The 144,179-nt window shown below is 30.8% G+C and overlaps 4 protein-coding genes, 1 long non-coding RNA gene and 1 other non-coding gene across 6 annotated transcripts in view; 3 read left to right on the forward strand and 3 right to left on the reverse strand.

Moving 5' to 3' along the window:
* Positions 1 to 586: 586 nt before the first annotated feature.
* LOC148308057 (uncharacterized) lies at positions 587 to 8,466 on the reverse strand (the record flags this gene model as incomplete). Its single annotated transcript, XM_088262266.1, has 7 exons — positions 8,320 to 8,466; positions 6,700 to 6,823; positions 5,597 to 5,743; positions 4,510 to 4,691; positions 3,444 to 3,632; positions 1,656 to 1,874; positions 587 to 779 (listed from the first exon to the last, which is right to left on the reverse strand). Coding segments are annotated over exons 1-7 (1,075 nt in total), but the record flags the coding sequence as incomplete, so codon positions are not given.
* Positions 8,467 to 14,946: 6,480 nt separating this feature from the next.
* On the forward strand, positions 14,947 to 20,034 carry LOC148308058 (uncharacterized). Its single transcript, XR_015837744.1, has 2 exons — positions 14,947 to 15,266; positions 19,749 to 20,034. It is a non-coding gene; the product is annotated as an uncharacterized LOC148308058 (long non-coding RNA).
* Positions 20,035 to 31,455: 11,421 nt separating this feature from the next.
* ChT (choline transporter) lies at positions 31,456 to 72,695 on the forward strand. The gene is made up of 9 exons (XM_088262277.1): positions 31,456 to 31,636; positions 38,421 to 38,528; positions 40,004 to 40,159; positions 41,174 to 41,472; positions 50,007 to 50,136; positions 55,695 to 55,881; positions 57,665 to 57,799; positions 58,686 to 58,952; positions 72,005 to 72,695. Exons 1-9 carry the CDS (start codon positions 31,471 to 31,473, stop codon positions 72,381 to 72,383), a joined length of 1,827 nt encoding a protein of 608 aa, XP_088118403.1. The 5' UTR covers positions 31,456 to 31,470; the 3' UTR covers positions 72,384 to 72,695.
* An 11,095-nt stretch (positions 72,696 to 83,790) lies between these two features.
* On the reverse strand, positions 83,791 to 112,401 carry LOC148308060 (uncharacterized). Its single transcript, XM_088262255.1, has 4 exons — positions 112,284 to 112,401; positions 101,223 to 101,279; positions 87,511 to 87,559; positions 83,791 to 85,563 (listed from the first exon to the last, which is right to left on the reverse strand). The coding sequence occupies exons 2-4, from the start codon at positions 101,241 to 101,243 to the stop codon at positions 84,323 to 84,325; spliced, it is 1,311 nt and encodes a 436-aa protein (XP_088118381.1). The 5' UTR covers positions 101,244 to 101,279; positions 112,284 to 112,401; the 3' UTR covers positions 83,791 to 84,322.
* On the reverse strand, positions 101,812 to 101,885 carry TRNAT-AGU (transfer RNA threonine (anticodon AGU)). The gene has a single exon. It is a non-coding gene; the product is annotated as a tRNA-Thr (tRNA).
* Positions 112,402 to 125,016: 12,615 nt separating the features above from the next.
* ChAT (Choline acetyltransferase) overlaps positions 125,017 to 144,179 on the forward strand; it is a 155,817-nt gene continuing 136,654 nt past the window's right edge. The window contains exon 1 of the mRNA XM_088262370.1: positions 125,017 to 125,054. Within this exon, the coding sequence (XP_088118496.1) occupies positions 125,017 to 125,054 (38 nt within the window). The remainder of the gene's footprint in view (positions 125,055 to 144,179) is intronic.

Genomic DNA, 144,179 nt, shown 5'->3' on the forward strand with positions numbered 1-144,179 from the left:
TTCAGTTTTTTGTTACAATTTACTAACAACTAATACATTGTTAGAAGAAACGTTATCAGTCTTAAAAAATAACGGTCATGGGAGGAGTTAAAATATTCCCTACTAGATAATCTTGACTAAATCAAGGCTGTCATATGTTCAACTGTGGTTGGAACACTGCAGATAGCGGTGTGTCGTAAGAATTGGAGAAAAACTGTGGGGGTTCTCACCAAAACGTTACATTTCTGTTATAAATGATTTTTAAGTAACCAGGAATTCTAGCTTATAAAATTGTTACGTTTTGGTGTGATTTAATGATTTCATATTGGTTTAACACAGGATTGGTCACGTTTTATCGCAACATAATTAAGATTTTGATAGAATACAGTAAACAGAAGAGATTTGCATTTAAAGGATTTTTTGTGCAATACTGGAAATGTAACTTTTTGGTAAGGACCTCCAAAACTATACAAAATGTTTTGAGGACAAAGAGGAAGGCTGGTCACGACCCTCAGCAATGGAGACAACAATGCAGAATAACAAGAATAAGCTAAAATTTAAAATCAAACTAAGCGCAATCTTATTGAACTCAGATCGTTGGCATTACCTTGGTTGACGTCGTTTTCGAACGTTCTCCAACAGACCTGGTACTCATCGCAGGGATCCAAGTACTGCTGGCTCACGGTGTGTATCTCGTCAGGAGTCAGTGGCAGTTCTCCCAGACTACCCATGCCCATGGTATCTAGAGCCTTCTCAAACTGGCTGCGAGGGATGCGACCAGAATTTAAGATGTCGAATGGCTACATGGGAAAAAAAGAAGCATAGATTGAAGAAATAAACTGCGAACATAAATTTTTGGATTCACGGTCGGGTTTTAAATCATTTAAAATGATTTGAAACTATCGACCAAAAATTAAAAAAAAATAGTACTCACAACAATTTTGGGTGTTCAAATCCTTGTTCACAAATCTGAGGAGAAGATTTCATCTGGGAGAAACCTAAATTTGTGAACAAGGATTTGGATATACCCGATATTTTTTTGTGAATAAAGTTATTGGGTCAAATTGAAATCTGCATGAAAATTGAAAAATCATGCCTTCAGGTATCTCCCAGTATGTAAAATAATCCGGCTAAGATCTTGCATACATCGAAATAAAAGGGTCTCTGCTAAATAAAAGCTTTCTCAATACAATAGTTGGCTCCTGTGAACTCATGCATAAAGCGTCATGAGATTTATGATATTTGTAGGATTTCTAAAAATTAGGTAGTGTGGTTATCAACCATGGGCAGAAGGGTGAATGCTATACGTGTGTAAAGCGATCACTCAAGGAGCCTATAACAGGTAATAATCGGGTCATAACAGGATTTACCGATTGTTGCGCGGTATGATCGATAATCCTGAAATTATACGGAGCATTGGTCTGTATGTTCCTGATAGTTACCAAAGACAGTGTCGGCATAGATTTTTTCAAATTCCTATATGCAGCCAACCTGCTGATGGTTATACCTGTAGGAAAAGCTACCGCTATGTTGAATAATATCACGCCGGATATTGATCTGTTCCATGTATCTGAGGGGGTATTAAGAAACTGTGTTGCACAAACTGTGGCTAGATTTCAGTCATATGGAATTTAGATAATAAAAAAAACTATTGCCATTAATAATAAGTTTCTTACCCTGAGGAATTCCGATACTCGAATTCGATTGATGCAGATGTGATGTTTGATCTGATCCATAAGCGTGTTGTAATTATCGCAAGGTATCTTGGCAGGTGCGAGCGATGGGTGGAAGATGCCATCGTTGGTGAAACAATTGTTCACCGTTATTTTATCCGGTACCACATTGGAGTAAATTGCTCCCTTCGATTGAATTATCCGTTGAGGGTTGAAGTTTACCTTAAATTTCCAAGTAATCATTAATATTAAATAGAAAAGAAAAAAATCTTTATATTTTGTATATTATGAAAACATTGATAACTTTGTGATAAAGTGATATAACTTTCTCCTTATAATTCATCGTTCATTTGTGTAATACCACTTTTATCGATATATTTTTTTTTACCAGATAAAAGTGGTATTACACAAAGTGAACGATGAATGATTAGGAGAATGTTAGAACTTTTATGTCGAATCTTCATCATAGTTTGTCAATTATATTTCTGATCATTATAACTAAAATTTATAATAATGTTTTCATAGATAGATATTTTTTGTTTGTTTACAAGTTTACAATGCATATTTTTTTTCTTTAATTTTGTTGAAAAGACTTCTAAGTTCACAAAAAAATTATTTTCATTTCCAATAGTCCTATATGAAATTTGTCCTGTAAATACCCATGTTACATGAATATATCGTAGTCATACAAGAGAAAGTGACCAAGTGCATTTTTTTTACAAAAAAACGATCATTGACTATTTGATATCTTACTAGCTTAATATTGCCCTGAAAAAAACCCAAAGGATATTAAACTGGGAAGTATCATATATTGACTTGTTAAAAATTACTAACTGCATTGATGTTTATTACTTACCAAGCAAAAGTGACTTAAATGGCCCTCCTGAACATTTTACATTTTGTTAGTCACTTTCTCCTGTACGACTACGATATGTATATTGGAAAAAAAGAAAAAAAAATAGACACAGATACTCTTAATATTTACTATTACTTTAAATAACCATAGTTTTTTAAAGGTGGACGATGAAAAATGGGTCTTTTTTCTACAGGACAACATCACCTAGGCAATGTCTTCGAATCGTGTTTTTCTGCATCATCCAAGAGTTTTTTAGTCTTCCTCTAGATGTTATTTAAGGAAGATCCACTGCGATTGCTTGGTTTGCAATATAATCAGGTTTTCTGCATCCTATGTATCCATACCATCTCAATTACTTTGCCTCTACCTTAAGTACTATTGATGTCTGTTACACCTAGACTTCCATTATTTCTTAAAATCTACTGTGACACGTGTTTCGATGCATTCCGCATCATTTTCAAACACCGTATGTGAAGCTAATTCCAAATTTTAGAGATGGATCCTTGGGACGTTGAAGGTTGAAGAGGGGGTAGGAGCTGTTTCTTATTTTTATTTATTAATTTAATTTTTATTTCTTATCAGTGGGAACATAGACAATAGGGGGGAGGCTTTAGTCATTGTCATATTGTTAATTATGGGTTTATTGTTATTCTATTTATATTTATTGTTATTTTATTTATATTTTTCAGAATTTTTATTGTTTCTATTGGTATTTACTAAGTAAAACATTAATTAAAAATTGATAGATTTTACCACAAAGTGACTGCCGAATCAATTAATGAAATTATTTAAATTGTCTCTAATAGCTAAAAAGAGATTAAAGAATAGTTAAAAGATGAGGCGAATGTGGTTGTTAATAGAAACAGAGGAAGACTGGGGAAAACTTGGCATGATCATAATACTTGGTGTGTGTTTTTATTGTATGTTTCACTTACTGTATCCTCCATTCCTCTCTTGCACATGTTATCGATTTCTCTGAGGAATTCTTCGTAGTCCACTGTATAGGCATCAGCAATGAAACGTTTTATGAGGAGGTTAAGGTCATCCGAAGCCAAGATTAGACCCACAAAACTAAGGAGCCTAGCAAAGTGGCCGAATGTCACGCGGCCATCATTTTTAGCAATCTGAAATCACAATATGTACTTGATCTATCACATATAGCTGAAGTGTTCGAACAAGTATATATCCATATTTTATTCTAGTGTCGTCTCAAAAGAGAGAAGGAAAACTTTCTAAACAGCTTAAAACAGGCTGGAATTCAACTCCCCATAGAATTATCTACCATTCTTTCTGATACTTATTCCAGAATTGCTGTCATAATCTCTAAAATGATGAAAGCACTTGATAGTATTTAGAATAAAAGACGGGGACAGGAATTAACACTGATGGTATATGTAGTACTAATATGAATATATTTTTTAAACTTTTACAAAATACAATATAACGTCCAATTTGATTTGTGAAACGTCAAATTTGATTTAAAAAGCGTCAAATTTGATTTGTACGACGCCCAATTTAAATTGTAAGACGTCCAATTTGTTACAAAAAACGTCCGATTTGGTTTCCTATGTTAAACGACTAATTTAATTTATAAAATGTCAAATTTGTTTAGTAAATCGTACAATTTGGTTTATTAAATGACCAATTCGGTTTGTAAACGTTCAATTCGATTTGTAAACATTCAATTTGATTTGTCAAATTGGTTAGCCGTCCAATTTGGTTGTTAAACGTCCAATTTGATGAGTAAGGGGCCCAATTCGGTTTGCAAACGTTAAATTTGATCTGTCAAAGGTATGTTTTATTTGTAAGCCGTCCAATTTGGTTGTTAAAAGTCCAATTTGATTTTTAAGGGGTCAAATTCGTTTTGTAAACGTTCATTTGATTTGGCAAAGGTATGACTTTATTTGTGTGCCGTCCAATTTGGTTTTTAAAAGTCCAATTTGATTAGTTAGGCGTCCAATTTGGTTTTTGAACGTCCAATTTGATGTGTAAAACCCGTACCAGTTCATAGTCCTGGAAGTAGGGGCGCAGCACCAAGTTGCGCCCCGCGATGGTCGCCATCAGGTTGCACAGCCTGCGCAGCTCGTCTTCGGTCAAGCGGCCGCGCGGGGGAGGCTGCCGCTCAGAGGGGCATACTTTACGAGCGGTTTTAGAGATTGCAGTCACTGGTGGTCTCTTAACATCTGTAAAATCAATGATAATATTACTCAGTGATGGCCATAGCGTCTATGCGATGAGGTGCTTTCGATATTTCGAGGCGAAAACATTTGAATAATATTATGTTTTGTACTGACTTTTCTTGGTCGAACTGCATTTTATACAATAAAATAGCAACAATGTAGTTTTTTCCACATTAATTTTATGTGACTAGCAACCGGATTTTGTCGTAACCGACATCATCAGACTAGATTTCTGATGATGTCAGTTATTGAAATTTGAAAAATTATGATAAGCGAATATTTATTGAAGCAAATGTCTCTCCCGCCGTTTAAAAAAATATATCTAAATCTAAAAAATCCTTCTTCTCTCCCTTCTAACCCTTATCTGCACCCAATAGTGCATAGGGCACTGCATCGTACAGAAGCAGTGTTATCTGGATCATTAAATACTCGAAAGAAAGGTGATTAGCCTTCAGCTTCAGGTACCAGTTCAGGGTCATATTAAATAAATATTAGACTGAAAAATCACTAATATTTATTTTGACCCTCTTGGGAATCGAAACCGGGACCTCCAGCCTAGCGCACTAACCACTACACTATGGAAGTGAACAAAATTTCATTAAAAGCCCTTGACAAAGATGAAGAAGAATATGAAAATTTGGGTATTAACAGGGCTTAGGACCAATCATAGGCTTGTTTAAGTGATTACTTTATACATTTGTATACCCAGACTTCAGGATCTTATTTATGTACCTACGTAAAAACCAGAATAGTATTACAAAAACTGTCATTTGACTCATATTTTTAGAGGATGTCCAAAAATATATCACGTCGTCAGCTTTTACACATTATCATTAATTTATTTTTTAAGCTAATTCTAAATTTGGGATTGAGATTGAATACCATACGTCTTCAGGATTGATTCTCACCTTCTCCATGTACGATACTGCACAGCTGTCCATAGAGGATGCGCCCATCTTGTGTTCTGAAGTAATCGGCTAGTTCTGTGACCTCTTGGTCTGTGAGACCAATCAATTCTTTGAGTGGTCCTCCGAAAATTGAGAGGAATCGAGATTCTGGAAGTTTTATTGTATTTTATTGTATTTAGAAATATATATTAACGCCAACAGAAGCTGTTTCGAAGTAAACTGCTTCTTCCTCAAGACTAATACTAGTTAATATTAAACAAACTGTTTGAAAAATGGCAGTTAGCAGAGCTTGAGAGAGGAATCTCAAGTGGTATTTTTATATTGTGTATTGAATTTTTCGTTAAGTAAATAGTTAGTATTAATTACTTTTTGAAAAAAAAACTGTTTGCTTCGAAGCTGGTCAAAAGCATAGTTTTTTTTAGATGGGAATTTCATTTATTATTTTCTTTGCTTATTATGTACAAGGTTTAAAGATCATTAAGTGGGTTTTTGTTTCTTCTAGCTAATTAAATATATTTTATTTGAGTCTGTGTTGGAAACAGGAGCGATAATCTAGTGTGGGCCAATCAGGAACTTCTAAGCATTTGCTCATTGCTGGGAGGAAACCACGTAAAACTCCTCAGGAGAAGGCGGACTGTTGACTGTCATCAGCAGACCTTCCATTCCACTAGAAGAGGGCTCGGCATTTTCTGTCCTAACAGCATAGTTAAGTAATAATAAAATATAAAATGATTTTTTTCTAAAGGGTATAGTTTTTATATCAATTAGTTTTTGGGAAGAAGTTGTTGGTAAACGATATGATTAAGTAAAAATAAAATATTAAGTGATTTTCAAACAATGTTTTCGTAAAAAAATATAACAAATTAAAGAGTGAAAATAAGTGGTTCGAGAAAGAATAATTTCATTAATAAGCCAAATCAAATGTAAAATAATAATAAAAATATTGGAAGAGGTAATAATAATTGATTAATGACGCAAATTTTAATCTTTACAACATCAATAGAACATTTTCACACAAGTATAATTACTCGTTTTGAATTATAGAAAATCCAGTTTTTTAAATTTTTAAAAAAATAATAGTAATAAAGAAACGCATGCATTACCAGACACTAAATTTCTGTTCTTAGGATCCAATTGCTTAAAAAAATGTCGAAGATCGAATCCAAGTCTGTAGACAGCTGAGCGGATTTTATTGCAAGTCCGCCATATGTCCGGTAACTGAATGACCTGAATGAAAAGAAAAGTGCGTAAAATTAAAATTTTCAAAAAACCATTAAAAAAGTGAATTAAAAAATCTTATAATTAACCCATCAAATTTCTTGTGTTTTGACTCGGTAGTCACTATGTGGTAATATCTATCCATTTTGAATTAAAATTTTACTGGTAATTATCAATATTTCATAAAATATATTGTGACACCTATTTTGATGTATTCAACATCATTTTCCAATGGCTTATCATTGCCCATGTTACCACTGATAAAAATAATAAAAAAATTAAATAAATAAGAGCTTCTACCACCTCTTCATTCTTCAAAGTCCAAAGGATAGAACTTTAAAATTGAGTTTCATTAATTGATTCAGCAGTCACTTTGTGGTAATATCTATTCATTCTTTATTTAAGTTTTACTCGGTAAATACCACTTTTTCTTAAAATCTGTTTTTGTCAATGTTTGCATCGAAAAATGTGTCACAAAAGATTTTTAGAAATAATGATATTCATCAAGTAAACCTTAAATTAAAAATCTAAAATTTAGAATAAGCTACACAAACGGTGTTTGAAAATGGCGCGGAAACATATCGCTCATTCCTTTCAACAACGTCATATATCAAAAATCGTCAATATTTAATTGCGGATGTTTTCGGAATGCCCAGAAAATGTACTATATCTCAGCAAAAGCGGCATATTTTTAACTTAATATTAACCCGCTACAGGGCAGAAAGTGTTGTTTTTGCATATTGAAGAAAAGGCATTGTTTAATTGTTTGTTTAAATATACTAAACATTTTTCAAATGGAGAAAAACTCTTCAGATTTTACCTAAAAAGATCTGTTGCACAGTAGAGAGTTCAATAAGTGACTGAAATTTATTTTTAATACATCTTATTATATTCTTAAACTTTAAAAACGATCTCCTGAAAACTCTTTTTTATTTTATTTACGACGTTGTTAAAAGGACTGAGCGATATGTATATACAGATTTTAATATCTAAATATTAACAATATGTATTTTTAAAGTAAAATTTCAATTTTAAAATGGTTAATTACGCTGTTACACTCAATAATTAAATGTCTCAATTTGTTTTATAGTCTAGCCGAATATTAAGGGCCGAATCTTATAAGTTTTGTTTTTTGTCAAGGTGTTCCTTAGGACCCTTCAAGTGTCCCCTCAAAAGTCCCTATCCTCAGATCTCAAACGGCGTGATGGTAGTAGTAGTAGTAATAAAAAGCGAAGTGATAAGAAATTCGTCTATCAATTTAGATTCACACAGGTGATAAAGGAAAACACGTATAAAATTGATAAAAAGAAAAATCACCACTTTCCGTGGAAAGTGGCGATTTTTATCTATCTATCTATCGGAAATCTAGAATCCAAAGTAAAAAATAATGGAAGAGTTGAATTTTCGTCATTTCCATGTGAAAATCCGCGCAACGACAAATAAATGACGTAAACAATAATACGCCCAAAAGGATGTTTAAAAAAATAAATTTAAATACGTATTACCTTCACGGAATTTTCCGGCATTGTGAGTATGTATATTTAAATTATAATTTAGGATAAAACAGGAATTTTGTCGTTATTTAAAAAAAAATACCAAATTACACCAATTTCATGTATGAGGGTTTGCAAGCGCCATTTTCACAATGTAGGTTTTCATTTGTCCCAGAAAATAATTTGACAGCAAATTACAAATTTGGAACGAGCGCTCACTTAATAAGGGTCGGGAAAAAGCAGGCTGGTGGGTACTTACCTAAAGTAAATTTGATCCTACCTGTACAGGCAGGGAAAACACACATATATTTATATGTATATATATATATATATATATATATATATATATAATATATATGTATATATATATTTATATATATATATATATATATATATATATATATATATATATATATATATATATATATATATATATATATATATATATATATATATATATATATATATATATATATATATATATATATATATATATATATATATATATATATATATATACGTGATATATATATATATATATATATATATATATATATATATATATATATATATATATATATATATATATATATATATATATATATATATATATATATATATATATATATATATATATATGTATATTCAATATTGTTAATTTCTACTCAAAGCTATGGCTATTTGATGTATGCTATGTAAAAGGTTTGAAAATTATATTGAATTAATACATTTAGACGTCAAATTATGAAAGTCACTTAACGAAAAATGCAATAAAGTTGAAATAGTCATTTTAAAAGTTACACAAGTTCATGCCTGCAGTAAAATGGCATTAAAAGCTTTTCGAATTAAAAATTTTTAGGCTTTGTAAAAATGCCAGTCACGTTTAAAAAATGAACGTGATATCCGAACGTATCGTTATCGTAATTCGTAGAAAATTAACCACTTAAGTCCACGTAACAATTTTGTTTCAATTTCCCCCAGAGCGTAATGCGTTATAAACAGTCTTTTCGGGGATCTAATATATTATGTAAGACGCACATTTTGCGAGGGATTCAACCCGTTATCATTTGATTTTATTACATAAAAGATAAATTAAAATCATTATTTAATTTGGCATCAGCTTTGTTGGAACTCGTACACCTACCATTAATCTCATGAAACTGTACATGTGAGTTCACAAAAGGCATCCATGTTGGATTGAGAAAGTTTTTACTAAGGAGAGACTCTTTGATTAGATGTATGTAAGATCCTAATACGATTTACCAGAATCTTTTACTAGAACCGAGTCATCTATGTTGTATTTAATGCAAAGATATTACTTTTCTGCATATGTAGATCTAATTAAAGTGAGAAGATATTTTTTTTGACATCTCATCAAAGATGAAGAAGAATATGGAAGTCTGGGCATTTACGGAGCTGACGACCGTCATGGGCTGGTTTAAGTGATCACTTTACACACGTGTAACGTTAACCAATTCTACCCATTATTGACAACCACACTATTCAAATTCTTGGATGTTCTATATATATGAACCGATTTCGAAACATTTTTCTTGAATCATTAGAACTTCACTAGATACATCTATTGGTGAGATGAAAAGAAGCTTTTTAATTGAGCAGAAACTCTTTTATTAGTATGTGAGCTCCGAATCCTGGATTATAATCACATACATGAGAAACGCCAGAAAATGTCATTTTCATTTTTATCATTTTAGCTTATAATTTGACCAGTTAATTTATTTACAACATTTTGAGTGTGTCCAAATACTTGTTTTATTTGTTTGAAAATAACTCCTATAATTGGAGATAATCCAGATTTTGTGAACAAGTATTTGGACACTCTCAAAATGGTGTAAAGTGAAAACACTTACATATTTCATTCAAACCCTTATCCGCACCCCAATGGTGCATAGGGCAGTGCATCATATAAACGCAGTGTTATCTTGATCGTTAACACATGAAGGAAAGGTGATCAGCCCTCCGCTTCCGGTACCAGTCCAGGGTAATATTGAATAAATATAAGAGTGAAAAAATCACTTTTATTTATTTGACTCCCCTTGGGAATCGAACCCGGGACCTCCAGTACGGTAGCCGAGCGTGCTGACCATTACGCTGCGGAGGCGGACATATATTAAGAATATGAAATTAAAAACTCTAAATAAATTACAAAAAATACAAAGTTCATTTGCAAAAGTTTACTTATTATGGACATTTGATGAGAAAGGGTTGATGCTTAGAGCGTTATTTGTTCAAGCTAAACGTACGCACTTGTGTTTTAAATTACGGGATAAACCACCGGAACTAGTGAGTACTTCATTTCCGGTCCGTTAAAACTCTCTTTTAACGTTTTTATACACATTTAAAAATGAACTTTATGTTCGTATCTTGTACCCACTACCTTCTCAAAGCGAGAAATGTTTTTAAATATTCCAATGAATGCAGAAAGCAGCATTTAGATAGTATTTCGACAAGCGAGTATTCTTTTAAATGAAAGAAAAACATTTATTCGTAACATTTTGAGTGTGTTTAAATATTTTTTCACAAATGTATTTGGACGCACTCAAAATGTTGTGAATAAAATAATCTGCTTAAATTATACTTCTAACCCTTATCCGTGCATAGGGTACTGCATCGTATTGACGCAGTGTTTTCTTGATCGTTCTTACATGAAGGCAAGGTGATCACTCATGTGCTGAAGGGACCAGTCCAGGGTAATATTAAATAAATATATTGGAGTAAAAAATTCACAAATATTTCGTTTTAAACCCCTCTGGGAATTGAACCTTATATGAGATAAATTATATATTAAGGAGTTCTAAAAAAATATTAGTGTGAATGTCAACCATATGTAGAATGTCTGAGATTTTGAAAGTATTATATTTTTTTTTATGAAATTGGCTGTAGAGAGTAATCTATTTAGAAAAATCTTATTTAAGATCATAGAAATTTAATGTATTTTTTTTTAGTAAGTAATTTGTTTTTATCAATAATAATGTCCTGTGTATTTTTTCCCAGTACTACCCTTTTATGTACTCAAATCTCTAGAAAACATTAATAAAAAATGTTTCACTGAAAAATTCATAAAGGAAGTTTCTTTTTCCTTAAAACATTATTATTTTATAAAACAAAAAAGAAAAACACAACCTTTGAACTTTTCAGAAAGTCTCAACAAAATTAATACAAAGAAATCCAAAACATTTTCCGTATATTTTTGAGGAAAAAAGAAACTGGAGGGTAATGATTTTGTTGTAAAATTATTTGTTTATTTATTTTTTATGAAAAATAAATACTCAAACTTTCGTTATTTTCCAAATGCCAGGTCCCATGCCATGGGGTATTCAGACATCCATTAACTAAATAACACACTAACCATGACGCCCCTTCCCCACAGGGGTAGCCAGAGAGAATAGAACACCGCTCTAATCTGTCTTTGCAAACCATTTTCGCCTTTTCCACGTTCATGCATCTCCTTATACATACCCGCCGATTATTCTGGCTCCTGACTTGACTAATTTCATGTATTTGAAATACTGAAAAGTGGTCAGATCATGCCAAGTTTTCCTCGCCCGTCCTTCGTTTCTTTAACAGACTACATTTGCCTTATTATTTAAAAAAAATCGTATAAAAAAGACAGATACTTTATATCAAGTTGAGACACATATAATTTGAGACATGTTTAGTTGGTTTAGTTAGTATCGGAATATGGTCCTGTGGTTAGTGTCGCGGACGCTCGAGTCAAAGTTTCTGGGTTCTAATTCGCCATAATTTATTTATTTTTTCAAAACATATTACATACATAGGTCATATATACATATAATATTCCAGATGAGTAATTTCTTTTTCTCCTTTTGGGACATGGGATTAAAGGTTAACAAGACTGGAACACAAATAATAATGTAACAAAAAAGTTTTTTTTAAATAACCTAAAGTAATACATGACAAAATATAAAAACAATAAACATGTATAATTAATAGGCATAAGAAGCATATTTATAAGAAATAAATGAGAAAAACAAAAGGGAAGAAGCATATTTAAAATAAACAAATGAGAAAATATAGCACATGGGAAAATATAAAAAAAAACATAAGGTAAAAACAAAATAAGGAAATATGACTAAACACTACATGTATATCTTTCCATAAATACTTTTTCAGATCATTTATTTTGGATGGATTTTATTTTGGATATATGTCAGGCAGCTGGTTAATTTGGGTATAGGCAATATATTTTAGGGACCTTACTCCAAATTTAGTAGTGTTTATCGGCTCCATATGTATTTTGTTATGTCCTCGTGTATTATGATTATAAATTTCTTTGTTAAAAATCGGTATGGTATTTGATATCTATTTTTAATAAGGAACCGCTTAGGCTCTCCGAAAAATTGTGAAATTGAAGTCTTTTTGTAAATAATAAAAAAAAAAATATTTCTCGTTAGTAAAATGTTTTTTATAAAATCGATTTGTGAGATAAAATGCTGATATCACTTTTTTGTAGGATCGCTTTTACACAAATTGCACTTTGAACATTAAGAAAAGAATTGTAACGAGTCTTTTTATATATTTTACAACCCAAATTACAAACGCGAATTATTCAGCAATAACCTTTTTCATGACGACCTTTCTTCGTATATTGGATGACTGTCTGAAAGCACAAATCCTTAGAGCGAACAAAGGATCCTTGTAAGATTTTTTAATGATATCTTTGAGAAAAAAGGCTCTTTGATGTTAAGATGGAGGTTAATACCTAGTTAATTTTACGGAATGATAACATTTTAACATCTAAGTAAATATAATGGGTAATGTTACATCTTAAATAAGATACTTTAATGATTCATTAAAGAAAACATTATTGATAATGTAATTATATTTTTTAGAGTAAAAATATTGTCACTATCTCAAGTCAAATAAATTTAGTCGTGACAAAGCGGAAAATATTTTGAATATGTCCAAATTTAGTAAAATTAATTTTGTATTTTTTTTTAATGTAAAAATATCTCCTATATGGAGAAAACCCATATTTGTGATCAGGTATATCTATAATCATTACATCTTTATTAAAGAAAACAAATAAATAAATATAATATTTTGAAATATAATGGGAAATTTAATATCTTAAATGTGGTACTTTAATGATTCATTACAGAAAACATTATTAATATTATATATTTTTTGTAGCAAAAATATTTTTCTTATCTTAGGTAAAATAAATTTAGTTGTAAAGCGGAAAATATTGAAAATGTGTCCAAATATAATAAAAAATTATTTATAATTTTATTTTAAAAATAAAAAAAATTGTAAAAATATCCCCTATATGGAGAAAACCCAGATTTGTGAACAGGTATGTATATTGATAATCATTACATCCTTATTAAAGAAAACAAATAAATGAATATAATATTTTGAAAATTTTAAAAATATCTATAAATGGAAACAAATGAAACCTTTACTTATTCTTGACCGCTCCCAAGAACAATGTTTATATTTGAATTTATTAATAGTAATTGCTTCAAAAAAACAAAAAATATAATTTATATTTGAAGTACTAACTTTGTGATTTTCCGTTTTATAATTAAAATTTAACTTTGTTATAAAATCACTGTAAATATTGTATTATAACTTAACTATAATGTCTACTGGTTTCGAAGCTAACCGCTTCTTTATGGAGACTGATTAATACTAGTATAATCAGTTTTTAATACTAATAGTATTAATCAGTTTCTTTAATACTAATAGTATTAATCAGTTTCATTAATACTAATAGTATTAATCAGTCTCGATGAAGAAACGGTTAGCTTCGAAACCGGTAGACTTTAAAATAAAGTTAAAATAAAATATTTATAGTGATTTTAAAACAAAGATACATTTTAATTATAAAACAACTTTTTTATCTGTGTTTACGCAAAATTATTAATTTTTTTTTTAATTTTGCGTTAACACAGATACGACAGCTAGCCATGAGCGATAAATAATAATGAATTTACGCAGAATTTTGGAATGAATTTAAATAAATATACTTTTTCAATTTCATAATCTTGGCAGAAAAATCTTCTTATCCTATCGCAAATGTATATTATTTCATAAAAACAGTTCCATAAAGCATGGGTTAACCGTCTCTTCACCTTGAAGGTCTAAAAGGTCATAGCGGTTTTTCAGTATTTCGGAAATTTCAGCCATTTACAATGAATATTTCCATCAATTAAAAATAATTATTCGATTACGACGATTCATCAATACAAATAATATAAGATTCTACGTACTTTATAAATATTTAAATATTAATAAACGAAGGTTCCTACGTTCATCTAGAAGCAAATGTCAACTCATTCGCCTGAAACCTGAAATAAATTCACACAAGTAAAAAGGATCAATTTGAATGAACCAAGTGTGAAAGTACAAGTACATTTGTTTGTTCTCTTTTTCAGGGTGGGTTAATTTTACCCGCCGGAAATATTTATTTAGATTCTTTTTAGATTGAGAAAAGCCAACCAGAGGCGTTCTGACCTGCGCATGAGTTGAATTAAGCGACGGCGCATGCGCGCTGAAAATAGAGCCTTAAGCTTTCAGGGGAAACTCATGACGTCATAGGATGGAATCGATAGCGCCACCAACACACAGAGTTCCAAACTAAGCGTTTGGAAGAACAGCTTTCGTTCCCCTGCCGATTTCACTATAAAAGTCCGTAAAAAGTACACAAATTCACGGGAAGGGTGTTTTTCTCATTTCTAAATTGTCCCCCAAGGGAAATAAGCAATTTACACTGATTTTACACGTGTAAATGTGATTTTTCTTCCTCACACGTGAGTCTAGTAGATTTTTGAGTGATTCCCAATTATTGTTAGATACGGTTTTTGGGGTTGTAACAATTTGAAGGTGACCATTTATTGATTGTTATAATAATATTACCGGACAAGATATAAAAGCTACCGAAAGGGGACAACAGAACCATCAATGTACGAAGAGTGAGTATTCTTACATATCATATACTTAGAATCGTACAATTTGCACGTTTAACGTTACGTAATAATTTTATTTTGTTTACCGTCTTTCATATTGTTAGTTTTACGTGACGTGAATGAAATTGTATTGATCTATGTTTTTTTATTTATATGTATAATGTTTTATGGAACAACAACTCGTGTTTACATTTTTTACAACATGATCATTCATGATAAGTTTGTGACACATCAAGGCTTAGTTTTCTAATATAATAAGTGAAAAAATATATATGTCAGCATAAGAGATAAGAATACAATACCATCAATTTGAATTAAACAGCAAAATATACTATTTTGAATTTAACAGCAAAGTAAAGCGATTTTTTCCAATTTAATTTTGTATTTAAATTTAGTTTGGTAGATTTATCAAAGTCTTACATTTAAACAAATAAAAATTTAATAATTAGGAACATTGTTTTTAATATATTCAAGAAAATAACATAAATGCTGAAATATTACCCTTAAATAAGGGTAGGAGTAGGGTTATGGTTCTGTGGTATTCCCACGGACTTCTTATTTATGGTCATGCATTCGATTCTCCATTCGATCACAATTTTTTTAGTTGGTTGACGTACTTTAGTCAATTATAAAACTAAATAAATAACCACCACGCCAATTTTAAGCAGGGGCAGTCAGAGAAAATTGAGCATTACACCGCTCTATGTTTGCAAACATTTATCGCCTCTTCCACATTCATCCTTCTCCTCATACATCTTCTTCCTCTTCAAATCCTTATCCGCACCATAATGGTGCATAGGGCACTGTATCAAATAAACGCAGTGTTATCTTGATCGTTAATATATGGTAAGATGATCAGCCCTCCGCTTCAGATACCAGTGTAGGGTAAATATTGAATAAATATTAGAGTGAAAAAATTACTTAATATTTATTTGACCCCATTTTGGGAATCGAACCCGAGACCTCCAGAACGGCAGCCGAGCGTGCTGACCATTACATTACGGAGGCGGACAAACATACCCGCTGATTATTCCGGCTCCTGACCTGACCGCTTTTAAGTATTGGCAATTCTTGATCATGACAAGTTTTCTTCGGTCGTCCTATGCTTCTATTTCCAACTATAATTTAAATTATTTCACTTTTCTTTCTTCGCTCATTCGGTACACATGACCAAACCATTTCAACACACTATCCATTATTTCCTTATGTCATTAAAAGTATTCTAGACATTCCCAATTCACGAGGAATCAAACAGTTTTCTAACTAACTTACTAACCATCACGCCGCTTCCCCGCAGGGGTAGGTAGAGAGAATCGAACGCCACACCACTCTATCTTTGCAAACATTCTTCGCCTCTTCCACGTTCATGCATCTCCTCATCCATACCCGCCGATAGTTACGACTCCTAACCTGACCACTTTCAAGTATTTGGCATACCTGATCGTGCCATGTTTTTCTCGGTCTTCCTCTGCTCTTTTTCCATTTAAATTCGCCTCATAAATTTGTTTCACCGTTCTTTCCTCACTCATCCGTTCTACATGTCCAACCCATCTCAACAAACCTTTCTTAATTTATCGATAATGCTTATCTCAGCTTTGCATTCCTTCCTTATTTCACTATTCGCACATCTATCATACATCGTTTTGTCACACATTCTTCTGAGAGATTGCATTTTGACTGCATTCAGTTTACTTTCATCAAACAAACAAACAGTTTTCTGTAAAACTATATTTAGATAATCAACTACGAGAATTTGCGAGAAAAATATACGCAGGAGTTATTTCTTCTTCACCAATAAATGATTTTATTGGTCCTAAATATATTATGGACCTGTGATATTCATCCCCGTAGTATTTTCCACTTGATGCCACACCCTTACCTACCCCAACTTATAAGAACCTTTTGATATATTTGTCATCAATATTTCTCAAGCCTGTTATATCAATGAAGGCGTGAAAGAGGTCTCTTTTATATGACTTTTAATGTAACTCTTCTAAAAGAAAAAATGTCAAAAAAGGGAATACAAATACAAAAAATCTTTAGAATCTGACAGTTTTCCATTGAAATAATTAATTAATAACGATTTTAACAAATTTATCATTTGATCCTTTACCACACCCAAAACAAATTGAAGTAATTAAAATGTTACTTTGTTTTTAAATCACTGTAAATATTTTCTTATGAATTAATTATAATGTCAACCGGTTTCGAAGCTAACCGCTTCTTTATCAAGACTGATTAGTACCTACTTGTTTAATACTGATTAATACTGATTAATACAGTACTTATCAGTCTTGATAAAGAAGCGGTTAGCTTCGAAACCGGTAGACATTATAATTAAGTTATAATAAAATATTTATACTGATTTTAAAATAATGTTACATTTTAATTATAAAATGGGAAAACGCAAAGTTAATGCTTCAAATATAAATTATACAAATTGAAGTCATTGACAATGACTTAAAATGACGACATAATTAATTCGAACAAAGTCATTGTTCAAATTAATTATGACGTCATTTTAAATCATTGTTATTTATTATGTTATAATCTTTGTTTTAAAAGAAATGACAAAAATATAAGGACATTACATAATTTTTTTTTAATAATATTGTAAGGCATTTCTCAGTGTGTAAAAATAATCCGGGGTTCGGATCTTGCAAATAAAAAAAAGGTCTCTGCTAAGTAAAAGCTCTCTCGACCCAACATAGATGGCTGTTGTGAACTCATACCCACTATATCAGGAGATTGATCATATGTATAGGAGTTCCAAAAATGTAATTTGGAACCTTGATGTCAACCACAAAAGTGGTTGACATCAAGGGTGGAATATTGAATGTTGCACGTATGTAAAGTGGTCACATAACCAGCCTACGAAAAGTCATAAGCCCTGTAAATACACAAACTTCTATATTCTTCTCCATCTTTTTTGAGAAGATATGTTTATGTAAAAAAACAGCAATAATATGGGTGTTTTTTTTTTTAACTTCAGAGTCTATTTAATATTACCTGTAGCGTACTGATCATATTGCCTTCATACAATATAATTTACGAGCAACATAGCAATGCATCGATGCAGTTCACTGATTACTCTGATTGCTGAATGTTACACGTGTGTAAAGTCATCACTTAACTAAGCCTATGACTGTCGTAAGCCCTGTAAATGCCCAGACTTTTATATTCTAAAAACACTCTCCTTATCATCCATTGTTTACTTTGTGTAATACCACTTTTATAAACACTTATTCATGACTACAGGTTTCGGAAAATCATTCCATCGTCAGGTCATTAAAATAAAATTATTACGATTTGCCATTAGTATAAAAATGAAAAATTTATTTTACAAAATATTTTATATTCTTCTTCATCTCTGTGTTGAGATGTTATAAACTAATATAATCAAAACTTAATTAATTCGCGTTTTACATGAATGGTTGACGTATCAAATTGTGTCTATTGTGCCAACAACCCATTAATGGTCGTGTTTCAATAAAGCTTAATTGCTTATTGAATAAATTAGTTAGCTTAAAGGGACGTTACTAATGAGTTAGAACTTAATCGGTTACCCGGATTTTGTAACCTATCGGCTGGGAAATAATCAAACCTGATCGCTTTTTGTCCTCAGTTCGAGAATACTACGTCTCAAATTTAACTAATCCGTTAGATTATCCTGTGAGATAAGCCGATATATTGTACTTTACAGGTTATTTGACACTAGATAGAGGTTATTCCGTAATTAATCTTTACCCTTATTATAATACTATCTGACAGTGTATGAGGTGCTTTATCAGAATAGTGATAAATACTAAAATTTAACAAATATTTAATATATATATATATATATATATATATATATATATATATATATATATATATATATATATATATATATATAATTTTTTTTTTTAAATTTAATTTTAATTTTTTTATTTTTTATTTTTTTTCGAATAAAACTACCTACTCCAGGTCATCGATTCCATACAAATATGATCGTTTTAACTACGTAGAGTGCATAATTTCAACGTTACTTTTATTCAAAATATTTTTCGTTATTATCAACTTCCTGACCATACTAATCGACTACCTGTTTCAGAATGCTAAGTCGATAAAAATTAAAGTAATGTTACGTTAATTTTTAGGCTATGTAGTTAATTTGTTAACCTTAAATTGTAATTTTAGCCCAGAAATATATTTTTATTAATTTATAGAATCTAAACCTGACACCGGTCAAAATTTTTCGTTTTACCAGGTTCGAATATAGTACATGTTTACCATTCATGTTTTTTTTTCTAGGATCGAAAATGAAAGTTTCCACTATGAAAGTTTACATATGAAAGTTACACTATGTAGTTAATTTGTTAACTTTTAATTGTAATTCCAGTCAAGAAAAAAAATTTTATTAATAAAAAGAACCTCAACATGACTCCTATTAAAATTTATTTTTACGAGGTTTAAATGTTCTGTTTATCATTTCTGTTTTTTTTCTAGGGCTGGTTGTGGGATTTTCGCCATTCAAAGGACAATTACGAGCATATGGATGCCTGGAATACAGTCTCATGTGCGGCCTAGGCTTTAAAACAAGGAACAGTCCATCACAGAAAACTTCCTTGCGGTGGGGAGACTGTTGTATCGTCGTGCAGAGAGGACAGAACTTCGGCTGATCGAACTAATCTAATTTCATCATATAAATATCTCTAAAACCACCCGCGTCCATAATCAGGGACCTTACCCTTCCATAGAAATACATAAACTGAGTGAAAAATATACAACTCTTTCCAAAGTGATATAAAAACAGTAAAAATATACGTATATTAACATTTATCAATGCCAAACCACCGAAAGGATTGATGAAAACAAGCACTGAACTTCAAAGAAATATATTTTTGATCGAACTATAAAAATATTTATTTTAAAAATAATATAAAATAGTTCACTATTTACTGATGCAATTGAATTTACGTGATAGAAAGCACATATCAAATAAATACTAATTAAAAATAATATTTTAGTGACTATACACACTGTTAATTATTGAGCATTGCCTTAGGCGTATATAAAATATAATAATATTATAAATTATTGTGAAAATCAAACATATCATCTAAATCATAAATTTTAGAGACTGTTTATGTGTAAAAATGATATCTTAAACATATAAATAAAGTCTACGAATCACCCGAAGAATCCTCTTCATATTATTTAAGGTAAGTTGTTTATTTTGTATAAATCTTTTATACTATAGTAAAAAGATTATTAAAAACTTTTTTTGTAATATGATCGTTAAAAAATGTGTAAAAATATATGAAACTTCATCAGATGACATAGTTGCTATATGCCTTGGCTTGAGCTAGATCAGGACTAATTTCACCTAGGTCTGGTCAAGTTTAAAGTGAGCTAAGTAATAGTTTCGTTAGCCCTCTAGAACGACATGTCTTCTCGCATTTCTAAATTTGCTACAAGTCAAATTATTTATTGCATTACCTGGCTGGATTTTTCATCGAATTTGATACAATATGATATCTTTCTGCCTTCTTCTTCTTCTGTAACTATCTCTGCCATAAATATGTAATTTACGACCTTTGATAAATAAGCCTCACCTAACCTAATAGATCCGTGAACACAGTCGAAGAACGCGTCGTCTCGCAAATCAATCATCGCCATGCCACACTTGCACAAATTAGTTTAAAATAATTTCTTATATTGCCTAGTTTGGTTATACATAAAATTTGACCCGTAATGATATATTTTTGCTTTCAAACATTGAAATCTGACTCGATGGGTAGAAATCTAATTAAGTTACTTATTATCGCTGTAATAAATACGTAATTTATGACCTTTGATAAACCTAACAAAACCCAATCTAACTTAACCTGACCTAATAGTTTCTTGTATGCACCAGAACAACGCATCGTCTCTCAGATCGATCGTCGCAATGCTAAAAGTGCACAAATTAGCTACAAATTTTTCTTGAATGTTTTCCGCAGATACTTTGTGGCACATTTTATAATATCTTTATAAAATTATTTAACTTTGTTTTCACCACTTTTTTTATTAATATTAAATTTAATTAATAGAAAAATATTAAATTTAATTAATATAAAATTCAACCTACCGGTTTCTACAATACATTGTCATCATCAGGGTAAAAACATTAAAATACTCTCACTAAAAACTTCTACACACTCTATAAAAATCCTAAATGTAATTAAAGACAATGTATTGTTGAAACCGGTAGGTTGAATTGTATTAATAAAAAAGTGGTGAAAACAAAGTTAATTAATTTTATAAACAAATATAATAAGTTATTGGATTGCCTTGCTGGGTTTTTCGTCAGGTTTTCTGCGTTCAAACATAGTAATCTGACTCGGTTAGTATAAATATGTTTGAGGATGTTATCACTGCCATCTAAGACCTTTGATAAACTAACCTAACCCAATCTAACTTAACCTAACCATTAGGTTAGGTTAAGTTAGCTTCGTGTATGCACTAGAACAACGCGTCGTCTCGCAGATCGATCGTCGCAATGCCAAGATCTGTTTGTGGATTTTATAGCTACCAAAACTATATTATGTATTTTACAACCTTTCATATAAATTACTAAATCGTTATTTACAAAACAATTCACGTAGATTAATTGCGTTATACGTAAACTGTCTAAGCAGTTAATTGACTGCTTTATAGGATTAAATATTAGCACGTGAAGACCGGGCTTAAGGTCTAATTATTATTTGTGTTCGTTTCGTGAAATACACAACATTTTCGGGCTCACGTGTTTCATGAAATAATATAAATGGACGAGCTTATTCTATGTAAGCCTTTAAAGGGACTTACGAGAGAAGGCCGCAATATTTGCTGTTTTGTTTCTTTGTTGTTTATTTGATATTTACCACTTTTTTGTCTAGTTTTTTCCTCATTTAAAGATTTTACGCAGTTTCACCTTAGATGGGTGAATTTTTGCACATTGTATTTAAGTAAACATTATCGGTGTTTTAACTCACTATTAAACATCTCTAATTTTTATACAAAATAAGACGAAAGTCAGAGCATCTCAGGGCTTACGACCTGGCATTCAGCTAGCTTAAGCTAGATCACTTTATAAGCTTGTGTAACGTTCACCATTCGGGCATTATTAAACAATCATATTGCATTCATTTTTGATAGATGTATTTATACAATGTTGGCTGATCTCTTTCATATGCAAGAAGTTGTTTAATAGATTTGGAATATGATCTGATCATCCCAGGGCTTACGACCTAGTATTTAGATGGCTTAAGTGATTAATTTATACTCTTGTTTACACAAATTTCTCAACTGCCATACTTCCAAATCTATTGAATTACTACCCACATGTAAAAGGAATCCAAGTCCATTTTATAAACACAATTAAAAAAATTATTGCAATATGGATGTTTGAAAATATGCATAGTAGTAATAATAATAATAATAATAATAATAATAAATATCTTTATTCCAGCTTGATTAAGTGTTGGGTGCAATACTTAGTCAGACATATATGTTGTATAACTTTTTTTTTTATAAAATGAAATAAAAATAATGAAAAGAAACGTTAAATAATGTTGAACGTTACATAAAGTGATCGTTTAAGCCAGCCAAATGCCAGGTCGTAAGCCATAGGATGCGCAGAATTGTAATTTACTTCATTTTAACAAAGGAGAGAGGTTTCATCTTATGTTAAGACACCTTTCACAATAAAAATGTAAATTGAAAAGGTTAATTATAAATATTAAATTGAAATTTGTTTGAAATTCAAAGTGGGGCAAGTAGCAAACGAGGAAAGTTATAATTGGTATTATAAACTAATTTGAACATAACGAGTACCTACTAATTAATAATATCAAATACAATGAAATCAATAAACCTTTATCTTGAATCTATTTAAATTGATTGTAGTATCCAATGAGTGAAAAAGTTGTTCCAAATACATTCACCTATAGATATCTCACCAATAGATGTCTCACCAATAAATACATCTCACCAATAGATGTCTCTAGTGAAGTTCTAGTAATTCAAGAACAATGATTCAAAATTGGTTCATATATATATACATATATATATATATATATATATATATATATATATATATATATATATATATATATATATATATATATATATATATATATATATATATATATATATATATATATATATATATATATATATATATATATATATATATATATATATATATATATATATATATATATATATATCAAAGATGAAGAAGAATATGGAAGACCTCACATACTAATATAAGAGTTTTTGCTTAATAAAGAGCTTCTTTACATCTCACCAATAGATGTCTCTAGTGAAGTTCTAGTGATTCAAGATCAAGGTTTCTAAATTGGTTCATATATATAGAACTTCCAAGAATTTGAGTAGTGTGGTTGTCAATAATGGGTAGAATTGGTGAATGTTACACGTGTGTAAAGTGATCACTTAAACCAGCCTATGACGGTCGTCAGCCCCGTAAATGCCCAGACTTCCATATTCTTCTTTATCTTTGATGAGATGTCAAAAAATAATATGAAAAAGTTGTTACTTACATACTTACTTCAACCTTCTTCTTTTATCCAGTATTGAATAAAGGACTCCTTGGACTTCCACGGCTATCTGTTGGACGCGACTCTCTTCCAGTGCAGACCCACTATTTTCTAAATGTCAATGAACCATATATTATATAATTAAAATGTAACTTTGTTTTGAAATCACGATACTTATTTTATTATAACTTCATTAAACCATCTTGTCTGGGGCCTAACCACGCCTGTTCTAGGCCTCCAGTCAAGCACTTATGGGGACGTGGTCCCAGATATGGGGAACGTGTGTTTGCACTAATTACGTGCATCCACGTCTCCATTAGTTACTCCTCAGAAGCTGCGTTTTTAAATGGATGAAAATTTAATAAATAGACTTACTTGAATGTTTCACATTTTCATATTCAGAAAATTAAGCTAACAAATAATTAAGTTTACAAATTTAAGTCCCTACTAGGTTTTTAAATTCACAAAAATTGTTACAAATTTTATAACGACTATGCAGTAATGTAGAATGAAGCGGCAGTTCACGCTGATGGCAAGATGACGAGAGGGAATGTACTTTGCGTCGTCAGTACTTTTAAAGGCGCGGTGACGTCGAATGGCGCGGTCGTCGCGTTCATTCGCGGTACATCTTTGGTTCGTCATCATCGCCATCGGTTCGTTTATGGTAGTCGGAGCCAGATGAGGCACCACACACTTTTTTCGTCCATCTATCCTCAGACATACATGACACATAACCTTCCCAGTTCCACTTTTGTTACGCGATTCTTTGAGCCACATCTTTTACCCTGGTCTTTGGTCTTAAAGTTGTTACACACTGCTAATAGAGGTGGAAAAAATACATCGATTAGGATTGTCAATGATAAAATAATTATGGGGAAAAAACAACGACTGTACGTTTAGATAAATGTCGTTGTATCAGATTAACAGAGCACGTCATAACGATTCAGTAAAATAGTGTTGTAGGCACGCGGAAATTCGGAATCTATATTTTACGTGACCCAAATGAGGATCAGTGAGAACCACACGCGAGCAGTGTAGTACTAGTAAAAAACAACCCCACGCCTTAATCTTAAAGGCGGATTTACATTGAGCCAGTTACTGACGTCAGTACTGGCGCCGAGAACTGTCTTACACTGTGTAAAGAGGCGAATATTGTTTGCAAAGGCAGATTGGTGTGGTGTTCTATTTTATTATCTCGCGTAAAGCGGCGTGATGGTTAGTTAGTAAGTTTGTTAGTTTTTAAAAACAATTCTTGAGATACCATATGTTTATTTCTTTCTTATTACTATCACTTAAATAATCCATTACCGACCATTTCGGAATAATAAAAACATGTCTTTTTTTAATTACCTAAGGTCCAAGTGACTGAAATCTAGCTACGGCTAATGCAAAACCGTTTATCATGGCCCTACTTAGGCTTACCTAGGCTTCAACCTAATAAATTTTATAGCCTATACCTACTCGTGCGTGGATTTACTCTTTATGTTTAAATTTACAGTACTATAATTTTTTGTAATTAATTAATTAGTTAAAATTCCAGACAAAAACACTCGCAACTAAATAATGTCCTTTTACTAAACATTGTATTGTAAATATTATTTTTGAAGGTGCCATGAGTCATAAAAAAGCATTATTCTTAGTTCAAATTAGTATAACGCCTTTCTTTTAGAAATAAGCACAATTTTAGCTTTAAACCTGGATTTTTTCCTCAGTTCGCCCTATCGTGTTTTGCGAAAATAAGCTCGTTTAATTATTACGACAAGGGTAAGCGTGAGATTTTCGTGAATGAAACTCGTCTATGAATATTCCATCTATATACCTGTTAATATTATATTTTTAGACCAGGCACGAACAGCGAGTAGACATATTGATTTCCTAATCAAGCATTCACTGACATTTGTCCTTCGTGGTGGAAACTACTATACAAGGGTGGGAGTATCTGAATTCTATAAATGATGTGACCATCGGGGGGTTGGTGTATACATATATGAATTGTGGGATAAAAGAGCACACTAAAAGCTGAAACTTGAAAATTTCAAGGAATTGATATTTTTGTTATTTTTGAGTTTAGATCCTAGGAAAAAAAGGCTTGTAAGCCAGTTTATGCGTCTCAGTCTGGTTGAATGAAAAAAAAGAAAATGGAAATCACACATTTGGAATTTATTAACTATCACAATTCTAGTGATATTAAACGAAAATATGAAAAATCTAACAATGCAAAAACAAAAACATTGAAAATGATTCTTATCATTTTCAACAGCTCTTGATAACAGCTGCTAAAAAACACGCTGTCCGCCATAAGAAAGGTTCGCTATAAAGTTCAACAGATGACGCTGTCATTGATACAAAAAGGTTTTTAAAAAAATACGGACGCAATTTTTAGTACTTTTTTTGTAAAGTTTTCGTATTTCATAATATCATTTAATTTTCATAAGATTTAATATTTTTACATCTTTAGATATTACTTAGACTAAATATGCAGTATTTCATAAAAAAAAACTAATGCTTCTTAGAATTTACATTTGAAGCAATAGCTTTGTGATTTTAATTTTATAATAAATATTATTTTTAAATCACTATAAATATTTTCTTATAACTTAATTATAATGTCTACCGGTTTCAAAGCTAACCGTTTCTTTATAATCAGTCTTGATAAAGAAGCGGTTAGCTTCGAAACCGGTAGACATTATAATTAAGTTTAAGTAATAATAATCGCTTCTTACCTCAGAACAGGTAAGCACTCTGCCTAGTGAGGATAGACAGTGTATAGTATGTTCGTCTTTATTTTAATTATTTTATTACTTGATTATATTACTTTCACTTTTCCATTGTTGCAAACAGAACTTTGCAAAAAAACGCCAATTTTCGGCACTAAATTGAACTGAACTGCTTGTATGAGTCCTCTGAGGAATGCTGAAGACTCATAGAATACAAAATATATTGTTTTGTATTCTTAGGATTTCGTATTGTTTAATTGTTGAAGCATTTTTTATTGTAGATATTACATATACCTACATAAATACTTTTTATTGGTACCGTAATTTGCCGTTACGCAGTTTGCCTTCCATTAGGCGCTGTTTCCGTTAAACTTGTACGCTTTTACCTAGAACGACGTTTATTATGAATTGATTGAATTCCCTACAAAATGTTTAAATAATATATTTTTAATCTATTATTTTAAATATTTTCGATTGAAAAGGCACATTAAGATATGCATAATCCAGTGCCTGATAGAATAAAAGGAAAATAAATTGGCAATTAATTATTTTTATGGCTTATAAATTTGGTTACACAAAAAGATTAAAAAGACCCTTATTTTTTGGATTAACTAATCGCTTGTCATTTTCTCGGTAAAACCGTTTTCGGAATATACCCTTATCAGTTGTCAGCCTCTCGCGACATAGCAGATAAAGTCATTCTTGAGAATTAAGCCATTTTTGTGTGAAAAATATTCTGAAAAAGCGATACGCACTTTAGAAAATGAATATCACTCACGCTTTATCGAGAAAACTATTTCTGGCACATAAAAATATGTTATCTTGAGCTTTTTTTAAAAAAAAAACAATACTCAGTCACGAAACCGAGGTATTATGGAATTATTATACGATGAGTGTCGTCACTTTTGAATATGCATAACACTATTTTATTTATTGTTCCGGCATTAACTTTGTGGTAAGACATGTTACAATGATAAAAGAAAACACTTCATTTTTTACCACTTGTGTGATTATACAGACCTGAATGATGGAAGTCTAACTTCTGAAACATGTATTCTATAATAAAACTCAAGTGATAAAAAACGAAGTGTTTTCTTTAATCAATGCATAACACTCACACGAATATTGTTTATTTTATTTTTTGTATAGACATAGAAAATAGCCACATATGCCACATGAATCTGTCCTTGCAAACAAGCTTCGCCTCTTCTATATTCATGCATCTCCTTATACATACCCGCCGATTATTCTTATGTCTTACCTGACCACTTTCAAGTATTTGAAATAATTGTTCAAAACAAGATTACCTCGGTCTTCCTCTTCTTCTATTTCTAACAACATTCGCCTCATAAATTTGTTTTACAGTTATTTCTTCACTCAATGATTCATATGCCCAGACCATCTTCACACACTTTTTAGATTTTTTTATTGATAATGCTTATCTTCGCTTTGTATTATTTTGTTTTTATCACCATTTAAACATCTATCATGCATTATTTTGCCGTACATTTGTCTGAAAGATCACATTTTGTCTGAAAGATCGCCTTGTATTATTTTGTTTTTATCACCATTCAAACATCTATCATACATTATTTTGCCGTACATTTGTCTGAAAGATCACATTTTGACTACATTCAGTCTATTTTCATCCTTTTTTTGCCACTTCGTGCTTCTCTTCCATACACATGGGTTGGAACCAGGACTCCATTGTTTATTGCCAGTAAATATTTCGCTAAAAGGTTTTTTATTAATTGATTGATTTGATTAATTGATTTCAGTGCACCATTCACTCTGTTCCCAGCATTCAATCTCCTTTGTAAATAATTATTAATCTTTCCAACTCTAGAAAACATACTTCCTAGATATACGTAATCACCTAACTGCTCCGAAATTTCCCCATTTACTACTATTTTACACCCATATCTGCATCAAAAATCTCTTTAAAAAACTATCACTACAGATTTGTCAACATTCTACTTTCATCCTTTTTTAAGCAACTCAATATTTCACATACTAGTAAATACATATAAAATATTCCACCGTAAATTCCTCTATGTATGCTACACTTTAATAGCTCAGTTCAGCGACCTTGCATTATCAAATCGATAATAACAAATTTGTAGCGTGTGGCTATATAGATGTGCCTATTAAGTAATCGGTTATTTTTCGGTTGTATTACTTACCTTTTCTCGGTTTATCTTAACTATTTTTTTTTGAAAAGAGAAATATTTGCGTTTGTATGATTTACAAAAATATTTCAATTTCATACACTTTCTGTGAGCCCAAGCGGCTCATTATTAGAAATAGGTATCAAGTTGCGGTAGAGTGGGTTCGAACCGAGAATCTTTGACTCAAGAGTCTGCGACACTAACCACAAGACCACACTTGACACTTTGATCTCAATCTTTGATCTTGATTTTGATCTTTGATCTTTGATCACCCGATAATTTGATCTCAAATTATCAAACACTTCACAATCTACAAAAAGGATCATGCAACCGAATTTGTCCACTGATTAGCTTGATAATAATAACTAATTTGGATAATTTTCGCCATTTTCGTGAAATACTCCCTCAAAAGCGCTTCAAAGGATAAGTGTTGAGTTTTCGAATAAAAAACCCGAACTAAATGACCACATCTTATGAAGTAGTCGTTACTAAGTTGATTTTTATTTTTATGAAATAAATAAAACTCTAGCTTTATTTTTAACAACTAAAATTTTTGCTAGTATTGCAATTTTGTATATTATTTTGGTAAGACAAGGTGCTTGTCGAAACCGGTAGAAAATATAGTACCAAAAATAAAAGTAGTTGAAAACAAGATTACAACATTTTGAGTGTGTCCAAATACTTGTTCACAAAATCTGGATTATCTCCAATTACGGGAGTTATTTTCATATTATTTTTTGACATCTCATCAAAGATGAAGAAGAATATGGAAGACCTCACATACTAATATAAGAGTTTCTGCTTAATAAAGAGCTTCTTTACACCTCACCAATAGATGTCTCTAGTGAAGTTCTAGTGATTCAAGAACAAGGTTTCTAAATTGGTTCACATATATAGAACTATCAAGAATTTGAGTAATGTGGTTGTCAATAATGGGTAGAATTGGTGAATGTTACACGTGTGTAAAGTGATCACTTAAACCAGCCTATGACGGTCGTCAGCCCCGTAAATGCCCAGACTTCCATATTTTTCTTCATCTTTGATGAGATGTCAAAAAATAATATGAAAACAAGATTGTTTTATTCTTAGTTTTTAGAGTAAATTGTGAGTAATAAGGTGATCATATCTATTCGAGAATCAATAAATATATAAATTATAAATAGGGTCGAGTGGTATACATTCGAAAGAGCTTTTTTTAAAAAATTCTTTCACATTATGTTAGAAAGAAGAAACGATTTTTTTTATTGCAATAAACTTTTATATTATAATTTTAATAAAATAAACTATTCATTTAGATAAAAGCAATACTTAAACTACATATGTACTTAGGTACTTACTTCTATTTAACTAAAAATGATTTTTCAAAAAGTTGCAAGACTTCAGAGGTTGTGTGGGATTATCCACGATTTCCTTTTTCCTCTATGCTGTGATTTATTTCACTGGCAAGCTTCCTATAACTGAAGTAGTCGCCGGAACCGGATATATCCAGCAATTTGACATCCCAACCTCTCAAACATCGTTCCTATCTTCAAAGTTCTCCTTTAATTAAATTTTCTTCATCTATATGAATAAGGAAAATTTTACCTTTGAAAATTATTATTTTGAAGCGTGAGGATGGCCTTTATATTTAAACTTTTCGTTAAACGTTAATTATTTAACATGGTTATTGATTACTAGCAATAGTTAAACATTATCCTTACGTTTTAAAATACATATCTAAAATAATTCACCTAGAATCTTACATGCATTTCATAGAGGTATCTGCTAATTGAAACTTACCCAAATTAACCATAGATACCTCCGAGAACTCTCATATGAAATAACCTGTCAATTATTATTAAACCATATCCGCTCCCTAGGTGGAGCATATGGAGTCCACAAACTGTCTCCAGGCTTTTCTGTCGGCTAAATTGAAACCTGTCAATTGAAGGATATATATATACAGCTTGCGAAATTTGCGTAAAGTTGTTGTCAATCATGGGTAGAATGGTAAAAGTTACAAGTTTGTAAAGTAATCAGTTAAACCAGCGACAATGACAAATCGTAAGCCCTGTAAATATCCAGACTTCCCATATTCTTCTTCATCTATATTGAAATATGGGTTAAAAAATAGTAGTTTTTATATTATGTTCTATATTTTTTCAACGAAATTTCCCCTTGCCTTCGATTATTACCAAATTTGTCTACAAATTCACCCGATACCAATCAGTTCAACCCTAACTACTTACTATCTTCCCTGCTCTGCGCTCCTGATCTCCCCTTCGTGGTGTGGTAATCAGACTACATCCCTTATCACTCTCTGTAAGGGTACACGTGTTATGTTGATGAATGTGGGGGAAGCGGGGCATGTGGGGGTTGTGAGGAATGTGGGGATGTGGGTGGAGTGATTTATCTGAATGGTGATCAGGATTTTCATTAGTGTCTAGTCATTAGGGGTATATACCATAAAAATCAATGTAATTGGGGAGTAATCTTTTTAAACCATTTTAACCATTGAAAAAAGTTACTACTACTACATTTGCCCGCAGGGGTTGGCATAGAGGATGGAACGTCACACTATTCTGTCCTGACATACTCCTTATACGCTTCCTTCACATCTATACATCTACTCATACACGCCCTCCGATAACGCAAACCTTTGACAGGCACTAAAAATGTTTCTTTTATTTATTTTTGTATAATTTCATATTTATAGATAAGGGTTGATTAAAAAGTATTAATTATATTTTTCTTTGTCACCAGGTAAACTCAAAGCCTCAAGATGATAAACGTCGGAGGAGTGATTTCCATCATCATCTTCTACGTCCTGATCCTCGGGGTGGGGATTTGGGCCGCCAAGAAGAAGCCGGCCGGAAATGACTCGGAAGAGGAAGTGATGTTGGCTGGAAGGAGCATCGGGCTGTTTGTCGGCATCTTTACTATGACAGGTAATTTTGAATTCTACAAAGTGATTTTTATTTTAAACTTTGTAGATCGACGGCTCCTACGTAAAGAACTCTATCTGCAAATCTGTTACTTTACAGGGGAGAGTTTAGAAGATTTTTTCAACGTATTTTTTTTATTAATTAACGATTTTATCTGAAATTCTAAACTAGTATTATACATTAAAAAACACGATAAGATAATGTATAAAATCATTTTCAAACATTTTTGTTTAAGGAGTTCATTTTGAAAATTCAATGTAGATAGCGTCTTATACGCCTGAAAACTAGGCGTAATTTATTTTATAAATTTTTTTGTTCGTTTATATTTGATAACGGTCAGTTGATAACATACACCAAATATATAAAAATAGAATATATAGTTAGAGCGCTTTTCGTAGGGCACGTCGAGATGTTCGAATGGTGATATAAGAAAATAATGCAAGGTTGAGATAAGCATTATTGATAAAATTAAGAAAGATGTGTTGAGATGGTTTGGACATTTGAATCGAATGAGTGAAGAAAGAAGAGTAAAAAATGAGGCCAATGTGGTTGAAAATAGAAGAAGAAAAAGTCCGGGAAAAACTTAGCATCAAGTATTTTAACTTGTTGGCAATGCCTTATCTCTCTGGAATGTATGTTATGTATATTAAATAGTCTAGTCGTAAATATTTATATGCTTTTATATGTTTCATATCTTTTCCTTTAAAATGTTTGCTTATTATTATTTTATATCAAGTAATCATGAGAAAACGATTCTATTAGGGTAAATTAATTACCTGTTTATTGGTTTACAATAAAAAAAACTAAGAAATAAATAAAAAATAAAATACTTGAAAGTGGTAAGGTCAAGAGTCGGAATATTCGGCGTGCATGTATAAGGAGATACATGAATGTGTAAGAGGAGAATATTGTTTGCAAATACAGATTGGTGTGGCGTTCTATTCTCTCTGCCTACCCCTGCTGCGAACCAGCGTGATGGTTATTTAGTTTTATTTTGAGTCAAGTCAAGTATTAAGTCATACTGAGCTTTGTCGGATTTTTAAACGTCACTACTGAGTGGAAAAAAACCCAGATTTGTGAACACTCAAAATATTGTGAAGCGATGTATTATTTTGATAACGACATTTTCGGTGACGATATATTTAAAACGCGTATCTTGGAAAAGTTATTTTTGAAAACTATTCCTCCTCCGCCTCCGTAGTGTAATGGTCAGCACGCTCGGCTACCGTTCTGGAGGTCCCGGGTTCGATTCCCAAGCGGGGTAAAATAAATATTAGTGATTTTTTCACTTTCATATTTATTCAATAATACCCTGGACTGGTACCTGAACCGGAGGGCTGATCACCTTTCCTTCATGTGTAAACGATCAAGATAACACTGCGTTTGTATGACGTAGTGCCCTATGCACCATTGGGGTGCGGATAAGGGTTTTATTACTTTTATTATTTTCAAATAGGAGTTTTGAAAAGTAAGCGAAAAATAATTAAATAAAAAAATAATAACAAGGCAAATTTTCCAAATTTATTATAAAATACCAAAAAGATGTTATATTGTGTTCAAATGCACAATAAATAATAAATTAGTCATGCGACGAAGGAACAGCATGAAATGTAGAAAAAAGTGATATATGAAAACGAAAGTAAGATCTAGATAGGGTATGCAAAATAACCGGAAACTTACCGGTAAATCGATAAACACATGTAGTTTATACTAGTTTACAGTAGACATGGGTAATCGAATAAAAAAATCGAATTATGTAACTACTTATTTAAAATACAAATATATTCTACAACATTTTGAGTGTGTCCAAATACTTTCAACGTCCCAAGGACCCAACTGTAAAATTTGTTGTAACACGTTGTTACATTAAATTTTAAGAAAACACGTTGTTACATTAAATTTTAAGAAAAAGTGGTAATAAGTAAAAAATAATCAAAAATGAAAACTATTTGATCTGATTAATCTATACAAAATTTTAACTAATATTGTAGACTTAATATTTAATAACAAACATTTTGAGTGTGTCCAAATACTTTCAACGTCCCAAGGACCCAACTGTAAAATTTGGAATAAGCTTCACATATGGTGTTTGAAAATGATGCGGAATGGATCAAAACACGTGTCACATTAAATTTTAAGAAATATTTGTATTTATTTAGTAAAACATTAATTAAAAAAGAAAACTATTTGATCTAAATAATCTATACAAAATTTTAACCAATATTGTAGACTTAATATTTAAAATAACTTATAATTATTTTTTTTTTGAGATCTCATCAAAGATGAAGAAGAATATGGATGTCTGGGCATTTACGGGGCTGACGACCGTCATAGGCTGGTTTAAGTGATCACTTTACACACGTGTAATGTCAAAAAATAATATGAAAATAATTCCGGTTATTGGAGATAATCCAGATTTTGTGAAAAAGTTGTAGACACACTCAAAATGTTGTAAAATAACTTAATTACCTGTACATCGGAAATTATTTACAGAAAATTCGATCTTAGAATGTGGTCATTTTTAACGGTTTTGCAAAAACCGGTAATGCATGCGCTTGAAGTCTTACAGATTATTTGACGATGTTTGCGTTAACAAACGTTTTGTCAACGCTTATGTAAAGAAATGAGGCGTTAAACTAAAGAAAGTTGAAAGATAAAAGCAGAACTATTATATGTTACGTTAACACGTTGAATAAAAATAATGGCATGCCGGAAAATATTTCTGCAATAAAATTGTATTTATAAAAAGTTTCGCCCAGAACAGGGCTGGGTAACTTGCGGGCTTTGGGCCCAACGTACGATAAATCACAACACAATTTTCTTTAAGCCCAAGTAACATTTAACGTAATTGATTGTTTCCTTAAAATATCATTTGTGTATTGAAAAAATAAGTTTTTCTTCAAAATAAGTTTAAGGTTTTGAAAAGAAAGGACTTATTGAAAGGTAAGGAGTTAATTTTTTTTCTTCAATATTCCTTTATCTGGAATATGTCACTTCCCAACTATAAAGTAAGAATAATTTGAATATTTCAGGCTTACATGTTTTATATATTAATGTGAAAATTGCCTACGGCCGTTAATAAGGGGAAAATATATATAATTTCTAAAAAAAATCGTGTGCGAAAACACGTCCAGCTTACTAACGCGTCCGTTCGCATTCTAAATATGAACGTTTGAGATCTCAGCCTTAAAGCTGTATGCAACTCCTTGGCTACTCTGATACGGTCTTTCGACTTGTGATAAATTGAGAAAACACTGAACATCTTTTATAATTTATAAAAAAATCAGCTTTCATCAAATCAGCTTTCATCTGTTTGTGTCTCCAAAACTCGAAAAATAGTGAATAGAGTGACTAGATTTTCTTTTTCAAACGCGGTTTTATGTTAAATCAGATAAATGAATGTGGCCTTTAGGAACGAAAAGGTTCCCCGCCCCTGGTCTAGACTGACGACCTTAGGGAGGTCGAAAAGACAATTGTTTTAAAAAATGCATATTTATAAAACAGGTTTTTTACATCAATATTCAGAAATTTGTAAATGCAGTGACAAAACGAGTTGGAATTTTATGATTTAAAAACAAGAAAACAGCAGTCTTATTAACTATGGATCGTTAAAAATCGAATGATTATATACGAGTATTTAGAAATTTAGAGATTACAAAATGGCAATTTTACAAAGTTGAATTGGAAGAAAATTTGTATAACGTATTTTAAAATGATTTATTATTTATTAATCACATCATAAATACACATTAAAATAAAAAAGTCTAGTTACATTTCAGCAGTTTTTTGTCAGGTTTTTATGTGATATAGTTTTCAATAATGATAAAATTTATTCTCATATTATACAAATTTCTGAAAACAAGGAAAATATGTAAATTACATGTATAAACATGCAAATTACATGTATAAACATTTTCTCTCTTTTTTGTGTGTATATTAGGTTAAAATGGTTAAAAACAATAAAAATGCATTAAAAAAAACTCCACCGACAAGGCCACGATATAAGGTGGCTTGGTGGGTCTCAGCAAAATATATATTTTTTAAATTATATTTTAAATAAATGTATTGGAAAACCCTTATCCGCACCCCAATGGTGCATAGGGCACTGCGTCATAAACGCAGTGTTATCTTGATCGTTTACACATGAAGGAAAGGTGATCAGCCCCCCGCTTCATGTACCAGACCAGGGTAATAATGAATAAATATTATAGTGAAAGAATCATTAAGATTTATTTGATCCCCCCTGGGAATCGAACCCGGAACCTCCGGAACGGTAGCCGAGCGTGTTGACCATTACACCACGGAGACGGACAACGTAAACTTACAATTTATTTTAAAAATGAAAAACAATATTAAGTCTAAATGTAATCAAAACGTTGAATGATAGATTTTTGAATAAGGAAAAAAAGCAATGCTGAGATAAGCATTGTCGATAAAATTAAGAAACGTGATTTGGGATAGTGTGGGCATCTGAATCGAATGAGTAAAGACAGGATAGTTAAACTAATTTATGAGGCGAATGTGGTTGGTAATACAAACAGAAGAAGACTTGGCATCATCCATAGTATAATAGTCAAGGAAATGCATAAATGTGGAAGAGGCGAAGAATTTTTGCAAAGACAGATTGGTGTGGCGTTCTATTCACTCTGACCAATCTTGATGTACGTTTTTGTAAGTCATAAAAAATGATTGAATATATCTTCCATTTATTTCATTCGGTAGTCACATTGTTGCAACACCTATCCATTTGAAACTAAAATTTTACTCTGATATTTCTATAGGTAGACAAAGTGATATGTATTTAAATTGAAATTAAAAAAATGTTTATATTAAACATTAAATTGATTTCATAACCATAACTGGGAAATTTTTCTTCCTTTTAATGTCTTTACTTTAATTTTTATGTCTTTGAAAATGCCATAACTAGGCGAAACAGTTGTCACAATATTAATTTTAATGTGTTTTTATTAAATTCAACTTAGAAAACTCAAAATAATCTGTGTTTGATTTAAAAATTAATTCACACATTTTTCACAGTCTCACTGTTCAAAGAGTTACTTTTGAGTAGGATAATTTTCCCACACTATCGACAAGAAAGAGGCCATAAAATTTGAATATTTATGCCTAAAAGGGTAGACAAAATGATATAAAAAATTCAAATACATCTCATAATGTGAGAAATTTATGTGGAGTATACGGTGTAAGATCTAAAGTAACGATACAATTTGGTAAAGGAGTCACGTTCTCGAAATGTTTGCAAAAACGTTACGTTTTACTCGACTTGTGAGAAATGCTCGGCTCATGTTGTGTTAGGAGACTTGCGTGGAGGGGCAGAATTAAGGGGGTAACTCAAGAACGTTGTTGGGGTAATTATGTGTTACATACCATATACCTCGTAAAGCTTATGTGGAATGTACTTGTGATAGAGTGGAATTTCAGATTGCGATCTTAATTCGTTTCGTAAAACTGTTCTTAGCTTGAATTGTTCGTTGCCCGAAACAAATTTCATTCGATAATGACGATGATGACAGTTACGACGAAATCCGATCGTTTTTTAAGATATGTAAATAAAAGTGAAAAAAGCTGTAGAGGTGCTGTTTTATTTTTGTGCATAAATTTAAATAATACATACATATCGTAGTCATACAGGAGAAAGTGACCATGTGCATTTTTACAAAAACGTGATTATTGACTATATGATATCTTACTAGCTTAATATTGCCCTGAAAAAAATCCTAAAGGATTTTAAACTTGGAAGTATAATATATTGACTTCTTGAAAATGACTTGCTGCATTGTTGTTTACTTTCTTGCCAAGCAAAAGTGACTTAAATGGCCCTCCTGAACATTTTACGTTTTGTAAGTTGGTCACTTTCTCCTGTACGACTACGATATATTAGTGAATCAGGATATAAATATATTTTTATTTATTTTTGATTATTTTATTCATAATAACAAAAAAATAAAATCTTACTAACTATCACGCCGCATTCCGCAGGGGTAGTAGAAAATAATGCCACACCAATCTGTTATTGCAAACGATCTTCGCCTCGTCCATATTCATGCATCTCCTCATACATACACTCTGGTAACTCCGACTCCTAACCTGACCACCTTTAAGTACATATTGTATTAAAACACTTGATCATAACAAATTTTCTTGATCTTCTTTTGCTTCAATGATGGACCACATTCGCCTCTTAAATTTGTGATAAAATAGATAGATATTACCACAAAGTGACTGCTGAATCAATTAATAAAATTATAAATTGAATTGTGTTCATGTTGATTTTTTGTTTTTAATGGTATTATATAGTTACCTTTCATACCTTTTATACCTTTCATACCTTTCATACCTTTTATAATCCAGCACCAACAAAGAACTATTCGAAAAATTCCTTTATTTATCGAAGTTGTGGGAAATTTAATGAATGTTGTACACACCTTGATATGTTCTACTCCAATCATTCAAAATTTAAAGCTAAATTGTTCGAAATCTTATAAACCTAAAAAAGTAATTCTATTCCCTGTCCTTTCCTTTTCTTCTTTTCCTATCACTGCCATCTCCTTTTCTCTTTATCCCATCCTTGTCTCATGTCTCTTCCTTTATATAGACCTCTCTTATGTATAGTTGTGAAGAACTATAATTGGTACTCATGATTTTATTTTTTGTATTCTGTATGTATCATATATTGTAACTGTTGTTCTTCCTTCCAATAAAAAAAAATAAAAATAGTTTTTCAATAAATATTTCAGTACTTATGAGGTATTTCTTTCTCTTGTTACAGCCACTTGGGTAGGCGGGGGGTACATTAACGGTACAGCAGAGGCCATCTACACTTCAGGACTAGTTTGGTGCCAAGCTCCGTTTGGCTATGCCCTTTCTCTAGTTTTTGGTGAGTACATCCTCGTATTACCTCTTGTAATATTTATCTGAAATTGGACCGGCACTTGGAAGTCTGCCAATACCGGGAAACTAGCATTGTAATAGTACATCTTGGAAAATCAATATCCGGAAAACGACGAGCTTCGCCGATTGCTTTTAGTAATATACCTACTAACCGAGATTTAATATTAATGCATTTTAAATTTAAGTTATACTAAGTAAAAGCCACTATTTCTTACAATCTATTATATCATGACTAACGTTTCGATGCCTTTTGCATCCTTTTTTCCACAAAATGACTGCCGAATCAATTAATTGATATTTATGTGTTAAATTATTTATGTCGATTTTAAAAATATATTTTTAGTATGAACAATCATAGGATTAAATGACATATTTTTTGGGCATCTATGTGAATAGATATATCAACACAACACTTTGTCAAAATATTATGTGAAAATACGGTGATAGATTTTCCGTACAAATTCGAACAAATGATTTCTATTGTCATAGTACGTCATTGTTACTCGTACAATATAATAAGCAAAAAACCTGGTTATTTTCTTTCCTGGTATTTCCCCCCAAATAACTGAAATTCGAATTCAATTTTGAAAGACTATTTACCATACACCAAAAATATAATACCAAAAATACAAATACATGTGATTATATAATTGTATTTCTGACCCTTATCCGCAGCCAATGGTGCAAATGGTACTGATAAAATTTATGGGATGAACTGTATTAATTTAATCGTTTATCAAATGAAGGAAAGGTGATAAATATCGCACTTCAGGTCATGGGAAAGATTAAATAAATATTGGAGTAAAAAAACACTTTTATTATTTTTATCCTTCTGGAAATCGAACCCGGGACCTTCAGCATGGTAGTCAAATGTGCTAAGCACTTCACTGGAGGTGATTGATGTATTATATGTCTCTCATTTAACGTATTTCTTTTAATCGTTGTTTTGATTTTATTTTTAAGTCTTCAATTTGTATCCCATATCATATATTTGACAAATAAATAGAGTCTTTCACACTACCTTTTACTAGAAACAGATGTAAAATATGACCTGACGATGGAACGGTTATTTTTAAACCGGTAGCCTTGAAGACGAGTTTTTAAGTAATATTAATAAATAATAAAACCCTTTTCTGCACCCCAATGGTGCATAGGGCACTGTGTCATATAAACGCAGTGTTATCTTGATCGTTTACACATGAAGGAAAGGTGATCAGCCCTCCGCTACATATACCAGTCCATGTTAATATTGAATAAATATTACAGTGAAAAAATCACTTATATTTATTTTACACCCCTTGGGAATCGAACCCGGGACCTCCAGAACGGTAGCCGAGCGTGCTGACCATTACACTACGGAGACAGACAAAAATATTATTAAAGTAGTGTTACACAAAGTAAACTATGAATGATAAGGAGAGTGTCATACAAAAAATACCCTGCAACTGATATCTTTCTCAGGTGGAGTTTTCTTCGCAAATCCAATGAGGAAACAAGGCTACGTCACCATGTTGGACCCTCTTCAGGACCTTTTTGGAGAGAGAATGGGCGGACTGCTCTTCCTCCCAGCTCTGTGTGGTGAAGTCTTCTGGGCCGCTGGTATTCTGGCAGCTTTGGGTGAGTTTAAAATATACATGATTTAAGAGTTTAAAAGTTTGAAATAAGTTTAAAATCTACGAGTTTAAAATGTACATGATTTTAAAAAAGAGTTTAAAATATACATGACATAAATATACATTCTGCTTAGTAAAAAGCTTCTTTACATCTCACTAATAGATGTCTCTAGTGAAGTTCTAGTGATTCAAGAACAAGGTTTCTAAATTGGTTCATACATATAGAATTTCCAAGAATTTGAGTAGTGTGGTTGTCAATAATGGGTAGAATTGGTAAATGTTACACGTGTGTAAAGTGATCACTTAAATCAGCCTATGACGGTCGTCAACCCCGTAAATGCCCAGATTTCCGTTTTCTTCTTCATCTTTGATGAGATGTCAAAAAATAATACTAAAATATACATTCATAAAAATGTTTATTTAAAAAGAAAAATCTTATCTTTTGTAAACAAAAGAACGCATTGAACTTAGTATCTTACATTGGATAATATCGTCAGCAAAGGGCATAATTATTAAAACCTTTGAAAACCACACATTTGATTGCGGTTTTTATCGATTTTGCTTCATTTTGCATCAATCTGACTATATTTACTTACTTCTACATATAAAAAACCCCGGATTTTCTCGGTTTTGCTTAATTTTGTATAAATTTAATTGTAGTTACTTATTCTACATATAAAAAAACTCGGTTTGCTTTGTTTTGCATCAATTTGACTACAGTTACTTACTTGGACACATAAAAAAACCTCAGATTTTCTCAAATTTGCTTCATTTTTTGATATTATCTTTTAAGATTAGTTATAGTATACTTGTACTTTTCGTCTTTGAGCACATGTCCCAAATACGACATTTTCTGGGTTTAAATATTCTATGTTATTACCCTACTCGCTCTGACTTCATGTAGAATTCTTGTATTCCTAATCATGTCCGTCCAGGGTATCCAAAGCATTCTTCAATGCATCTAAAATAATTATTACCTACTATTACCTAGTATTTCATTGAGTTATTTTTCTTCCAGGCGCGACCCTCTCCGTCATCATCGACATGGACCACCGCACCTCAGTCATCTTCTCAGCGTGCATCGCTGTATTTTACACCCTGTTCGGTGGGCTGTACTCGGTGGCCTACACCGACGTCATCCAGCTGTTCTGCATCTTCATCGGCCTGTGGATGTGCATCCCCTTCGCCTGGGCCAACGACCACGTCAAGTCGCTCAGCTCCATGGACGTGGACTGGATAGGATCTGTGAGTCCTGAAGAGCACTGGTTCTACCTGGACTACGGGCTGCTCTTGGTGTTTGGTGGAATCCCTTGGCAGGTCAGTTGGATTCTTCTTCCTTGGTAACAATTTGTATGATGAGGAGTTCTTTCATGGTCAGTCTCCACCTGTATCTGTATCTCTCTATTCTTTGCTCGTCAGAGATAATTTGGTTCACGTAGATTAAGCGGGTTCATCCTCTGTAGTTTGTGCCTTCGCACATTCCTTCCGCAATCGTAAGAACTAGGCCTGGGTGTCTTATATTATGGCCTATCCATTTGGCTCACTGTTGTGTTACTTTATTTAGTAAGCATATACACTTCCCACCTCTGCATAACATCTCATTATTCCCTACATATTCCGATCAATGAATCCCCAACACGCGCCTTTCAAGTCACCACACCTCAAACTTCACCACATCTTAAGTCGCATCGCCACATCTCAAACGTCTCCAGCTACCAAAATGCGAGCGACGTATCACAACTATACAAATCGATAGAAAAAAGGTCTCTGAAAAAATATTTTAAATATGTTTATAATTAATTTAAAAAAAAAAAAAAATGTATACAATACATGTAAAAAGAAAAAAAAAGTCAAACAAGTCATTGAGTTACACGTTTTTTAAAAATGACAAAAAATATTATTCTCCATTCCGGTTAATTTTATAATCTTTAATGACCTTAAAATGTTATTTTAAAAGCTTAATTTTTATGGTAATACAGGATGATTAAAATACTATTGAAAAGATTAGGAAGAGATTTTTACGGTGGTATGGACATGTGGAGCGAATGGATAACGAGAGAATGACCAAGAAAATATATGTGGCGAATGTGAGAGGGAAAACAGAACGAGGACGACCGAAAAAGTCTTGGCACGATCAGATCAATCAGAACCTAAAATCTGGTGGTGTCAAAAGTCTGCGTAATCGGAGGGCATATATGACTAAATATATGGACGGAGGCGAGGAGTATATGTCAGGACAGAAAAGTGTGGCGTTCCATCCTCTCTGCCTACCCCTACGGGGAAACGGCGTGATGGTAGTAGTAGCAGTAAAAATTAAACTTATGTAAAAAACGATTAGTTTTGAGAACTACAAATGTTCTAAAAACTAGTCGTGTTTACAATCATAAACTCGAAAAAGTGGTTTTATTCACGTACTTTTTAATATGAGGTTTATAAAGTTAGATATATATCCCAATATATAACCTTATTTATATTATTTTTATTTTTATTTTTATTTTATTTTTTTTTTTTTTGACATCTCATTAAAGATGAAGAAGAATATGGAAGTCTGGGCATTTACGGGGCTTACGACCGTCATAGGCTGGTTTAAGTGATCACTTTACACACGTGTAACATTCACCAATTCTACCCATTATTGACAACCACATTACTCAAATTCTTGGAAGTTCTATATATATGAACCAATTTAGAAACCTTGTTCATGAATCACTAGAACTTCACTAGAGACATCTTTTGGTGAGATGTAAAGAAGCTTTTTACTAAGCAGAAACTCTTATATTAGTATGTGAGATCCGAAAGGTAAGGTTTCTAAATTGGTTCATATATATAGAACTTCCAAGAATTTGAGTAGTGTGGTTGTCAATAATGGGTAGAATTGGTGAATGTTACACATGTGTAAAGTGATCACTTAAACCAGCCTATGACGGTCGTAAGCCCCGTAAATGCCCAGACTTCCATATTCTTCTTCATCTTTGATGAGATGTCAAAAAATAATATGAAAATAACTCCTGTAATTGGAGAAAATCCAGATTTTGTGAACAAGTATTTGGACACACTCAAAATGTTGTAAATAAATTATCTGGTCAAATTATAAGCTCAATAATAAAAATGAAAATGGCATTTTCTGGCGTTTCTCATGTGCGTGATTATAATCCAGGATTCGGATCTCACATACTAATATAAGAGTTTCTGCTTAGTAAAAAGCTTCTTTACATCTCACCAATAGATGTCTCTAGTGAAGTTCTAGTGATTCATGAACAAGGTTTCTAAATTGGTTCATATATATAGAACTTCCAAGAATTTGAGTAGTGTGGTTGTCAATAATGGGTAGAATTGGTGAATGTTACACGTGTGTAAAGTGATCACTTAAACCAGCCTATGACGGTCGTAAGCCCCGTAAATGCCCAGACTTCCATATTCTTCTTCATCTTTGATGAGATGTCAAAAAATAATATGAAAATAACTCCTGTAATTGGAGAAAATCCAGATTTTGTGAACAAGTATTTGGACACACTCAAAATGTTGTAAACCTTATTTATAATGTAAGAAAATTTTCTCGCAGGGAAGCACCCTTGAGGTAGTATTTTAATGGCGCTACCCAATTTGCTTTATTTTGCTAAAAAACGGGAACCAAAAATACTTCTTTTTTTGTTTAAATTAATACATAATATAAAAATATGGAAGAGCCATTTCAATATAAGAGTAGGTTCATAGTGACAAAAACATGGTTGGACACTTTAATTCAGATTGTAAAACTTTTCAAATTATGAACCAAACTTATTTATAGAACCTTGTCTCAGTTGTTACGTTGTCCTATATAATATTAATGTGTAAATCTGATTCGTTATTCCATCAAGAGTAGCAAACATTTGCCGTCAGGAAATTCACGTGAAGGAAGGTAGCTCTAAATGGGATTGGAACTTTCAGCGTGGAAGGGGTTTATCGGAAAAGTTTTCAGTTTTCTCGGGAAAGAGATTTTTCACTCTTGACGGAAAGCTCTCGGAGATTTTTCTTCCAAAAAGGAAAAAGACATCTTTCGGAACTCTTAAACGTGAAAAATGAAGACACATCTTGTCGTAAACCGAAAAAAATATCTTATACATGTTTTACAAGCGATGTAAGGATATTTTATCGTTAAGGGAAAACTACGAAAGGATTTTGATGAAATCGGGTTACACAAAAGCTATTAAATAAATTAATTTTTATTTTTATTTCATTATGTAAATTTATCATTTTTTTTCGTTTTCTGTTCAAATCGAATAGTGTTTAGAGCTCTGAAGCATTATTGTTAAATTTGTAAATGAAAATGGTCACTTGAGTTAATTATAAAATAAAATAATAAATAAATTTTAAATTACCGACAGTTAATAAAAATATTAAAATCACTAGAAATGGAGTCCAGGGTTACATCACAGACAAAAATATGTTTTTTAAAAGGTGAAAATTATTAATAAAGTTACATGTGAAATAGTAGTAAAATAATTCATTATCTTGAATTTCAGATAACCGGTTTACAAATTCCAAAATCTTTAAAAAAAATGTGCAGGGCATCGATTACATACGGAATTGAGGTTTTTAGTAGATGAAAATTAACCGTAAAGATATATGTAACTTTTTTTTTATTTAATCCCAAATTTTGGACAGCTAGCTTATGAACTCTAAAATTATAAGACATTTAAGACATTTAAGTCCAAGGCATAGGTAACATATGGAAGTCGCTCGAAATTTCTAAGTAAAAAGTTATATATAAAATAAAAATTAAAAAGTAATAAATTATTTATAACCGGTTAAAAATTCGAAAATCAATGAAAATTATTGTCCAAATAGTCCATGGCATCGGCGATATACAAAAGAAGATTAAAATTGTTTGTAATGTTATATTTAAAATTATTGACAATTTGTCGGGTTGTGGTCCCGTGGTTAGTGACGCGGACTCTTAAGAGTTTTTCGGTTCGAACCCACTCCACAATTTCATACCTATTTCTAATAATGAGCCGCTAAGACTCACATAAATAGTATGAAATTGAAATATTTGTGTAAATAATAAAAAAAAACACAAATATGACTCTTTAAAAGAAAGGCAAATATTGATAAAAATAAAAACCAAGATGTAGGTTCTAAAGTTATCTATACTACGTAATAAACTCATTAAATATTATTTATTGTAACTGCAGACAGTTGTTAGAAGTCCATATTGAATTGTTGGGTAATATATCCAAAATAAAACAAGGTTTTTGTTGGATTGAATTCCACATTTATTTATGTATCTCTTGATACGTGACGCGTTTCGTCTTCTTAGGACATTATCAAACACATATATTTGATAAATGATTGAAACACATGTGTTTGATAATGTCCTAAGAAGATGAAACGCGTCACGTATTAAGATATACATAATGATTAAAGAAAACACTTCGTTTTTTACCACTTGATTTTTATTATAGACTACATGTTTTAGAAGTTAAACTTCCATCATTTAGGTCTGTATAATAATGTTATTATACAGACCTGAATGATGGAAGTTTAACTTCTGAAACATGTAGTCTATAATAAAACTCAAGTGGTAAAAAACGAAGTGTTTTCTTTAATCATTGTAACATGTCTTACCACAAAGTTAATGCTGAAACAATAAATAAAAGATATACATAAATAAATGTAGAATTCAATCCAACAAAAACCTTGTTTTATTTTGGATATATTACCCAACAATTCATTAAATATTCCCAAAAATCGAATCACAGGTGTTAAAGATGTCTAAACTTCGTAGATATAACTAATAAATAACCTAAAATAAAAATAAATCTTCATAAATTCACTTATTAAAATGGTTTTAAATTAAATTAAGTATTATTTTCATATTTTTAAAAAAAATATCCCTTATTTCACACCACCCGGTAACAGGTATGTTTTATGGATTACATTTTGATTTTTCCGTCGGAAAAATTAATTCGATGGTTACGATTGAAGGCGTCACTCGCACATAAACATTCCCCAAACAATTTTGTTACCTGAATCGTTAATTGGATTTTCCTCTACGCCTTTATGAATACCGAATTTATGTACTAAAAAAGGTTGAATACCCTTTGTCAGTACTATTGTGCGCGTGGAAGAGTTGTTTGAATAGGGGGCTGATTAATCACAGCCGCAATACATTATTTAAGGGTAGAGTAGGCTTTTGTGATGCAACGAATACTCTCACATTTTTTATTTATTTTACGTTTTATTATGCATAAAGTAAGCAAGAAAAGAGGTACGCGTTCGAATTTTTCTTTTACACCTTTTAGTCTATGTCAAACTATGTCAAATTAGGGCAATGTATAACTATTACTATGTCAATTTAGGGCAATGTGTAACTATTACCATGTCAAATTAGGGCAATGTATAACTATTACTATGTCAAATTAGGGCAATGTATAACTATCACTATGTCAAATAAGAGCAATGTATAACTATTACCATGTCAAATTAGGTCAATGTATAATTATTACTTTGTCAAATTAGGGCAATGTGATGAATTATTGACTATCGACCAATTATTGACAGAGTAAAAATTAATGAAAGAAAATTATAATTTTTTTATCGTCTCATATCAAAAGCGTTTTAATCAATACGAATCACTTAAGTATAAAAAATAATAAAATTCAAGTTACGTTACGATTTTAAAAATAAATAAATTAAAGAGTCATAGTGGAAGTGTCTTCAATCAAATTCTTTTTTGAATATTTTATTGTTATCTACCTAACTAACTTATCATCACGCCACTTTTCCGCAGGGTTAGGCAGAGAGAATAGAGCGTCACACTAATCTCTGCAAACAATCTTCGCCTCTCTACATCCATGTATCTCATCAAACATACCCACCGATTATTTATATCCGATTAAATCCGATTATATCCGAATTTTCCCATTTCCCCAAACCATCTCAGCACACCTTTCTTAATTTTATCGATAATGCTCATCTCGACCTTGCATTCTATCCTTGTATGACCATTTGAACATCTATCATACATTATTTTGCCACACATTCATCTGGGGGATCGCATTTTGATTGAATTAAGTCTACTTTTATCCTTCGTTTGTCGACTCCGTAATTCATTTCTTTCATCAGGATTGGATCAAGGACTCCATTTTGCACTGCCAGTTTAGTTTTCGCTAGTAATAATTAATTGTTAATAATAATTGGTTGGAAGCACAAAAGTGAAAAGCGTTTAATTAAATTAAATTTGAAAAAAGTTCTATGATACCAGTTAATAAATGTCACATATCGCTCACTCCTTTCAAGAACGTCATATAAATCAAAAAACTTTATTTTTCAGTAGAACGTTTTTAAAGTTTAAAAATATAATACAATGTATTAAAAATAAATATCAAGCCACTTATTAAACTTTTTACTGTGCAACAGATCTTTTTAGGTAAAACTTGAAGGTTTTTTCTCCATTTGAAAAATATTTTGTATATTTAAAAAAATTATTAAACAATACATTTTCTTCAAAATGCAAAAACTACACTTTCTACCCTTTAGCGGGTAAATATTAAATTAAAAATATGCCGCTTTCGCTGGGATATAGTACGTTTTCTGGGCATTCCGAAAACATGCACAACTGAAAATTTACAATTTTTGATTTATGACGTTCTTGAAAGGAGTGAGCGATATACGAACGTCGTTTGAAATTATCCCTTAGTAAGATGCACTGCAAAGGTCAAAACACATACAATATTAAATAAGGAAGGTATAATCGATATTCCTCTAAAAGTACATTCCATACAAGGCTACTGTAAGAATAATTTAGTATAAGTACAATTTATGCTTAAAGCTAGCTTTATATGGTTTAACTTTACTTTAATTATTTTAAATGAATAATTATTTATTTTGTGAAGTAAAGAAAATATAAAAACATCTTCGAAACAACAGTGGGATTGAAAAAATTAAAAATGCTAAGTGATACACTGCCAAGAAGCAGGCTGTCTACCATGATCAATTTTGTTTTAGGTGTATTTAGCATTCTAGAACGGTTCTTTGGTTATTTTCGCCGTGGATCAGAGTACCTCGTATAAGCTCTCTAGAATAGTTCTTTCTATCTCGTAAAAGTACCCTAGGACGGATTCTTAGTTCTTTTCGCCGTGGATCACAGTATTTCCATCTTGCATAAGCACTCTAAATTAGTTTCATAGTTATATTTTTCGTGGTTCAAAGTATTCCCGTCTCGTAAAAGCATTCTAGAATAGCCCCTTCCTTATTTTCGCCATGGATCATAGTATTTTCATCTTTTATAAACACTCCAGAACAGTTCCTTAGTAATTTTTGCGTGATTCAGAGTATTTCTACTTTTTTTTTGGACGGACAGAGTATTTCTACTGTGGTTTAGAGTATTCTCATCCCGTAAAAGCATTTTAGAACGGTTTCTAAATTATTTTCGCCGAGCTCGGAGTATTTTCATCTTATGTAAGCACTCTAGATTCCCTATTTTGCGTTCAGTAATTCATAAAGCCAAGCGAAAATAGCTGAATTAGGGAAATGAATTGAACAGGAATATCTGGAGTCGATATTAGATTCAAAATACCTCTAGTTTTGAAGTTTTGCGCGTGGTTAATAAGTCAAGAGTTGGATCAATAGATGCCGGTTGTATTGTAAATGGTACAACCGCTTTGAAGGCATTTCTCGAAGTAATTTGTAGTCAGACAAACATAATTTATAAGAACATAACTCGCAAAGAAGAAATCACTTTACAAAAAGACAAATTGTCTTTCATAAAAATGATATTTTTATCTATTTTATATTTGCAAATGATTACGTCGATAAAAAAATATTAATGCTGAAAATAATTAGTGATTTATCAAATTAGTAAAAAAATCACGGTGATAATTTATTTTTTTATTTTTTATTATTTCAAACTAGCTGTACCCAGTCACACGTTGCTGTGGCTCAGTCTAGTTAATGGAGAATAAAGAAAATAGGAAGCACATAATTCTAATGTGTATTGCTGTTAAGAGAAATGTGTTCAACGAATGGCGAAGCCATTTCAGTAAAAAAGCTGAATTTAAAATAAGCATGCTTTTTACCTATCACTGGCAACATGAAACGTTGTGTCAAAAATTCAAAGCAATCGATGAATATATTTAACAGCTTAAACACTTATTTTTTTTTTCATTAATGTTTTCCGTAGATACTTTGTGGTAGGTACATTTATAAACATCTTAATAAAATGAATTAACTTTGTTTTCACCACTTTTTGGATTAATACAATTCAACCTGCCGGTTTCTACAATACATTCTCATCATCAGGGTTTATTTTAAATAAAAAAACATTAAAAACATTAAAATACTTTCACCAAAAACTTCCACACACTCCATAAAAACATTGAACATTTAGGATTTTTATGGAGTGTATGAAAGTTTTTGGTGAAAGTATTTAAATGTTTTTAATATTTTTTATTTTAAATAAACCCTGATGATTACAATGTATTGCGAAACTGGTAGGCTGAATTGTATTAGTAAAAAAGTGGTGAAAACAAAGTTAATTAATTATTATAAAGACATACATTTTTATTTATTAAAGAAAATATAATATGTGAGTTTTGATGATATATATACATATGTATACACAAATATCTCAATTCAATACCTTTTTTTTAAATTTTAAAATAGGAATGGGCATCAGACCTGAAGCCTCTGACTCAAAGTTCACGACACTAACCACGGGACAAAAATCTGACATTCGTTCTTTATCTCAAATTTTAAAGTCAGTAAATTGGGGACAGAGATTACTTTCGCTCCCTTGTCAAATGAAATATTGATTTTAAGTCAAGTTATGCATTCTACGGTCATAATAAATAAGTTTATTTTGTTCCCAGGTATACTTCCAGCGAGTGTTGTCCAGCAAGACAGCTGGTCGTGCCCAGATTTTGTCCTACGTGGCCGCCTTTGGCTGCATCCTCATGGCAATCCCACCAGTTCTCATCGGAGCCATCGCTAAAGCTACTCGTAAGTATCTTCATCATATTTGTTTCACCAATTTATATATGTTTCATCAAATCATATTTATTTCATCAAATCATGTTTATTTCATCAAATCATATTTATTTCATCAAATCATATTTATTTCATCGAATCATATTTATTTCATCAAATCATATTTATTTATTCAAACCATATTTATTTCATCAAATCATATTTATTTCATCAAATCATATTTATTTCATCAAACAATATTTATTTCATCAATTCGTATTTATTTCATCAAAGGAAATAAACAGACTCCCATATTCTTCTTCATCTATGTTGAGATGTTAAATTGCAAAAGAAAAACACTTGATTTTTTTCCACTTGAGTAAGAGAGTTTTTTTTAAACTCTGGAGTTAGTGGTAAATAAACAAAGTTTTTTTACAATTTCATCATATCTGTCATTTAGTAAATACCGAAACAATAAAAAAAATCATATTCAAGTTATCAATTCATAATTATTACATCAAATCATACACATTTCATTAAATCATTTAAATTTTACCATATTTCATTGAATCATATTTATATTATCAAATAACTTATATAAATACTCGAAAAATCGAGAAACTGTTTTCATAACATTTTGCCCTAACCCTGTAAAATAAATTAAAGCCTTTCACCATATTATAACAACTTTAACCCTTTCAATATTAAATTTTCTAAACTGCTTAACAAGTTTCGTATTTTCTTAATGAGTGGGAAGAATCTACTAAAAACAGTGTTTGGAATATATTTTTGTTGCAAAGAGGTTCCCAACGTGTTTCTGAGCTTGAGGAAAGTTGTGGCGGTTTAATGTTGGTTCAAATTGGTTCTTTTATGGTTGCTATAAACGCGGAGCACACAAGTTTGCCAGTAAAACGACATGTGATATGCATACGTTACTATATAAATTCGTAAATATAATCACTACCAAAATGTGATACGTAGGTACGATCTAAAACTCTTGAATCAAACAAAGTTTCTGTTAGATTTAGGCAATGAAAACATTGTATGGCGCCATCTGTGGGCGTCGAATGTAAGCAAGCAGAGGTGCGCAAGAGAGCGGCGCAGAGCGAATAAGAGGATCTACGACAGTGGTCGGTCGATTAGAAAAACACGTATATTGTTATTAAATAAACTCAATTAAAAGTTAATCTTTGTTCTCTTTGCATCCTTCCCTATTCCCGTCAATAGGTTATGGGCCCAGGTCGCGATTGATGTGCGGATTGCAAAGATTTTCGTGGATTTAAAAAAAAAAAATTGAGGTTAGCCGGCATTGTGGTCGGAAGAAAAACGCGGGTGTCGCGGTCGTTTTGAGTTTGTGTGTGAATTACGCGTGGTCGAGAGTAAAGACTTATTCGAAATGGAGGAAACTCACGCTACTCATAGTGTAAAGGCAGTGAAGATTACCAGCGAGAACTGGAATCTTTGGAAATTTCAAACGAAAGTGGCGCTAAAGGCCAAGGGTGTATTTGATGTAGTGGACGGTGCGTTTGAGAAGCCAAGGCAGGGCAGTGCGTCAGTTGACTATGAGAAGAAGGCGAAGGAATGGCAAACGTGCGACAATAAGGCGCAGGGCATCATTGTCGATAGGATGGATGAATCCAGCATGGCTCACATTATAACATGTGACACAGCCAAAGAAATGTGGAGGAAATTGCAGGTCGTGTTCGAAAGAAAGTCGGAGCTGAGTCTCCATCTACTGCAACAAAAATTTTATAATTTTAAATTTCATGAGACGGACAAGATGGTAGATTTTATTACAAATTTAAATACGATTACCAACAACTTAGAACAGGCTGGAGAACCAGTTGCAGAAAGCATGATTATAACTAAAATTTTAATGTCACTACCCGAGAAATTTAGACACTTCGTATCAGCATGGGACTCGGTGCCTAAGGAATCGCAGGAGCTAGATGCACTAACATCCAGATTATTAATAGAAGAGGACAGAAATATTGCAAGCATGCAAGGTAGTAAAGGGGAAAAACGTGCAGACATAGTTGCGTTTGCGGCAAAAAGCAAAATAAAATGTTTTAGTTGTGGAAATTTCGGACACTTTAAGAGTGAGTGTAAATTTAGAGGCGGAGGAGGTGCAAGACCTGCAGGGAACGGGGTACAAAGGTGTCACTACTGTGGTATTCCAGGGCATCAAATAAGATACTGTAGAATAAGGTTGAATAAACAAAATTCAGAACCCAGACAGCCGGAGGAGACCAAAGAAACAAATGCATTTATCAATGTGCCCGAGGCATTTGTAGCGACGCAGCGGGAAACAAACTGGTATTTAGACAGCGGTGCAAGTGAGCACATGTGTAACACGAGAGAAGCATTCAAAAGACTTGACAGCTTAGGCAGTTCAAGAAGCGTAAAAGTTGGTGATGGAACAAGCTTAGAGATTGAGGGAATTGGAAAAGTAGAATTGGAGGCATTCAACGGAAAATACTGGATTAAGACAGAAATCGATAACGTGTTATATGTACCTCGACTAAAGGTAAATCTATTTTCACTGGGCGCTGTTCTAGATAAAGGATTCACGTTCGAATCCAATAAGTATGAATGCAAAATAATGCAAGGAAAACGTGTGGCGACGGTAGCAATCAGAGAAGAAAAACTATATAAATTACAATTTCGATACATCTCATCATATGCAAATTTCGCTACCGCAACGTTGAAAGAATGGCACGAAAAGTTGGGGCACCAGAACATTAAGCATGTAAAAGAAGTGTTGAATGTAAATAATGTATCGTATGAAAATGATCCGAACTTCTTTTGCGAAGCCTGCATACAAGGTAAGCAGCACAAATTGCCTTTTAACAACAGTATAAGTAAAACATTGCGTACGGGAGAATTGATCCACGCCGATGTATGCGGTCCGATGGAAGAATTTTCGGTAGGCGGTTCAAGATATTTTCTTCTCATGAAGGATGACTACTCAAGGTTTCGCAAGGTATATTTTTTGAAAAACAAATACGAAGTTAAAGAAAACATTGATCACTTTATTAAGAGAGCAAAATTCGAATGTGGAAATGAAATTAATACCTTGAGGTCAGATAACGGATTAGAATTTATTAACACTGAAGTGAGAACATTGCTTAATAAATATGGGATTAAGCACGAAAAGACAGTACCGTATACGCCTGAACAAAATGGAAAAGCGGAAAGAGAAATGAGAACGATAGTTGAAGCTGCAAGAACACTGCTAAGTGCTAGAAAATTACCGAAAATTTTGTGGGCAGAGGCGGTAAATGCAAGCGTCTATGTAATAAATCGAACAGGCCCAAGTACACACAAAGGAGTAACACCTTTCGAGTTATGGTTTCAAAAGAGTTTTAAACTCGATCATTTTCAAATTTTTGGCATCGATGCATACGTCCACATCCCCAAGGAAAAGAGATTAAAGTGGGATGAGAAAAGCACAAAAGGAATATTTGTGGGATATGACGAGAATACAAAGGGGTACAGGATATTTTGTCCTTCAACTAATAGCGTGATCCTCGCTAGAGACGTGATATTCAACGAGAGCAATGAGGAAGAACCAAAACTTCAAGAGATTCGAGCAACAATCGACGCAGGTGACATTGCAGAAGAAGAAGAAACAACTGTTGACAACATTACTGATGATGAAGACAATGAAGACGAGGAGCAAGGACAAACGGAAGGGGCAGAAGTCAACAAAAGACGAAGACAGCAACCCAGTTGGCTACGCGATTATGTGACCTACTTCACATCCGAGAGATTTGACATCGAACCAACAACATTTCAAGAAGCCATCGACGGAGTCAATGCAACGCACTGGAAGGCAGCAATGGAAGAGGAACTTGCAACAATAAAGAAAAATAACGTGTGGACTGTTTTAAATAAACTTCCAAGTGATAAGTGCGCGATTGATTCAAAGTGGGTTTTTAAAATTAAGACAAATAGTGAAGGCGAGAAACAATTTAAAGCGCGTATTGTGGCGCGAGGTTTTATGCAGAATAGTGATGAGTTGGGCGAAATTTATGCACCGGTCGCGAGATTAGAGACTTTTAGAATTTTTATGTGTGTGACAAATAAGTTCAAACTAGAGGTACAACAGTTGGATGTAAAAGGCGCATTTTTGTACGGTAAAATAGAAGAAGAAGTTTTCATGTGGTTACCAGAACAACCGGAAAATCCTGACAAACAAATTGTAAAATTAAACAAATCCTTATACGGTCTAAAAAAGTCACCAAAATATTGGTATGAGGAGTTAAATTCTGTATTACTAGAACAGATGTTTGTGCGTTCTAAAAACGATTATTGTTTGTACATTTACACGAAATGTGAGGTTAAAACTTACTTACTAGTGTATGTTGACGATATTCTTATAGCAGGAAATGATGTGAAACACGTTGTTAAAATTAAGAACGAATTAAAGAGTAAATTCGAGATTCAAGACTTGGGTAAGGTGAATTATTATCTGGGAATTAGAGTAAGCCGTAATTAAATTTAGAAAAAAAATACTAGAAAAATTCAAGATGAGTGACTGTAATGAAGTAGCAACATGCCGTGACTCGGATATAATTTTTGAAAATCTAATAAGAGAAAATTCGGAGAGTGCAGAGATTGAGCGATGTTTAGTAGTATGCGAGTGTTTATTGTTGTTTTTTGTAGGGATTTTTCATTGAGGGGGGGTGTTAGATTTAGGCAATGAAAACATTGTATGGCGCCATCTGTGGGCGTCGAATGTAAGCAAGCAGAGGTGCGCAAGAGAGCGGCGCAGAGCGAATAAGAGGATCTACGACAGTGGTCGGTCGATTAGAAAAACACGTATATTGTTATTAAATAAACTCAATTAAAAGTTAATCTTTGTTCTCTTTGCATCCTTCCCTATTCCCGTCAATAGTTTCGATTAAATAATTCAAATAAATATAAAGAAATACATAATATTCCTTAAATTGAAAACCAAGATGGCGACGTTACCTCAGTTTTGAGAAGTGTCGTTTCTTTGTTTAACTGAGCAACACGAGTATTTTGAATAAACTATTGTAATTTAAAACTTTTATTAATATTATTTTTAACTCTTAACATGTGAATTTGAGAATAAAAGAAAAACTCCGATATAAAAATGTGATAAATTTCTGAACATGTGGTTTACGAAGAGAATTTGTAACTTACCATGCGAAATTGTTTCCGTGTTAGTTTTTATGATGGGAGCGTCTGTTTCGTATATTTTGGTGGAATAATTTACAAAAAAATTATAAAATTTTTTTAAAATATGTTTTTATGTAAACCCTTTATACATATAATATGCAATATCAATGAAGAATAAAAGATGGCCATAGGAATATACATGTAAATATGTACAATACACACATCGCCTACAATCTTTCCTTCATAACTAATTGGATTTTTTAAAAAACGGAAATAATAACAGATTCTCCCCAACGTTAAACAAAAATATCTACTTTAATTCATTTACATTCAACTTCGAAGCCCTACTTCTTCACTCATTACGTCAGGTTATTAAAACAACTCATACCAGCCTTAAAACATTTTGTATAAAGAAACCAGGTTATATTTAATATTTTTTACAGCTTGGAACGAGACAGCCTACAAGGGACCTTACCCGCTGACCCAAGACGAGACCTCCATGATCCTGCCTATGGTGCTTCAATACCTCACACCCGATTTCGTCTCCTTCTTTGGGCTCGGTGCAGTGTCCGCCGCTGTCATGTCATCCGCCGACTCCAGCGTCTTGAGTGCTTCGTCTATGTTTGCCAGGTTCGTTAGAAACAAAGAAAATCAAATAGTTATAAAATTTCAATAAAAAAATTAAGCACTTGTATAAGACCACTATTTGAGCTCATTCATGTAAACCTGATTAGTTTCGAGAACTTCAGATGTTCTCATCAAAACGTGAAAATACAAACTTGTTTTATTTTTACCTTTAAATCATCGTGTTATTACATATCAAGAGATAATTCATACATTTTCTACGAAAATGTTAGTACTGTATACAATCACTAACCAAGATTTTTGTCTACGGTCTCTTCGTCAGGACAATCACTACATTGGCATGCAAACAATGCTACATGTTATTGCCATAATACTTTTTCACACGTTTTTAATTGACCAGAGGAGCAAAATACACTATAACAACAGCACCTATCAGCACGTAACAGCACGTATAATAACATGCACTAAAAGCCCAGGTCTAACATACACTAAGGATGCTAGTCAAATAGACGTTAAATGATTTGTTAATAAATTTCCTTTAATTTTTTATACTGTGTGCCATAAATTTTATGGCAGCCTCTCATTGTACATTTTTACAAATTAAATATTGAAAGCGATTACAAACAATATAATGAACCATTTGAATGAGGAAAGGGTTAAAAATGTACGATGAGATGCCATAAAGTATGAAAAGTGGAAGGCTTCATTAGAAAAATATTTAATGATTGAGTACTAAATTTATGAGATAACATGACGATTTAAATATCAAAATAAAATAACTTTGTATTTTCACCTGTTGATGATAATATCCGTAGTTCTCAAAACTAATCTTGTTTACATTAATTATTTAAAAAAAGTTGTCTTATACAACTGTTTTATTTTTATATTCAATTTGAAAATTATTGTCAAATTTAAATAATATTTATTTTATTCATTTGAAATAACATGATTTAAAAGAAAAAAAAAGTTTGTATTACTTTGTATTTTCACTTGTTGGTGATGATATCCGTAGTTGTCGAAACAAAAAGTAGTATTATACAAGTTTTTTATTTTTATATTCAATTTGAAAAATATTGTCACATTAATTTTTATTTATTTGAAATAACATGATATAAAAGAATAAAAATAAGTTTTTATTTTCGAATGTTAATGAAAACATCTGCAGTTCTTAAAACTAGTCGTAATTACATTAATAAATAAATAAAAAAACTGGTCTCATACAAGCAGAGGAAGACCGAGAAAAACATGGCACGATCAGGTATGAATAATAAATACTTGAATGTGGTTAGGTTAGGAGTCGTAACAATCGGCGGGTATGTATGAGGAGATGCATGAACGTGGAAGAGGCGAAGAATGTTTGCAAGGACAGAGTGGAGTGGCGCTCTATTCTCTCTGCCTAATCCTGCGGAGAAGCGGCGTGATGGTTAGTTAGTTAGTTAGTTAGTCTCATACAAGTGTTTTATTTTCGTATTTCAATCATTATGTTATTCCACTTAATCAGAGGTTCCCAAACTCTTTTATCTCGTAGACCCCTTGCCTTACCTGATATTGATTTTTATCAAATTCATTAACTTCAAATGTATTTTTGACAGCCGGTATATGTAGTGTTACTTACTCACTTTGAACTACACATGTTAGGTTTTAAACATTTATATTTTAAATTCAAATTAAAACATAGACCCCTTGCAAGTTGTCATAGACCCCTGGGGGTCTATATAGACCACTTTGGGAATCACTGCACTAAATGAATGCCAAATCGATACATATAAAAACAGATAAAAAATATCGGATACCATTTTACATTATTTACCATTTTCTTCTTCCATAGGAACGTGTACAAGTTGATTTTCCGGCAACGTGCATCCGAGATGGAAATTATTTGGGTCATGCGAGTGGCCATCTTGATTGTTGGTGCTTTGTCTACCATCATGGCCCTTACAATTCCATCCATCTATGGTCTTTGGTAAGTAGTATTTTCATATCATAATCATCTATTTTAAATTCGAAACTATTTTCTTCCACGGGTTTTATATTTAAATCCGAAGATGAAAGCATTTGCAGCTTCCGAAATTAGTATTTAATATATAATATTCAAGTGGTAAAAAACTAATGAATAATTTTATCATGTCTTATCACAAAGTGAATGCCGAAACAGTAAATAACATACAGTAAATCCCCCTGTAACGTTGAGATAGATAGGTTACGCGTTATCGGAGAGAACGTTATAGGGATTTTATTCTTTAATTTGTATTATTACATTTTAACCAAAAGGAAATGAATTAAATGAGTTATTATTAAATAAAATACAATCTAAAAACATTTATCCCCAATAACGTTCTCTCGGATATAGCTGTACCTATCTCAACGTTAAAAAAGGGTTTACTGTATTTGGTTTTTGTCCGCCTCCGTAATGTAATGGTCAACACGCTCGGCTACCGTTCTGGAGGTACCGGGTTCGATTCCCAGGGGGGCGGGATCAAAAAATATTTGTGATTTTTTCTCTCCAAAATTAATTCAATATTACCCAGGACTGGTACCTAAAGTAGAGGGCTGATCACCTTTCCTTCATGTGTTAACAATCAAGACAATACTGCGTTTATATGATGCAATGCCCTATGCACCATTGAGTGCGGATAAAGGTTTTTGTGAAGAAAATAGTTGACAAAAAAAACTAAAAGGAAATGACTTAAATGAGTCATTATTAAATTTTAATACAATCTAAAAACATTTACTCCCTAGAACGTTCTCTCGTATAACGCTGTACCTATCTCAACCTTATAGGGGAGTTTACTTTAGTTTTTGGTATGTACCTACAAAATATGACACTAATTAAGATAATTTTCTCACAGGTCCATGTGCTCCGACCTCGTATACGTGATCCTCTTCCCTCAACTGCTGATGGTGGTCCATTTCAAGCATCACTGCAACACGTACGGGTCCCTGAGCGCCTACATCGTGGCGCTGTTCATCCGACTCACGGGCGGAGAAGACCTGCTGGGACTGCCTCCGCTCATCAAGTACCCCGGCTGGGACGGCAAGAGGCAGCTGTTCCCCTTCAGGACCATGGCTATGATGGTGTCTCTCTTCACTCTGGCGTTCGTCTCCTGGCTGACTAAGTAAGTCATTTAGCTGTTTTAATATTTTGTATATTCAATGCATTGGACAAGAGCCAAAAAATCTGGTCCAACGGCTCAGGGATGAAACACGCAAAGGAACTGATCATAGGGTACTCGTGGAAATTCACCACAGAAGCTCTAAAGCTTAGCATAAAACAAATAAGGATCCTAACCAGGACTTTGACAGGACACTGCAGACTGAGGAAACACATGACAAAAATCTCACTTCATGACACCCCAGTATGCAGATTTTGTATGGAGGATGACGAAACGCCAATCCACATTCTTCACAATTGTGATGCACTCGCTCATAAACGAAGTCACTTCCTTGGAGGACCTCTACTGGACTCCGAGAAGGTGAAGCTCCTACCACCAAGACAGGTCGTGAGTTACATGACTCATGTAGGTCTTGGCAGTGAGCTGTAATACAAAGGGAGGTCACAATAGACCTAATATGGTTGCAGTGACATAAGGGATGCAAGATCCCTTGACCTCAAAAAAAAATTCCAATGCGTTTTTGACTTTGTGGTAGTACCTACCCACCCTTCTTTCTAAACGTAATTCTAGAATTACAGTCATGAATTTTTTAAGCATAAATATTTTTATTATTATAAAGTTTGTAAATAAAAATAGTCCGCCTCCGTAGTGTAATGGTCGGCACGCTCGGCTACCGTTCTAGAGGTCCCGGGTTCAATTCCCAGGGGGGGTAAAATAAATATAAGTGATTCTTTCAGTGTAATATTTATTCAATATTACCCTGGACTGGTACCTGAAGCGGAGGGCTGATCACTTTTCCTTCATGTGTAAACGATCAAAATAACACTGCGTTTATATGAAGCAGTGCCCTATGCACCACTGGGGTGCGGATAAGGGGTTTATTGTTATTATTAAATAAAAATAACACTAAAAAAGAGAAATATTTGGGTTTTTATTATTTAAATAAACACATTAATTTCGTACTATTTCTGTGAGGGTAAGCGGCTCATCATTAGAAATACGCATCAAATTGTGGTAGAGTGGGTTTGAGCCGAGAAACTCTGACTCAAGAATCTGCAACACTAACCACGGGACCACAATCCGACATCTCTTACTGGGTGACTGCCAAATAATAAATAAAATAAAACTATATGCTTTTGTAATAAAACTCTCTCCTTATCATTCATCGTTCACTTTGTGTAATACCACTGAAAACGTTACATCATGACTACCGGTTTCGGAATAACGATAGGTCAAATAATGTAGACTACATTTGTCCTGTTGATGTAATTGTTAATTCGAAACCAGGAGTCGTGAAGTAGAGTTTTTAAGTGGTATTACACAAAGTGAACGATGAATGATAAATATAAAGAATATTATTTCATTAATTGATTCTTTGTGATTGTGAAAGTTTTACTTAGTAAACACCACTATTTCTTAAAATCTACTATGACACGTGTTGATGCATTACGCATTACGATGCGGATCGATCTTTTTAGAATAAATCTTGATTGAAAAAAAAAATCATAAAAAACGGTGTAATAAGAAAAAAAATTAAATGCGTCTAATTGTACCTGGGTTTTAAAAGTTGAAAAAAGAAAATTAAGTTGCTATTTATCAAATACTGGGCCATAAATATTCAATTTTTTATCGCAAATCAAGCTATTTTAATCTTATGACTGATTTTGTAAAGAGTTCTGCGCTTCCAGTCGTAGCCTCTAATGCATAGCAAACGATTTAATTTTAAACCCAACTTCTTGATGCAGATAAGCAATGCATTTAAGCCTACTTTATATTCGCAAGCACGTCTTGCAATAACAATTTACCTGATGCAGCGAACTGCATGAGAATTGCATTCAAAGAAATAATAAAACCGAGTGATTCATTGCATGGACTCTTGGATGCAGTATTTCAAAATAAGTATAAACAAGTTATTGTATTATAAACTAGGTGTAACTGAATTTGCAACGCGTTGCTGTGAATCAGTGTGGTCAAATGGAAATGAAAGTTCATAAAAAATACAAATTTCCAATGTTAATAATTTTATAATGAAATTTAACAATGCATTTAAAATTCTATGAAACAAGAATACAATCATATACTATGAAACCATAATTATATATATATATATATATATATATATATATATATATATATATATATATATATATATATATATATATATATATATATATATATATATACATATATATTTTTTTTTTCACTTTTATTTTATGTGAACAGTGACTTGGTTTCGTCGTTACCTACTTAATCAGACTGGTCTAACAAACATGCAATCTTACATACATTTCATGAAGGCTCTGCTTATATTTTTTTGTTGTTGCTAAGTTCAACCATAAATGGTGTTGAAGAAGCAGTATATGCAAGATGTTTTGAATCGAAGAATAATTATAACTTCCGAAATTTGAGTAGTATAGGTAGTGAGAGAAGGTTGTCAAGCATGGATAGAAAGCTGAATATTACTCGTGTTTAATGTGATCACTTGACCAGCCTATGACATATTGTAAGCAATGACAATGCCCAGACTTCGTTTTCACTTAGGTTGATTTATTGATTATATTTATTTCATGATCCTTACAAATTTTGTTTTTCATTACACATTCATAACTACAGTGTAATTTTTTTTTCTTCGTATTGCATATTTTTTTTATCTTCAAAATTAAACCGAATTGAATGCTTAAATACTCATACAACGTCGACAATTCTTGGTGAACATTACACAAGTATATAAAGTGATCAGATCAAATGCCTGGTCGTAAGCTCTGTAATGCGCAGACATCCATCTTTTTTCGTTTCTTTTTCTTCTTCCTTTTAATGGCTTTTTCCCCCTCTTGAGTGTTCTAGCCAGTGTCGAGTTATTCTTCTTTCGTTTAAAACGTACACATTTTGAAATAATCATTTATTTATAATAATTATTACGTTTACCCAAATTTATATTAAAACAATCTTCCACAAAGTGAATAATCTAATAATGTCTAATAAAAAATTAACATCTATTATTTATTTACACTTTTTAATCAATGCATAATATATTATTTATTGATTCGGCATTAACTTTGTGGAATGATATTTAATTTTGTTTTAATTTTTACCAGAAGATAAAAATATCTGTATGTTTTCGAAACTAGTCGTATATATAAATAAAACTCATTAAGTGGTATATTAAAGTGTTAAATTAAAAAAAATACATAATATCGTCATTGTATGTATTAACCGATAACTTGAAGTTTCAATATAATTTTTAATCAGATAATTATTTAATGTCAATATTAATTTGTCAGTGAGAAAGTGACATAATACTCTTCACCTTAAATAAGTGCTATGATATTTGGAGAAAGCTACGCACAATTTTTACATAACAAATAATGGCTCTTACTTAATTAGTTTCAACGAAATGTCACAAAGTGTGCTACATCCTAAAAGTCATTTGATTGACTGCCTCAAAATAAAAACTCACATTTTTCAAGCATAGAGACCTACATATATGTATTATTTAGTGATTTGCCATTGACTTTGCGGTATAACATGATGGTTTAAACATAAAAATACAATTGAATATAATCACTTTTGAGTTTATTAATGTAAACACAACTACTTCCAAGAACATTTGTAATTCTCGAAAGTAGTGGTGTTTACATTAATAAACTAAAAGTGTTTTTTAACACAAAAACTTACAATTTAAACATTTTTTTCAATCAATATCAACTGTCAAACAACACAAGCGTTTGTACTTGTCGAATTTGTAAAATGTCTAAAAATTGTGCAAAAATTTAGATTAATTTTTAATTAAAAAGAATAGAACGCCACACCAATCTGACTTTAAAAACAACTTTCGCCTCTTCCACATTCATGCATCTGTTATACATGCCCGGGTTTCAAGTATTTGAAATACTTGACCATATCAAGCTTTCCTCGATTAATCGTTCTCTCAATACTAAATTCAATTAGTAATGTCTTCATCGTCATCGCGAGAGAAAATTGTCTAAATTCCAAAAAAAATAAAAGCTATTCTAGTATTCGTCGTCTACCGCTAATATAAGACAGAATATTTAAGTTTTGTACTGACATTTCTTGGTGGAACTGCATTTTGTATAATTAAACAACAAGTACACAGTTTTTCCATATTCATTTTATTTGAACTTTTATTTAATTGGTCAAATGAAAAAAAACTGTTTATTTGTTTAATTATAAGGGATAGGAATAATATTTTCAATATTATTAATACTTAAAGCATTTACTTTGTGGTTAGTCATTTTTAATTGTTTTTTTTGTTTTTCATAAAAATGTTAAAAATATTAGTAAATAACCACTCACCGAGATTTTATGTCTACCGGTTTCGAGACGTACCGGTCTCTTCGTCAGGACAATTGAGTGTGCAAATGGTGCTATGGTGGTGAAGGGTGGTATTGTTTGCATGCTGTGGTAGTGATTGTCCTGACGAAGAGACGGGTACGTCTCGAAACCGGTATACATAAAAATATCGGTGAGTGGTTATATACTTATATTATTAACATTTTTGTTAAAAAAAAATAAGGATAGGAATAGATTATTGTGAATACCATTCTTTATATCGACATGTTCAATATCTTTTTAGACGGCTTTTACTTCAAAGAGAGAGAGTAAACAGCATAAGCTCCAAATAGTTAGGTGATGACTGACTGTGGTTAGCCAAAAACTTTTTGAAAAGACATTGTATAATATCAAATTGACATCGACAAAAAAAGATAGATAAGTCAGTCGTTTGAAATTCTCCAAACAATTCAACCCTATTCAATTCCTCTAGCATTCATTCCAAAAAGGTTTGAGAATAATATTATATCATATTAAAGTTTCGTGTACATTTCCCCAGAGACCTTTGAGCAGATTCTGCCTGAAGCTAAGTTCCTATACAACTTAGGTCCGCTTTTATCTGTTGTAAAATAATGTTTATCCGCTTATGCGGACATTTTACGATATGTACAGTTATATATCGAGTTACAATGAAACAACAATAAATAATGTAGACACTAGAATTTAATTATTAATGTTCCCTTTCAAAAATGACAATGGATACTTTTACGTACATTTAGTATGTTTTGAAGCGACAATGTTTTTAGACAAGTATACAAAACCATTGATGTTCCACCCTTGGAGTATTTTTCGTTTGATTTTTTGTCGTTTTTTGTATTAATTTTGTGTAATGCCTTGTCATTGACACGTCATAACTATATATATTATTTAGAATGATCGCCGCATTGGTATTAATTTACGAGGGCTGTTCAATTAATACGTAGACCGACGTCATAAAACAAAATGAACTTTATTGACATCTCAACATAGATGAAGAAGAATATGGAAGTCTGGGCATTTACGGGACTAACGACCATCATAGGCTGGTTCTATGGCGGTCGTAAACAGTGATCGAGTGTTTGACCATAAACTCACGAGTTCTGAAACTGGATTAGGCTGGAGTGTTTTTGTTTTATCAGCTTTAGAACATTCAGGTTTTAGAACTTGTGATTTTTTGGCCAAACACAAGATCAATGTTCTTCTCCCCCCACCCTTTTCACCCGATCTCGCTTTTGCTTACTTATTTCTGTTCCCCAAACTCAAAAGGCCTTTGAACGAAGAAAATTTGAGACGATTTTCGAGATGAAGACAAACGCGAAGAAGGAGACGAAGAACATCACAAAAGAAGCGCTTCAGGACTGTTGCCAAAAGTGCAAACACCGCTGGAATAATTGTATGCGTCGGGAGATGACTACTTTGAAGGGAACTCATACATGTAACTTCTAAATAACGTACATTATATACAACACTCTCCTTATCATTCATCGTTCACCTTGTGTAACACAAAAACATGTTTGTATTACACAAAGTGATCGATGAACGTAAAAGAGAGTGTTATATTACCTTACCACAAAGTTAACAATGCTTTTAATACACAAAATAAAGTACTTTATGTTTTATGACGTCAGTCTACGTATTAATTGAACAAGCCAAGTATTATAAAGCCAGTTTTGTCGATCACGTAAATAGGACATTTCTTACGAAAATATCCGTTTAATTGATCGCCCAATCAGCGCCGGTGATCAATTTAAAATATTCAAGTATCTAAGTTACCATTGTGTTCCACCCACACTATTAACTAAGGCCTTATTCGGACAATCACGAACTGTGATTACAGGCCACATAAAATAGGATTCCTACTGAAAATTCAGTTTCGCAATAACAATGACTGAATTTTGCTATTGCGTACCTGAATTCCATAGTACAATGTAGCTAATCCTGATAACGTTTACTTTTAACTTACCGACAATTTGGTTTTTGACTTGATGAAGAAACACATAGAAATATACGGGGCAGTGGCGTGCACAGAGTTTTTAATCAGTAAGGATAAGGTATAGTAGGCACTGGTCGTGTTCTATATGCAATGCGAGTTATTTAGTGTAGGCACTGCTTATTTTTTTTGTCTATATATAATGCACGCGTCTGATACAGGTTGCACTTAAAAATGCATTCTCTCACACGAATGGGCAGCAAAACGATAAGCATTATCGATAAAATTAAGAAAGGTGTTTTAAGACGGTTGGGGCATGTGAATCGAATAAGTGAAGGAAGAACAGTAAAACAAATTTACGAAACGAATGTGATTGGTAATAGAAGCAGAGGAATACCGAGGAAAACTTGCAATCATTAAGTATTTCAAATACTTGAAGGTGGTCAGATCAGGAGTCCAATAGGAGAATAATACGGCGGTAGACGAAAAATGCGTTTAGTGATTTTCTTTTCTATAAAATTTAGCCAATTTTCTCTCATGATAAGTATGAAGACGTAATTAATTGGATTTAGTTTTAGGATTACGATAAATAGAGGAAAATTTGGCATTATCTAGTTTTTCAAATACTTGAAAGTGGTCAGATCAGGAGTCGGAATAATTGGCGGGCATGTATGAAGAGATGCACGAGTGTGGTAGAGGCGAAGATTGTTTGCAAAGACAGATTGGTGGAGAAGCGGCGTGATGGTAAGTTTATAAGTAAGTTTAGTTTTTGGAGTATGATAAGGGTCGTATTTTAACTTATTTGTTTTATTTTTATTTTTACGTATTTAGACGCATGTATATGTATAATGTCTGTCGTTGGAGGGTTAATATTTTGTAAACACCAAACATTTTACAAACTGCTCACAAATTCGCTACTGAATACATTTAAGTATTTTTAGAAGGAATTTATGATAAAGCGTCTTTTGATCTACGCCACATTAATAATTCATGGGACACTCCACATTTATGGCAGCGGAATATTATTCAAGAGATCAAGATGTGGAAAAAGGGCACGTAACTAAACTAAATATTGGATGCCTCAAAAAAAACGCTTCTAAGAAACTCGTTTTGATTAAAAAATATAAGTGATTATTTTGTTATTATTACTGGATGGTTAAAACCAAGTAAATGTATTATTATATCAACCTACGATTGATAAAACAATAATTTGTAAATGGTTTAACCCTTAATTGCATAATTTTTAAAATTTAATATAGTAACAGAAAAATCTATAGTACATATCTTACTCTAAACATTAGAGGAAAAACAAATAGTAAAGAATGATTTTTTTTTAGAAAGAAATATCAAGAAAAATATTTGTGTATCAAATTTGCAACAACATGCAATGATTATCCTTTTGAGATATTGACATATGTTTTAACACTAGCTTTTGGCTATGTAACAAATTTGATTCACGATGCAGCGAAGGGTTAATTTGTAGAATAAAATGATGATTTAAACGTAAAAAAATAATAAAACACTTGTGTAATACCATTTTTGAGTTTAAAATGCATAAATTTGTAGATATATCATATATTTAAATTTAAAAATAAATGTTATGTTTACTGTAAGAAAATGTAAGTGAACATATAAACGGTGTAAATGAAGTATAAAAAATAATTTGTATTATTTGTAATGTAAGGTAACTAAAGAAATTGCAAAAAAATGTTATAAAACAAAAACGACACAGTTTTTTTAAACTTTTATTTTATTTGACCAGTGATCGTGTTTCATCGTTCCCATCATCGTTAGATGAGTGGAAGGCTAAATAAAATTGTATAATGTATACATAATAAGGTAATTGAAAACCTACATAGTTTTCCGACAAATTTGTGAGAAAATTTATATAAAATCATGCTTTTCCATCCCTGCTTTGATTTTGTATTTAACATAGATTTTAGTCTAGCCTCCCATCAGTCTGATGATGTTGGTAACGATGAAATTTGGTAACTGATTAAATAAAATAAAAGTTGAAAAACCTGTATATTTGTTGTTGTTTTTTTTAATTTTAAATATATAAAATCCAGTTACACCAAGAAAAATCAGTACAAAATATACACCAGTTTGTAAATTTATCTGTTGAGAAGAACATCTGTAGTTCTCGAAACTAGTCATTTTAACATTGAAAAACTCAAAATCGGCAAACTAAACAATGTGTTTAGTTGTGAAAGTTAAGTTATATGAGTCTCTTCTTTGTTCTTTTTTACAATTTAGATTTTTTTATGTAAGTGATTTACGAATACTGATTTTATTATATACTGATTTGAAATCGGTATCATGAAATCATTCAATATGTCGCCTTTTTTGTACTTATAGAAATCAAATATTTGTGGGCAAATGAAGATCTATTTTTTGGATATCTCTCGAATTAGAATCAAGAAAATTTTAGAAAATTTCTTTGGTCTTTCGAATTATTATTCTCAACTAGAAGAAAGTTAGCCTACCGCTGATCGAATGACTAATTAATGATACCTGTTCAGCTTAAAGGTTTCTTTGATCATTCAATTTCACGAACATTAGAATAAATTGCTTGAATTATTGAGAATGCTTATAATTGGGTCTTTATTAAGAAGTAAACTTTGTGAAAATTTGTATAATTATTAGCTAATTTATTCATTTGACGAACGAATGAATCTGGCATCAAAAGGTTATTAGATAATAGATTAGATACAAAATAATCATTTTTAACATTTTTTAATATACGAGTTTCTGCTTAATAAAAAGCTTCTTTACATCTCACCAATAGATGTCTCTAGTGAAGTTCTAGTGATTCATGAACAAGGTTTCTAAATTGGTTCATATATATAGAACTTCCAAGAATTTGAATAGTGTGGTTGTCAATAATGGGTAGAATTGGTGAATGTTACACGTGTGTAAAGTGATCACTTAAACCAGCCTATGACGGTCGTAAGCCCCGTAAATGCCCAAACTTCCATATTCTTCTTCATCTTTGATGAGATGTCAAAAAAATAAAAAAATGACATCTCAACAAATATATAATTGTTCATACCGATAACTTTTTGTGCTCAAATCTGGCTAATTCACCCCAGAGGGGAGTGTTTATCTTATTATTTTTCCAGGAGCATCGCTCAGCACGATTTGTTTTTCAAGGTTATTTAATCGTTTTATGGTTATGTGTACTGAGAACGTATGACGCGTTTTAGGTCTTTATTGCGCTTATTTAAGCTGCAAAAATGTGACTTTGAAATATTCACAGAATTGTGAAAAAAAAACTATTCTAAAATGAACATCGAAAAATGATGTTTTAAGGGATTCTTAGTTTGTAAAATAATACGGGAAAGAATCTTAGATTGGAACAAATCATGAAGAATTTGGTAAAAATAAAAATGAACTTTGTAATTTCTGTCACAGATGTCGCTAAAACAAAAATACTGTTGTTCTTTCTAATTGCAGCATAAATACAACATTCTGTAATTTGAGAACTCTTAACATATCGCTCACTCCTTTTAAGAACGTCATAAATCAAAAATTGTCAATTTTCAGTTGTGCATGTTTTCGGAATGCCCAGAAAATGTACTATATCCCATCAAAAGAGGCATATTTTCAACTTAATATTTACCCGCTACAGGGCAGAAAGTGTTTTTTTTCATTTTGAAGAAAATGTATTGTTTAATTATTTTTTTAAACATACTAAATATTTTTCAAATGGAGAAAAAACCTTCAGGTTTTACCTAAAAAGATTTTTTGCATAGTAAAAAGTTCCATACGTGGCTTGATATTTATTTTTATTACATTGTATTTTATTTTTAAACTTTAAAAACGTTCTCCTGAAAAACCAAATTTTTTGATTTATGTCGTTCTTGAAAGGAGTGAGCGATATGTAAATTAACGAAGTACATATTAACATTAACAAACTGACCACGTGGTTTTGCGTGTCACAAAACTAAAAGAATATTTATCGAAAACATTATATTAATCATTAATTACATAAAATGAAATAAATTTACCATTTCTGATAAAAAATAATAGCAGTTCCGCGTAAAATATCCCTCGTAAATTATCTTCAAAATCGAACGCCAACTGCTAGCGAAACCGTAATGGCGGGTGACGGCAATAAAAAAAAAATTTTTTCAATCGATAAAGGAGGTCCTTATATTTATCGATATTACAAATCAGTTGACATTTTTTAAATGCGTCGAGTATTTGCTATTCATTGAAGTTAAAAAAAGTTATAAGTTAAGTCAGTAGATGTCAATAAAATGCACATTTATAGACGACTGCTTCATCACGTTAAAACACGGTTCCGGGATCCAACGTTCAGTTATACTATCACGTCAAAACACGGCTCCGGGATACAACGTGTTAACGACATAATAATAATAAAACCCTTACCGCACCTCAATGGTGCATAGGGCACTGCTTCATATAAACGCAGTGTTATCTCGATCGTTTACACATGAAGGAAAGGTGATCAGCCCTCCACTTCAGGTACCAGTCCAGTGCAATATTGAATAAATATTAGAGGGAAAAAATCACATATTTATTAAACCTGATGTATAAGTCTCGGTATATAGTCAATATCAGAATTAAAAATATCCATACCTAAAAAATCTGACATGCTACATTTTTTTGCTTTCGTTTTTTAATTCAGCTATGCAAAGTGCATAAAGATCAGGTATTTTAATGCCAGTTACAAAATAAAAGTTTAAATTGTTGGCCAGTGTTATCTAAGATTATTGTTATTTTTACATGGTAGGGATTTTTTTAGAAAATCTAGCGGTACGTTAGCAAATAATGTCAGAAGTACCCTAAACTAATATCTTAAGCAGAATTAAGGTATCCCATTTGAGGTTTTCCAGAATATGCCTTTAATATGCGAAAGACAAATATTTGGAAACATCCTGTAACCTACGCACACATAATTACTGTGGTTCTCTGTTTGGTTGCCTCAATTGTTTTTAATGTGTGCTTCGACAACATTTGCCCACTAAATGAAAATTTATGTTTTAAACAAACATACAAAAAATTATAAAAAAATAAAAAAATAAAACATATAAAAAAATTATACAGAGACTTTACAAAAATTAAACGAGGACTTAAACAGAATATCCGAGTGGCTCAAAATTAATGAACTTAAGCTTAATGTTGGAAAAACAAAATACATGGAGTTAGGAAGAAGAAAGCCAAACCCAAGGATGAATATATTTATTGATAATGAAACCATAGAAAAGGTTGATGAAATGAAATATTTGGGCATAATACTAGATTCAAAATTGAAATTAAATGCAAATTTTGAACACGTTAATAAAAAAATATCAATTTTTTTTTTCCTTAGTAGATTAAGGAATAAATTAAATAAAGATACTGCAGAACTAATTTACAAAACAATCATTCTTCCACATATAGATTACTGCTCAACAATATTATTTTTAGCAAACGAAGGAAATTTAAATAAACTAGAAATTATACAAAATAAAGCGATGAGAATAGTTCTTAAGAAAAATAAATATAGCAATGTAAAAAAAAATGAGAGATGAACTAAAATGGTTATCTGTAAGAAGAAGACTTAAATTTAATATGTTGATATTTATACATAAATTTTTTCACGATAAATTACCAAAATATTTTAAGGATAAAGTTGTCTTAAACAAAAATTGTCATGAATATGCTACTAGACAAAAGAATAAAATAAGACTACCATTATTGAAAAGAGCTGAGTCGCAAAATTGCTTGATGTATAAGGGTTTAAAAATGTATGATGAGATGCCTGAATGTATGAAGAATGAAAAATGTCTGAAAGAATTTAAAAATAAATGTCTAAGTTACTGTAAGGAAATGTAAATATATAAAGATGATGTAAATGTATATAATAGTTTATATTAGTTTTAATATAAGCTAACTTAAGAAATAAATTTAAAAAAAAACATTTACATAATTCGGTTTAAAAAATAAGAAGTAAAAAAATCGGTCGTCCCTAGTGCGTGTAAATAATTCGAAAAAAATATTGCCTGTAAACATGAGGCAGATAGTTTTCGCAAGAATCTCACTAGATATCTCTCTAAATGGGCACATAAATGGGCAGTAGGGATACTGCGTATATACAACTTCCGAAAAAAACAATCATTTTCAAATATGTGGATATTCACCCTAATAGTGAATGTTACAGAAGTGTTAAGCATAACTTAAGCTAGCCCATGACACTTCGTAGGTCTAACGATTGTTTTTGACTAGAATTTTCACTCATGAATTGCATGAAAAGGGAACTTTAAACATAAAGAGTAAACCCACTCACAAAAAGAAATAAGCTTTAAAAAAAATGAAAAGTTGGAGCCTAAGTAGGGTTAGTACCCTATCACGATAAGCAGTGTTGCATAAGCCGTATCTAGATTTTAGAATTACGTGAATGTTAGGTAATTCAAAAAAGTCTCAAATCTTGTAAATACCAAACGATTTCCATATCTTTATTGTTTTAATTACATCATCTCTGTTAAACACTAATTTCACTTATTATGGTTTTTCATCATTTAAAAATAAAAAATAAAGTATAAATAACATACATCCACATTTTTCTTAAAAACAATGACTGATAAAATGTCTGGAATTCCTACATATATATAACACTATGCATGTGACATCATAACACTATGCATGTGACACTAAAAAAATGTGTATATAAGTTTCTCGATTCTTGTTTCAGCTGATATTCAGCTGACTATGATTAATAAATTACATGGATTATTTGTAGGACAACGTTTCTTAGCAATCATTCATGTCTTGTTTCATTCTTCCGCAGGTGGCTTTTCACAACTGGACGTCTCGCTCCCGGCTACGATTGGTTCAACTGCGTTGTCAACATCCCTGAAGACATCCAGCGCGTCGGAGACAACTCGGAAGATGGGGAACAGATGGCCGTGATGACAACCGGAGCAATGGGCCGACTGTATGGAGCAGCCAATACTCTTGTCGGGGCTGATGAGATGAACGGGAGAGTCAACCCAGCTCTGGAAGCAGACGATGACCTGCCAGCTGAAGAGGTAAAGGAGATAGGATCCCATGCTCGTGGACCGCCTCCTGAGACCCAGAGAGGCGGAGGATCTGATCTCAGATCTCGAGGAGCTCCTACTCATGGCGATTCCGTCAGACCTCTGCAGCAAGCAAACACAGCTTTCTAAGAAACTCCTTTTACAACTACCAGGATAATACCAGCTCCTTTTTTGGTCGATAAAGCAATTTGGTCTAAAAAACCCCTTCACAACTGACGATGCTTCAAAATACCAAGATAATACCAACAGTTTTTGGTCGATAAAGCATTGCTTGAGTAAATTTAAAAATAAGCTTTTAAAATGAAGATGGAGCATCAATGAACAATTGAAAATAGGAAACGTTCTCATAAAATCATCATTGACGATGCTTCATAATACCAAGATAATACCAACTCCTTTTTTGGTCGTTCAACCAATCACTTGATTAAATATAAAAATAAACTTGTAAAACGAAGATGGAGCATCAATGTACAATTGAAAATAGAAAACAACACGATTTCAAATATTCTCATAAATTATCATTGATCATTCCTCTTTGCTTTGTTTATAAGGATATGAAATGTATAATCGGACTTACATATCATAGTTTGATTTAGTTTTAGAGATACCTCCAATGTTAGGAGACGAGTGTGTGTTGTATAGTATGCAATTTTTTGCGCAGCTAAAACAAGGTTCGAATGATTTAAATGAATAATGAGAATTTGTAGTATTGCCAGTAAAAAAAAAGTATATCACAATTTTTTTTCCTCAAACATCAAACTACTAGAGATGTCACTAACAGTTACTAACTGTTACTTTTTCGATTGTCAGATAAGAATGGCATTTGTTACCTTTTCTTAAGTTCATATTACTTTCCTGCTTACGTTTTTAATGTTCTTCTTATTCTGGGTATAGGCCTTGTCCTTATTTTTTTCTTGATGTAGGCCTTGTGGCCTGTTTTCAAGAGGGATTAGCCTCCTGCGATGTCGATTCCCAGCTGTCAATCCATCTCTTTGGTGATCTGTCCGGGAGTCGTCTACCTTGGGGTTAGGCTTATAGTGCAATGTGGAGGAGTCTGGATGGTTCCATTCTCCTCACATGCGCATACCATTGTATTTTTCGTTGCCTTCCCTACCTAACGACATCTTCGATCACGCGTATTTCTCTTATCCTAGTACTCCTTAAATTGATTTGAGTCCAATTGACGTGATAAGCTTTAAATGATCGGATTTAAAACCGAATTAAGTTACGACTTCTTTTAAAAAAGTCATAATTTGATTCGGTTGCCCATGTCTACAAAGTATAAAATAAATCTGAAGAAATATTTAAATTTCAGTAAAACACTATGCCCAATTATATAAAAATAATTTACTTTATTTTCACATAAAAATTACGTTATATCCATTAGTATAAATTCACTGTGAAACATGATATATAATTGATCAATCTGCGTAAATTTAAAACGGAAGTTTTGCAATTAAAATATAGTATCTGAAATGTTCTCAAAAGTATTTAAAATATTTCGTATTATTCTAAGCTAAATGTGATGTGAATTTGATCGACCTCCCAGATTTAGTATTCAATGCTGAACTAGATTAAGGCAATACCAATTTACGAATTGAAATTCGTACAAAAAAACGCATCATCTTCAAAAGTAAACACAGGCATATCAATGTGAGACTTATAATAAATAAATATTAATATAAAATCATATTTCTACGGTAACAACTTGTTATTTATTTTCATATTATTTTTTAACATCTCATCAAAGATGAAGAAGAATATGGAAGTCTGGGCATTTACGGGGCTGACGACCCTCATCGGCTGGTTTAAGTGATCACTTTACACACGTGTAACATTCACCAATGCTACCCATTATTGACAACTACACTACTCAAATTCTTGGAAGCTCTATATATATATATATATATGAACCAATTTTGAAACATTGTTCTTGAATCACTAGAACTTCACTAGAGACATCTATTGGTGAGATGTAAAGCCGTCAGATGGTCGTCAGCCCCGTAAATGCCCAGACTTCCATATTCTTCTTCATCTTTGATGAGATGTTAAAAAATAATATGAAAATAACTCTTGTAATTGGAGATAATCCAGATTTTGTGAACAAGTATTTGGACACACTCAAAATGTTGTTATTTATTTTATTGATTATTATACCCAAAATACCCATATTCATAATAAATTTTGATGAACGATAAATATATGTAGGGATATTTGTTAAGAGTTAGTTCGACTTATCACATGTCTCAGGTACTATGTACTTTAATATATTTTTTTACAAATTTAAATTACTTTACAATTTAACGCCATTTTCATAATCAAATAAAAAATCACATATTTCAAATCTGATAATAGTTAAAATTTTAATCAATTACACGGATTAGCGAAGCGTGATAGATTCAAGAAAATTATGTACGTTTATATCAGGGCTGGTCAAATGTCAGTCCGAGAGCCGCTCATCTCACACCGTCACTAAGGGGAACTCGCGAACATTGAATTTAGTAAGTGAGGGGTCAGACGTATCTCCGCCTTATCTTATCTTATCTTATTTTCTCTTTTTTGATTCTCTTCCGTGGAATCGAAATATACAGCTCTCTTTCTCGATTTCTCTACGTTATACTCTCTTCTCTCTCATGTAACGAAATGTGCCTAATAATGTGACGCAACCTTGAAACTAAATCCTAATCCAAGTCCAATTATCGATTATCGAATTAACCTCTTTAGACAGCAATTTGGTCAAGAAATTTGAATAAAACTTCTTGATGTTTCACATAAAAATAAATTGGGGCATTTTGGTAAAATCTTCATTTACTCACGCACTTACAAGAGTAAAAAGTTGGCTAGATCTGATTTTTAATTAGTTACGCGTAATTTAACTTAAAACGATTAAAATAATTATATCTTAATAGATATTCGAATAAGATAAAAAATCTCTTTTATTTAATTTAATTTTCCTTGGCAATACTACAAATTCGTAAAGTATCTGACGTTTTTGGATTAGATAATTGTTAAAACGTCCTTTATCTGAAATATAATTGACCTACAGGGTGTTTTAACAGTCATCAACTCATTTGTTGGTTATGTAAATATCGTGCTTTGCTTATAAATGTAAATAAAATAATGAATCTTAGCTAAGTACCAATGTGATGTCATTTTGATCGACCTCCCGGATTCAGCATTAAATGCTGAACTAGATTAAGGCAATACCTATTTACAAATTGGACTTGTGGAAGAAACATATCATCTTTGAAATTAGAAGTAATTTGATAAATGTTATTAATATAATAAAAATTTAAAAATATATCAATGTATTTTGAATGGGCTTGTAATTGTAACGAAACATATCATTGTAGGACTTGATGTAGGAATAAATTATATTCCTATTGTATTTTTAAGAATTTAAATCGTTATCTATTTTATTGTTATATTGTCTCATTATAAATTTTTTGTTATTTCTTGAAAACGCTATTTAAAAAATAAAGTATATCATATTAATATATATATATACAAATCTACTTATAAAAATGGTTATTTACAAAAAAACGATAAATGTTTATTGCGTATTAAAAAATACATATTGTTTATTGATTATTTGAAAAATTGAAAATTCTTGTTATTCGGAAATTTCTATTGAAAGAATTTCCTCTTGTTGTCTATGGATAAAAAATATACATTTATATATTGATATATCCTATTCCATGTTTCCAAAACGTATCAAAACTGAACATGATAATATGTTATCTGCATAACATGTATATCAGCGAGCTTATCGATTCACGAAAATTATTTATTCAAATATAATAATTAAAATGAAAATGAATTATAATTTGTGAAGGGTATACTTACTCCGCCTCCGTAGTGTAATGGTCAGCACGCTCGGCTACCGTTCTGGAGGTCCCGGGTTCGATTCCCAAGGGGGTGAAATAAATATAAGTGATTTTTTCACTGTCATATTTATTCAATATTACCCTGGACTGGTACCTGATGCGGAGGACTGATCACCTTTCCTTCATGTGTAAACGATCAAGATAACACTGCGTTTATATGACGCAGTGCCCTATGCACCATTGGGGTGCGGATAAGGGTTGTATTATTATTATTATTATTATACTTACTCCAGCCCTTATTGAATTTGTATTTCACCCTGTTTTCTAATACACATCTGTGAATTTACGTTAAATTTTAACCAATTATCAATACTAATATAAGTTTGAAATCTGTCATGATACATTTAAGAAGAAACGATTGAAAAATCAACAATAACAAATAATATTGTTTGAATAAAATTGATGTATAAATTGTAATAAACGTTTGACACTGTTTTTAGATAGACGCTTTGTCATTAAAATCACGTAAATTATAGAGTAAGGAATATCTTTATGATAATCATATAACCATATAATGATAATCTATATGATAATCATATAATATAGTGATGTGAAGTCATACCTACACCCGTCGAATTATAAATATAGATATTTGTAGAACGCATACATAATGTCTGGGTGCTTTGAAGTATTAAGTATATCATGTCATAATATACGATATTGTATTGATAGAAAGAATCATATATAATAAAATAAAATATATATATATATATATATATATATATATATATATATATATATATATATATATATATATATATATATATATATATATATAAATATATATATATATATATAAATATAAATATATATATATATATATATATATATATATATATATATATATATATATATATATATATATATATATATATATATATATATATATATATATATATATATATATATATATATATATATATATATATATATATATATATATATATATATATATATATATACATATATAAATATATTTATATATATATATTTATATATATATATATATATATATATATATACATAAACATATATATATATATATATATATATATATATATATATATATATATATATATATATATATATATATATATATATATATATATATATATATATGTATATATATATATATATATATATGTATAAATATATATTTTTTTTTTCTTTTTTTTTCGAATAAAACTACCTACTCCAGGTCATCGATTCCATACAAATATGATCGTTTTAACTACGTAGAGTGCATAATTTCAACGTTACCTTTATTCAATATATTTTTCGTTATTATCAACTTCCTGACAATGCTATATATATATATATATATATATATATATATATATATATATATATATATATATATATATATATATATATATATATATATATATATATATATATAAATATATATATTTGCAAATATATGTTAAAATATTATTTGAAATATGTATTATAAGAATATATCATAGTCGTATTGGAGAAAGTGACCAACTAACAAACAGGAAGGCCATTTAAGTCACTTTTGCTCGGCAAAAAAATAAACATCAATGCAATTGTCATTTATAACAATTCAATATATTATACTTCCAAGTTCAGAATCCTTTGGGATTTTTTCAAGGCAATAGCTAGTAAGCTAGTAAGGTATCAAATAGTCAATGATTACGTTTTTGTAAAAAATGCACTTGATCACTTTCTCCTGTATGACTACGATATGTGTAATATTAATATTCTTGTTGCATGACAATTTTATTATACACTTATTATCATTCGGAATAATCATTCCATCATCAGGTCAAATGTAGACTAAAGTAAAACTGTTGCGGTCTGACATTTATACGAAACCGGTAGTCACAAAGTAGTGTTTTTTGATTTGGTACTACACAAAGTGAACGATGAATGAAAAGTATAGTGTTATATTACCATACCACAAAGTTAACAATGCTTTTAATATACAAAACACAATTTTATTATTATGTTTATCTTAAGTATATTTAAAAAATGAAATATCTAAGGTTTAGTGCACAAACGAACTAATTACAGTGATAGTGTGTGATGGTTGTTTTCTTTTACATATCGCAAATTTCTCTGTAATTTTTTGTTGGGAGCATGTGTACGTTTTCTTTCGATAGTTATACTTTGACTAAAATGAGACTTTTTAATGGTCAATAAAGCTCGTTGGGCTACCGTGATGAAGGTTCCTGGTTCGTTCCCAGCAGAGATCAAAATAAATATAATTGTTTTTTCACTAATACGGTGAAGCCCAGGATTGATCGCCTTGCCTTCATGTAAGTAACGATTGAGATAACTTAAGATGTGGATAGAAAGATGGAGAAATTGAATTGCATGTGTATAATGCGAGTGACTGAGTAAGATACCAAACGCATGTGTAATCACTTATTGTGACGCATAATAAGATCAAGATAAAACGAATTCCCTTTTTCCGGGGTCGTTATGAACGTTTGTGCACTGATTCATCGATACTATCATGATGTTTACTGGATATTATTATATGTTATTGAAAATTATTTATTAAAACATTTATTTGGCAACTACTTCTTGTACTGAATATGCGTACATTGGCGGTTTTATTATTAAAAACATATATATTCCGACCAACCAATGATAGCCCAGTGATACACATTGGTTAAAGTTTGAACCTTACATAGGCGTTAAAAATTTGAATTACCATTGAAAATTTAATGCTGTATGAATGAACAAATGATAACAACATCATATATGGTATAAATGAAATTTTAAATTGATGAAAAAATTAAACGCAAAGGAAGTAGGATCAGGTAAGAAGTTTAAGGAAGAGAGAAAGAGGAGAGAGAGAGAGAGAGAGATTGGTAGAATGAGAGTTATCGATTAATAACCGAGAGAAAGTTCAAATATTAATATTTGTTAAAATTTGATCAAAACATCCGATTAAATAAAATATCCCCGTTTGTATGTACATATAGTAGTCATACAGGAGAAAGTGACCAAGTGTGTTTTTTTACAAAAACGTGATCATTGACTATTTGATATCTTACTAGCTTAATATTGCCCTGAAAAAAATCCCAAAGGTGAACTTAAAATATAATATATGGACTTGTTAAAAATGACTAACTGCATTGATGTTTATTTTCTTGGCAAGCAAAGTGACTTAAATGGCCCTCCTAAATATTTATACGTTTTGGTAGTTGGTCACTTTCTCCTGTACGACTACGATATAAAGAAACAAATATGTAATATGTATAGAAAAAAACTAGAGACATGAAGAGTACTAAAATCGTTGTGAATTATGGAAAATATAAAATATTCCCAGGTTTAAAAAAAAGTATTTTAAACAATTTACATTTGTTGTGAATGTAAATAGTTAAAATACTAAAAATTTGATACCTACCAATTGATCTTGCATATATTATTTATAAAGTTTATTTTCAGGAATCTGTTAATGTATAAACATTTCCTGTAACCCTTTTGATTATTTGGGTTTTCATTCGATTTTTACAAAGGCACAAATATATCGGATTATTTAATATTAACAAAACAAAATATAAATGTATTTCAATGAATGATTTCAATTGTTACTTTTATGTGGTTAAAAACGAGAAGAATTTATCGTAATGGCCTAAATATAATACGATCTATGTATGTTAGAATAAAATATTTAATTTTAATATTGTTAATTGCGTTCAATAGTTTATAATTTAATGCAATAAATAAGTTACATAATATAATTTATATTTAAAGCACTAACTTTGTGATTTTCCATTTTATAATTAAAATGTAACTTTGTTTTAAAATCACTATTAACATTTTTTTATAACTTAACAATAATATCTACTAAGACATAATAATATGTTATAACTAATAGACATTATAATTAAGTTATAATAAAATATTTTTAGTGATTTAAAAAAAAAGTTACATTTTAATTATAAAGTTACATACTGTTGTATACTTGCATAAAAATAGAGTAATATGAATATAATTTATATTTGAAGTACTAATATTATGATTTTCCATTTTGTAATTAAAATTTAACATTATTTTAAAATCACTTTAAAACTTTATAGTGATTTTAAAATAAGATAACATTTTAATTATATATAGATATGATTTATTTAGAATCATTCATATGGTCTAATTCCTTGGAAATGGCTAACAAGAGCGACAGACGCACGGATTTATAAAATAACTATATTGTGACACTCAACACAGATAAATAATAATATAGAAGTCTTGGTGTTTGCAGTATTTATGACCCGTCTATGAATCCGATAAAATCGGTATATTAGTGACAAGTTTTTTACATCAATAGTAATGTAAAGGAAAGGCAATTGGCATGGTATGGGCACATAGGATGCAGAGAACTGAACATATTATAAACCAGGCGATCGCAATGAATCTTCCTCGAAAGACATCTAGGGGAAGTCAAAAAATTTATAGATGCTACAGAAAGATAATATCATTTGAAGGTATGGCCTAGGTGATGTTGCCTATGACAAAATAGTCTACATCTTGAGGACGATAAGGTGGGATGGAGCCAGGAAGAAGAAGATATATCCATATATAAAATTGAATAGTGTGGTTGTTAGTCATGAGTGCAACGGTGAATGTTACACGCGTGTAAAGTAATCCCTTATAATAGTTTGAAGCCCTCTAAATATCTATGTAGACTTCCATATTTTTCTTCATCTATGTTGAGATGTTAAAATCTAAAAATAATTCCTATTGGACAAATCCTGATTCGTGATCAAGGATTTTGTCACATCCAAAATGTTGGTAAAAAATTGCACGACTTGTTATTGAACTCACTGAATTCTATCACAAAATTATGATAATAATTTGGATGATCAAAAACTACGAACTCTTTAAAGCAGATATATGATATATGGCATATGGATAAAGCTCTTGATGGGTGATGATTATAGTGGCTTCTCTTTGGACGTTGTGCGTTCATAAAATAAATAACGTAATTTATTCGTAAATAGGTGCATCTACCGTTCTTTTAAGCCGCTCCCAAGGAAATGGACCTTTAACATATTTGAAAATATTGGGAAAGTGATAGTTTAATGAATGGAAATTAATATATAAATAAATTGTGGCTTTTTAGAAATCTGGATTGAGTAATAGCCATTTCGCCTGACGAAAAACTAGATATATAGAGGCTACTGTATTGTATGATGTAGGTTGTATAGCATGATGTAATAACACCGTAAGGCGAAATATATATCACAAGATGTAATTTTAACACATACATACAGTCCAGTAACATAAAAAAATATTTTAATTTGAACTTATTACATCGTATAATGTTGACTTTTGAAAGTATGTATCAAATTCCTACACTACCTTTAAAAAAATCCAACTGCCTTATTCTAAAACAATGTCAAATCTAACTAAATAAATACAATATGCACAGCTGTTTTAACAAGGTATACTAAATAATTAATTTGAAATACAATTAAAAAGGTAAAAACCATTGAATTCAAATGAAAAATGGTCCAAAGAATAATAGGAAAAGAGATAATAGTAACAGTAATAATTCTTCAGGTATGATTTCAAGAATCAGGTAAAATAAAAAAAAAAACTGAAAATCCTGGTTAAGATCAAAGATAATTCTCTCAAATCTCCATAGTGAATTTTTCGATTCATACTTTATTTTCTAGTCTGTATGAGTCAATAAAATATTTCTTAACGCATTGAAATCATTCATAATATTTTTAATTTTGATAACAAAAATAAAAAAATAATCGAATTGCTCACAAACTTATATTTTAATTTCCTAACAAAAATTATTTGAGAGTTACCTAGTTATTTTGATTAACCTGCGATCAAAAATTGTTCACACTATATTTGCCACATATTTTTGTTGATTTGTTTATTTAGGATATAAAAAAAAAATGTCAATTGTCACTGAATTTCAGCATTGTATCTCAATAATACTGAAAAAAATATTTTTGTCAATTTATGTTAGCAAGATAGATGTGTTGCTCCAAACTAAAAATGGATAAGAACAATAATTTTGTGCATAAAACTGTAAAGTAACATATATGCAAATACATATGTTACAACGTACGTTTTTATTTTAAATATTGCAGAATTTGGAAACTATATTTCATTTTACACTCTTGTTTTTTTCATTATATCAAATTGTGATTGACACTTTTTACACAATAATCTTTTAAAATATGTTTATCTTGTTAAAGCCAGTTTTCAACATATTTATTTCCGTTTTATTTTATGATGATAATAATCTGAAATTATTCGAATATCTTATTTAAATATAACAAAAATTATCTATTTCTTAATTTTATATTGATATTTGTCTGGATTAAAATCTGTAATTTTTTAATTGTAATATTCACCTAAAATATTGAAAGAACATTAGGTTTACTTTTGTTCAAATAATACAAAACGTTACTTTTACATGTTTTGTAGAATTACGAACTATACCTACCGTTTGCAATTTGTGTGTTACCCTAATAATCCCTCAAACTTTGAGGCATATTTTTAAGTATTAAAATATATGAAATATAACCTAACCTAACCTAACCTAACCAACATAATATTGCTTTCAGAATTGATCGTTTACTTACGAAACAACTTCCATAAAGTAATATTTTCTAGAATTAGTTAATACGCTCATCCTCATTGATCGCTAATTACAGTTATTTAAAATGAGTTATTATAATATAGTGATGTTGATGTGACACATATTAAATATAAATGTATTAAAGTGTACGATAAATGTATTTATCTGTAAGTATAGTTATTGTTGTTGATCTTCGAAACTGTAGTTGTGAGAAAAATACATATCATATTAAAATGAATCTTAATCAAAATATATATACTAGAATGTTTGAACTTTGTGTTTTATTGCACCTCATTACATCACCATTTTGACACTCTCCTTATCATTCATCGTTTACTTTGTGTAATACAACTTAATAACACTACCGATTTCAGAATAACCATTCCGAGACCGGTAGTCACGAAGTAGTGTTTTTAAATGGTAATAAACAAAGTGAACGATGAATGATAAAAATATTGTTATATTACCATACCACAATGTTAAAAATGCTTTTAATGGACAAAATATCTCCATTTGATTCATGGATTCTCCTTCTTACTTTTTCCCTCATTTTCACTCCCTAGGTAGAGGATATGGCACTCATATATGGCAAGTATAACAAAACTTTTTATTTTTAAGCTCTGAATTAATGAAATACCATTACACCCGTAGAGCAGCACTGTCAGGATGCAGGTATAAAGAGGAGAAACTTTTGTCTAGTAAAGAGTCCCAGAGTATTTAATTAATAAATTTATTTTTCTTTATATCTTATCTCAGAATAGATACAAGAACCAAATGAGAACAGCAAAGCAATAATCATCCTTCCCATTTTTAGATAAAAATACATATGCATATCAAAGAAAAACAATTAGTATTCTTTAAGACAACAATACTACATAAGTATATGCACATTTCGGATCCTAGTATTGAATTATATTTTTACATATTGTGATCTATTTTTTATATTCCGAGAAAATCTTTATTGCCTTGGAATTTTTTTAACACAAAAAAGATAAGAAAAAAGCAAGCGAAATATAATTTTAGGTAATCCAAAATTATTTTTGATTAAGGAAAAAATAAAACAAATAAATATTTACTTATTTTTTATTTACACATCATACACTGGCAGTGGTTTAAAAGTCATTATAAAAATACAAAATTGTATAAAAATACAAAAGTTACATTAATGATGCGAACACAGTTTCATAATAAATAAATAATTTCGTTGGCTCTCTAAAATTTAACAACACAAATTTGTACAAGAATCGATCGATTGTTTTGGAATTACAGTGGTATTAAAATATTTTAATATCTCGAATTACATAATCAATTCAAAAGATGTTTATACAAAAAAAGTACATTTGTTGAAAACATATCGAGCCCACAAATGAGTATTTGATGCTTGTCACATTAAACTTAAATAAATGCTTACCTCAATTAAAATACGTTTTAAAATACTGTTGGGTTGTAAAAAAATAATCAGGTAGGCGTAGAAATTTAAAAAAAAAATAAAACTTTATTTTACCACATACTTTTCTACTGGTAACTGAGAGAGCGGTAAATGTTTATTGATCAAATTAATACGCCGTTATGTAACACAATTTTGACAGATGTGTAAGGGTTTAGTAGACGTATCCACCGCTGGAGTCGTAGGACTGGTTGATAGTGGCTGGTACTCCTCCGTGGCTTCCACCGCTCGAGTATCCACCGCCACCGCCACCGCTGGAGAATCCACCGGAGTGTCCACCGGAAGAGCCTCCGAATCCACCGGAGTGTCCACCAGATGATCCACCGAATCCGCCACCAATGCTGGAGAATCCTCCCGAAGGAGCGCCGTAGCTAGAAGAAGGTGCTCCGTAGCTGGAAGAAGGTGCTCCGTAGCTGGAAGACAGGCTGCCTCCGAAACCGCCGCTACCGGTTGATCCGTGACCGCCACCGAAACCACCGCTGCCGCTAGATCCATGACCGCCTCCGAATCCACCTCCGATCGATCCACCGTGTCCACCGGAAGACGATCCAGACGGGACGCCGTAGCTTGTAGAGGGAGGACCGTAAGATGAGGAAGGAGCACCATAAGATGATGAGAGTCCGCCTCCGAATCCACCGCTGCTTCCGTGACCGCCTCCGAATCCACCGCTTCCTCCATGCCCACCGCTTCCTCCATGTCCACCGCTGAATCCTCCTCCGATGGATGGAGCTCCATATGATGATGACGGCCTGCTAGAGAATCCACCGCTGCTTCCACCGTGTCCACCGCCGAATCCGCCTCCGATAGATGGAGCTCCGTATGACGATGATGGCCTGCTAGAGTATCCGCCGCTTCCACCGTGACCGCCACCGAATCCGCCTCCGATAGATGGAGCTCCGTAGGATGAAGATGGCCTGCTAGAGAATCCACCGCCTCCGTGTCCACCTCCGATGGATGGGACTCCGTATGATGACGAGGGTTTGCTGGAGAATCCACCTCCGAATCCGCCACTTCCACCATGTCCGCCTCCGAATCCGCCGCCTCCATGTCCGCCTCCGATGGATGGGACTCCGTATGAAGACGAGGGCTTGCTCGAGAATCCGCCTCCGAATCCGCCACTTCCACCATGTCCACCTCCGAATCCGCCGCCTCCGAATCCACCGCCGGGAGCTCCGTAGGAAGAGGATGGCCTGGAGATCACTCCGCCTCCGAATCCACCATGTCCACCGCCGCTTCCACCGTGCCCGCCTCCGAATCCGCCACCGCTTCCACCGAAGGATGGGACTCCGTAAGATGAAGAGGGCTTTCCACCTCCGAAACCACCACCGCCACCCCCTCCGATAGATGGAACTCCATAAGAGGTAGATGGAGGAAGATAGCTGTTGCTCAGAGGAGCTAGAATAAATGAAAAAGTAACAATTTATTCGTTTGTATTAAAAATGTGGAGGTCCCTACAAAAAAATTCCAATTGAAATATTGGTATTTATTGATTTGGCGTTTAATTTGTAGAACTTCATTTTAATTTATGTATTAATTTTAAATCAAACACAGATTTTTTGAGTCTACTAAGCTGTATTTTATTAACAAAAACACATAAAAAATTTATATTACGACAATTGTTTCGCCTTGTTAGGGAAACAATTGTCACAATATAAATTTTGTTAGTAAAATACAACTTAGTTTACTAAAAAAATCTGTGTTTGATTTAAAAATTAATACATCAATTCCAATATTACACAAAAAAACTTTAAATGCAAATCTGTTATGTTTAATAATAATAAAACCCTTATCCGCACCCCAATGGTGCATAGGGCACGCAGTGTTATCTTGATCGTTTACACATGAAGGAAAGGTGATCAGCCCTCCGCTTCAGGTACCAGTCCGGGGTAATATTGAATAAATATGACAATGAAAAAATCACTTATATTTATTTTACCCCCCTTGGGAATCGAACCCGGGACCTCCAGTACGGTAGCCGAGCGTGCTGACCATTACACTACGGAGGCGGTTATGTTTACTCTATAAAAATCTAATTAAACCAACCCGCGTTAAACCATTATGAAATCATTGAATTGCACCAAAACGTAAAAATTTTACAAGCTGGAATTCCTGATTTACTTAAAATCATTTATACTGGAATGTTACATTTTGGTGAGGACCTCCACAAATAATACACTTAGCTTAAAACGGTAGAAATCAAAATGAAAAATGTCTTTATTCAGTCGTATAAAAGACCGCGTAATAACTCTTACTTATCCATTAGGTAATTATACTGACAAGCAATTAGCTAAAGTATAATTTTATTTTAATTAGTAATAAAGCGAGACCATCACAGCAATTATTCAACTTTGTACCGCTTTTTATACTTTATATCTGAATACCTCCCCATTTCAAATTCATATTATGTTTAAAATTTACATTCAAATGTCTTTTGGAATTTAAAATAATTTTATGGTTTTCAGTCGCGTTTTCACAAATTGTTGAAAGAACACTCAATGCTTTATAATCAAATATGATTTTGAGTAAATAAAGTCCGCCTCCGTGGTGTAATGGTCAGCGAGTTTAGCTACCGTGCTGGAGGTCCCAGGTTCGATTCCCAGAGGGGTGAGAATAAATATGAGTGATTTTACACTCTAATATTTATTTAATATGACTCTGAACTGGTCCCTGAAGCGCAGGAGTGATCACCTTGCCTTAATATAATTAACGATCAAGATAACATTGCGTCAATACGATGTGTGCCCTATGCACCATTGGGTGCGGATAAGAGTTAGAATACAACTGTTTATACGGAATAAAAAAAACAAATATAGAACGCCACACCAATCTGTCTTTGCGAGCAATCTTCGCTTCTTCTACATTCATGCATCTACTCAAACATACCCGCCGATTATTCCGACTCTTGAACTGACCACTTTTAAGTATTTGAAATACTTGATAGTGCCAAGTTTTCCTCGTCTTCCTCCGATTCTATTTCCAACTAAATTCGCCTCATAAATTTATTTTACTGTTCTTTCTTCACTCATTCGTTTCACATATCCAAACCATTAACACACCTTTCTTAATTTTATCGGTAACGTAAGTATTACCATATCATTATCTCAGCATTATCTCAACCTTGTATTATTTCCTTATAACATTCGAACATCTATCATACATGGTTTTGCCACACATTCTTTTGAGATCACATTTCAATTGCATTCAGTGTACTTTCCTCCTTTTTTGCCATCTTCATGCATTACTTCCACACATTAGGGTTGTTACCAGAACTCGGTTGTGTACTGCCAGTTATATTGATAGTAGTAATTGGAAAAAATAAAATAGAAAAAAAATCGTGATTACCTTCACTGGCTACATTGCTGGCCAGCAAAAACAGGGCGACGGCAACATTCTGAAAAAGAAGAAAAAAATTATGAAATTTTAATTGATTTAAAATAAATAATAATTTTCATCATTATTATTAAAAAGGAGAAATATTAATAATAAATCCCTTACCGCACCCAAATGGTGCATAGGGCACTGCTTCATATAAACGCAGTGTTATCTCGATCGATTACACATGAAGGAAAGGTGATCAGCCCTCCACTTCAGATACCAGTCCAGTGTAATATTGAATAAATATTAGAGTGAAAAAATCACTTATATTTATTAAACCCCCCTGGGAATCGAACCCGGGACCTCCAGAACGGTAGCCGAGCATGCTGACCATTACACTACGGAGGCGGACGAATATTTATTAATTATTTACACAATTATTTCAATTTCATACTATTTCTGTGAGCCTAAGTGGCTCATTGTTAGATATAGGTATCAAATTGTGGTAGAGTGGGTTCGAACCGAGGAACTCTGTTTTGAGAGTTCTCAACACTAACCACGCGCCCTCAACCTGACATATAATATGAAATTGTGCTTAATTTGCACCATCATTGTAAGTAGTTTGAGAAGAATATTAGATGAAAAAGAGAGACAGCATAACTGAGAAGATTTTATTGCTTTTTTTTTAAAGTTTGATAATCATATTGGTTGCAGAATTTTATGGTAAGTACATTGCCACATTAAGGAGTAACACATTTTGTGTAATGGTAGTCTTTTCTATTTCACTCACTCCTTTCAAGAACGTCATAAATAAAAAAAAACTTGATTTTTCAGGAGAACGTTTTTAAAGTTTAAAAATATAATACAATGTATTAAAAATAAATATCAAGCCACTTATTGAACTTTTTACTGTGCAACAGATCTTTTTAGGTAAAACCTGAAGGTTCTTTCTCCATTTGAAAAATATTTAATATGGTTAAAAAAAATAATTAAACAATACCTTATCTTCAAAATGCAAAAACAACACTTTCTGCCCTGTAGCGGGTAAATATTAAGTTAAAAATATGCCGCTTTTGCTGGGATAAAGTACATTTTCTGGGCATTCCGAAAACATGCACAACTGATAATTGACGATTTTTGATTTATGACGTTCTTAAAAGGAGTGAGCGATTTGTTCGCACGATTAAATTTACCAATATCTGTGATCCGCTTTTGAGATTTAGTATTTTTCGTATAAAGAAAGGTCCTCTAGAATTATTGCCAAACTATCTTCCAGCAAGCGCATTTTATTCGTGAACAAGGATATTGAACACACCTAAAAATGTTGTGACACCCTTGACGGTAAAAGGTATAAAATAAAAACAAGAAAAGAAGGGTCATTTATTCTAATATGCCAATTGTTTTTTAATTCTATGATATTCAATAATATTTTCTTTTTTTTTTCACCTCCTTATGCAGCAAATTATGCTTCCCTATGCAGAAAATACAAGTCCTTTTGATATCGTTTGTACGGATGAAACATTAGAGGTTGACCTCTTAATAAGTGGACCGCTATTATGTACCACTAAATCTGAAAAAGGAAATTGTTTTAGGAACGTATGCTCTGAAAACTACTGAAATTTGTAAAACGTTTCGCAATGTCATTTTAATGTCATTATGCAATAATGCATTGTTTAGAAACTGAAGTAACAAACGAATCCTTGATCGTATGATATGATTTGTTACGAGCGTTCAATTCATTGTTTCTGGTGGCATACTCTTCTGGAACGTGGGTTGCAAGCATTACCATAACAAACTGACAAAACTTATTATATAGGTGGCACAAAATAAATGACTTTCGGAATATGTTACAATTTTTGCAAATGGTGTCTTACGTCAATCATACAATTTGACATTTGTGAACTAGATAGCTGCAGTATACAAACATATTAATAAAAATTTTTCACAAGTATGTATCAATACTGGCGGCAGTCACTTGACAACCTATAAAAAATCTTAAGGTCTAAATAAAGATTTCCATCTCACAATTTTTTTAAAAAGTAATTTATAAAAGAAATTAGATGATTATCACATTTCTTAAATGTTTTTCGCAGATACGTTGTGGCATTTTAAAAACTTTATAAAATAAAACAACCTTGTTTTAACCATTTTTTATCGGTTAAAACAAAGTTGAGGATGACAAGGTTCTTGTCGAAACCGGTTGGAAAAAGTGTACCAATAAAAAGTGGTTAAAACAAAGTTGTTTTATTTTATAAAGCCAGCAAATAATCACATTGTTTGCAGGCGTTTTTTTTTATCAACCCCGACTCTAATTGTATACTAAGAGGATCATATAACAAGTGTCCATAAACCCAACTCCAATCTGTACAATGTTTTTTGAAGTCTCGCGCTGTACCAAAAGTAAGCAAAAAGAACGCTTATAAGCGCCTCCCGCTCTCTACCAACATGATGTTAAAGACGCCTTTAAGCGTTTCCCACAAACACTGTGTTAATTTTGCGCTTTCCTGAACTTGTTTGTATATTACAGCTGTCTTGTTCTAAAATGTCTAATATGATTGACGTACAACGCCATTTGCAAAAATTATTACATTTTCCAACAGGGTGATTAATTTTGCGCCACCCTGTAATTGCAAGCATGCACTACGAGCCTTCGTAAACAATGATGTTTAGAAATATGGTTCACATCATTGTTCGCGTACAAGTGAAAGATGATATCATTTTTGACAAGATCAATGCCCAAGTGATTATGGACAAATGACTTAATTTTATTCGTGACTTCAGCCATTTTGCATTACACAGTTAATTTTCTGCGTGTGATAAAATTTTATCTTCATAATTTTTTTAATATCAGTTTTTTCCCACAATATCACTGTGGAGATAAAAAGGACAACTAAACGATACAACAATCGTTACATGCGTTTAAGATTTCACACAAATTATAAGAAAGCAACTCTTAGAATAACCAAACACAAATCACAAATAAGACACTTCATGAAATCATATATAGAACCACATGATTAAAAATGTATCAAACAAAATCAAACATACATTTTAACAACATTTTGGGTGCGTCAAAATCCTTGTTTGTAAATCCGCTAAATAAAATCAACCTCCGTCCGTTATTAAATTCTCAATGGCTTTTTTTTACAAAAAAAGTTCGTTTTTTAATGACTTTATGGATAATGAAACATATGTTTGACATTTTTGCATATGAAGATAGAGGAAGAAGAATATAGAAATCAGGGTATTTGCAGGGCTTACAACCTGTGAACATTCACCATTCTACCCATAATTGACGACCTTAATACTACTATTTTGGAACTCATATGACAGCATCTTTGATTGACTTCCATTTTCTTATTCATCTTTGTTTAGATGTGAAAATGTAAACTTCTTAATATTTTATCATTTTAATTATTAAAGTAAATAATCTCATTAGATTCTAACTAACTAAAAACTAACTAACCATCACGCCGCTTCCCCGCAGGGGTAGGCAGAGAGAATAGAGTGCCACACTACTCTGTCCTTGCAAACATTCTTCGCCTCTTCCACGTTCATGCATCTCCTCATACATACCCGCCGATTGTTACGATTGTTAGATTTTCCATCTAATATTTCAAGTTTTTAAATTATTTTGATTGACAAAGAATTATTTCGTCAATACTATCAACAATATACGAGTATGTATCTAACGAAACTAGTTTCACGAATGCAATAATTATAAATTTGCATCAAATTTAAAAAATCAGTGACGACTTATTAAACTCTATCGATGTTAAGCGGTTGGTAGCAAGACCGAAAAAAAACCATCAATGAATGATCCTTCACCAAACGGTGTACCGCAAGGTTCATATCTTGACCTCATGATAATGTTATGTAACATTCGGCGAACCGGTTTTGCAGGCAGGATACTATTATGAATGCAAAACGTTACAGTTTATAAATTATCCTAATCGTGACTACAGACTCTTCGGGGCTGAGTTTTTACACTGCATTAATCAGTCTTCAAACGAAAGTAAAAGCTGAAGAAGAAAATTAACAAAATTGTCAGCTGTGAAGATGGTAATTTTCTACGCTTTATGAATAATGTAAATATTTTTTGCTTCGGAATCAGACTCTTTAGAATGGATATAAGAACTGTTTATTAGAGATGTGACTGACGGGTAACTATTACTTTTTCAGTTGCTCGACTTTGATGGTAATCGTTATAAGAATAAATTTGATGGTAATCGGTGTAATAATGAGTTTTTTTTTAGTTTCCTTTAGTGTTCCTACCCTGTTTTTAAATACAAGGTAAATTATAATTTAGAAATTTTTACATTTTAACTACAGAATTTAAACTAAATAGCTTTCCCTTCTAAAAAAACCTTCGTAAAATTACATACACAACAAATATGTGCTATCAATTTTATTTTTACATTTAACTAGACTGATCCATAGCTACGTGTTGCCGGTTACAGCTAGCGTATAATACTTTATATTTTTAACATTGTATGATCCGAAATCAATTTAGAGGCAAGATTTTATAATGGACGATAATAATGAATCGATTTTTTGCTAAATTAATTTACGCGGAAGGAAAGTGCGAGATCAAAGTAATGATTACAAGAAAAATCCACAAAGAGACGGGTGTCCGTAAAAAGATCTTCAAATTATAAAAGGTACGTAATGAATGTACGATAAGTATGGCTGACTCTACAAATGAGCTTTGTCACTTTCAAATGACCTGACTATATCTCCTATCGCTTTGTGATGCAAGGCACCGTGAGAGAAATGGTCACGTTGATGTCTCCAACACGAGAACGACTCATCTCACTGACCTTTGTGTCACGATCTATCATGATCTCTCACTAGGATTGAGAAGCTGACTTACAATGGGTACTTGTTGATACTTTGAGTTAAACGACATGTTTATAAATATTGACATCTTAGCATATATGAAAAATAATATGGAAGTCTGGGTATTTGTAGGGCTCACGTTATACACGTTTTAGTGATCACTTAGTACACGCGTAACATTCACCATTCTACCCATGATTGACAACCACACTCAAATTTTAGAACTTGTATACATATCCTTAAATTGATACGCCCTTTCATATGTGAGTTGTCAGTACCACCTGTGGTTGGTTTGAGAAAGTTATTTAGCACATTTTGAGTTTTTTTTCCGAAAATTCTCATGTTCCGATATTTAAGTAGTATGGTTGTCAATCATAGGTAGACTAGGTCGTAAACCCTGTTAATACCAAGACTTCCATATTCATCTGTTGTATTCTTCAATATTTTCTTATCATTGGCTGGTTTAAGTGATTGCTTATACCAGCATATAATAGTTTGTAAGCCCTATTAATACCCGAACTTCTATATTCTTTATCATCTATGTTGAGACGTCAATATAAATAACTATTTAGTGGAATAACTCAAAGTTGTTAACAAAGATTTAGAAACACTAAAAATATTGTGTTTTTAAATATTAAAAAATTAAATACTTGTATAAGACCACTTTTTTTAGATTTTATATGTAAACACGACTAGTTTGATGTTCTCATAACTACAGACGTTCTCACCAACAAGTGAAAATACAATCTTGAGTTCTAAACTAGAATAAAAACGTTACATAATATACTTTTCCATTTTGTTTAAGTACCTGTATCAAAAGAATACTTTGAAAAATAAATTACTCTCCTCATAATAACAAACGTAATCTAGGTGTCACCTAAAATGTCACTTATAGTATTTTGCTAAGACTTTCTCCTCATTAAACAGCCAAGTTCAACAAAGCACTTTTGTCGTATTATAAATAATAAAAAATATTTTAAGAATTATTTATAATTTCTTATATTATTATGTAAAAAAAAATATTATTGATATTTATCAGACTGAGACCAGAGACTGGATAACCCTTTATACAATCTTCGATATACCCGTAAATCAAAGTAAAGTAAATTATATTTGTATTACGATCTTGTTCATGCCAGGATGCACATTTACACATATAACGATATGATTATGTTTTTTTGTTGTTGTTTTAATATTCGAATGGTGGAATTGATAATGCAATAACATCCTGTACTATGAAGATACTATCTAAAGAAAGTTAATTGAATCATATAACGTTAAAGAACACAATACGATCGTTTTTTTTCGATTGATTACTCGTGACTCTAATTATTCGAATGATTCTTCCAGTAACTAAATTTTTCAAATGTTCATTGCTGTTCTGATGGTGATTTTTATGGAATATTATGCCAAATGTTTAAAACGTCATGGCGTTATTAGTAAGGTGGTGAAAATCGTCATTTCAAAGATTTTTTACTTTGAAAATATTAATTAATAAAATTAAAACATGATGGTTTCTTACAAATGTTAAAGAACAAAAATATTTTATATTTTAAGATAACATGAAAATTTAAGATTCTCATCGTAACTAACTCAGGTTTGCATTATTGATCTAACAAGAGCAGGTGTTCTGTTCTTATACAGTTGACGCAATGGGTATTGAGGGTTTTTGTATTATTTATTATATATTATTTTGGATATACTGCTGAATCAAGGTCATAAATATTTTTTTTATCAGACGTGCAATTTAATTTGACAATGGCGATTTCGATAAAAATAAAAATCATAATTTCAATGAACCAAGAATAAATACTAATAAAAAAAAATATGTATGTATGGCCATACCACAAAGTTAACAATGCTTTTAATATGCAAAATATAGATTATTTTATATTTTTTTATATATATTTAATGATATGTGGCTCACTGCATTCAATCAATTGGAACAAGATGACTATGCTTACTAGGTTGACATTTATTTTATTTTATTTTTTCGTTTTCCTGGACTGATTTTATATAAATTACTAAATTACTATGAATTATTTTGAAAAAAACATTAATTTGTTAATAAACGATATGGTTTGGATATGTGGAACGAATATTTAAAGAAATAACAAAAAAAGAAATTTATAAGACGAATCTAGTAAGAAAAAGAAGGCGAAGGAAAACTGAGAAAAAAATAGAATGAATTAGTATTTTAAATACTCGAATACAAAATTAAGTAATCGGTATGTATGACAAGATGCATGAATCCGGAAGAAGCGAAGACCGTTAGCAAAGACAGAGTAGTATGGCGTTCTATTCTCTTTGTCTACTCCTGCGAGGAAGCGGTGAGTTGGTGAGTAGCATTACTGAAGTCACCATTAGCCACTTATCAATTTTGTTTTATAATTATGCGTAACAAAACGCTCCTCATTTTCTCGATAGTCTGTCTCATTCTGACTTACAGTTAGTCGTTTGTGAGAATGAGACGTAAGCGTGAGTAGGTTTAACAAAAGCGTTTAGCCCTGCTCCGAGATAAGACATATCGACTTTCTTCCTATTGTCTATGGACTTTCACTTTCCTACAAATTGACCACAGACAACGGCAGCTTTTCGTTGAAATATAGGCAATCAAAGTAATATGACATTTTGTTAAATTTTAGTTAACTGTGATCTTCTTAGATCTTCAGAGAATCTCTCATAACTAGCCTATTCGCATTCGGTTAAACTTTACTTGGGAGAAAAAGATCATAATATTGTTAAAACCATAGTTATTTTTAACTAATCGTTAGGGTCAGTGATTTATTGTGACGAATATAATGGTTTTTAGTTAACATACGTTACAAAAATAACAACTGTACGCATTTTAATGTGTTAAATATTTTACGATCAATTTTTCAATTCGTTTTGGTAAAAATTCTTCAGTATAATTTTCATATTTAAACCATAATATCATGTTTAACATATTTTGAAATATTATTAGTTTTTAATTAAATAAAGTATTAATTTATTCAATTGTATTATTTACTTTTTTTAAATTTGCTTATTGTTTGCATTTTAAGTGCCAAATAAGTTAACATTGATTAAATAATTTGTTTTTCCTCACGCGAAATACGCGTGTGTTTTTATATGACCACAGCATTAAAAAAAACAATATTCTCATACGGCAGCGCCATCCATTGAATATTACAGCAACAAACTCAATATTTAACAAAGCTCATGCCAGACAGCGTGCTTCTTGACAGTGGCGTTATTAAACATCATTTAAATGCTTTCGATTGCAATGTTGTCTCATAGATTTTAAATATTTTTAAAGATTTTACAAACACATAATTCAACATATTGGATGTGTGTTTTCTTTTTCCTATCTTTTCCATATAACCAGACTGAGCCACAGCAACGCGTGGCCGGGTACAGCAAGTTAAAATGAATGTTTTTAATGAAAATAAACATAAATATAAATTTAATAAATTCCTCATGTTTTTCTCATTTATTACTTTTAAATATGCTTCTTATGCCTATTTATTATACCTGTTCATTGTTTTTATATTTTGCTATGTATTAGTTTTGGTTACTTAAAAAAACTCTTTTTTGTAACTTTATTATTTGTGTTCCAGTCACGTTAACCTTGATCCCATGTCCCAAAATGAGAAATAGAAATTACTCATCGGAAATATAATATATATGACTTATGTATGTAATATGTTTTGAATAAATAAAAGAAAGCATTTTTAGTTATCGAATTGCCATAAACGTTTTAGCTAATTAATAATGAGTAAAAATTTATATTCTGATCACAACACATTAGCGAATATTACCATAAAGCTTTTAATTAATTAGATTAAAAAAATATGCAAATATTTGAAATTTCTCTTGGATGTTTATAACTCTTTATTTGATAGTTCATAAAGGTCAGATATAAAAATGTCAGTCGAAAAATATATTGTTTGTATAAGTATTATGCCTGCGTTATGAGTAGAAATTTTATTATTAGACAGGAATAAATAAATTTTAATGATTCTTGAATTAAGATGTTTGTTAACAGGTGTATTTTTTTAAAATCTTCACTCAAGTACTTTGCGTCGAGAGGTTTACATTTTTACGCAATGCCTTATGAAATGTTTTGAAAAATATTATTAAAAATAATATGTGGCAAAACGATGTATGATAGATGTTCCGAAATAAGGAATCAATGCAAGGCTGAGAAAATCATTGTCGATAAAATGAATGAAATAAAATTTATCTCTTAATGTTTTAATAGTAATCATAACATACATCGCTCACTCCTTTCAGGAACGTCATAAATCAAAAATCGTAAATTTTCAGTTGTGCATGTTTTCAGAATGCCCAGAAAATATACTATATCCCAGCAAAAGAGGCATATATTTAACTTAATATTTACTCGCTACAGGGCAGAAAGTGTTGTTTTTGCATTTTGAAGAAAAGGTATTATTTAATTTTTTTTTAAATATCCTAAATATTTTTCAAATGGAGAAAAACCCTTCAAGTTTTACCTAAAAAGATCTGTTGCATAGCAAAAAGATCAGTAAGTGGCTTGATTAAATTTTGTAATTAATCTAATCAAGTACTTATGCACATACGTGTTTCCCCAACATGCACGTTCGTGCATGCCTTCATACGTGCTGTGTATTTGCACAGTACAGAATTTCCTATTAGATTGACACTGGGATTAACTCTCGGTACTTTCATTCCTATAATCGGTTCATCGGTTGAGAAAATCAATTCATAAACAGTGGTTTATATGGACTAGAGCGAATTCATTTCACATACATTTATTATAAAAATATCGTTTTTAAAGTACTCTACGTACAAAAGGATTTAAAAAAAAATGTGTTCATCAAAATATCATAATTCTTAGAATATTATTTTCTTTTCATAAATTCGCTTTGCGAATCACAGTATTTTACGACTGTTGGTGATACATAGAATATCAACTTTATATGTATATGCATATTTTTAGCACTACCGTTGAAATCAGTTCGTAAAAGCTTCATTATTTTGTGTTTAAAAACCAGTGAAAGACACTTAGGAGACACATATAAAAAATTATCGTTTAAAAATTATTTCAAATTTAATTTACAATTGGAAAATACAACTCTTTCATACAACATATTGTGATACGTGACATACCTACTCGTACATTATTTTCAAACACTGTATGATGCGGAATGCATCGAAATACGGGTCGCAATAGATATAAAATGAAATAAAAATAAAAAATGGATTGATATAACTACAAAATGACTGCCAAATCAATTAATGAAATTTAAAAAAAAATTACACTCATTGTATAAAATAATATGTCTATATAAATAAAAATGTAAACGTTCGTTTGTTCAATATATTAAATCTCCTACAGCTATTCACCGATTGCTTTGAAATTTCGACACACAGTTGCATTTGAATATTACATCAATAAAATGTAATTGATTTCTTGTGTGATAACGAAAATCGAACGAAAAATAAAATATTCCAATGGCTACTAAATAAACACATTTTACTTATCATTGTACTACAAATTTAGATTAAAAAAATAATTACTTTATTAGGTAATAATTATGTTTTACATAATGTAATATGTAAATAAAATTAGAGTGGTATCTTCACCATTAGAAAGTATTTTAATAATAAAATAAATTTCGACAGTAAATTAACAAAATAAAAAAATCGTTTGATGTCAATGTCGCTTGCGCAACTCGAGGCCAAATTATCAAGATGCCTACTGTTAAGCATATTTGATTTTAATTAAATATTCATCCTAAAACGACCTCTATGTATAAATGACAGAATAGCAGAAATGATATAACTTGTTTACATAAGTGAAATTATTTGACATTTTTGTCATTTTTCAACAGCTGTTTCATTATTGAAATTGTCAACAGTCGAGAAGATTTGCCGAAATGTGAAGTGCTGTTATCTCGTCATTATTTTGTGATGAAATTTACATTATTTATTTTACAGATTGTTAAAACCACGCAATACGTCAAAGAAAAATAAATACATCATTTCCTTTTTTTAATATTCGCGTTCTTATTCATGGATGCAATAATAAATCTTATACTGCATTTGTTAATATTTTTACATCCGTTTTAAATAGCACTGAAAGATTTTTTTTAATTAAACACTTGAATTTACCACTTTAATGAATTTTATTTTTTTAAAGTACTATTTTTGAAAACTTACTAATGTTTTCACCTTCTGGTAAAAATTTATGTTTTAAGTTTTCTTACAGATGTTTTCATATGCTAGTCGTATATATATAACCCATTAAAGTGGTATATTAAAAAAAGTGTTTAATTAAAAAAAAATCAACATGTCATTCCCCAAAGAAAAAGCCGAATCAGTAAATAATAGCACTGAAAGAGTTAAAATATGTATTTCTTTATCCAAAAATAGCTTGCTGTATGTTAAAGAATATAAAAAAAAATCATTTGCTCATATTGCCTTTATGTCAATTCCTAAGCTTATGGTATTTTTATGGTATTCTTATGCGTTAATGAAAAGAAAGTAATATTTTTACAAATTATTTTATGTTCAATCTCCAACATTGCGTGGTTAACCATGTGATTTTGTAAAAGTACGAAAACTCTAGAAATAAGTAGTTAAAATATAAATATTCGATTCATTATTTTTAAATAAGCCCTACCAATAAATTATTCAATTGAGATTTTTTTTATTTTATTTGAAAACTCTACCAAACAGTGATTAAAATATGTTATTGTTGATGTATAAAAAAACCCTAGAAATAAATATGTACTTATATTGAGATATTTTCGATATTTTTTTATAAAATCCCTTGAAATGAATGGTTTAAACATTATTTTTCGGTGTATTTTTCTGTATAAAAACTCTAGGAATAAATGCTTACTCGTTGTATTCTGGTTGTATTATTTTATATGAAAACAAAAGCTTCAAGTGGTTGAAAATACGGTATTTTCGATCTAATATTTTGAATAAAAGTTGTATCATAATGTTGCTAAAAATTTGATATTTTGATAAAATTATTATCGTCGGTGGTGTCAATTTTTCAGACATTCCTCTATTCTTATATCTCAAATATAAGGCAGGGTGAAATTGCAATATATAACGAAAACGTAAGTTGTAATAAATTTTAAACTGACAATACTAGAAATGAACTGCCTGTAAAAAAGTCATAAAATAAAATAACTTGTTATGTCGGAATTTGAATACAGACGATTTGTCGTATGGAAATAAACAAGAGAATGTCGTAATTTGTCTTCGGCGTTGAATACAAATAGTAAGAAATGTGAATATTTTCACTTTTCAAGTAGAGTACGTGATGTACTGTGTAATGCACAACTTTTGCTTTCTTTCGGCTCAACCGTTAACTATGGTAATTTTACTATTACCAGGGTCATTGCTTTTTTCTTGTAGGCCTACCTTCCCATAGAGTTTTAGAAAATGATGCGGAATCCATCGAAACACGTGTCGTAATAGATTTTAAGATAAAGTGGTATTTCCTAAGTAAAATTTAAATAAAAATGGATAGATATTAATACAATGCGACTAACACATCGATTGATGAAATTTAAAAAAAAAGTTTATTTTATAACTCTTGCATGTCAACCTTTTAAAAGTAATGCTTTTTCTAGAGAATATTTTGTTTTAACCCTCTATTCGAGCTAATATTTGGAAAAATCTTGATTTACAAAAAAATCTGTAAAATTTGTTTTTGCTATATTTAATTCTTTGGTTTTTCACATACCACTAGAGCATTTTTTTAAATCTATAATTCTAAATAATAATTACATAGAGTATTTATATTTTTTGCATTTACTTTTCATCGGAATGAATAAAAAAGAAGGGTTTTAAAGAGAGCGGACTCAACCGAAAACAATTTTATTCAGTGAAAGAAAAGATTAGATTGTTAAAATTAGAGAGATATTTTTAAATGGTTTGGGCAGTAAATTAAATATATGTATGTACTTTCTCGAGTTTTAATATATTTTTTATTGTCAATAGTAATGACTGCACAAAAATGGAATATCGTAATGTGGTCATATTATTTTATCACTTTTATAATTACATCCGAAATTGGAGATAAAAATAAAGGAAGACTATTTATAACAAGAAAAACGCATAATGTTCGAAACATGGTTCGAGATATGTTCATGTAAAAATATCTGTAACACAATATTTTGAGTGTGTTCAAATCTTTGTTCACAAATCTGGATTTACCCACAAATATTTATAACATTAATATTATCTAAAGACAGAAATATGTCAATTAGGAAAATAATATCAATTCTGGGAAAATCCCACGAAGTGCCATCTGTGGAAAAACTGGTTTTCGGTGCTTAATTAGGAATCATTTTTTAGCGTTTTATAATTTTTTGTTTGTGAATATTAAATATCCTGTTATAAGGAATTCCCATAAACACGTTAAATCAAGTATTAATTTTATTCATTAAAAATTGAAAATTTTGATACATGCAAAATATTTTAATCATTAATGGACAGTTATTATTTAATTCATTATGTTACAAATAAAACTATACTTTTATTTTTAACTCGTACTGCTTTTTCGGGAGCAGTTTTTCTATTGGCAGGTGATTTAAAGATTTGAATTATTTATTATATTTAAACAATTTCAATGTAAAACATTCAACTAAGTTATTAAATCTTAAATCTCCTTCGTCTGTCTTAGTTAATATTTTGGAATTGATTTCAATCCTGCAGAAACAAAGCATAAAACCTGTTTTATAATTAGACCATTTTATTGAATCATTCATCACAACATTTAATGATGGCATAATCCAACGATTAAACAAGGCTGCAAGGTATACACCATGAAAAAGAAGAAGAATAAGAAGAAGGTGATATTTAAAAGATATCGGGAAGGATAAAAGATAAAATAAATATTATTGTAAACTTACCGAGAGTGTAAATCTCGCCATTTTGGAGTTGTTTTGAAGTTTTTAAAGTCTTTTTACCTGAAATTAAAAAAAATATACATTACTTAGTTTTTTTTCATCAATAAAACTGTACATTGTGACGTTTTCGCATAAGGTCAGACAAAATGCACAACATCCGTTCTTTCTTCACGATTTAAAAGCCGCTACATCCACACCTATTTATCTCTATGTACTTTTAAGAAATTCAAGTAATCATTATTACAAACTAATTAAGAAAATATTTTTAAAGTGAATACTTTAAAAAACTACATAAACATTTTTTAAATTGATATTTTAACATAAAAAATATTTGTTTGGCAATGGTATATATTATATAAAATACATGTATCTTCTTTTTAAAAAATAAAGTAAAATGAGAATATTCCATACGATTCAAAATAATGTTTTTAAAGTGCTTACTTTTAAAAAGCACATTGCTATTTTTAATTTTTTTTTTTTAGTAATGAAAAATTGCTCTATATATTTTTTCCACTTAGTTCATATTTGCGTATTCAAATTTTAACAAGAATAATATTAAAAACAAATAAAATTTTCGGAAGTCATCTTCCGTAGGCCCCGACGAGATTCGAACTCGTGATCTCCTGTTTACTAGACAGGCGCTTTAACCAACTAAGCCACGGCGCCTATGACACCAACTGCCAAAGTTCTGCTACAAATACTTGTACGAGTATTATCTATAAACTATACATAATATACATATACTACTATAAGTACAGACCGTTTTATCATTATGCTTGTATTTTAACATATAACGCGAGATATTGATTGTTTCGCTGTACGTATTCACGTGAACATTATATTACAAAATGTATGTAGGAATGTGCGAATACAAAGCGCAAATGAAATGAGCTATTTAGGTACTAGTATGAAAAAATAGTAGTAGGTACCTACGCAATTTAAAAAAGGGCATTTCATTCTCAATTTATGCAGCATACGTCAATTTTCCGTACTCGGAATTTTTGTATTTATAAAAAAATACTCAATTATTTACAATAGAAAAATACGCATACTGAAAAAAATTTTTTTAATCCAAATTATCGGAATATTTTCCATCCGGGAAAATAATTAGTTACTGTTTAAATATGATTTTGTGCATTCGGAATTCCGAATTCGGAAAACCGACGTATGCGGCAGGTATTTTTGGCGTGATTTGTGATTATCATGGCGTCGAAACGTATTGGTCAAAATACAAATTAGTATTTTTTACACTTTAGTATTTATATATGATAACCATCCGAATTTCGGAAATGGTCAACTTGCCTTCATATCGCTCATTTGGTGCAACAATGACGTAATTACACTTTTAAAAAAAAACAAGTTAAATTTGTAAAAATGTGTGGCAGACTATTTACATCGGGAGAAACATGGACAGAATTGATTTTGTGGTGAAATTCAGCGAGATGGCGCGAGTGTCATTGTAGAATTGAGTACATAAAATGGCCATTTCTTTTGCTACAGCGTCTGAATGACATCTCCTGTAATATTATTTTATAAGTGTAATTACGCCAACGACTAAAACTTACGTCACTAAAATATTCATGCGATTCAGTGCCCTATGCACCATTAAGTGTAGATAAGGGTAAGAAGGATAAGAACTATACTCATTTGACGATTTTTTCTGACAAGTTTCTACAAAAATGTTAACAATAATAATTACTGGTGCCACTTTAGTTAATTTTTCTTTTACACGGTAGAAAAGCCTTAACGCCTTTTTGTCGATACAATACAAAGAGTAATAACACTTATCTGGGAAATAATCAAACAAAGACATTCAATGCACGTACGTTATAATACAAATTTAATTTTATATCAACGAAGAAAGTTATGAACAATGAAAAACCGTGTTAACAGACGCATCAGATTTCAACATTGCCTACAGCTACTTTTTAGTTCGTACCATAACGGAAAAGGTGAGATTTGAGAAAGGTCGAAGGGTCAACCGGCAATTATGTACAAGTACATTTCCGAAGCAATGCGACAGTCATTTAACTAACCTCTTAAGTACCGACAGCAAATTAAGTTTGTCTAAAAAATACTGTGAATTTTATGTAATTTTGACTTGGATTTATTACAAATATTTTGCTGTTGATTTTAACTACTATTGAGAAGTTATTGACGAATTGCAGCATCCATCTCAACACAAAATAGTTTGAAATATTTCTTCATTGTCGCTACTTAGCGAAATAACACTAAATTGGTTATTTAAATTATGTATTTTTAAGATGTGAAATATTTATGTACGTATTTTTTTATTTCCAAAAGTATTATAGACATCTCATGAGTTTTTTTAAATATATTAAAGTGTAGATTTTAAAAATATTTATTTTATTTAATAATATCAGGTAATTTATGTTGCGTCGTTTTCGTGAAAAATCATATCAAAGGCACTTAACAATTTGCAGTAGTTTTGACTTTAAAACGATGTATGTAAATAATAAAAATACACAAAAAAAAAATATATATATTATACACTAATATACTAACGTACATATAAACATAAATATGTATATCGCTTATTCCTTTCAACAACGTCAGCAATTTTCAGTTTCATCATTTTAAAATAATAAAAATGAATTTGGGTCTGAATGGGTTAGTAAGAATTTTACAATGTAATGTTTTTTCTCATGCCATTATCTCTGCTTAACACTTTCTATTGACAAAAGACGAAAATATTGCGTATACGGTGTTGTGTCCGACCAATGATCGTTAAAAATAATATTTCTTACTTTTAATGCCTGGATTACAGCGCCTAAAGTATCGAATTTACACACATACATACGTATTACAAATTATTTTCACGTGATAAACAAAAAACGATGAACATTAAAAAAGAAAAGAAAATTTGCATAAATTTTTATTATTAAAATTAGCAGAGTTGTGTGAATGTTGTAATATCCCGAAGTTATTTTGAAAATTAACTTTTTTGTTTGTTTGTTTTGTTACCTAGTTTATAATTTGTAATATTTCCGCCTGTAAAGTACCATATAAGGTATTAATGCTGATAGCACACATCATTTCATCCCGCATATATGAGTTTTATATTCAAATTTGCTTATGTAGCGATAGTTTATAATGATGAAATATGAGACCGCATCACATTATTTTTTAATAAGCATACATAAAACCTGACGTAATATATATATTTATAAAAATCGAACAACTTGAGCTGATTGGTAATCTTTGTAAGATGTCAAGTTAATTTTTCAATTTTTTTTTAGTGAGGTCCTTGTATATAAATAGAAAACTCTTGTTTGAGAAGTCTTCTTTTTCGGTATATTAATTCCGTAGTGTGATGGTTAGCGTATTAAGCAACCGTGCTGGAGGTCCCGGGTTCGATTCCCAGGGGAGTGGGGAAATATATATTAGTGATTTTATACTATAATATTTATTTGATATTACTCTGGACTGGTCCCTGAAGCACATTAGTGATCACCTTGCCTTCATCTGTTAACGATCAAGATAACACTGCGTCAATAAGATGCAGTGCCCTATGCACCATTAAGTGCGAATAGGGGTTAGAGGAAGAAGAATATAAACACGGTTTGTTTGTAGAACTATAAATGTTTTAATTACCAGGTTCAAACTAAATTTGAAAATAAAACTAATAGTTTGTATTTCAACTGTTGATGAGAACATCTGTAGTTCTCAAAACTAGTCGTGTTTACATTAATAAACCAAAAAAATAGTCTTATTAAAATATTATATTTCAAAATTAAAATTATTATGTATTGTTATTAACTAACTAACAATCACGCCGCTTCCCCGCAGGGGTAGGCAGAGAGAATCGAACACCACACCACTCTGTCTTTGCAAACATTCTTTGCCTCTCCCACATTCATGCATCTCCTCATACATACCCGACGATTATTACGACTCCTGACCCGGCCGTTTTCAAGTATTTGACATACCTGATTGTGCCAAGTTTTCCTCGGTCGTCCTCTGCTTCTTTTTCCAACTACATTCGCCTCATAAATTTGTTTAACCGTTCTTTCTTCACTCATACGCTCCACATGTCCAAACCATCTCAACACACCTTTCTTAATTTTATCGATAATGCTTATCTCAGCCTTACATTCTTTCCTTATTTCATCATTCGAACATCTATCAAACATCGTTTTGCCACACATTCGTCTGAGGGATCGCATTTCGACTGCATTCAGTCTGCTTTCATCCTTCTTTTGCCAACTCCATGCTTCGCTTCCATACATAAGGGTTGGAACCAGAACTCCATTGTGTACTGCCAGTTTAGCTTCCGCTGATAGATTTTTATTTGCTAAAACTGATTTTAGATATTAAAACTGATGTATTGTTATTCCTCAATGTTAATGCCAAATCAATGAAAAATATTATTGTAGGCTATATATATGTAGGGGAATAGATTTTCCGTTATAATTATATCACGTATATTCGTAAGTAATCAGGAAATCATCATTATACTTTCTCTCAATAATGCTATTGCTTATACATTAAAATGAAGTAATTATAGCTACGTTATATTACGCTTTTGCAATTCTATTTCATCGTTTATCCCATGCGACCTCTGAACTTCTTGTACATAAAACACGATCAAAGATGGGCTTTAAATAATCAGTCGCACGACAGTAAGTAAATCACTCTTCCGTTACTTCCTCTACCTCTCCCATTCAACTTATTACCTTATACCTCTTCCTTTGCCTTCCTTGTTTTTATCAATTTACAGTTCCATAAATACATAATGTTGTAATTACAGGGTCTAGCAAAATTAACACCCTATTGGAAAATGTTATAATTTTTTCAAATGGTACCGTATGTCAATCATTTTTTAAATTTGTACTAGCTAGACAGCTGCAGTTTACAAAAAATGATAAAACGGGCACAAATATGCATCAAAACTGGTGCAGTCACTTGACGAATATCATCTTTTCCACTATTTTCATTACGCATTTTTTTAAATGATAAATAAAGCTGTTTTTTTTTAACAAAATCGGATGATTTCTTTTACTCCATTTTAAATAAGTTTATATTCTGCAGCTATTTAGTTTACAAACATCAAATACGATTGACGTACTACGCCATTTGCAAAAATTATATCATCTTGTGATTTATTTTGCGCCACCCTGTATATGTTCATTCATACCGTTAATATTGTAATTTGACTTGAAATTTTCTTCTTTTATACTCCTATCTACCCTCTGATTTCTTTCTAATGGTTTTAATAGATTCAAAGTTTGACTAGTATCACTCGAATGTTTCTGGTTGGTTGGAAGATATTGATTCTTAGAAACAAAAGAAATTCAATGATTATGAAACAATATCTCGATACGAGATTGGAAAATATTTACAGCGTAGAGTATAAATTTACTGGCTTTAATACAATGTAATAAATTATATGTTTCCTTGGATATAAATCCCTCCATAAATGCAAGTGTAAAGTTTATGGTTGAACATAGAAAAGAGTAAATTCATTTCATCATTAAACAAGCCAATGTTACACACTGCCAATGTATTAAGTTTACAGAAACGAATCAACCTATCTCTATTTTGTAAAAATGATTAAAATTAATATTTCATTTTAAACACGCATTTATTCAATGATTTTCATATTACTGTGTACAATATTTTTCAAGAATCATGACATATCTGCTGTTCTGATTATATTTTGAATTTCATTCGGTTATTTATAAAAGGATTAATATAAATTTAAAAGTTTTTAAGCGCATAGGAAGAGAACAATTTATGTATAAATATTAATTTAAAAAAATAATTTACTTTTTCGTATTGCAATTAAATAATTCACGAAGAGTGTGTTTTAGAGGCTTGTCTGTAAGTAAGAGAAATGCTACCGAAAGAAGATAAAATAATTATATAAACTGCTAACTACACCCAATGGTGCATAGGGCACTGCATCTTTAATTTGATCGCTGATTACATGAAGGCAAGGTGATCAGTTCTGCGCTTCAGATACTGATCCAGGGTAGTATTCAATAAATATAAGAATATAAAAGAAGGTAGTAAAAACACTTAAATTTATTTTAACTCCCCTGAGAATCGAACCGGGATACTAAGAAGGCGGACATAAATGATACATGTAAATTTACAAATAACATTCACAACGTTTTATACATCATATTCTTTGCTGTTAACTGATTTAAAATAATGTTTTTCAATCACGAAAAATTATAATTGAAATTTTATTTTTCTTTAGGAGATCGATATTTTTCGTTCTACGTAACTCGTAGATGATGTGTGATGTTAAATAACACTTTAACATTGAAGTATGCTGTTTGAAGATGTAATGTTTAGAAATAAGGTTCGGCTAATAAATAAGAAAGTGCATATATTCAGTCACTAATGAGATAAGATATTGACAAATAATGGAAGAGTAAATAAAACGTATAAGAAAGAAAGTGTGTGTAATATGTGTTACATAAGATAAACATAATATAACTGTACTCTTATATGTGTACCTACCATTTGAAGTGCAAAGAAAATATTGTGTCATATATCAAATTTAATTATTTTCGTATTCATATAGAAGGAGGTATTGACATCTGACATAGATGAAGAAGAATATGGAAGGAAGTCTCGGTATTTATAGTGCTTTTGACCTGTCATATGGCTGATTTCAGTGTTAATTTACCTGAGAAAATTATATTATATTACTTTAGTATTATAATATTATATTACTATAAAAATGATGATCCGATTTATTTGTCCATGTTTGTATGAAATTTTCGTTACATTGTAATTTTTTAAACAGGTTTTAAGAATTCAAATTATTTTATTGCGCACACGTATATTTATACAGTTATTTCGTTATTTTTTTACATCTCAACATCTTTATTGAGATAGAAGTCTAGGTATTTACAGTGCTTATGACCTATCATAGGTTGTTTAAGTGATCACTTAACGTACGTGTGACATGTAAAATGATCACTTAACCAGCCTACGACAGGTCATAAGTCCTGTAAGGACCCAAACTTCCATATTCGTCTTCATCCTTGTTGAGATGTCAAAAAAAGGAATAATAACTCCTAAATGGAGAAAACACAGATTTGTGTTTGACAAGTATTTGGACACACTCAGAATGTTCTAATACTTTTTCTTCAAACCCTTACATACACCCAATGGTGCATAGGGTTCTGCATCATATAAACGCAGTGTTATCTTGATCGTCAACACATGAAGAAAAGATGATCAGCCTTCCGCTTCCGCAGTGTAATATTGAATTAATATAAAAGTGAAAAATCACTTATATTTATTTGACTCCCCCTGGGAATTGAACCCGGGGCCTCCAGTACGGTAGCCGAGCGTGCCGACTATTACACTATGGTAGCAGTTAAATAACTAGTAATATGTACTAGTAATACTTTTTTTAAAGAGAAATAATTATGTTTTTAATAAACCCTGATGATGACAAGGTTCTTATCGAAACCGGTAGGTTAAAGTGTGTTAATAATAAATAAGTGGTTAAAACTATGTTTATGAATTTTACAAAGTTTATAAAATGTGCCACAAAGTATCTGCGAAAAACATTGAAGAAATTGTGTTTTTATTATTTTCACAAATATTTCATTTTAATACTATTTATGTGAGCCTGAGCGGCTCATTATTAGAAATAGGTATCAATTTTTGGTAGATTGTGTTCGAACCGAGAAACTCTGACTTAAGAGTCCGCGACACTAACCACGGGACCACAACCCGGCACAAACCACTACTGTGGCCATAATAAATTTATCACATTGTATATATTGTCACGGTCAGATCAATCACTTGGCACGATCAGATCAATCAGAACCTGAAATCTGGCGGTGTCAAAAGTCTGCTCAATCGGAGGGCATGTATGAATAGATGTATGGACGTGAAGGAGGCGAGGAGTGTATGTCAGGACATAAGAGTGTGGCGTTCCATCCTCTCTGCCTACCCCTTCGGGGAAACAGCGTGATGGTGGTAGTAGTAAAGGGTCCGCCAAATAACATTTTTTTTTTGAAAATGGGGCGCAAAACATCGAGTGTAGCTTCGGCTGTGTGGCACGTAGCGCCGTCTTGTTGAAACCAAATGTTGCCAATATTCTCTTCTTCAATTTTTGTGAACAAAAATCCGTTCAACATGGCCCGATAACGATCGTTATTGACTAACGGCCACTCCTTGCTCATTTTCAAAGCAAAATGGCCCAATTATGCCTCTGGACCAAAATCCGCACCAAACAGTGACTCGTTTTGGGTGTACCGGCTTTTCAATGTATGCGTGCGGGTTTTCTGTACCCCAAATACGACAATTTTGCTTGTTTACATACCCGCCAAGATCAAAATGAGCTTCATCCGAAAAGATGATTTTTTTGGCAAAATCGGCATCTTCTGTAAGTCGAATGTCGCAATATTTCCCAGCGTTGTTCAAGCGTAAACACAACCATATTCGCTTAGCGGAAGAATAAAACTAATTATCTGTCAAATCAGACATGAGCTAAATGTTACCATTCACGAAATAAGCACTAGTTGAAAAAAAAAACTTTAGATGGCGGACCCTATAGTAGTACATAGAGGATTTCATCCTTGACCGCACCTTTGAGATTATCGTTGCCTGATTATCTAACAGCCGACTTTGGGCGGAACGTATAAAGTGTGAGTGGAATGTCAAATGAGCTAAATTGTGAGAAATGCCTTGTTAAGGTTATAAATGGCAGGAAAACAGAGCTCTGAGCGAGAACAGACCGAATTTGCAAGAAATGCGGCCTGAATAATGATCGGCTAAAACAAGTCAAGTTAAATAAGTTCACTTCGTGAAAAAACATTGTTTCTTTCGATTCTGTGCGTAAATAAGACTTAACTTTTAAATCCATTAAAGGATGAACTTTAAGTACACATTTTATTATATTTATTAATTAAAATTACCATTGACAAAAATAAGCAAGCTGTATTTTATATTTTGGAATGTTTTTCCACCTTTAAATTATTAAAAAACTATCCATTTTTAATTAATGTTTTACTTAGTAAATACCACTATAGTGGTATTTACTAAGTAAAACATTAATTAAAAATGGAAAGATTTTACCACAAAGTGACTGCCGAATCAATTAATTGAAATTATTAAAAAACTTTTATATATCATAGTTTTTAGAATATTTTATTTATTATAAAACCAGGACAATTGATTTACAACTTCTCTAGTAATTTAACTGAATTTACACTTTACATTATTTTTAAAATAATGTTAATAATTACTCCTAATTGGAGATAATCCAGATTTGTGAGCAAGTATTTGGACAAACTCAAAATTTTATGCTTTATTAAGTTGGAATATTTGTTTCCATATTGAAGGATTTCATTATACAGTATAAATTGCTTAATCACATATATGTAATTATAGGCATATATTTATATATATATATATATATATATATATATATATATATATATATATATATATATATATATATATATATATATATATATATATATATATATATATATATATATATATATAAGGTAAAAAGGGTCAAAGTATTTTTTATGGTAATACTCCCTGATTTTAAACCTGGTTGCTTCTATATAAAATATTTATTTTTAATTGAAAATTTAACGTTTTTCTAGACTAAAAATGACAAATTTATTTATTTTGAATGATAATCGTCATAAATGTGCTAAATCTTTACATATTCCGTGAATATTCACAAATACAGTTTTATTATTGAAATGCACATGGCTGTTAATTTATTATCATTTTGAAGCAAACGTTTTTTTATGTAGGCATTGAATTTTAATGAGCGAGTGAAAACTTCTACGTACGTAATGTGACAATGCTCCTGAATTATAGTAATAGAGATTCTGTTCGCATTCTAGTTAAAAGGATTATCGCCCATGATAAACTGAAATGTCGTAGGTGATTTTATTTTCGATTTTTTTGTAATATTTGGTGTAACTACGTTTTTCACATTTACAATTGTACATAACAATTTAATTTGATATAATTTGGCAGTTATTTGCGGCCCTCGTATTTTTTTACGAGGTAAGCGATACGATAAATATACTTTATAGTTTTAGCCATTTCATTGTTTTTCATTTTCATTCCATAGCCTTTTACTTTTGGAGGTAATATTAATATTTTTTTCTTTTGCGTGTTACTTTTTATTATAAATATTGTAATGCATGTTATTTTTTAAAACAAAAATTTGTTTGAGAAAAAAACAACTAATCTCGAGCTATAAATGTTTTTTTTTGCAATTTTCCTGTGTGAAACGTTTTTTAACGTTTTTAACGGAACTTTTATGTTTTTGTCTTGTTTTTTTTATATCATCGATTTTTTTCAAATTTGTATTATAAATAATTTTTTAGGAATCTTTGTATTTATGTTTTTAAAATATCTGTTAATATTAGTGTATCACGTAACATTTTTACCGTTAATTCATTACTGAAATAAAATGTTTATATTTTATTGAAAATATTTTTTTTTGCTTGAAATTTCTAGCATTATATAGTAAATTTAGTTGAAATATTTCATGTTTTTGAATGAATACATATTACATACATCAATATTAGAATTGATGACTGAAGTATAATTTTAACCAAAAATAAGAGAGATTTATGAAATGGTCAGTAAATATTTAATAATAAATTCAATATATGAAATATTACAATGACAAGATTGTGAATAAAAATTAAGAAGACTTTAAAATATAAATTAAATTAAAAAATGTGGACATCAATTCAATATTATAATATTCAAAATGTTGGATTTCTAGCGAGCATATTAATAAACTGCTTTCAATATTAGACGTTAAATTTTATTTTTATTTTTAATTTTATATGTTCTTCATACTTTATGTTAAAGTAATATAAAACTTTATTTTAAAAATATTGAATTTTATGAAAATGGTAAGAAATAAAAGTTTATAATCAAGATTTTTTATAAAATTTTTTATTCGCAAAAAATACGAATTCAATCCCGTTTTTTTGTAAAAATCTCACATATTGCCCTGACATATTTATAGACTATTATATTCGCAATTTTAATAGAAAAGTTTGCATAAAAATATTCGTTGCTTACCGTTGGTAGTAAATTCTCACGGCACCGAATACGAGATCACTTAGTTGAGAAAAAAGAACACTCGCACTTTTCTCAAGACTACCTCAGATGCGTCCTCCGGTGGAGTAAAGAACGCAATGCTTCTGAAAATTGATGCACCAGCTTTTATACTCTCCGTCTTGAAGATCCATTTTCAAATAATGCTCCATGTTTCAAACGAAAACGAATGCCGAGCGCGAGAGATCAACGCGAGAAAAAAAGGAAGAGTATAATATACCGGTAAGTAAAAAAAAACAAGGCGTAGTACGTATGAGCTTCTATGCGCTTGTATATGTTTTACACTTTTTGATGAAATGGTTTGGCTGTTTTCGTTTTTTGTTTTGTTATGTGATGGGCATTGTAGAGGGGAAGATGATTGAAAGTAAACGTGATTTTTTTAGAATCTTAGCCATTCATTGTTATGTGGGATAGTTAAAGGATTCGTTAAGGATTTTCATTTTCAAAGGTAGTTTTAGTAACAAAGCATTATTCATTGAATGTGTAGCGGATCTTTGATCTGACTAGTGCATTGATGAGTACGTCCCGTGTTTCTGAACTCACATTTATCATTATTGTAATTATTATGCATTTTATAAAGTAATATTTAATTTTCGTATTTATCCGGTGCATCCTTGACCTGTACTACTACTACTACCGTCAAGCCGTTTCTCTGCAGAAGTGGGCAGAGAGGATACAACGCCACACTCTTCTGTCCTGACATACACTTCTAGCTTCCTTCACATCCATAAATCTAGTCATACATATACCTTCCGATTACGTAGACTATTGACACCACTAGATTTTATGTTCCGAATGATCTGGTGGTGCCAAGTCTTTTTTGACCATCCTCGTTCTATTCTGTGTATTTTTTTATCATTCTCCCGTTATCCATTACCTCCACATATCCCGTATCAATTAAATCAATGATTTTTTTAGAACAAAGGTGTTTTAAAATAATAAAACGATTATCTCAACAGTTTGACTTGTTCAATCAATCATATGCGTTTATAAAACGCAAAGCACAGTCAGCACCGAAGCTTATTTCAAGTACTTATCCGGCCATTGCCAAAGATGGAAAGTATATCAAAAAAAATTTTTGGTTTACTTAGTGTGAAAAATAAACACATAAAAAAAAATAGAAAATTATTTGGGCGCATCTTTTAACTGATCTATGTTTTTGTATTTATTTCAGATTTACGAGGAAATTCCAAGAAAATCATGATTAAAGCACATTTCCTTGTAACAGTAGTTCGTGTGTATGTGTGATCGCTTTGTTATTGATAATGCACCACTTAATTTATTATATTTAATTTTTAATTAAAAAAATATTAAAAAAACGATACCGAATAAGTCATAAGGTGGAGAACGCAACGAAGAAGATATGCGCATGTGAGGAGAATGGAACCATCCAGAATCCATTCACATCGCACTGCACGACCAACCCCAAGGAAGGTGACTCCCGGGCAGACTAACAAAGAGATGCATTAACTGTTGGCAATCGACATCGCAGGAGACTAATTAAAAACAGGCCATAAGGCCTACACCAAGAGGAATAAGAAAAGAAACATGAATTTTTAGAGTTTAATTTCAATTGCTAAATTGTTATTACTTGAAATAAATTATTGATACATTTTTCAAAATAATATGTTACCATTCATTACATGTCATTAAAAAAAAATAATGAAAAAAAACACATTTATTTTGACGCCGAACGCTCTAACCACTACACTACTGGGACAGAAATGCATCCCAATGTTTAAAATCTGTACCATTACATTCCGCAGAGCATTAAATTAAGGTGAGTTTAATTTTTATCAACATTATTGTATATGCATCGTGATTAAGACATTTCATTTATTAAATTTTAATCTCTTTTCCGGATAATTATACCATTTATTTGGAATTCTCTAGAATAATTAGCATATTTCTTCACACGTTGGTAACATATGTATGATCCCATTTTGAATATATGTTTTTATTATTGCAAAATTAAGAGCGCAGCTATAATTTGTTATAAAACTCATTCATAATTTGGTAAGTAGAAGAGATAACAATAATTAAAATACTATTTTTGAGTTTCAATTTGAGTACATATCCATCCCTGAAGATGACAAGGTGCCTATCGAAACCGGTTGAAATATAATATCTTAATAGAAATATGTTCATTCTTAACAGAAATATTTGTGAATATATTCTTTATAAAATAAAACTCATTCATAGTTAGGTGAGTAGGCGAGAAAATAATAATTATTAGTTGGTTTTAAGTTTAGTACATATCTATCCCTGAAGATGATAAGGTGCGTGTTGAAACCGTTTGGGAAAAAGTAGCAAAGATAAAAAGTTTAAAAAATCTTAAATAAGTTTGAATTTAAAAATATTTAATAATTTAAAAAAACGTTGCATTCAAAGACATGCGTTTAGAAGATATGTTTTTTTTTACCTATGACAGATAAAAAACATATTTTATTTTTTTTTGTAGCTGTGGCAGAGCCAGCTGCTGGACCTAACAGTAATACATGCAATTCAAATAATTGATCATGGTAGACAGCGTGATTCTTGATAGCCGCTGACGTTGTTTGATTTGCGTGTTTATTGTTTTCGATTGCATAGTTGTTTAATTTATTTTTAATTTATTCTCTGCTCCTTTTTTTAAATACATTTGCTTCATGAAGAAGACCTAGAAAAACTTCGCACGATCAGGTATGTCAAATACTTTTAAGCGGTCAGGTTAGGAGTCGAAATAATCAGCGGGTGTGTATGAGATGTATGAATGTGGAAGAGGCGAAGAATGTTTGCAAAGACAGAGCGGTGTGGCGTTCTATTCTCTCTGCCTACCCCCGCTGGGAAGCAGCGTGATGGTTAGTTAGTTAGTAAGTTTGATTTTTTCATTGTTTCACAAGCATTGTAAAACTAAACTCCGATTATCAAAAAGTTATTCTTTCCCTTTTCTTTTTTTTTCCATTTAACCAGATTGTGTCAAATAAATTATTATTTATGACAAAGGTTTCTCCGTTTTTTTGGTCAACATAGATAACGCAAAAGAGAAAAAAGTTTAATAAATAAAAAAATTGGCTATCATAATAAATTTAAAAAATATGTATGTAGATACATATATTATTAGATTAAAACCAATATTTTTAGCTTTTTTCCACATTATTTTTATTTGACCAGCGACCGGGTTTCGTCGTTACCGACATCATCAGACTGGATTATACATCAGACAAATATGTATCTACATCAGACGATGTAGATACGTATTTGTTTTTAAAGGTCAACAAGGAAATAAAAACGTATATAAAGGATTGTTAAAATATCGGAGAAGCATGAATATTCAATGACTTTTTTAATTAACAAAAAAAAACTTTCCTTTGAGCTTGTTTTCTTTTTTCCTCGATTATTACGTAAACTAAACAAATCGATAGTTGACAGATTTTTAAGTTCTTCGATTTCAAAATACAACTTCATATGGATATTTGTTATTTTATTCTTAAAAAATGTTTGTTTTTGCAGATTTCTCCGACGATTCTTAGGGATTAATGAATGCTCAAGGGGCATCGCAACCATCGGTGTGTCTAGAATATTTATTCACCAAAAAGTGAAAGTTTAAGGCAATCTCTGACATCGGAAACGTATTGGGTTTTATAGATTTTTATGATAAAATACAGGAAACAATAAAAAACTTATATTTGCCATTGTAATTTTTAACGATAAGTGTGAAATAAATGTAATTAAAATAAGTTTTATATTGTGACAGTTCTTTGGACACGTTGCGCGTGGCAACGAGGATAGCCTGGAACGATTAGTTGTTATCGGTAGACTGGAGGGAAAGAGAGGGAGAGGAAGATCCCACACGATGGACCGATCAAATTAAGGCAGCAGCAGGCACCTCAGTGGTTGGAGCGCTACGTGCAGCGCAGTCAAGGGATAACTGGAGAAATCATTGCATCTGCAAGGGTCACAACCCTCAGCAATGAGGAATAAGACGGAGAAGAATTGTGACACCTTTAAATACATACATATATTTATATAATTTCAGATAAAGATCTTTTTGGTTAGTGAAACATTCAATTTGATACATATTTAAAAAAAAACACATTTTCATTTATATTGTAACTGCAGACATATAAAAAAGCAAAAACTTCAAATAAGAGCATTAAAAGTTATTCCATATTGAAAAAAAACAGTTATACAAATAAAATACATTTTTCAAAAAATGTATAAAAATATATTTTTTTATATTTTAGTTTTGTACTGATATTTCTTGGTAGAACTACATTTTATAGAATGAGATAACAACTAGGTATGTAATTTTTTCAAGATTTTTTTTTGTAAACGAATGTATCTTGAACAATTCAACATTTTCAGAGGCGTCGAGACCCAAAAAACACTTGAATTATAAAAAAAAAATATTTTTTCAGATTCCGGGAGAACAATTTCAAATCATTTTGATTTAAAACTGAGAATTGATTTTATATTTCAAAATCAAAATATAAATGATGTTTGTTTTTTTCGAAATCTTTAAACTCCTTAAGTAAATTACCGATTGCTTTGACACATCGCTCACTTATTTCAACAACGTCATATTTCAAAAATCGTCAATTTTCAGTTGTGCATGTTTTCGGAATGCCCAGAAAATGTATTATATCCGAGCAAAACCGGCATATTTTTAACTCAATATTTACCCGCTACAGGGCAGAAAGTGTTGTTATGTTTAATTATTTTAAGAAATTGGTATTGTTTAATTATTTTTTTAAATTTACTAAATATTTTTCAAATGGAGAAAAAACCTAAAAAGATCAGAAAGCACAGAAAAAAGTTCAATAAGTGGCTTGATATTTATTTTTTATACATTCTATTATATTTTTAAACTTTAAAAACGTTCTCCTGAAAAATCAAGTTTTTTGTTTTATGACGTTCTTGAAAGGAGTGAGCGACATGTGAAAGGTGTTTTATCAGTGACAGAAAACAAAAAAAAAACAATTAAATTGACTACAATATACCATCCTATGAACGTGACAGCAACTCACACATCACCAAATATTGCTCATGGCAGACAGAGCGCTTCCTGACAACTGCAGTCACTAAGCATTCTCAACGTTTTCGATTGCATCGTTGTTTCATAGATTTTTACTGTTTTTTAGTACTTCACAAACATATAAGAAATTTGGACTTTCTGTTTTCTTTCTTTTCCTTTTAACCATACCCAGCTAAAGTAACAAGTTACCGGGTATATAGCTAACACTAGTAAAAAATGAATTTTGATATCGCTCACTCCTTTCAAGAACGTCATAAATCAAAAATCGTCAGTTTTCAGTTGTGCATGTTTTCGGAATGCCCAGAAAATGTTCTATATCCCAGAAAAAGAGGCATATTTTTAACTTAATATTTACCCGCTACAGGGCAAAAAGTGTTGTTTTTGCATTTTGAAGAAAAGGTATTGTTTAATTATTTTTTTAAATATACTAAATATTTTTCAAATGGAGAAAAAACATTCAGGTTTTACCTAAAAAGACCTGTTGCACAGTAAAAAGTTCAATAAGTGGCTCGATATTTATTTTTAATACATTGTATTATATTTTTAAACTTTAAAAACGTTCTCCTGAAAAATCAAGTTTTTAGATTTATGACGTTCTTGAAAGGAGTTAGCGATTTATTCGCTTTTAATATTTTTAATCATATTTGCAATTTTTTAACGATATTCAAATATAAAACTGATTACCAATCTCAAAACTACAGTTTTTTTTAGTTGTTTTCGAAAAATGCTTTCAAACGATTATTGTATAATAATAAATCTTAGCCAAGAACCGTTTTAGTGAAACCTTCCTTTATTTGCTCACACCTGTTCCGCTTGATTACATTATATCAATCGCACATTAAACAGAAGACTGCCACATGTGAAAATTGCAACATATTCCATAAATTGCATTAAATTATGCATGAAATTACTATATTATTGACTTAACCTACTATTTTATACTTATCTGACGATGTCAAATATAATGAAATTGATGTTTGGTGAAAATGATATAATAAATAGATTTTATGCATACAATTATAATATCTATTTTAATTATATACAAAATGTTATTAAAAACTAAATAATTAACCATAACACTACTTCTCCGCAGGGGAAGGTAGAGGAAATAGAACGCCACATTAATATGTCTTTGCAAACAATCCTCGCCTCTTTCACATTCATGCATCTCCACATGCTGACTTACATATATTTCTTCATCTTTGTGAAGAAAACAATATAAATAGCTCGTAAGTGGACAAAACCAGATTTATGAACAATGATTTTAACACTCAAAATATTGTTAATTTTATAGTTTGTTGTATGAAGGTAGGGGTCTTGCGTCAACGATGCGTTTAATTTGATCAAACGCACAGTCCAGAAAGCGTTAGAGTGGCATTATACGGTTAAGTATTATGTGACACTCTTGCGATCAATGTACGTTATATTTCATCTACGTGAGAGGAGATGAAGAGGATAGAATGCCATGTCAATTTACGCCCTCGCACGTGTGAAACATCTTCATATTTCTGGTTACTTGATTCTGTAAGCACTTGGACTCAGATGAAGTGCCTGCTTGACCCGCTTGTGCCACGCCTCTCAAGGAAGGCCTATACTTATTGATTTTTTATTTATTTATTCAATTCAATTGGCATCTGATGAATTAACCTCTCCGTAGAATACCAGGCTAGATAGCGTGTGGCCCCACGTTTGGGGCGTAGTAAATATTTCTCGAATCTATCCAGAATATGTCGGGATTTGGAATACCAACGCCATCTATTGATGATAAAACACAATTCTGAATACTGGAAGATGTATATTACCTACTTTAGGCAACTAGAAACTGCTGAAATGCGAATGCTTAGAAGGTGAACTGGAGTGTCCCTTAAAGATGAAATAAAGATTTCACGCGTTAGTGGAATCCTGGGTGTAACTGATATCAATAATAAGGTAGAATAAGGCAATTGAGATGGTATAGGGATATAGGACGTAGAGAACCTGTATATATATACATATATATATATATATATATATATATATATATATATATATATATATATATATATATATATATATATATATATATATATATATATAAATATATATATATATATATATATATATATAATATATATATATATATATATATATATATATATATATATATATATATATATATATATATATATATATATATATATATATATATATATATATATATATATATATATATATATATATATATATATATATATATATATACATACTCTCTCCTTCAGAGCATACGGGACCCAGTTTCCCTGCCGATGAACAAGGCCCATAGCTTTAATTTTGAGGCGGTTGAAAGTGCCACGCGGGTGTTCGAGGCAGGGGACAGGAAAACAAAAAAAAACAAAGGAATCTATTTAAATCACAGAAAAATATTAAATTTTTATAAACGGCAAGAACTTATTCAACCCCCTAATATATATATATATATATATATATATATATATATATATATATATATATATATATATATATATATATATATATATATATATATATATATATATATATATATATATATATATATATATATATATATATATATATATATATATATATATATATATTTATATATATATATATATACATATATATATATATATATATATATATATATATATATATATATATATATATATATATATATATATATATATATATATATATATAAATATATATATATATATATATATATATATATAATAAATTGAATAACTGGAGAGTTAATTGACCAGAGACGTTTCTTCTTCTCTAGTAATTTTATTGTTTATACTTCATTAGGATTGAGTATTTATTTTCATACTGACGAGTTTTATTATACACGTATGGTAAAATATTGGCATTTGAAATCCTCGCTGGATTTCCCACATCGCGAATTTCTTGTTTCGCCAAATTAATCCGAAATGAAGAAATGTAAGATAATGGAGGTCCCGGGCTCGATTTCCAGTGAAGTCTTTGTATATGAAAATAAAACTCTTGTTTGAGAAGTCATTATTAATAAAATATAAACCTCCGTGGTATAATGGTTAGCGTATAAAGTTACCATGCTGGAGGTCCCGGGTTCGTTTCCCACTGGGGGTGAAAATGAATATTAGTAATTTTACATTAAAATATTTATTTAATATCACCGCAGGCTGCTCCCTGAAGCTCAGGAGTGACATTGCCTTCGTGTTAGTAATAATCAAGATAACAGGGGTAGGCAAACAGAAAAGAACGCCACACCACTCTTTACAAACAATCTTCACATTTTCCACATTCATGCATGTCCTCATACATACCCGCCAATTATATGATGAACTGGTGAATACACCATTAAGGCCTTACTCGCAATAATATAATTCATTAAGCGTCCGGCTGTGATGAGAGCCGGTCGTCGCTTGCGCCCGTTATCTTTTAGAATTCATATTGAATTTTTTGATGACATATAATACATTGAAAAAATATTATTAAATTTATTATTTAACCGTTCACCTTTCAATAACTGTTTTCTTTTCAAAACCATATATCGGTCACTCCTTTCAAGAACGTCATAAATCGAAAATCGTCAATTTTCAGTTGTGCATGTTTTCGGAATGCCCAGAAAACATACTATATCCCAGCAAAAGAGGCATATATTTAACTTAATATTTACCCGCTACAGGGCAAAAAGTGTAGTTTATGCATTTTGAAGAAAAGGTATTGTTTAATTATTTTTTTAAAATATACTAAACATTTTTGAAATGGAGAAAAAACATTCAGGTTTTATCTAAAAAGATCTGTTGCACAGTATAAAGTTCAATAAGTGGCTTGATATTTATTTTCAATACATTGTATTATATTTTTAATCTTTAAAAACGTTCTCCTGAAAAATCAAGTTTTTTGATTTATGACGTTCTTAAAAGGAGTGAGCGATGTGTTTATTTCGAAGACAAACTTATTTTTTCAGTACAAAAAACCGTTCAAATCACCGGATTCAGTACAAATCACCGGATTTTAGAAAAAAGAACAATTACCTACGTCAAATGTTACTCGGGTTTAAAGAAAATTAGTTGCGTTTTAACGTATGCTGGACCTTAATTCCTTGAGATAAGGAATAATTTCATCTTTATTATTTAATAAGTTGTATTAGGATAACTTTTCCGTAAATACTAAAGTAACACAAGTCATAACCACAAAATATTTGGTTTTTTAATCATTTATTTTTACCGTATTTTCCCCTTTACTGTTGACAGACCTTCTCCTGGTAGCGTAATATCGAGATGATGACGTCAGTGGTAATTTTACAGAAATAACCACTTATAAGTAAGTAATATACAGTTCTTTTGCCTAATAATTATAATGTACCAGAGGCTTGCTCAGTGAATGATGTATGTGTTTAATTAAAGGGATGTGTAATGCTAAAAGGTACCTGATCACGCCATTCAACATATGAGCATTCCGGGGAAAATGTACCTATTTATTTTAAAATTACAAATAACTTTTAATTTATACTTACAAAATGAGAACATACATATCGCTCACTCCTTTCAAGAACGTCATAAATCAAAAATCGTCAATTATCAGTTGAGAATGTTTTCGGAACGCCCAGAAAGAGTACTATATCCCAGCAAAAGAGGCATACTTTTAACTTAATATTTACCCGCTACAGGGCAAAAAAAATTGTTTTTGCATTTTGAAGAAAAGGTATTGTTTAGTTATTTTTTCAAATATACTAAATACTTTTCAAATGGAGAAAAAACCTTCATGTTTTATCTTAAAAGATCTGTTGCATAGTAAAAAGTTCAATAAGTGGCTTGATATTTATTTTTAATACATTGTGTTATATTTTTAAACTTTAAAAACGTTCTCCTGAAAAATCAAGTTTTTTGATTTGTGACGTTATTGAAAGGAGTGAGCGATATGTTGCTCAATTTGTGTTTTTAAACATTTTAACTCTAAATATATCATGTTACTTTTAATTGACTAGTTATTTAATCTATTTTGTTATTAATTTTAACAATGCTTAATTTTGTTGAGCATTGTTAACTTTGTGGTACCTATGATAATATAACACTTTATAAATATATATTTTTTTGGATAAATGTCAGACCGTAACAATTTCATTTTAATCTACATTTGACCTGATGATGTAATGATTCATTTCACAAAGTAGTATTTTTTGAAGTGCTATTACACAAAGTGAACGATGAATGATATAGAGATAATTTTAAAGGCTTTTTCATCTTCCTGGTTCCATACCAACTAATCGTTTTTGTAGACTATTGGGGTCAACTCTCTTCATCCTTAGGTTGTAGGTCCTTCTGTCATGGACAATGTCATCTAGGCATACCTTCAAACTATAAATGTTATCTTTCGGTAGCATCCATGAATTTTTTGGTCTTTCTCTAGATGTCTTTCGACGAAGATCTATGGCAATTGCTTGGTATTTAGTATTTATCATCTTCCTGGCTTCATCCCAATTTTTTGTCTTTGTAGATTGTTGTAGGTCTCGTTTTAACTCTCCTCATACTCAGGTTGTAGGTCCTTTTTATAACGGATAACGTCACCTAGGCCCATGCCTTCGAACCATATATGTTTTTGTAGCATCCATGATTTTTTTGGTATTTTTTAGACGATTTTCGTGGAAGATCTATGGCAATTGCCTGGTTCACAATATATTCAAGTTCTCTGCGTCGTATATGCCCATACCATCTCAATTGCTTTTTATATATTTACCTTAATATTGATGTCTGTTACACCCAAGCCTGCACTAATGCATGGACTCTTTATTTTATTTTTAAAGGATACTCCAGCTGACCATCTAAGCATTTACATTTTGGCAGTTTTGAGTTGCCAAGAGTAGGTGTCATACATCGTCCAGCATTGATTAGTTATTTAGTTTTGAAATAAAAGCCTAAATACAATTGTCCGCCTCCGTAGTGTAATGGTCAGCACGCTCGGCTACCGTTCTGAAGGTCCCGGGTTCGATTCCCAGGGGGGGTAAAAATAAATAAAAGTGATTTTTTCACTGTAATACTTATTCAATATTACCCTGGACTAGTACCTGAAGCAGAGGGCTGATCACCCTTCCTTCATGTGTTAACGATCAAGATAACACTGCGTTTATATGACATAGTGCCCTATGCACCATTGGGGTGCGGATAAGGGTTTATTATTTATTATTAAATACAATTAAATATTGCTTAGTGCGTTTGTTATTTAGTATTGAAATAAAAGCCTAAATACAATTCTATATTGTTTAGCGCGTTTGTATACCGTGCTGGAGTTTCCAGGTAAGAATCCCAAGGGAAACAAAATAAATATAAGTGTTTTCATTAATTGATTCGGCAGACACTCTGTGGTATTTTTTTTTGGTCACCTACATAGTTGTTATTTTATTCTACGCTGTGGTAATCTAAATCTATCAATTTTTTATGTAAATTTTACTTGGTAAATCTTGCTATTGTTATTACTATTCTTTTAATCTATTATGACACGTTTCGATACTTTCAGCATCATTTAATGCGTGTTACCGTGATTATAAATAAATAATTGAAACCGTTACCTTAAAAACACATGTTGTCGCCTCAAATATGGTCGAATCAAGTTACGCAATAAAGGTCAATGATATTAACTACGATCAAGTCGAATCCAGACCAATGACCGGTTCTTGAGTCAGGTGAATGAATCGGTAACATTAAGTTGAGTGACTTATTTCAATTAAAGAATTATCTTGCCCTTTCTACACTATTTATAAATTACAGTGACCTTCTTCATCAAGCTTTCACTACATAACTGAATATCTTAATTTATCTAGATTGATATCAAGAATAAAATTTCTCATTGCACAAACAACGCTTAACATAATATTATATAAAGTTTCCGATAAATATACGATTTCATGGATACAAAATAAAAATAAAAATGTGATATGTTTGTACGATAAGTTGTGATCAAAGAAAAACGAGTAAACTCAATTACAAATGTAAAAAAATCTGTGTTTTATAATATATTCCTTCGGGCATATTGAGGTATATGACTAATTATTTTGCCGTTCGTTAGTTGATCAAGATAACACTGTTTCGATGTGATTCACACCAAAATGCACCATTGTATGCAGACAAGGGTTAAAACCAATATTTGTATGTATATATGTATATATATATATAAATATATATATAAATATATATATATATATATATATATATATATATATATATATATATATATATATATATTTATATATGTATATATATATATATATATATATATATATATATATATATATATATATATATATATATATATATATATATATATATTTGTATATGTATTTTTTTTAATAACCTGAACTTGCTTAAGCAAAAGATACTATTAATTTAATGAAATCGTTCGTTTTTTACCAATTTAACCTTTCCGACATCTTTTTATAAAGATTTCAGTTTCTTAAAATGGTTTTTAAAATTTATTAAAAGCGTAACATACAAGAATAGAATTGTTTTATAATTTTATAATGATTATATTACAAAAAAAAAGGAGATTGATAATTTGAAATAGTTGTGTAGTTTTTAGAGTCTCATGTTAAAAAAAGAATAAGAATTTCCAATTTTTGTTTCATCCCGATTTTCTCCGTGATTATGTACAGATGCACTGCACTAATTGGAACAAATGTTTATTCCCATACATGCAGTCATGATGGAACACCCGTCACCTAATTTCGTCACCTCCATTAGGTGAATAATTGCTTTAAAGCATAGCAGTGTCACTATCCTGTAGGCTAGGTGACCAATTATTTATCGAATTAACACGCTGTACAGAGACGGATCTATGTTTTATAATGTTATCAGTATTGTGACCATTATGTAATAATATGGGATATATATCTAATTTTTTTATCCCATTTTCTTTTCAAAACAACCTTCTCTTGCTTCTTTTACACTTCTTTTCAACCAACAAACAAATTTCACTATGTCTTCTTTTTTTAATTACCTAATGTAAGTGCTGTTATAAAATTATATTTATATAAATTAAGGATTGTTATATTGATTCGCTTTATCTGGCCACGTGTAGATGTGGCTCAAATTTATTATAACTATAAAGTTATTTTATTGTAATTATGTATTTGATGAAAAAAATGTATACTTGAAAGTGGTCGGATCAGAAGTGTAAGTTTTAGTTGACTTAATTTCACATATTAGTTTCACAGATAAAAAAAGATTAAAATTAAATTTTCCGATATTGATGCATATTTTTTTTAACGATAAATTACCAAAATATTTTAAGGATAAATAGTTTTAAAATAAAAATTGTCATGAACATTTAACTAGAGAAAATAATAAAATAAGACTGCCATTTATGAAAAAAAGTCGCAAAATTGTTTAATGTATAAGGGTTTAAAAACGTTTGATGAGATGCCTGAATGTATGAAGAATGAAAAGAGTCTTAAAGAATTGTAAAATAAATGTTCTGTGTACTGTAAGGAAATGTAAATATATACATATGTAGATGTAGTAAATAAGTGTATAAAATAGTTTATATGTATTTGTTAAATAGTTTTATGTAATATAAGCTAACTTAAGAAATTAAAAAAAAAATGGTATCTGAAAATGATGCGGAATGAATCGAAATACGTGTCACAATAGATTTTAAGAAATAGTGGTATTTACCAAGTAAAATTTAAATTTAAATGGATAAACAGTACCACAAACTCAAACTCAGATCCATACCATCTCAATTGTCTTTCTTCTACCTTCCTAACAGACATTATAGGAAGGTAGAGAAAGACTATTGAGAGAGTATGGGCATATAGGGCGCAGAGAACCCGACCGAAGACCAAGAAATTCATGGGTGAAGCAGAAATATAGCATGATTCGAAGGCATGGCCTAGGTGACGTTATCCAGGACAGAAGGACATATAACCTGAGGACGAGGAGAGCTGACCCCAGCAGCCTACAAGGACAATAAGCTGGGATGTCGCCAGGAAGAAGAAGAAGAAGATAGTACCACAAACTGACGAATGTATTTATGATTAAATGGTTTATTTCTGTTATCACTTTACCTTCGATGAATCCGCTGTACCTATAATAAATTTCGGTTTATATATTTTATCGCTTAACCCACGATAAAACCGCTGTGACCATAATTAATTTCGGTGACTTTTTATTTTGATACTTAAGTATTCAAGAGAAATGCTTATGTTTGTCACCAGACGATTATAATTTTCTAGTAATATACTTTTATTGAATCTTTTTCTTGCTGTGAACGCTGTTCTCATTCGTAATTCTGAACGTATAATTTGAGACACTTTCCGTAGAAGAAAAAGTAGAATTAATATGTCGGCACCGTACACTTTTGGGGCCTTTCACTGCTTCAAGACTTAAGTAAGGAAGTGCACATAAGAAGTGAAAATACTTTTTATTTATCAAATAAAACTGAAGCAAGAGTCTTCTGCATTATTTTAAGATATCGCTCACTCCTTTCAACAACGTCATAAATCAAAAAACTTGATTTTTCAGGAGCTCGTTTTTAAAGTTTAAAAATATAATGCAATGTATTAAAAATAAATATAAAGCCACTTATTGAACTTTTTACTGTGCAACAGATCTTTTTAGGTAAAACCTGAATGTTTATTCTCCATTTGAAAATATTAAGTACATTTAAAATAATAATTAAACAAAACCTTTTCTTCAAAATGCAAAAACAACACTTTCTGCCCTGTAGCGGGTAAATATTAAGTAAAAAAATATGCCGCTTTTACTGGGATATAGTACATTTTCTGGGGATTCCGAAAACATGAACACAACCGAAAATTGACGATTTTTTATATTTATGACGTTCTTGAAAGGAGTGAGCGATATGTATCCGTTATGATTACGTATGAAAATATTCAGTGAATTAATTTATTTTTTAAGTGAATCATGGAGTTGGCAAAATAAGGATGAAAGTAGACTGAGTGCAGTCAAAATGCGATCTCTCAGAAGAATGTGCGACAAAACGATGTGTGATAGATGTTCGAACAGTGAAATAAGGAAGGAATGCAAAACTGAGATAAGCATTATCGATAAAATTCAGAAAGGCGTGTTGAGATGGTTTGGACATGTAGAACGAATGAGTGAGGAAAGAACGGTAAAACAAATTTATGAGGCGAATGTAATTGGAAAAAGGAGCAAACGAAGACCGAGAAAAAAATTGGCACGATCAGGTATGCCAAATACTTGAAAGTGGTCGGGTTAGGAGTTGTAACAATCGGCGGGTATGTATGAGGAGATGCATGAACGTGGAAGAGGTGAAGTATATTTGCAAAGACAGAGTGGTGTGGCGTTCTATTCTCTGCCTATCTCTGCGGGGAAGTGGCGTGATGGTTAGTTTTTTGGTTAATTTATTTATTTTCATTTATTTCATTTATTTTCATTTCATTATTTTTCTTCTTCGTGGGTTACAAACTGTGCGATGATGATTGGTTTGTTTCTTTCATAGTCAGTGTCCACCCGTTTAGTTAGTTTTTCTTAGTGTTTTATTTTTCTAAAATATTTATTTAATATTACCTTCTATTGGTACCCAAAGCGTGATACTGATCACCTTGCCTTCATATGATTTACAATCAACTAAACATCGCATCAATTAAATGGCGACAGGCACCGTGTCGTAGTTGACGCTCGACTGCGAGAGTGGCGTCGCGAGTTCGATTTCCGCCAATTGCAAAATAAATTCTAGAAAGATTCATTTTCAATTGGTCTGGGTGTTTGTGATGTATATTTCACATTTACCTTCTCTATCCTTACTATCCTACCTACTGACAAAACTCTAACAGAAGGCGCTTTACGGGTTATTAATTTATTTTTTAAATGCCCAATGCATTATTGCACCATGGCCAAATAAATTCAAAACAGATTCATTTTCAATTAGTCTGGGTGTTTGTGATGTAATTTTCATATTAACCATCTCTATCCCTGCTATCCTAAGTACAGACAAGCTTCTAAAATAAGAGGCTTTGCGGGTTATCCATTTTTTTATGTTTCCAAAGTGCCCAATGCATCATTATCATCTTAAGAGGATAAGCAAAATGAGACAGAAATCTTCGTTTACTGGTTTCATTGCAATAAAACAATATCGAATCGGATCAATGGCGCCTTCTGTAAGTGCTTATAATTTCATAATGAATTATTCATTACAATATACCGGTTAAAAAACAAGTCATGATATAATGATAATAAAAAAATGACAGCCGCTCTAAGCACGTGAGGCATCCTGGAGAAGTAATTTAAGTTCCATAAAATAATTCGTTAAAAAAAAAAACGGCGTAAAAAGGAGTCTAAATACTTGGAATAATTTACGTATTCAAAGTACAGGCTGATTACAAAGTTTAAGGTGTCTCGGCTTGATATGAAACATATAACGTTATTTTTATATGAAAGAAAATGGAAGTCTGAGCATCTCAGGGCTTACGACTAGCTTATTTGGCTTAGTTCACATTATAAATTATGTATATTTTTTAGGAGACAGAACTCAAAATAAAATTAATTGATTGAATAAAACGATTAATTTAAAATAATTTTGAGTGTGTTCTTGTTCACAAATCTCGATTATTTCCAATTAGGAGTTATTATTTATTATTTTTTTATATCTCAACATAGATGAAAAAAAATCCATATATGTATTCTATATTCATATCCCCGTAGATACGACCGTCATAGACTGGTTTATCACTTTACATACTTACAACATTCACCAATTCCACCCATAATTGATTCTACTCCTACTACTACTCTAATTCTTAGAACTTCTACATATATATCCTGTTCAAATTCGAAACATAGTGCTTGAATCACTACAATTTCGCTAGAGACATCTATCTAAAACAAAAGGATATTTTCTAACGTTCCTCATGTATTTGATTATAATCCAGGATTCGGAACATACAAATGAAAGAGTTTCTGCTCAACAAAAAGCTTCTTTCATCTCACCATAGACCAGCGTAAGATTGACTGGTGTTAGGTCAAGTCCGTTAGAGTCGCATAGCCATCTAACACATAGAAAAATAAAGAAATACAGATGGAAAATATTGTTTGTTATTTTTTAAAAACACAAGATTTTACTACCAAAAAAGCTTTTTTTCACACACATTTTTTTTGTAAAATAAAAATTTAAAATAGGTTGTCTTTATTTGCGGAACGGGTAAAATTATGACCTGCTACAAGAACAGCGTCAGTCATCGTTTTCAGAGATGTTTTTCAAAAAAATGTAAAAGTGTTTATTTCTCGGTGATTGGAGTGATACACTTCGGAAACACACTGTAAATCCTGAAGCATGTATGAGGCAATAATAATCGACCTTGGTGTTGACTAATTTTGAAGATGCGTGATCACTTCAGAAAGAGACGAATATATTACCCAAACTAAAAATGGGCAAAACATCAAATGTAATCAAACGATATATTAATTTTTCATGAGAAAAAACGGTAGACATAATAATAATCGTGGCTATCTACCGAATCACGATAATTCGTGTAATTACAACTAATCAGACTAAATTATAATATTTTGCATACGTATTATATGTATATATATGTATGTATATATATATATATATATATATATATATATATACATATATATATATATATACATATAAATATATATATATATATATATATATATATATATATATATATATATATATATATATATATATATATATATATATATATATATATATATATATATATATATATATATATGTATCTATTTTGCTCGCCTCCGTAGTGTAATGGTCAGCATGCTCGGTTACCGTACTGGAGGTCCCGGGTTCGATCCACAGGTCTAATAAATCTAAGTGATTTTTTCACTCCAATATTTATTAAATATTACCCTAGAGTGGTAACTATGGAGGGCTGATCACCTTTCCTTTATATATTAACGATAAAGATAACACCGCGTCTATATATTGCAGTGCCCTTTGCTCCAACGAGTGCGGATGAGGGTTCGAAGGGTATGATTATTTATAAAAACACAAGGTTTATTTAATAAGTATGTCACACTGTTTATTTTATTTTATTTCTCTGTCTTTATATTTTAATGTTCATGCGTTCATTTTTATTTTATTTTCAAAAGCAAAAATATCATGAAGTTGTTATTTAGAATAACGATAAAAAAAAAACAATTTCATTAATATCGGTACCATTTTTTACGTAAATACCAGAGGCGTGCAGTGATACGTTCTGCAATTTTGATCTTGTTATGTTAGAAATATTTTCTTATTTATGATTTGTGTGTTGTTCAAATGGGAGGTGTTTTGGCGTGACAATTTGTTTGAAAATATCTCGAAACACGTTTTTACGACATCCGTGTACTTATCCATTCATAAAAGTTCACAATTAGGAAACACTATTCAATTCATAAGTACTTAATCTTATTATATCTGCCAGACCGTGCACGCGTATGCGTGTTTCACCTTCAAACGCAAGGTTACAGAAGGCACCAACACTTATTTATTATGCTAAATTATATACTATTACGTTTGTAAAATCCTGACCATTATTTTATGTATAACATAAAATAATGGTCGGATTCTGAATATAAAAATTTAACGCTTGTATTTATATATATATATATATATATATATATATATATATATATATATATATATATATATATATATATATATATATATATATATATATATATATATATATATATATATATATAATATTGTATATACATAAGACTAGTTTCGAGAACTACAGATGTTGTGTTTATAAATTTCTGACTATAATTATAAATATATTTTTAAACTTCTTACCTAGAGAAAAAAATCCTTTAACCATCCTCATTAATTCCTCTCCTTTCTTTCTCCTTCCTGCTAAATATATTATTTTATGTAATCCCCTTTTTTTGTTTAATCTCTGAATGTTTTTTAATAGTTTTAAAACATAAATGTGGAATTGTTTAATTGGCTTTTTTTTAACGTAACTATTTTTTGTTAATGTAATGTAATGTTTAATATTGTTAATGTAACTATTGTTTATTATATCATTTTTTATATGTAAGCTGAACAATTCCCGAATAAATAAATAAATTTATACATATCACGAAAATTCGTTGGCTTTCCAATATAAAAATAAAACACGAGTTTAATAAGACTTTTGAATTTATTAATGTAAACACGACTAGTTTTGAGAACTACAGATGTTATGTTTGTAAATTCCTAACCATTATTTTATGTATGACATAAAGATTCGTCGACATTTGAGGATAAAAATAAAACACTTGTATAAGACCACTTTTGAATTTATTAATGTCAACATGACTAGTTTCGAGAACTACAGATGTTGTGTTTGTAAATTCCTGACCATTATTTTATGTATAACATAAAGATGCGTCGTCTTTTGAGGATAAAAATCAAACATTTGTATAAGACCACTTTTGGTTTGAATTTATTTATGTTAAGACGACTAGTTTCGAGAACTAAGGGTGTTCTATGATGGAAAGTTAAGGTTCCAAGGATAGATAGTTATGTTTTGGGGGTTTCTTGAAAGTTACCAGAGATTGCCTTAAGAGGTAATTCATTGTACAGTATGACCGCTTGTACATTGCTGTGCTATGACGGGGATTTAGAATCGTCTCTTTCTTTAGAAAAACGGAGCAATGCTTCGGATATTGAATGTAGGTATCTACTAGTTTTTAAATGAAGTGGTATGAATGTTTAATCGTTGGTACGTTTGTGATAGTACTTTTTTCGTCTCTGTTGAGACATGTATAAAGAACTCATGATTATGATGCATCCAGCATATGTGTGTTTAATAATCGAAATTTTTAGTCAGTAATTGATTCAACACGCAATGATTTGTGATAGTACATATCGCTCACTCCTTTCAAGAACGTCATAAATCAAAAATCTTAAATTTTTAGTTGTGCATGTTTTCGGAATGCCCAGAAAATGTACTATATCCCAGCAAAAGCGGCATATTTTTAACTAAATATTTACCCGCTACAGGGCAGAAAATGTTGTTTTTGCATTTTGAAGTATTGTTTAATTATTTTTTTAAATAAATTAAATATTTTTCAAATTGAGAAAAAACCTTCAGGTTCTACCTTAAAAGATCTGGTGCACAGTAAAAAGTTTAATAAGTGGCTTGATATTTATTTTGAATACATTGTATTATATTTTTAAACATTAAAAACGTTCTGCTGAAAAATGCAGTTTTTTGATTTATGACGTTCTTGAAAGGAGTGAGCGATATCCATTTAAAATTACATAAAAAACTTGGTACATAAATATAACTATTTCCATAATTATATTGTGACACGTGTTTTGATGTATTCTATATTACTGTGCTAATTACTCAGAAGTTATTTTGTTATGATATCTATCTACAAAATTTTGAGTGTGTCCACATACTTGTTCACAAAATCGGGATTATCTCCAATTACAGGAGTTATTTTCATATTATTTTTTGACATCTCATCAAAAATGAAGAAGGACGTCTGGGCATTTACGGGGCTGACGACCAGTTTTGATGAGATGTCAAAAAATAATATGAAAATAACTCCTGTAATTGGAGATTATCCAGATTTTGTGAAAAAGTATTTGGACACACTCAAAATGTTGTAAATATATTATCTGGTCAAATTATAAGCTTAATAATAAAAATGAAAATGGTATTTTCTGGCGTTTCTTATGTGTGATTATAATCCAGGATTCGGACCTCACATACTAATATAAGAGTTTCTGCTTAGTAAAAAGCTTCTTTACATCTCACCTATAGATGTCTCTAGTGATTCAAGAACAAGGTTTCTAAATTGGTTCATATTTATAGAACTTCCAAGGATTTGAGTAGTGTGGTTGTCAATAATGGGTAGAATTTGTGAATGTTACACGTGTGTAAAGTGATCACTTAAACCAGCCTATGACGCTCGTCAGCCCCGTAAATGCCTAGACTTCCATATTCTTCTTCATTTTTGATGAGATGTCAAAAAATTATATGATATCTATCCATTTTTAGTAACAATTCGTTACTTGTGGAGTATACGTGGTAAATACCACTATTTCCACTATTCTATCATGACATGTGTTTTGATTCTGCATCACAAATAAATTTTAAAATCTCATTTATTGATTCAGCAGTAACTTAGTTATGACATCAATCAATTTTTAAGAATTTTTACTCGGTAAATACCACTATTTCCTACATTTTATTTTGACACGTGTTTTAGCTATTTTAAAAATGAGGTTTCACTTTAAAAGCAGCCATTCTAATTAATTAAGCAGTTAAAAAGTAAATTATTTCGATCAGTATAATAATAATGCATTTAATAGTTAAATTAAACCATTACCGCGTCCTTCGTTTTGCTATAAAGTTAATCGAAGAGTTTTGGGTAGATTAGAGAGTAATTACCTCTGTCAGTGCCGAACCTATTCTGCATAGAGTGAAATAACCACGAGTAACTAAATCACGAACGATGAATGAGCAGATGTGACCTCAATAATACCAATCTGTCAATCACTTAAGTACTTTCGAACCATCAACTAACATTCAAGGTAACGTAAATCTTACAGAAATGAAGAAACGTAGCCAAAAATGTGCACTAAATCTATATTTTTACTTTACTTTTCACTCTATCGCTAAACTTCTTCTTCTTCTTCTTTTAGGACTAGGTCCTGACATTCTCGGGTCGCTCCTGGGAGGTGGAAGACCAGCTATCCTTCCATCGTTTAGGTAGTCTTCCTGGGGGTCTGATCCCGCTTATGTTGCTGTCCGCTGCCACCCTCACCACTCGATCCGAACTCGCTCTTCTCACATGATCTCTCCAGAAACGTCTTCTTTCTCTTCCCCATCGCACAACATCTTCAACATCGCAGATTTTTCTTATATCTGAGTTTCTTACTATGTCGCGAAGTGTTAGGCCTGCAATGGGTCGTAGAGTCTTCATTTCGGATATCCTAAGAACGCTTTTTGTTCTCGCGGTATCGCTAAACGAAGTGTAAAATCTGCCGTAAAATTTAGTACCGAGCAATAAATGTTCATTGTCTGTGGTGTATAAAATACTTTATGATGTTAATTTTTATGTTCCACTAAATTTATTGTAAAAAATTATATTTTTCCCTTCTTATTTCAGATAACTGTAATAATTGCGTGTTTTTTTTTATCCCTTCAAATTATTAATTCAAGTTAAAATTATTTTTTAAGAGATACAGGATGGTGCAAAATTAACCACTCCATCGGAAGATAATATAATTTTTTGCAAATGGCTTTGTACGTCAATCACAGGTTTAAAGAAATTCGGTTATAAAAAAAGCATTAACCAAAAAAAAAGTAACAATTAAAAGTGAAATTAAAGTAAAGTACAAGGGTGGAAAATCCACGACTATGAAAATGATGTAAACTTGACGAATTTATTGAACCTTCCTCATATATATATGTATATATTCCTCATATGTATAATTAAATTCATTGTTCACATACGATTTGCTAAGCAAATGCACTATTAATCAAAACACGCGAATTAGAGTGCAACAATTGATTAAGTCCAACTAAACTGCAAAGTTTTGATAAAAAAGAAACGGAGATTGTGAAATTGCGATTCACCATTACTGTGCATGATTTTTAAGTTGTAGTCGGCCGTTATGAAAGCTTTATTTGTTAATATAATTTGTCTGTGGTTTTATGTTATATGTAACCACTTAACTATAGATCATCCGGTAAAATAAACGAGACGTTAGATCCGCTGTTATTTTTGTATAAATACTTTTAGTTATTAAATATTCTCAATATTATTAATATTTAAAGCATTTACTTTGTGGTTAGTCATTTTTACTTATTTATTTTTTTACAAAAATGTTAATAAAATTAGTATATAGTCTACCGGTTTCGAGACGTACCCGTCTCTTCGTCAGGACAATCACTAACACAGCATGCAAACAATACTACCCTTCACCACCATAGCACCATTTTGTGTAGTTTTGAGTGTGTAAATGGTGCTATGGTGGTGAAGGGTAGTATTGTTTGCATGCTGTGTTAGTGATTGTCCTGACGAAGAGACGGGTACGTCTCGAAACCGGTAGACGTAAAAATCTCGGTGAGTGGTTATATACTAATTTTATTAACATTTTTGTAAAAAAATAAATAAGTATTAAATATTATCTACTCTTCATTACTAGAACTCAACTTTAGATATAGAATTAAGTCATAGAGCTATTCTTAGAAAACAAATAAGAAAATGGTACAAAATTTAGAATCTTTCGTAATAAAAAATAGGCCCTGTCATGTACTATAATAAATAAATGGACCAAAGGAAAAATGGGTTTGCGATCAAGGGTTGAAATGGAATAAATGGAATAATTAGTTTTTATAGTATTCATTTTACTATTGTGTGTATGTTATGTTAAAATATATAAAAATAATGAAAAAAATTATGTAAAAAAAACCTTGTAGTGACTGTACGGACTTTTAGATTTGATTGTTTGTTTTAGCCCTGAAAATAAATTTGAAGGAGTAAAAATTAGAAAACGAAGGCAAGAACTGGTTAATTTTTATATTATTTTTTGACATCTCATCAAAGATGACGAAAAATATGGAAGTCTGGGCATTTACGGGGCTTACGACCGTCATAGGCTGGTTTAAGTGATCACTTTACACACGTGTAACATTCACCAATTCTACCCATTATTGACAACCACACTACTCAAATTCTTGGAAGATTATATATATATGAACCAATTTAGAATCCTTGTTCTTGAATCACTAGAACTTCACTAGAGACATCTATTGGTGAGATGTAAAGATTTTGTGAACAAGTATTTTAAAATTATTTTCAGTTATATAAGTATTCCAACAGCTTGAACTAACTAAAAAAACTCTAGCAAGAAGTAAAAACGTAATTTAAAATAACTGGCTTTGAAAGTAACAGACGTGTCATATAAGTTATGTTTTGTTAATTATTTATCACTTGCAATTAAAATAGATGCAATTTAAACATGCGATGCTCATTTTCTTAGAATTTGTGCATTTTATGTATTCTAAACAATAACTATTCCCACATCTTCGAAAGTCAGAAAACAATAATAATGTAACCTTTCACTGGCTCTCAATATCACTGGTGAATATCATACAATATCATTACATTTTTAATTTATGTTTTACTTGGTAAATACCATTATTTTAAACATAAACAGTGGTATTTACCAAGTAAAACATAAATGAAAAATGGATTAATATTATTACCACAAAGTAACTGCCGAATCAATTGATGATAATATTTATCATTACAGTGGAAATAACAATATGTTGGAACAAAAATATACAAAATAAGATATTTAATCCCTTAGACATATGAACACAAATTGATGATGATAATCTTTATGTTGTGTTATGTTATGCAATTAAAAAAAAAAAAAAAAAAAAAAAAACACATTTTGAGACTGTCCATATCTTTCTTCACCGATTCTGGGCTTAGTTCCATTTAGGAGTTGTTGAAATCAATTTTTATTGATATCTTAATAAAGATGAAAAAGAAAATGTAAGCAGGGCATTTACAGCTCTTACGACCAGTCATAGGCTGGTTTGAATATAAATTAAACGTACATTATCTTTTGACATCTCAACAAGAATGAATAAAAATTTGGATATCTAGGTATTTACAGGGCTTGATTTCAGGTGTCAAAAAATGATACTAATAATCCAATAAAACTAAGGAATCCCTGAAGGACGCAGACCCCCAGGCAGACCTCCAAAAAGGTAGAAAAACAGCTGGGAGTCAACATCCCAAGAGCTAAAAGCGGAGGCACAAACAGACCCTTAGGATCTAGAAAAAGAAAAAGAAGAAGAAAAAATAATGTAAAAAAATTACCAAATTGGAGATATTTGTGAATAAGTATTTGGACACACTCAAAATGATGTTAATATCAGATACGTTCCAACAACTTCAAAAAACAAGAGCAAGGTTTCTAAATTGGTTCATATACATAGAACTTCCAAGAATTTGAGTAGTGTGGTTGTCAATAATGGGTAGAATTGGTGAATGTTACACGTGAGTAAAGTGATCACTTAAACCAGAATATGACGGTCGTCAGCCCCGTAAATGCCCAAACTTCCATATTCTTCTTCATCTTTGATAAGATATTAAAAAATAATAACTTAAAAAAAATGTAGCTTTAACAAATTTTAAGGCTAGAGAAGTAATAAAGATTAATTCATTTATTATTATTATTGTTAATTCTAAAATATAACACAATGAATAGTCATAACCCTCATTTATCATACGATATTATCGTTTCATCTGAGGCGCCCTTGAAGTCAAAAATCTTAATCAAACTTTGAAAAGGTTTACTAGTAACAAAAATAAAAGTCGTGTTATCTGATTAATAATGGTGTCAATGTGATTCCCCTTTTCGGCATTTGGCATTTCCGGCAAATTATAATATACATGGTGAGGTAAAAAAATAACTTAAAAATGATAACATCTTCGAAAATTAATATTTATGAGGAATTATTTAAAAACTGGCGGTAAACTATTACGTAAAATATAAGATCTTTTATACAGGAATACAGAAAATATTGCGAGTACAGCACCGTACACGTGAGACAAGTGAAACTTCTTTAAAATATAAACATTAAAAGATATATTTCTGACAACTCATAGTTTTGACAGTTTTTTTTTCAATGTTTTTTTTTCATGTACCTATAAATTTTTAAATCAAACACAGATTTTTTTGAGTCTACTTAGTTGTATTTTATTAAAACACTTAAAAATTAATATTGTGACAATTGTTTCGCCTAGTTATGGCATTTTCAAACGTATGTGAAGATTAAATGGACTGACGGTCCTTATGTACCCATAAAATTCTAGGTACTTAATTAATAGTTTTAACGTGTGCAGTAATAATTTATGGGAGACAAGAATACTTAATGGGGGATGTACAAAAAAATGTAAATTAATGTACGTATTTTTTTTCTATCATTTTCATTTTCATATCATAATTCTCGTCTGTGTAAGCGCCCATGAGGTAGTATTTCACGAAAATGGCGCTTTTTAAATTTTCCGTTTTTTTAAAAATTATTAATATATCTCAACAACGATGAAGAAGAATATGGAAGTCCGGGTATTTACAGAGCTAACGACCACCATAGACTTGGTTACCAAAGTCCAGACTTCCATATTCTTCTTCACCTATGTTGAGATTTAAAAATATAAAAAAAAACCTCCTAAGCGGAGATAATGCAGTCCAGAAGTCTGTACATCCCAGGGCTTACGACCAGGCATTTGGCTGGATCACCATTCTGCCCATTATTGATAATCCAAATTGCATTATTTCTTGAAACCTATATATGAGTATACGAGTATATGCAAAGGTATTAGATATTTCCGCATACCGTTGGGGTTTTCAATACATTTGGGAAGTATTCTCATCAGTAGGGTAAATAATCTAGTATCCGATATAAAAATTATATTTTTCTAACCCTTATCCGCACCAAATGGTGCATAGGGCACTGCGTCGTATTCGCGAAGTGTTATCTTAATCGTTAGTTACACGAAGGCAAGGTGATCTCTCCTGCGCTTTAGGGCCCAGTCCAGGGTAGTATTAAATATAAATTACAGTGTAAAATCATTAATATTGATTTTAACCCCCCTAGAAATCGAACCCGGAACCTCCAGCCCGGTAGCTAAACACGCTAACCATCACACCAAGGAGGCGGACAAAAATATACAATATTTCAATAAATAGTAAGCTTTTCGCACTCTGTATATTAATATAAAATACCTCAATTGCAAAAACATAGCTACATAATACTCCTTTGAATATTTCGAGGGCATAACGAGATAAAACAAAACCATTTAAGCTCACAGTAAGTACCGATTTAACATGCTGCATTACTTTAATAACGATGTAAACAAAAAAAATAACATGGTAACCATTACACTTTCACGATTTTTGGATTCACGACTAGAATAATAATAATTCTAATCACTTGTACACTTTTTCGTAATCTCCGTTCATTAATCATCAGATTTACATTTGTTCAGCGCAGTAATGACGAGTCGGTTCTCGATGTGAGCGTATGGGTTAAGTGCCTTCAATTCACTTTCAAACAAGTTTACGATCTTACTGTCTCTTTCAGTAATGCATAATGTTCTTGAACGAGTTAGAACTGCAGGTGCATCGTAATGTAAGATAGATTCAACGTCATTTCTTGTATTTAATGGGTGGTAATATATAACTACAGTGGGGCTTCCGCTTGGAATCTTCTTCTTCTGCCTGGCTACATCTCAGCTTATTGTCCTTGTAGACTGCTGGGGTCAGCTCTCTTCGTCCTCAGGTTATAGGTTCTTCTATCGTGAATGCGTGAACTCTTTATTTTGTCTCTAAGGGACACTCTCGCTGACCATCTAAGCTTTCGCATTTCAGCGGATTCTTGTTGCCTAGAGAATGTGCTATACATTGCCCAGCATTCAGAGCCATATAGGAGTGCAGGTCTGACAATTGATTGTTAGACTTTTCCCTTTAATTTGGATGGCATTTTTGGATCGCAAAGGACTCCAGTCTTATATATATATATATATATATATATATATATTATATATATATATATATATATATATATATATATATATATATATATATATATATATATATATATATATATATATATATATATATATATATATATATATATTATATATATATATATATATATATATATATATATATATATATATATATATATATATATATATATATATAAATATATATATATATATATATATATATATATATATATATATATATATATATATATATATATAAATATATATATATATATATATATATATATATATATATATATATATATATATATATATATATATATATATATATATATATATATATATATATATATATATATATATATATATATATATATTATTTTTTGACATCTCATCAAAGATGAAGAAGAATATGGATGTCCGGGCATTTACGGGGCTTACGACCGTCATAGGCTGGTTTAAGTGATCACTTTACACACGTGTAACATTCACCAATTCTACCCATTATCGACAACCACACTACTCAAATTCTTGGAAGTTCTATATATATGAACTAATTTAGAAACCTTGTTCATGAATCACTAAATCTTCACTAGAGACATCTATTGGTGAGATGTAAAGAACTATGACTATGACTATGATTATAATCTGGGATTCGGATCTCACATACTAATATAAGAGTTTCTGCTTAGTAAAAAGCTTCTTTACATCTCACCAATAGATGTCTCTAGTGAAGTTTTAGTGATTCATGAACAAGGTTTCTAAATTGGTTCATATATATAGAACTTACAAGAATTTGAGTAGTGTGGTTAGAATTGGTGAATGTTACACGTGTGTAAAGTGATCACTTAAACCAGCCTATGACGGTCGTAAGCCCCGTAAATGCCCAGATTTCCATATCCTTCTTCATCTTTGATGAGATGTCTGTCAAAAAATAATATTAAAATAACTCCTGTAATTGGAGATAATCCAGATTTTGTGAACAAGTATTTGGACACACTCAAAATGTTGTATATATATATATATATATATATATATATATATATATATATATATATACAACATTTTGAGTGTGTAATGGTCAGCACGCTCGGCTACCGTTCTGGAGGTCCCGGGTTCGATTCCCAAGGGGGGTAAAATAAATATAAGTGATTTTTTCACTGTCATATTTATTCAATATTACCCTGGACTGGTACCTGAAGCGGAGGGCTGATCACCTTTCCTTCATGTGTAAACGATCAAGATAACACTGCGTTTATATGACGCAGTGCCCTATGCACCATTGGGGTGCGGATAAGGGTTTTATTATTATTATATATATATATTTATATATATATATATATATATATATATATATATATATATATATATATATATATATATATATATATATAAATATATATATATATATATATATATATATATATATATATATATATATATATATATATATATATATATATATATATATATATATATATATATATATAAATATATATATATATATATATATAAATATATATATATATATATAAAATATATATATATATATATATATATATATATATTATTTTTTGACATCTCATCAAAGATGAAGAAGAATATGGAAGTCCGGGCATTTACGGGGCTTACGACCGTCATAGGCTGGTTTAAGTGATCACTTTACACACGTGTAACATTCACCAATTCTACCCATTATCGACAACCACACTACTCAAATTCTTGGAAGTTCTATATATATGAACTAATTTAGAAACCTTGTTCATGAATCACTAAATCTTCACTAGAGACATCTATTGGTGAGATGTAAAGAACTATGACTATGACTATGATTATAATCTGGGATTCGGATCTCACATACTAATATAAGAGTTTCTGCTTAGTAAAAAGCTTCTTTACATCTCACCAATAGATGTCTCTAGTGAAGTTTTAGTGATTCATGAACAAGGTTTCTAAATTGGTTCATATATATTTATATATATATACATATATATATATATATATATATATATATATATATATATATATATATATATATATATATATATATATATATATATATATATATATATATATATATATATTATATATATATATATATATATATATATATATATATATATATATATATATATATATATATATATTTATATATATTTTTATATATATATATATATATATATATATATATATATATATATATATATATATATATATATATATATATATATATATATATATATATATATATATATATATATATATATATATATATATATATATATATATATATATATATATATATATATATATATATATATATATATATATATATATATATATATATATATATATATATATATATATATATATATATATATATTAAACGGTACCATGTGGACAATTTAAGTATTAAACATCGTAAGATTTAATTGCAAATGAGCAGTTTTATGGATAATGAGCAGTTATCTGAATTTTGTATAGCAAAAAAGGATGCTAATACAAAATTCAGACGGAACAATTGTTTGGGTAGGCTATGTATTTGTCATCTAATTTGATGATTTCATATATCAAGAGGCGAAGTAATTATGGTCGATTAAAATAAATAAAATAAAAACAAAAACAAAAACTGAAAGTGTGCATTTGTATTCGAAGGACAAAATTCAATCGGTTTTGCGCTGAAATACAAATTACTCATGCCAAATTATATTTACACGTTTTACGATAATGTATTCAATTTGAAAATAAAATACCTGTATGAGACTGTTTTTTTAAACTTATTAATGTAATCACGACTAATTTCCAGAACTGTAAATGTTCTCATCAACACCCATAAATGCAAATCGTTTGTCAGTCTGAATTTTCACATGTAGATTAAAACATAAGTGATTCTGGAAACTCAAAATAGAGATTTTACAAGTATTTTATTTTTGTACTTAAATCATCATTTTATTCCACAAAAATATTTAAAAAATAATGAATAATGTAACCTTTACGTTCCATGTTAAAATTTATTTATTTTACAACATTTTGAGTGTGTCCAAATACTTGTTCACAAAATCTGGATTATCTCCAATTGCAGGAGTTATTTTCATATTATTTTTAACATCTCATCAAAGATGAAGAAGAATATGGAAGTCTGGGCATTTACGGGGCTGACGACCGTCATAGGCTGGTTTAAGTGATCACTTTACACACGTGTAACATTCACCAATTCTACCCATTACTGACAACCACACTACTTAAATTCTTGGAAGTTCTATATATATGAACCAATTTGAGAAACCTTGTTCTTGAATCACTAGAACTTCACTAGAGACATCTATTGGTGAGATGTAAAGAAGCTTTTTACTAATTATTATTTATTTATTATTATTTATTTATTTTAATGACATTTTCTTTTCGCTATTTTGAATATTGAAATAATATTATATCTATAAACAAAATCTATTTTGAATTAAAGTTTTACTTTGTAAATACGACTATTTCTTAAAATCTATTATGACACGTGTTGCGATGCATTCCGCATCAATTTGAAACACCATATTTGTGTTTGAAAATGATGCATAATGCATCAAAACACGTGCCATAATACATTTTAAGATAAAGTGGTATTAACTAAGTAAAACTGAAATGGATTGGTACACCATAAAGTGATTGCCGAATCAATTAATGAAAAAAAACTAATTTGACTTTGCTTTTGCCCGGGTTTTGAGTGAGGCAAATACTCGTAATTAAAAAAAATCTATCAACTAATTTAAACATTTAAATTCACTTTTCTCTCTTAACTAAACATTCATTACTATAATTATCTTCAGACCAATGACCCAGATATACCTATTGAGCTGTAAAGCTATGAACAATATTTTTTTATACAACCTATTTATATTGTCCTCACTCTGCAATCTTTCTCCAGATTACACTAATATAACTTAAAGTTAAGATTTGCTTAAAGATACTCAAGTCTTATTATCATAAAACAACCTACATATATTTTTGTAAAATCGCTAAACGTGCGACCCTTGATCCCTCACCATTTTGCTACTGCGGAGTTGACATATCACTCACTCCTTTCAAGAACGTCATAAATAAAAAATCGTCAATTGCAGTTATGCATGTTTTCGGAATACCCAAAAAATGTACTATATCCCAGCAAAAGCTGCACATATTTAACTTAATATTTACCCGCTCCAGGGCAGAAAGTGTTGTTTTTGCATTTTGAAGAAAAGATATTATTCAATTATTTTTTTAAATAAACTAAATATATTTAAAATGGAGAAAAAACCTTCATGTTTTACCTAAAAAGATTTGTTGCAC

Source organism: Brachycentrus maculatus, unplaced genomic scaffold, assembly GCF_059751285.1.
Source record: "Brachycentrus maculatus isolate JH-2025_06_01 unplaced genomic scaffold, ASM5975128v1 h1tg000176l, whole genome shotgun sequence".
Taxonomy (NCBI): domain Eukaryota; kingdom Metazoa; phylum Arthropoda; class Insecta; order Trichoptera; family Brachycentridae; genus Brachycentrus; species Brachycentrus maculatus.

Bases quoted from the DNA above. Each gene is read 5' to 3' on its own strand.
- ChT (XM_088262277.1), top strand. From the start codon at position 31,471: ATGATAAACGTCGGAGGAGTGATTTCCATCATCATCTTCTACGTCCTG. The intron at 38,529-40,003 runs GTGAGTACATCC...TATCTTTCTCAG, and splicing joins TGCCCTTTCTCTAGTTTTTG to GTGGAGTTTTCTTCGCAAAT. The intron at 55,882-57,664 runs GTTCGTTAGAAA...CTTCTTCCATAG, and splicing joins GCTTCGTCTATGTTTGCCAG to GAACGTGTACAAGTTGATTT.
- LOC148308060 (XM_088262255.1), bottom strand. From the start codon at position 101,243: ATGGCGAGATTTACACTCTCG. The intron at 87,560-101,222 runs GTAAGTTTACAA...CTTCTTTTTCAG, and splicing joins TGGCGAGATTTACACTCTCG to AATGTTGCCGTCGCCCTGTT. The intron at 85,564-87,510 runs GTAATCACGATT...CATTTATTCTAG, and splicing joins CAGCAATGTAGCCAGTGAAG to CTCCTCTGAGCAACAGCTAT.